We start from the raw sequence: 144,179 nt of genomic DNA, 5'->3' as shown, positions 1-144,179 counted from the left end.
TCCTTGGGGTTTTTTTTAATTATAAAGACATTTAAATAATTTCACTTACCTCCTTTATATTTTTGAAAATAGGCCAGGCGCAGTGGCTCAGGCCTGTAATCCCAGCACTTTGGGAGGCCGAGGCAGGTGGATCACGAGGTCAGGAGATCGAGACCATCCTGGCTAACACGGTGAAACCCTGTCTCTACTAAAAAATACAAAAAACTAGCCGGGCGAGGTGGCGGGTGCCTGTAGTCCCAGCTACTCCGGAGGCTGAGGCAGGAGAATGGCGTAAACCCGGGAGGCGGAGCTTGCAGTGAGCTGAGATCCGGCCACTGCACTCCAGCCTGGGCGACAGAGCGAGACTCCGTCTCAAAAAAAAAAAAAAAAGGAAAATAATTCAAGAAAGACAAAATATATTATATTCAAGAAACCATACTAATTAAGAAATGCAAAACATACTTTTGAATTCTATATTACACAAAATTAAACAGAGGAAAAAATGAAAGTACATGCATATGTACATACAGAATATGTATATATGTATGCATGCCCATATGTGTATATATAACAGAGATGGATAGATACTGAGGGAAAGAGAAAACGAGGCAGAGGGTCACAGAAGAAAATCCACAGAAGTACAAAAAAAGAAAAGAAGTAGAAATGCAGAAACCTACAGAGACGGGCAACAGCCTGGAGGCCTTTGACCTTCCTATTCACCTGGCCTGAGAACATCAGAGCAGGTGAGCGGCTCCTATAACCACCCTTCAGTACTCCTATGACCGCTGCATCATTTGGAAATCATCCTTTCTCCAAGACAAAAATAATTGTTCTCCTTTTATCTACAAATTTAAAATGGGGAATTTTGAAAGACTTGTTCTACTCAGGAATTAAAATTCACTAAAGGCTGAGATCAACTCCAGAGGCCCTAGGCTCCCCAGACCTATTGTCTGGGCCTCTTGCATATGCAGTGTTTCCCCTCCGCTGTTTGTTGTTGTTGCCTTGTTATTGCTCTAATGGCCACTGCCTACATATCTGGGTAAAATCATTCTCTCGAGATCTGCATGTGAGAACTACATGTATAATTTGGCCCCTTTATGCTTGTGTTTCTTCAGAATCCTGCATATTGCAATCCCCTCTCTAGCTGCAGATGAACATAACAGACCCAGGATAGGGTATCCCCAGTACTTATTAAAGTACCTTGTCTGTGGTAGGTGCCAAAACAATATTTTAGGAATATTAAACAAATTAGGAGCTGTACTTTTCTCCTTTTGAGATGGAGTCTCACTCTATCACCCGGGCTGGAGTGCAGTAGCCGGATCTCGGCTCAATGCAACTTCCGCCTCCCAGGTATAAGCCATTCTCATGTCTCAGCCTCCTAAGTAGCTGGGACTACAGGCATACACCGCCACTCCTGGCTAATTTTTGTGGGTTTTGTTTTTGTTTTTGTTTTTTTTTTGAGACGCAGTCTCGCTCTGTCCCCCAGGCTGGAGTGCAGTGGTGCGATCTCGGCTCACTGCAAGCTCCGCCTCCCGGGTTCACGCCATTCTCCTGCCTCAGCCTCCTGAGTAGTTAGGACTCAGCCGCCATGAAGCCTGGCTAATTTTTTGTATTTTTAGTGGAGATGGGGTTTCACCGGGGTCTCGATCTCCTGACCTTGTGATCCGCCCGCCTCGGCCTCCCAAAGTGCTGGGATTACAGGCGTGAGCCACTGCACCCGGCCTAATTTTTGTATTTTTAGTAGAGATGGGGCTTCACCATATTGGCCAGGCTAGTCTTGAACTCCTGACCTCAAGCGATCCTCCTGCCTCAGCCTCCCAAAGTGCTGGGATTATAGGCATGAGCCTCCGCTCCCAGCTGTACTTTTCATTCCCACTAAAATACAAACCATGCAACACACAACAATTTCTGGTATTTATATTCCAGATCCTATTAATTTATGATGTTCTCAATCAAAGCTGCCTACATTATATTATGTTGATTAGTTCTTGAGATAAGCGTGGATTTGAGAGCATTTGAGAGTCTCAAATATTTTTAAAGCACTGATTTGATTATTTAGGAATGTAATTGTACTTTGTTCTGCAAATATTTTGAACTTATTCTCAGTTAAAACTAGAATGCTTGGGCCGGGCACAGTGGCTCACGACTGTAATCCCAGCACTTTGGGAGGCCGAGGTGGGTGGGTTGCCTGAGGTCAGGAGGTCGAGACCAGCCTGGCCAATATGGTGAAACCCCCATCTCTACTAAAAGTACAAAAAATTAGCGGGGTGCGGTGGTGCATGCCTGTAATCCCAGCTACTGGGGAGGCTGAGGCAGGAGAATCGCTGGAACCCAGGAGGTAGAGGTTGCAGTGAGCCAAGATAGCATCACTGTACTCCAGCCTGGGCATCAGAGCCAGACTCTGTCTCAAAACAAAAACAAACAAACAAAAACTAGAATGCTTGAACATCCTATCTTGGGGGCAAAAAAAGGTAACCTGATAACCTGAATGTAACATGTGTTTCACAGGAATTTGTAAATACATGTCCTAAGTCATTGATGTGAATGTAGATACTGGAAGATAAAATGAACACATTTGTATCTCAGAACTCCTGCTATAACCCAAAATGTATTATTAGCCATCAGTTCCATTTTCAAGCTTCAACGCAACTTTTCTTGGCAAAAGATTTTATTTAAGTGCTTTTTTTACCCTCTCTGAAAGCTGTTCTAATATAAGATTTAAGATTGAGGTGTAGTAATGGCTTTCACTGCTTTTTTTTTTTTCCTGCCAACCATGAGTATCCACATGGGAGATTAAGGAATGAACTGGAAAGGAGCCAGAATATGACTTTTCCATTCTTCCCGCCCCCCTCATCTTTCTCTATATTTCTCTCACCTCTATTCAGCTTTCAAGGTGAAATGAGGATGTGAGAAGGGCAGATGGATGGTGCCTGGATGGCAGTGAGACAAATAACAGCGGAACTCTGAAGACAATGATCTTTCATTCACTGTTTCTACAGTTAAATTGCTTTTTTAGGATTCTGTGTTTCCTGTAATACCTGGAATTTTAAAACACATGTTTAACTGGCTTCATATATGAGAAAGTTCAAAATGTTAATGGCTTTACATTAAAAAGTGTATCTCACTAAAAATAACAACAATAGAAAAGCATGAAGGTAGACAGTCTAGGGCAGGTCTGTTCACTCCATTCCATGATCTTCAGAACTAAGGTCTTTCTATCCATCATCTCTGCCATCTTCACATGTCTCTTAGTCACCCAGATTAGCTGATGAAGCTCCAGACATCATATCTGTGTTCCAGGAAGCAGGAAAGAAGAAAGGAAAGAGGGCTTTTCAGATGCTCCACTAACAAATTAGTTGGTTTCTTATTGACACCAAGCCACAAGGAAAATGTAAGTTTTTACCTGGGCATACTATAATCTGAAATATAATTAAAGTTTTATTAGTAGGAAGAAGGGAGAATGAATATTATATAGGCAATTTTAAGTCTCTACCACATTTCTAAACTCCACTCCCAACACACTTAAAGCTGCCATGTTGCACAATTCTAGTTGCTATCCACATTATAGTCTATGAGCACAGAAGCAGAAATATTAGATGCATTCACCTAGTACAGATACCTTTCCCAAAGGAATGTATTTATATATATATTCAACATCAGAAATAATTGATAATAACTGGTCTCATGCAATGGAATACTTTCTGAAATGGTGAAGTTTTAATATATACATATTGAACAAGCATAAATAGCCATCAGATATGACTTTGGCATGATTCGAAGATATCTGCCATTCTTCTATCACTAGCCAGTGGGTGAAACAGAATTTTGTGTCTCATTATAATATTTCTCATTCTCTCACTTACAGTAGATGAGACTAAAGTCTTTCCTCTTGGTGCCTTGATAATTTTTGTCATTTAATTATTTATATGTATCTCATTACATATTTATCACTTACCTGTGTGACATTTGGACTGGAAAGCTCCTGAGGAAAATAGAATAAATCTTAAAGTCACAGTTCTCTGAAGACCCACAGATGCAGCCCCAAAAAAGAATTATTCCTTCAGAAGGGCAAGAACTGTTTTCTCTGGTTTAGAGGTTTTAAAAATAAAAGTCTAGTGATGTTTGTTGCCATGGATCTGGCTTGTGGGGCAGCCAGCCTGAGAGATGTAGGAGAGAAAGAATGTCCCAATGGTGTACAAGCTCCTGGAGTTCCTGTCATCTCCTGCCCTTCCTTCAGTGAGCTCACAGTTTTTTTAAGCTAATATGAGTTCGTTTTCTTTGTTGTCGTTGTTGTTGTTACTTGGAACTAGAGACCTGAATAATATAGCATGGATAATCATGTTGTAACACTATGACATCATATTCTTATATTTCTGGGTGAAAATGTTCTCTAAAGGTCACTAGCCAGATTTGGACCAAAACTATCCAGATTGGTACTGTCCCAAACTCCCCAAATTTCTAGGGATTTGAGGCTACCTTGAGATATACCTCATGCTCCATGGTCTCCAGGAGGAATTATCATAGATAATGGACAGTTTCCGTTTTTAGCTTGAGATTGGAAATGTCAGTCTACCGTCAGAGATACAAAATTGAGTCAGATATGGAGAAGAGCTTTCTGTGATGGGAGAGGAGTTACAAGACTCAGACTGAGCTTATAAGATGTAGGTGTAATATATAAAGAGCACTCACACGCTTTGGAAGAGTTTTTACTCTTCTGTGAGACTTTTTCAATCCAAAGCACAGTAATGAGAAGCATAACCAAATTTGAAAATGTAGGCCCCATTCTGAAAGTTAACGAGTTTCTTGAGGCTTAAGCAACAATATCACATCTCTGATTGTATAGAAAGGGCACAAATTCATTGCCCAGGTACTCAATCAAAGAAGTCACAGGTTATCTAAAGTACGGTAAAATCCAGCATCTTCTCTCACTGGTGACACTTTCACTAACAGGTTACATTATTTCAGGGTTTGTGTTTCATCCCCCTTCCTATTTTCCTCCTCACCTCACAGTCAGTGGCTAACAAATAATAAAATGAGCAAAGCCAGATAGCAAGAAAGAGAAGCAGAGAAGCAAATGGCATGAATAACCCCAAACAACACGGACTTACCCTGAGTAATCAAGAGCTGCTGATTTGCAAAATTATAGTGCATCCTAGAGAGCCTCTTGCTTTCCAAAGGCTGCAGACTCTACAGTAATTACCTATTCAATAAGCACAATCCCCTTGCATTGAACAGATTTGCAATTTTCAGGCAGAGAAATGAGAAATAGAGTCAGTGAGGGAATTGCTTTATTAAGAAATCCTTCCATGTGTACAGGGTTTTATAGCTCACGGTGAACTTCACATTCATTATCTTGTTGTATTAGCCAGCAAACCCTGTAAGATAGTTAGAAAAGATATAGTTATTCACACCCAGTGGAAGAGCAAACTCAAACTCACAAATGTTCTCTAGGTAGCGCTAATTCATACATCTGGGAAGTCTTAGAGATGGGACTTTAAACAAGGACCTGTATTCCTAGTTCAGGAGCCTTTCTTATTAAATCGTCTGGCCTGAGGATCAGGAGCTTTTGGCCCTTAGGATCACTCCATTTTTTTTTGGTAAGGTATTTCCTCTGATGATTTAATTAACATATGACATTTACAGAAAATTTGTAACACAAAGCAGATACAACTCACTCAAAACTAGAAATTGAATGCTAAAATAGTTTAGCATGAATTTTTCTAATTTTTGTTGTACAACCAAGAATAATAATTGTGGACATAATAAATATGCTAGACACTGATCCAAGTACTTTATACATGTTACCTTAATTAATCCTTACAGTAACCTTTTGAAGGAGGTGCCATTATCTTCATTTTATGAATGAAGAAACTGAGGCACAGCAGGGTTAAGAAACTTGCCCAATATCACATAGCTACTGTGTGTGATTTAAGCTGATATGAGTTTATTTTTTTGTTACTTGGAACTAGAGACCTGAATAATATAGCATGGATAATCATCATGTTATAATACTATGACATCATATTCTTAATTTCAATCATGCTCTTAATTTCAATGATAAGTAAACCTCCCACTACAAACACACATGCACACACACACACATAAAAATACACAAATTTGGGACCATGCTCTTCATTTCTTTGGAAAGTTCTTTTTTTTTTGCTTGTATATATATGTCTTGCATATTTTTACATTATTCATCTGCAGCCAAAAAGTTAATATATTCCTTGGCTTCAACTCTCAGTGGCTCCATTACCAATAGGTCATCATACAAGTTCTTCTGCAGGGCACATGAGGCCTTGAGTAATCCAGCTCATTTACACTTGGAAATCTGCCAGTTACACTAAGGAAAAATGTAAGATCCCTCACCCATGCTGTTTTCTACACCCTGGATTTTGCTAGTTCTTTTCTCTGGAATGCTTTCTCATTTCTCTTCCTCAGTTTAACCTCTGTTAATTTTTAAAGACTCTGCTTGGGAGCCATTTCCTCCAGAAAGAATTTCTTCTGCAACTCCACCACACTGTGAACTGAAATAGGTAAGCGTGATCTGGGCTGTCCCATGGTCCCCTTAGGACGAAGCAGCAGCTTAGGCATTCCTCAAGTGTTTGAAATAAATCCTTTCAAGGAAAAAGCCTGTCTAGACACTGCATTTGAAGTATGCCCAAGGCTCCCATTATGGAATCTAATTCTACTCTTGAGTGACCTTGTGAAGTCTTAAAGGAATCTTGAATCAGAATTTCCTTGGATTAGAAGAGATTCCTGGAAGTGGGCAGCTGGTGACAGTCCCTTTTTGCTCATCTCCCCTCATCAGCCTGCCAAGTTTCCTGGTACAGAGCCAGTCTATGATTTAGAAGACTTTTCAAAGAGGTTTACTTCCCCTACAGCTGTGACTGCCAATAATTCTCTTTAGCTTCTTGCTTAGATTAGTGAGAATGCAAATTCCCTTTGTGGTAATACTGCCTTTATGAGTTTCTATTTCTTAGTATGAAAGAACAGTCTAGAAGAAGGTTCAGAAAAGGAACGGGAAAATAACAGGACATTCTGAATTCTGCTGAAGGCTGACCCTCATTAGATGCCACCCTTAGAGTTGCAGCCACCAGTTCTAGGGAAGTGACCCTGGGTTACCTGGGCCTGGAAACCCACCAGGATTTCCACAACATGAGGGTAATCCCTACGCCTTCGCCTACATGGCCAGTCAGAGCAGCTAGACAGTACCCAGAGGATCATGTCTTGGCTGTCTAATGGGACCTCCTCACAGGGTGACATTGCCTCCTCCTTCAGAACTCACATAGGGATTTCCCCTGCATCCCACACTGAGACCTGAATACTTCCAAGTGCAGTTTTAACAATCCATTATTGTCTGGAGGATTTGTTGGTTGTGAAGGATGCAGTGGCTAAAATGATAAGGAATATGTCTTTCTCTCTTATGACTCCTTTGTAGGTAATGGAACGTTACTTATTTAAATAGTATATCCATCTTTATGAAGGGAATAGAGTATATTACTATTTTTTTACCTTAACATCCTGCCCACAATCACAGTAGCCTTGTTACAGAAATTATTTATTTCTCTTATGCAGATCTTTGTTTCAAGATGCATCACTGAAGCAGCTTACAGAAACTAGCATCCAAAATAACCTACTTCTCAAATCTAATATCATTTCATTAATAGAAGGACCTTGGACCAGACAGAGGCTAGGGTTAGAATTAAGGTGTCTGGGGTGATATTCAGTTTTCCTATAAAGGCTGTAATGATCAAAATCAAATCACTTCACTGCTGAGTTTCTATTTCCTCCTTAGAAAAACAGAATCTCCCTCCTATATCCAAGTGCTGATGGACAGCAGTTGACAAACATCCCCAAGGTGTTGAAATTATATCGTTGCCTTTTCTAGCAGCAACTTTCTTAGTAAAAGGTTCTTAGGGGCTCAGTGTGGCTAAGGTAAAATTGCCTTTCATCTATTTCTTCCTTGCTTTCCAGATAATCCATGGCTAAAATTAGTAATGCTTAGTTCAGTAAAAAATACTGTTACAGCAGGGAGCCATGGAAACGGTGTTGGAGCCACTTCCCCTTCAGGGAGCTGCCTTTTGCAGGATATGACTTATTGCTGATCAAATGAAACAACTCACTGCATTTGAAGCTGGGGTTTGAAATTAGTTAAAAGCACAGGGAAATCTTTCAAAAGCACCATCCTTCCCGTTTACTTTTTCTTCTTTCATTCCATCCAGGAAAGAAAAATATATCTCAAATTAAGTGTTGAATTTTGCTTTTGAATACAGTATGAGAAGATTAATCTACTGAACCACCATCCTGCATTTGAGGTGTCTTTTTGGTAGTTCTAGGGGACAATGATGTTAAAGTTAATTAATGCCTTCCCCCATACATTATTTTATAGTTTATAAAAATAGCTTCCCTGTGCACTGCCACTGAAGTCTTAGGATAACATCTCAGAGGTGGAGAACATGACGAGAAAACTTCCAATCAGATGAGGAAACAGGCTCAGCCAGGCTTGTTGACTCAGCTTGTGACAGGAGGAAATAAGAGGAAAGTTTACATCTATCACCTGTGATTCCATCTTCTGATCTCCTTGTGACTGGGGTACCAAACTGATGTGACTGAGGGTGGGAAAGCTTCAGATAAGTAGAACTGACTCTCCATGGCCAGAATTTTAACTGCTTAAGTCTATGTTTGGGAAACATTCAGCTTTGCTGTGGTCAACCTCCCTGAATCTACCAGGGTCTCCCCTACCCTAGAATGCAGAGCCCTCCTGATGCCCTCTGTGAAGAAGCCAATATTGGGATGCTACATTCTGATTGTTTGTCCTTTGTCCAAAGGACTCTTCCTCTGAATCTTTATTTTCTTCCAATTTCCACCACCCCTGTTTATCTGCATTCACCCCTTTCCTCCTGGTCTCTGCTCCTCTGAGAAAGGTATTTAAGAAGTTAATTCATGTAAATATGTTCACAAAGCCTAATGAATTAATGGGTCTCAGGACGGAGACTTTTGCATCGTAACAGAGGCCCTAATTGCTTTGGCTTGACTTTAGGGGTCCTTAATGCAAGTTTGGTCAACTTCACCAAGGTCAGGTGTGTCAAAAATAAAATGAGATCAAGATAGAAAAATGTTTGAAGTTTAGCATGCATACAAAAGAATAGTTCTGGAATTAGGATACCTCAAGCCAAAGTGATATGAGGCCCCACTGACAGCAGCTGCAGTCCAGTTTAAAAAGGGTGAAGGAAGTAGTATTTTGATCTTTTTCTTGATTGGCTGTTATGTATTAACAGGTTTTTAAAGGCAAGCAGAGCTGTTTAAGCTGATTCATCTGTAGAAGATTGGTTTAATTTCATTGAATGATGCTAACAATGATAAAAAGTTTATGTTTTGCATTTTATTTCTAATTAGAGCTAGCATTTTGGAGAGATCAGGACAGTTTAAGATTTGGCTATGTGACTATGGGCAGTTGGTTTGGGGATATATCTAAACTGTGGCTTCCATTTTTATTTTCCTTTAACAGGAGTCAGACCCCAATGTCCTCAAGTAGGGCCACAATGGTGCTTGAACGGTGATAATTTTAGGGAAAATGGGCATTTAATAAACAATTCTTGTTGAAAATGTTTCTCTTTTGCGGTTCGTTCAGTAGTGCATCCTCAGGAAACTGCAGCTTATATTAGTCGAAGGATTTCATATTATTTTAATCCTTATGATCATTGGAATTTATCATGCAGGTTTCCTGCCCTCTCACCACTTTACTCCCCACCCCCATCCTAAATGCTGCTGTAGCTTCCCTGGAACCTCTGGGGCCAGAGTGGAAATTCTGACTGCTGCAGCCACTGCAGTCATACTGTATTAGTCCATTTTCATGCTGCTGATAAAGACATATGAGAGACTGGGAAGAAAAAGAGGTTTAATTAGACTCACAGTTCCACACGGCTTGGGAGTCCTCAGAATCATGGCAGGAGTTGAAAGGCACTTCTTACATGGTGGCAACAAGAGAAAATGAGGAAGATGCAAAAGTGGAAACCCCTGATAAAACCATCAGACCTCAGGAGACTTATTCACCGCCACAAGAACAGTGTCGGGGAAACCGCTCCCATGATTCAAATTATCTCCCACCGGGTTCCTCCCACAACACGTGGGAATTATGGGAGTACAATTCAAGATGAGATTTGCGTGGGGATGCAGAGCCAAACCATATCACACACCATGTGTGTGAAGAAAGCCAGGGGCCTTTCTTCTTGCCCCCTGATGCCTGCCCACAGAGGTCCTTCATTGAATCCATGAGCTATGCAGTGCTTCATGAGGTTGAGAAGGAAAAGTACTCACACAGTGTGGTTTTCTTGTCCCAGGGTGTATCCGATATTGTCACATTGGGTTTTGTTTCCATTCAATATATGAGATAGATTTTTCAAAATGATTTTGATGAGCTTTCAAAATTTTTGTCATTATCACATGCTCATGTGGCTATTCTCCACCTTCTGTTCTCAAAGCAGGAGGACAACTAGTATCACGAAAGGCTCTTCTCAGATGAAGTCATTCATAATAAGCTGCAAGAGAAGGTGGTCAGGCAGCATAGCCCTCACTGCCAAATTCACTGTGTACAACAGGGTAGAGAAGACAACCACACACATGATTTACATTTCTCTGCCAGAAATGGCTTATTCTGACTATATGACCTTAATGGCTTCTTATTTTGTGAAATCTTCCTTGGGTCTCTCCCACCCTCCATTCTGCTGTCTGGGCTCCGATAGTATCCTATACTCACCTCTAAGGTCTTACCAACTGTCTTATATTTATCCTTTTTCTTAGCCTCTTCCTGAGAGGAATAAGTGTTTATTTATTATCTTTATAATCCCAATGTCTACTATGATAGCTATTGAATGAGTTTAGACTAAAGGCTTGCATGAAAATATGGATGATGAATACATCTCATCTCACATGTTAATTCTCATCAGCTAAAAGTGGCTGCCTAGTAATAGTGCAGCAGTTGATTACTAATGCCTGGCATGGGTAGGGTCTGGGGTCCTGGTGGCTCTAGTCTAGGGGTAGATGCATACCATCTCTAAATTAAAGAATGCATGGCACATTATGAACTCTGGCATGCCATGACTTTTTCATATCTGGCCCCATCTTAAAAGGACTATATTTAAAAGTCTGGATGGGTGTAGATTCAGAAGGCTACTCTGCTTACATTTTCATCTTTTTTCCTCTATTCCTAATACAGAGGTTCTTAGGTGTCTATAAACAGAGTAATCTTGGATAAATTCTTTAGAAAAAAGTGCAGCCCTGCGATACACTTTTTGAAAATTCTTGCCTCTTCAGTTGAAGTATTGTGAAATAGGACAAAATATGAATAAAACATTGTGAAATGTTTCACATTTTAGATATGTTGAATTCCATATCCCAAGAAAAAAAATTACAAAGTTTTGAGGGTTTTATTTCTAAGAATCTGATATCTAATTTCTACATCTGAAAATATATTAGGTTCCTGTATTACCTCATATTTGCTGTCATAATAAAATAATTAAATATTAACATATTAATATACAGAAATAGTAATATATAATTGTATAACACATGTATATTGTTTTAAATGTGTATAAACACATATATATTGCTTTTTATTAAATAAATGATTAGATACCTGTATTTGATTACGTGTTATGTTTCTGGTAGACATCTGGCAAAAGTGGTATCTTATGAACGTTTACATTTCTTTCAACTGAAATGCATATATAATTAGCTTATATATCTAACACAGAAAAGTGACTGTTTTTCTCATTTAAGGAAATAAATCATTACTGATGACTATTAACAATGAAAATCCAATAATAGCATTTATGAAATATAAAATTGCTGTTAAATAAGGTAATATAGAAGAATGATGTTCTGTGGTAAAATGGCCTGGTCCTAAAGGTCTTAATCGGTGTGAGGAAATGAATAAAGTTACTATGCTTGATGTATGAATGCTCACCCCCTTTTGAGGCTCCAAGAAACATCCATGCTGGATCAAACTCAATATTCATTAATTTTTTTGGCTATGGCAGAGACAGCTAGTGATCTCCCAATAACTATTCCCACCTTCTTTTAGCAGTAGAGCTCTCAAGTTGCAGCTGGTCATATGCATTTTCCAGTTTCCATTTCAGCTAGACGTGATCATGTGACTAACTTCTGACTAATGGATTAGGAAGAGAAGTGATGTTTACAGTTGGCAGTTGTGTCTTCCACTTCCTTCTTCCTCTGTCCACTAGCCAGGAGGTGAAGACTTTGCACTGGGAACCTGAGACATCATCTCAGACCAAAGGGGAATCCTGTACATTGACAACAAACTTGTGAGATAGAAAAAGCCTGGGTCCCTGATATTATGGAGCTTCCATGTCAATCCTGGCCTGCCTATGCTTAGATTATCATATGTGTGAGAGGAAAATTTCTCTCTTGTTTCAATCACCAGTTTTTGTTTCAAAAACCAAACCATTTGACTTTGGTTCCATCTTAACTCTTCCAGTAGCTTCTTTCTGTCATTCTTCCTAGGGAGACCACTAAATCGAGGGTGTTTTTCCTGTAGTGGGGGCAGCTTTGGAAGACTATATCAAAGGAATGGAAAAGATGGGTCCTGAATCACAAAGTCTAAGTAACATCCACAGACTGGTAGTTAGTTGCGATCTCCCAATTCACTTTACAACTGGGATGGGGTGGTTGGGATTAAGGGCTTTCTTATGAGATACACTTGGGTTTGAATACTGAGTATGCCTTGGAATTTGTCTTTATTGGCTAACTTTATTGGCTGTATCAGAAATGGTAGGTTTTTGCCCTAAATCAACTTCCCCCTCTTTTATAAATAAATAATAAAGCCTCCAAGATTTTTCTGGGCTCATGCCACTCAAAGTTTGCATTTTCCAACTTCCCTTTCAGTAGCCATATGGCTAGGGTTGGCTTCATGAGCCTGAAACCTCTGCAGTCACACAGCATCCCCCACTCAGAAGGGCATCATACTTGGTTTAATGCTCTGCTATTACTGGCTTGAAATTCTTAATAATTTTTGAACAAGGGTCTTTGCATTTGAATTATGTACTGAGACCTCTAAATTATGCAGCTTGTCCTACATGTGCTTAATGGAATGTGAATGGGACCTTGGAACATTTGTTTAGTATGGAGCCTGCATTTTCTTATCTAAAATGGGAACATATACATAGATTTATGTATTATATATTATATATAATGGGGATTTATATATATGAAATTAAATGAAATAAAAGTATAGTAGGAGAATACATGTCACATAGTAAGTACTCAATAAGTGCAGACTTTTTATACTGAGACAAGCTAATTTTTTCTCACAATCACTATGATCACATGACACTAAACCAAACTCCTATGCAAACTTAAGCATATCCCTAATCTGGTGGAGGATAAGGATACAAAGAGTAATATCATGTATATATTTTGCCTATGAATAAAACAATTTGATAATCATTTCTTTCCCAGTACATTGCGCCAGATGTTAGGGAATCCCAGAAATAGGAAGGAGACTCAGAGAGAACTTACAAGCTAAAAGGTGAGCCAGAAACACACATATATAGATGTAGTACAGGGTATGGGTGCGTTGCAGGTATAGTACACTATGACTTTGGGAGAAAGGAGTGTCTGGGAGAGTGACTTCATGGATGGCTGTATCATAGGCTCCGGCAAGAGATACGTGACACATTTAGGACATTTCTGTGGGCAGAATCAAGGGGATTCAGCCATTAGTCTACCTTGACCTGAAGTGTGCAGGCTTTAAAAACCTCATTTCTCCAGAAATCAAGTTTTCTAAGAGAAAACATCACCTAGGACAAGGGGCAATGAAGAAAAGTTGGACAGAATGATGAGGCTTGAAGATGGGAGCTGAAGGAAAAGGCTGTCAGTAAGGCAAACATTGAGAAGATAGTGAGAAAGGGATTCTAGAAAAGTGAGCTACATGAGCCTCAGCTCCTACACTACAGCCAAATAAACATCCTGTCTACACAGAGATGCCTCCTTCCCCAGTGACTCAAGACAGACACATTAAGCAGCTGACTGTGGACTCTGCTGCAATGAACATCCTGAAGGAAGCACAGTAAGAGGAAGGGAAATGGAAATTATAACACTAGTAATACTAAGCACCTGGCATTTAATCATCACAAGAACCTTATGAGACAGATACCATTATCATTTCCATCTTCTGAGATTGCATAGCCAGTTCCTGAAGGAGCTGGACCTGAGCAGAGAGTTGGCTGACTTCCAACCTGTGTACTTCACTGCATTATTATACATTATTCCCATCTTTAAGCTACAGTATATGTAAGAGAAATCCTCTTATTTTATGGGCTTTAACAGTGGAAAATATGAATTTCCAAGTGACCAAAATGAACAGGATGAAGATATTTTTAGTTGGAGTATTAGTTTGAGGCAGGGATGTTTCATGCCAGTCTTACCCTGAAATGGTCCTTAATAAAAGGTGCTATAGTTTGGATGTTTGACCCCTCCAAATCTTATGTTGAAATTGTATCTCCAGTGTTGGAGGTTGGGCCTAATAGGTTGGAGGTTTGGGTCATGGGGAAAGATTCCTTATGAATACATTAATGCCTACCCTCTCTGGATGAGGGGGTGGGAGGATAAGTGATTTCTTACTTTTATTAGTTCCTGTGAGAACTAGTTGTTAAAAAAGAGGCTGCCTCCTCCCCTGCCACTCTTTGTTGTTTCCTCTCTCACCATATGATCTCTGCATATACCCCTTCACCTTGTGCCATGAGTGAAAGCAGCCTGAGGCTTTCACCATATTCCCAGTCTTCCAGCCAGAAGAATCATGAGCCTAGCAAGCCTATTTTCTTCAGAGCACATCTTGCTATTCTAATTTCAGACAAAACAAACTGTAAAGCAACAATGATAAAAAGAACAGAACTGCATAATGGTAAAGGGTTCAATTCAACATGAAGATACACACACACACACACACACACACACACACACACACACACACTCAACACTGAAGCACCCAAAACAAGTTTGTAGAGACTTACGAAGAGGCTTAGATAACCATGAAGTAATAGTGGGAGACTTCCACACCCCACTGACAGTATTAGACAGATCATCAAGGCAGAATCCTAAAAAAGATATTCATGACCTAAACTTGACACTCGACCAAATAAACCTAACACACATCTCCAGAACACTCCATGCAATAACAACAGAATACACATTCTTCTCATCTGCACATGGCACATACTCTAAGATTGACCACATGTTCAGCAATTCTCAACAAATTCAAAAAACCTGAAATTATATCACTCACCCTTTCAGACCACAGAGCAATAAAAATAGAAATCAACACCAAGAAGAGTTTTCAAAACCATACAATTAAATGGAAATTAAGCAATCTGCTCCTGAATGACTTTGGGTAAATAATGAAATTAAGGCAGAAATCAAGAATCTCTTTAAAAATAATGAAAACGAAGATACAACATACCAGAACCTTTGGGACACAGCTAAAGCTGTACTGAGCGGAAGGTTGATAGTGCTAAACAGCCACATCAAAAAGTTAGAAAGATCTCAAATTAATAACTTAACATCACACCTAGAGGAACTAGAAAAACAAGAGCAAACCAACCCCAAAGCTAGCAAAAGAAAAGAAACAACTGAAATCAGAGCTAGACTGAACACAATGGAAATGAGAAAAATCATACAAAAGATCAGTGAAATCAAAAGTTGGTTATTTGAAAAAAGAAATAAGATAGACCACTAGACAGGCAAATAAAAAAGAGAGAGAGGATGCAAATAAGCGCAATTAGAAATGACAAAGAGGACAGTACCACCAATCCCCTAGAAATGCAAAAGTTTCTCAGAGACTATTATGAACCTCTTCATGCACACAAACTGGAAAACCTAGAAGAAACTGATAAACCCCTGGAAATATACAACTTTCCAAGATTGAACCAGGAAGAAATTGAAACCAATAACAGACCAATAACAAGTTCCAAAACGAGATCGGTAGTAAAAAAATTTACCAACTAGAGAAAGTCCTATACCAGACAGATTCACAGCCAAATTCTACCAGATGTATAATGAAGATCTGGTACCAATTCTACAGCAACTATTCTGAAATTCAAGGAGAAGGAACTCCTCCCTCACTCATTCTATGAGGCCAGCACCATTCTGATTCCAAAACCTGGCAGAGACACAGTGAAAAAAGAAAACTTCAGTCCAATGTCCCTGATGAACATAGATGCAAAAATCCTCAACAAAATACTAGCAAACCAAATCCAGCAGCACATCGAAAAGGTAATCCACCACAATCAAGTAGGCTTCATCCCTAGGATGCAAGGTTGGCTCAACATATGCTAATGATCAATAAATGTGATTCATCACATAAATGGAACTAAAACGAAAAACTATATAATTATATGAATAGACACAGAAAAGGCTTTTGGTAAAATTTAAAGTCCTTTCACGGTAAAACTCTCAAGAAACTAAATATTGAAGGAATATACCTGAAAATAATAACAGCCATCTATTACAAACCCACAGGCAACATCGTACTGAACACATAAAAGCTGAAACCATTCCCCTTGAGAGCCAGAACAAGACAAGGATGCCCACTGTCACCACCCCTACTCAACAGAGTACTGGAAGTGTAGCCAGAACAATCAAGCAAGGGAAAGAAATAAAGGGCATCCAATTAGGAAAAGAGGAAGTCAAACTATCTCTCTTCACAGATTATATGATTTTAGGCCTAGAAAACCCCATGGTCTCTGCTCAAAGGCTCCTAAATCTGATAAACAACTTCAGCTAAGTTTCAGAATACAAAATAAATGTAAAAATGCAGTAGCATTTCTGTACACCAACAATGTTCAGGCTGAGAGAGAAATCAAGAATGCAATCCCATTCCCAATAGCCACAAAAAGAATAAAATACCTAGGAATACAGGTACCCAGGGAAGTAAAATATCTCTGCAACGAGAATTACAAAACACTACTGAAAGAAATCAGAGAAAACACAAACAAATGGAAAAACATCCCATATTCATGGATAGGTACAACGACTATTGTTAAAACAGCCATACTGCCCAAACAAATGTATAGATTCAATGTTATTCCATCAAACTATCAATGACCTATCAAACTATCAATGACATCACTCACAGAATTAGAAAAAAAAAAGATTACAAAATTCACTGAGAACCAAAGGAGAGTCTGAATAGCCAAAGCTGAAGCAAAAAGAATAAAACTGGATTCATCACACTACCCGACTTCAAGCTATACTATAAGCCTACAGCAACTAAAACAGCATGGTACTGGTATGAAAACAGACACATAGACCAATGAAACAGATTCAAGAACACAGAAATAAAGCTGCACACTTACAACCATCTGATCTTTGATATAGATGACAAAAACAAGCAATAGGGAAAGAACTCCATGTTCAACAAATGGTACAGGTATAAGTGGCTAACTATACACAGAAGACCAAAACTGGACTCCCACCTTTCACCCCATACAAAAATCAACTCAAGATGGATTAAAGACTTAATGTAAACCTAAAACTATAAGAACCCTAGAAGAAAATATAGGAAATGCTGTTCTGGACATCAGTCCTAGAAAAGACTTTGGGATAAAGACTCAAAAAGCAATTGCAACAAAACCCATGTCAGAAATGGACAAGTGGAACCTAATTAAACTAAAGAGCTTCTGCACAGCCAAAAAAAGATTAAAAAATCAACAAAGTAAACTGACAACTACAGAATGGGAGAAAATATTTGCAAACTATGCATCTGACAAAGCTCTAATATCCAGAATCTACAAGGAGCTTAAACAAATCAACAAGCAATAAACAAACAACCCTATTAAAAATGGGCAAAGGGCTTCTTTCAAAAGAAGACATACACGTGGCCAACAATTATATGAACAATGCTCAGTATACCTAATCATTAGGGTAATGCAAATTCAAGCCACAATGAGATGCTATCTCACAACAGTAAGAGTGGCTATCATTAAAGTAAAAAATAACAGATTATAGCAGGGTTGCAGAGAAAAGGGAATGTCTATACACTGGTGGTGGGAGTGTAAATTAGCTAAGCCACTGTGGAAAGCAGTCTAGTGACTTAAAAAAAAAAAATACCAAAAATCCCCAAAAAACTTAAAGTAGAACTAACATTCAACCCAGCAATCCCATCACCCACCACTGGGTATATACCCAAAGGAATACAAATTGTTCTACCATAAAGACACAGCATGTGTATGTTTATCACAGCACTATTCAAAATAGCAAAGACATAGAATCAACTTAGATGCTCATCAATGGTGCACTGCATAAAAAAAATGTGGTACATATACAGCATGGAATACTATGCAGCCATAAAAGAGAATGAAATTATGTCCTTTGCAGTGACACTGATGAAGCTGGAGACCATTATCCTAAGGAGAACAGAAAACTAAATACTGCATATTCTCACTTGCAAGTTTGAGCTGAAAACTGAGTACTCATGGACACAAAGAAGTGAACAGTAGACACCAAGGCCTACTTGAGGGTGGAGGGTGATAGTAGGATGAGGATTGAAAAATTCCCTATCAGGTATTATGCTGATTATCTGGGTGACAAAATAATCTGTACACAAAACTTCCATGACATGAAATTTACCTATGTAGCAAACCAGCATATGTACCCCTGGAACCTAAATTAAAAGTTGGAATGGAAAAAAAAAATTACTCTTTTCTTTATAAATTACCCAAACTGGGTATTCCTTTATAGCAACATAAATGGACTAAGACAAAAGGCCTCAAAGTGACCAGGTGCAGTGACTCACACCTGTAATTCCAGCACTTCGGGAGGCTGAGGCAGGCAGATCACCTGAGGTAAAGTGTTTGAGACCAGCCTGGCTGACATAGTGAAACCCCGTCTCTACTCAACATACAAAAATTAGCTGGAAGTCATGGTGTGCACCTGTAATCCCAGCTACTCAGGAGGCTGAGGCAGGAGAATTGCTTGAACCCATGAGGCAGAGGTTGCAATGAGCCAAGATCACCCCACTGTACTCCAGCCTGGGTGGCAGAGCGAGACTCCATCTCAAAAAAAAAAAAAAAGCCTCAAAGTCATACTTCTGAAGGCATCCAAGGAATGCAGAAGTTGACTTTACCATGGTTAAGTCATCCATCCATTTAACAACAACATATTGAGAACATCCTTTGTGTCAAGCGCTGTTCTGAGTACTGGAATACAATGGTGAACAGGAACTTGGCATAGTCTCTATCTTCAAAGACCTTACTTCATCTATTACTTCAGGTTGAAGCAGAATTGAGGCCAGTTTACTAACGACCTCTGTCCCTACTTAGTAGTCTGGAGTTTATTCTGAGGACAATGGAGATTCATTCAAATGTCTGAACTAGATGAGTAACTTGAGATTTATATAACTTACATGTTATGCTAGAAATACTGTGGGGAAGGATTGGAGTAAGAGAAGACCGGAGACAGGCAGTCTAGCTGGTAGACTAGAGACATCTTCTTGGGTAAATAACTCAAAGATATGCCCCTGACAATGGAACGGCATGCAGATGCCACTCCCTACTAGAAGGATGGGTAATTATTGTCTGATCACAAACACATGTAGAGTCAAGAGGTGATGGAAAGTATTACTTTTATTCTCTGCTTTATTGGGGAAAAGAATCTGTTCATTATAATCCCCTTCTCTCCTGTCATATTCTCATGAGACAATGTGTGGAGGGATATAAGTGGTCATACCCATGGCAGTGGGAGCAGGAGAGCCAGTGAACTAAGAAGAGAGGCCTGCAGGTGCCATGTCGTTGGAAGACATGCAAGGAAGAATCTGCCATTTCAGGCATAAAGAAAGGGACCGGGTGCAAAGCGAAGGAAGGGTAAGGGCCACTCTCTACTTGGGTGGCGGGGGAATAGTGATTCCTGCGATGCAGGCAGGGCATCCAGTAAGCTCCCAGAGAGCAGCTAATTGATGCTGCCAACTGAGTACAGCCACACAGGCCAAAACAGACAATCCAACCAGGAGTGAGGCTTTGCTGATTGGGTGAGAGTAGGGGAGCATAACAAAGACCAGGACTGAATAGTAGCTGAACTCACCTTAGCTCTGCGATGAGCTGAGAGAGTATGGGAACTTGGGGTCAGGATTTTTCTCATATTTGTTTTAAATCTACGCCAGTGCACAGAGACTCGGGCTGCCAAGGAACTGGATGCTTGTGTTAAACACAGTAATGCCTTCTCCCAGAGGACCTCTCCTGCCAGACTGCTCCCCTTGGTCTTCTTCTCACCTTCAGAGGCACCTCTGCCCCAGTCTGTCCAAAGCTGACAAACACACACTCATCCATTCATTTCTTCCTTCCATTGTTATTTCTAGTAGACGTGTGAGTATTCTCCTGATTTCTCTGGCTGTCAGCTCAGCTTACATTAGAATGAGTGAGACAGAGCATGAGAGAGAGAAAGAAATTATGGAATAATTTGAAGTGGACTTATTACCACAATGAAAATTGCATCAACACTTGCAGGATTTGAAGCTATATGGAAAATAACAGACCACCACTGCTCAGATATTTGAGCACTGTATCTGTGCACCTAATGGAAGGGTTTCTCTGTACCTTCTACCTGACTCTGAAGATGTACACATGCATTTAGGAATATTGGCTCAGGATCCCAAAAGTTTTACACAATTGAATCCAGTCTAGTAAATAGCAAATAGTACTTGCCCAAAGACTTCTTAGAAGTGGACTGATGTACATCTATTCTTTCTTTATTTCAACAGATTTTATTGTTCATTAAATCTTGGATTGAGCATTTTAAACATACAGGCTTGTTTGTGCAAGTCAGTGAGTAAATGAGAGTGGATTCTTCCTCTCATCAGCATGATCAGTGCAACCTGAACAAGCACTTACCACACAGGGATTCTTACTATTACTCAGTGTGTGGCTTTCTTTCCCCCACCCCTTACCTCCCGGGCATAAGACACATGCCTATCTCATTCCCTGTCACCAATAGATTGCACACAACTCTGGAAAAAGGGCAGATCTTTTTGTATCTCTGTTTACCCCATAGTACCCAATAGATTTACAATAGAACACATCTTTAAATTGTATTTTCCAAAGATGGCTGCACCAGCATATCCCATCCTGTATACTGTGCGTACTGTATGATGTTGACAGTCTTCCCATTATCTTGAATCTGGGTAGGCCAGTGACTAAAAACAAAGTGACACTATGTGACTTCTGAAGTTAAATTATAAAATGGCAACAGATTTCACCTCATCCTCTTTGAGGTGCTTGCACTTTAAACCCAGCCTCTACCCCGTGAGGAAGCCTATGGCACATGGAGAGGCCATGGGTAGGTATGCCCACTGACAGCCCCAATGAGGAGTTGAGGTCCGAGCTGTGAGCTTACATCAGCCTCCTTCTGACATGAATGGGCCTCACTCCCACCTTTGAACCACTCCAGTTCCTGCCTGTAAAACAGACTTCCCCTGCTGAACCAAGGCCAAATTGCAGACTTGTGAGCTAAATAAATGATCATTGTCATTTTAAGTGTCTTAAGTTTTGGGTGGCTTGTTATGCTGCAACAGATATCCAGAACATCTATCATCTTCTCTCCTCTACTGTGTTAATTCACAGTCACATCTTCTCTCACCAATCAATCTCTAAGTTCCTTAGAGTCTGGAGTTTCTTCAGTCAAAATTTCCCTTCCAGAATTTTCTTTCCTACCGCACGGTATTTTAGCCAAACTAAGTTCCTTGCTGTTCTCTATGCATGATCTTAGATTTCTCGTCTTTGAATGTTTGATCATCCTGTGTCTTTATTGTGCATGCACCTTGTACTCATCTATGTTCACCTAAGTCTTACTGTTTTCGAGACTGAGTCTCATGCCATAAAGACTTTCCTGATTCTCCAGTCAGAAGAGAGGTCTCTGTCTTGTGAAATCCGTAACAGTATAATTTTTTTTCCAGACAGAGTCTCGCTCTGTCGTCTAGGCTGGAGTGCAGTGGCACCATATCGGCTTACTGCAACCTCTGCCTCCCTGGTTCAAGTGATTCTCGTGTCTCATTCAAGGACTTCTCGTGTCTCTGCCTCTCGAATGGCTGGGATTACAAGCGTGAGCCACGACACCTGGCTAATTTTTGTATTTTTAGTAGAGACAGGGTTTCACCACGTTGGCCAGGTTGCTCTCGAACTCTCGACCTCAGATGATTCACCTGCCTTTGCCTCCCAAAATGCTGGGATTACAGGCATGAGCCACCGCGCCCGGCCAGACGAATTTCTCCTACCAGTATCATCTCCTACATTATATTACCATTACATGTTTACAGATGTTTCTTAACTCCTAGACTGTCATGTCTGCCATTACATCCACCTACATGAAAAATACAGAGTATCTGCTACTTATCTACAATGTGCTAAGCACAGTGCATAGAGCACCAAACAAAGGCAGATGTGGCCTCTGCCCTGATGGCACTTTCCATCTAGTGAGGAAAATGCAATAAATTAGCAGTTGCGTGACTATTATTCTCCTTTGGGGATTTTAACTATGTCAATCAATCCAGGACCTAACATGATACCCTATTTTCTTTGTGGATGTGAGAGGCGACATGGAGTAACTAGACATCTGGGTTTGAATCCCATCAATCCCACTCGTTATCTGTGAACATGGAATGAGGGCCTTAACTCTCTGTGCTTTATTTTCCTCATTGATCAATGGGGATAATTTTAGCTACATCATAATGTAGTTCTTCTTACAAATGAGAAAACTTGTATAAGTTTCATCTTTGTGCTGGGCAAAGAGTGGGCATTCAGTTAACTCATATGTCCCTTTGTTCTCACTTTCTTTCACTTAGTGTGGGGCTCAGTCCTTGGCTTCCACTCAACTAATGAGGCTGACCAACTGATGTCCAATACTCAGACCCTGTCCTTCTCCTGAACATACAACTCTTTCTCTGGTGTGAATGACACGGTTTCTTCAGACATCTTCTACTCATGCCACCCAGGTGGGAAAGGAAAAAAGACACATCACTGTCACCTGGCTGACTCCTACGCATTACACAAAATTCAGTCAAAGTGGTACTTTTTCAGGGAGACTGTGGCCATTCCCACCCCAGATTCCATCAGACTGTGCCATTTCCTTTTGTTCTAGGAGGTCTTAACATGGTATACTTCTCTTCCACAACACTTGTCACAACTGGAATTCATTAGTTTTAACCTATCTATTACTTCTGTTTGATGGTAAGCTCCATGAAGGCAGGGGCAAGATCTGTGTTGTCACCATGATCACCAGCACCAGGTAAAATGTCTGTTACATAGGATGCAGTCAACAGATATTTATAGAGTTAATGAATAGAAGAAGGCATTACAGTAGCAACTAAAACCCCAAGAGAGGACTAAGTCAGAAGGCACTGAGTTAACAATTTGTCTTTATTCAATAAATCTCATTACCACCCCTCACACTCCAGAGACCATTCTCCTTGAGCATTTCTATGATTAACCTTCAGAAGATTCTGACGTCAAAGGGTGGGGGTCTTCTTTAATGGACCCAAGGAAAGCATCATTAATTTATTTTGCCAGTTAACTAGTTTCTCTGAACACCACCTCCTGATTGTCAATGATGACTTATGGAAGGCATAACAAAAGAACTTCTTGAAGTCTGATGTTTCAGTCAAACCAGCAAGCTGCTTCCAGCTGAGCCTATAATAACAAACCCAAAAAGGTAACTGACATTTTGAGAGAGTTATGGCTGGACTATCTACACTCCCTGAGACAGTCATGCTGTGGTACCATAAGCCTTCCAGAGACATTGAACCTCAAGACCTTTTGAAGCTAAGTAGCTCACAGAATTTTTGCTTAAAAATATAGGTAACAGCTGCTCCTCCCTGCTGTGAGCAGGTAACAGGCCACTCTCCCAACACATTCTAAAACAGCTTTGTCTATTCTTTGCTCATAGCCAAAGGGTTTCAAAAAAATATCTTCCCCCCACCAAGTGTGAGGCCAGATATAGCACAGTAAAAAAGAAAAGTAAAATGTGGAATCTTTTTTTGCAAATATTAGCACTAGTTATTTCTTTAGCAATATGAGACCAAAATCCCCATAGGGTCTAGTTAAGTAAACATTGTACCTATTACTACCACAATGAAGGACATGGCTGCAGATCTGCTTCCCGCTTATAACAGAGCCAGCTGAGGCTTCTCTGTGTAAGGCTGAGTTTAGTCACAATTAGCATATTTACTGATCTCAAACCCTTATGACTAGAAAGATGTATTAGAAGATTAGACCACAAGTTTAATTCAGGCTATACAGCTTGCATAGACTCTCACATGCCTTTTATATATTAACAGATTGGAAGTAACTCCCCTTACAAAGTTAGAAAAGGGTGCTGGGCCTGAGAAAAGAAAGAGAATAAGAAAAATGGTGATACCTGTTATAGTCTGACTTTCATATATGTGAAGAATGTAGTGCAGTAATTGAGCAAAGTCTATTCCCGTTTTGCTATCTTGGTAATTTTTCATGTGCTAGATCCTGGGAAAATTCATTAAGCTCTGCTTCCTTTTTGTTCCAGATGTATGACTGCTATTAACATGAAACAGGGAGGAAAAGCAAGACTAATGCAGCTCATTTTCCCATAAAAATTTTCCTCAGAGGAGAAAAGTATTTCTCTTCATTTTGCATGCAGAAATACTCTATGCAAGTTTCTATGAAATTCTGCCTAATGAGGTGTGAATATTGTACCAATATGCACTGGAAGAAACATATCTTAGCTCTTAGGTTTTATTCTGCAAATGAATACTATTTTTGGTTCCAATTATCTCTAATTAATAAAATATCTCATGATGTTAATATTAGAAACACAAAGACAATACCATCATCATAAACTTTTTCATTTAACAAACATTTAATTAGCACTGCACTAGGCATTGTGGGAATAGAAAATCTGATGAAGGGAAGACTTACATTCCTAGCCAACATGGGAGGAACAGAAATACCCTGCCACATAAACCAAAAATATAAACAATAAAAATGAAATAATAGTTTCAAGATACCAGACATCACACAACGAACAGTATCCTTGAGAGATGGGAAACAAATGAGATGAGACTACAGTTGCCTTTTGTTAATGCCTTGAGATAATTTTCAGGGGACACAATAAAGGAATGGGGAATGAGGAGGAACCTGGAAGAGTCCCTGAATTGAGAAGATAAAGCTGAAAGTCCAAGTAGACCAAACTGGTTAAAATTCATGGGGCCATATAGGGGAGATCAGAGAGCTACACAAAGAGAACCCTAGCAATATGCAGAGGGTCCCCTTTGAGTATTCAGCAGGGCACTTATTTGTGCATGCTTGTGAAGAACCGGTGACTGGAGAAAGAACCACCTGAAAGGAACAGAGATAACCAGGTCTAATGTTCACACTGGGCTGGGAATAGGGCTTATTACCACAGCCAGACTGGAAAACCCTAGGCTTCCTAGGGAGTATACTGAGTATACATAAAGTACACAGAAGGTCTGCCCCAAGAGTGGAAAACAATTAGCCCTGGTTTGACCACTGCTCCGATCCTGTCTAATAATCTGAAAAGCAAAACCTGAAAGGCTCCAATTGTTTTAAGTAACTTAACTGCATTCCAGAACAATGCTCAGGAATATTTATAGGAATAGAAAAATATTCCAGCCATAAAAACGAATGAGTTCATGTCCTTTGCAGGGACACGAATGAAGCTGGAAACCATCATCCTCAGCAAACTAACACGGGAACAGAAAACCAAATACCGCATGTTCTCACTCATAAGTGGGAGCTGAACAATGAGAACACACGGACACAGGGAGGGGAACATCACACACTAGGGCCTGTCAGGGGGGTTGGGGGAAAGGGGAAGAAGAGCATTATGACAAACACCTAATGCATGCAGAGCTTAAAACCTAGATGACAGGTTGATAGGAGCAGCAAACCACCATGGCACGTGTATGCCTATGTAACAAACCTGCACGTTCAGCACATGTATCCCAGAACTTAAAGTAAAATTTAAAGTAAATAAAAAAGAAAAATATTCAGCATCCAATAAGATAAAATTAACAATGTTTGGCATCCAATAGAAAGTTACCAGGTACGTAAAGAAGCAGGAAAATAAGGTTCTTAATGAGGAGAACAATTAGTCAGTTGAAACTGACACAGTCTTGACACACGTTAGAATTAACAAACCAGGACCTTAAAACCTGCAGAATAACTGTAACTTACTCAGTTTGAAAAGTTAAGAACAAAACAATTATTATAAAACCCAACTTAACTACATTGCAGAACAAAGATAAGCAAACTGGGATACATGATAACAAAAACTATCTAACATAAAACAAGAGAGAAAAAAATAATGTTTGGAAACTAACAATGCTTTGATGACCTGTGAAACAATTTCATGTGGCCTAATATATAATTGAAGTCCCAAAGGAGAGGAGAAAGGCAGGAGATAGAAGAGAAAATGTGAAGAAGTAACAGCTAAAACTTTTCCAAACATTTTGAGAACTGTTACTAACAAATTCAAAATGCTCAAAAAATTCCAAGCACAAGAAATATTTTTTTAAAAACCCTCCACCAAAGTATATCAAAATCAAATTGCTAAAAACTAGTTATAAAGAAAAAAATCTTAAAAGCAACTAGAAAAAAAGACATTATGCACTAAGGAACAAAGACTAGGATGACAGCACATTTCTCATGCGAAACAATATAAGCAAGAAGACGGTGAAGCAAAATTTTTAAAGCGTTAAGAAAAAAATTGAACTGAAAAAATTGAAAGATAAAAAGGAATTTTATAACCAGCAAAAATATATTTCAAAAATAAAGGTGAAATAAGGACCTTTTCAGACATGTAAAAGTAGAAATAATCACCAACAGAATTGTGCTACAAGAAATGTAAAAGGCAGTTCTTTGGGCAAAAGAAAAAGGATACCAAATCTGTATAAAGGAATGGAGATCGCCAGAAGTAATAACAACTAGGGAAAATATACAACATTTTTCCTTTTGTTTATATCTCTTTAAAAGATAATTTACTCTTTAAATGAAAAGTAATAACAATAAACAGTCTGCAGTTTGTAACATGTACAAAATTAAATGTATCACATCAATAGCACATAGGCTCGGAGGAGATAATTAGAAGTGTAACTACTGTAAGGCTTTATACTGTAATGAATATGGCATATTATCCCTTGAAGGTAGACTTTGATAAGTTAAAAATGTATGCTGTAAACTTTAAGAAACTAGAAAAATAAGAGCAAATTAGAACTAGTATGGAAAAATAAAGATAGGAAATCAATGAAATACAAAACTAACACACATATTAAAGACAGATAAATAAAACTAAAATCTAGTTCTTTGAGAATACAACTAGCTTTTAGTTTATTCCATATATATGGAACATATATGTATATATGTGTGTATATGCATGTGTGTATATATATGTATATGTATGTGTATGTATATACATATACACATATATATACACATTTATATACATATATACACACATATATATCTCTCTCAGGTGAAGTTTATTCCAGGAAAGTAAGGTTGGTATAACATTCAAAAACCAATATAAATTATATTAGCAAAACAAACACAGGCAAGGTTGTTATATACTTTCAAAAACCAACATAAACAATATTAACAAACGAATCGAAATCAGCCTCCATTTATGATCTCCATCTGTATGTTATGGTCCCAAAAATTGCCTCAAGGAAGAAATCTAGTACAATATAAAACTCTTTCCATTTATTTTATTTCTGTCATTCACAGTCCTGCACTGCCTAATCAATGTCTGAAAACCATTGTTCCATAGTTGTTTATGGCTGGAGGTTAAGTATAATCTTTATTACTGCATGTAGTACCTGTGAACAGAATTCCCAATCTTTGTTTTCAATTGTAAAATTTCTTTTTCCATTAAACAAATAATTGATACATTATTAAATTCCATATAAATACTGACATATTTGAATTTAAGTGTATTATCTTATTTTTTCTTAAATTTCTTAACTTTATCCTGTGTTTTTTTTTGTCTTTGTCTTTCTCAGATTAACTGCATATGTCTTATTTATTATTTCTCCTCTACCAACTTTAATTATACATTCACATATAATTCCTTCAATGGTTATCCCAGAAATTTAAAAAATGCATCAATGACTTACTGCAGTCTGCCTTCTTAATTCTACCACATCTCAATCAGTGAAGGAAAGATTAACCCCATTTGCTTGTTTATAGTTTTTGTGCTATTGTTGTCATAACTTATTTCCACATATGTTGTAAACTCAGAAGACACTAGTTTTTCTTATAGTTAGGATTTATTTATATTAACTCATATATTTAATTATTTTGGTAATTACTAATCTATTTCTTCCAGTAGTTTTGAAGTTCAACCTAGAATCATTAGTCTAATAAATTAATAATCATTAATACAATTTTAATTAATACTTCTAATAAATAGGTGAATCTGTTTTTTCCTGAATAATAAGTGTTCTGGTGATAAAATATTTTGGCTTTTTTCCTTAAAATACTTCTAGTGTCCCTTTATTCTAAAAGTAATTTTTGCTGCTTATAGAATTCTAGATAGGCAGTATTGTTTTATTTAACACTTTGACAATGTCTTTCAATTGTCTTTGGTTTCCATCATTTCTGCTGGTAAGTCAGCAATAATGTTTTTCATTGCTTGTTGAAAAATGTTGTCCATTGTCTTTTCCAATTTTCCTTCTTTCCCATTTCTGTCTTCTCTCTGGCACTCCAGTTACGCAAACTTAGACTGTTTGATTATGCCCTGCATGTCTCTCATGTTCTCTTCTACTCCTTCCATTCTTGTTCTCTCTGTGCTACAGTTTGGATTTTTCTATTAGTCTGTCTTTAAACTGATTAACCTTGTCTGCGGCGATGTCCAGTCTGGATTTTAACCTAGCCAATTACTTTTTATTTCGTAATTTTAAATCATAGAATGTCAAATTCTTTTGTCAAGAATCCAATTCTGTTTAGTTATCCACATATGTATTTCCTTTATCTTTTTCTCTATTTTCTTGGCAGTATTTTTCAAATATGACATATATATTATATACACACATATATTCTTTTGATGGCTATTTTAACATTTGATTTGACAAAAATTATATATACTTATTATGTAGAATTTGTTTTAGAATATACATTGTGGAATGGCTAAATTGAACTGATGAACATACACATTACTTCACATACTTCTCTGCAATAAGAATACTTAAAATCTCTCTTAACAATTTTCAAGAATACATTATCGTTATCTATAGTCACCACATTGTACAACAAAACTCTTGAACTTATTCTTCCTAACTGAAGTTTTAATCTTTACTTCTGAGTTTTTTATATTCCACGTATAAGTAAGATCATGCAATATTCGTCTTTCTGTGCTTATTTTATTTAACATAATGTCTCCAGTTCCATCCACGTTGTTGCAAATGGCAGGATTACATTTTTTAAGGTGGAATCGTATTTCCATCGCACTTTCTTTATTCACTCTTCCATTGATGGACCCTTACATTGATTCCGTATCTTAGCTATTGTAAATAATGCTGCAACAAATGTGAGAGTGCAGACATACCAATTTCATTACCTTCTGAGATACACTCAGAGGTGAGATTGTTGAATCATATGGTAATTACATTGTCACTTTTTTTGAGGAATTTCCATGTGATTTCCCATAATGACTGTACTAATTTACATTCCTGAGAATGATATGCAAGGATTTCCTTTTTCCTACATCCACTCCAACAATTATTCGTTCTTTTTGATAATAGCAGTTCTAGCAGGTGTTAGGTGATATGTCATCATGGTTTTAATTTACATTTCTCTGATGATTAGTTATGTTAAACACTTTCTCATATGCTTGTTGACCTTTTGTCTGTCTTCTTTTGAGAAATATCTTTTCTGGTCCTTTGCTTGTTTATTAATCAGGTTGTTTTCTCACTATTGAGTTGTTTGAGTCTACTGTATATTTTGAATATTAACTCTTTATCAGATGTATGATTTGCAAATATTTTCTCCCATTCTGTAGGTTGTTGCTTTGCTCAGTTGATTGTTTCATTGCTGTACAGAAACTTTTTAGTTTGATATAATTTGTCTATTTTTATTTTTCCTGCATGTGTTTTGGGTTTCATATCCAAAAATTCATTGCCCAGAGCAATGTCCTGGAACTTTGCACTTATGTTTTTTCTGGCAGTTTTAGTTTTAGGTTGTACATTGAAGTATTTAATTTAGTTTGAGTTCTTATATGACATGAGATACAGGTCTAATTTCATTCTTACACATATAAATATCCAGTTGCTCCAACATCATTTATCGATGAGACTGTTCTTTCACCATTGTACATTCTTGGCATCTTTGTAAAAATCAATACTGTAAATGCGTGGATTTCTGGGATCTCTGTTCTGTTCCATTGATCTAGATGTCTATTTTTATGCCACTACCACACTGTTTTGATTATTACAGCTTTGTAGTAGATTTTCAATCAGGTTGTTTAATGTCTACTTTCGTGCTTTTTTGATCAATCTGTATTGGGCTATTCAGGGTCCTTTTTGTGGTTCCATATGAATTTTAAATTTTTTTTTCTTTCATTGAAAAATGTCATTGAGGCTGGGCATGGTGGCTCTCCCACTTGTAATCCCAGCACTTTGGAAGGCCAAGGCAGGTGGAACACCTGAAGCCAGCAGTTTGAGACCAGCCTGGCCAACATGGCAAAACCCCATCTCTATTAAAAATACAAAAAAAAAAAAAAAAAAGGCTGGATGTGGTAGCACACGCCTGTAATCCCAGCTACTCAGGGGGCTGAGGTAGGAGAATTGCTTGAACCAGGGAGATGGAGGTTGCAGTCAGCAAAGATTACACCTCTGCACTCTAGCCTGAGTGACAGAGTGAGACGCCATCTCAAAAAAAAAAGAAAGAAAAGAAAAAAAAAAGAAAAAAAAAGAAAAAAAAAGAAAAAAAATGTCATTGGATTGCTTTAGGGAGTATGAACATTTTAGCAAAATTAATTTTTTTTCAATCCATAAACGTGAGATATATTTCCATTTATTTGTGTCTTCTATTTATTTCTTCAATATTTCACAGTTTTCAGTATACAGGTCTTTCATCTCTTTGGTTAAATTTATTTCAAAGTGTTTTGTAGCTATTGTAAATGAGATTTTTTCTTGATATCTTTTTTCTTGATAGTTTGTTTCTAGCATACGGAAATGCACTTATTTTTGTATGTTGATTTATATACTGCAACTTTAGTGAAACCTTTTATTCTAAGAAGTTTTAGTGGAGTCTTTTGGGTAAAAACCCAAAACCTTTTATTCTAAGAAGTTTATTTCTTTCCAATTTGGATGCCTTCTTTTCTTTCTCTTGAATAATTGTTCTGGCTAAGACTTTCAGTACTATGTTAAACAAGTGTTAAGAATGGACATCCTTGTCTTATCCCTGATTTTAGAAGAAATATTTTCAACTATTCACCATTTAGTATAGTGTTAGCTGTAGGTTTGTTATGTATGGCTTTTACTGTATTCATTCTGTACCTACCTTTGTTGAGAATTTTTATCAGGAAGGGATGAACTTTGACAAATGAATTTTCTGCATCAATTGACGTGATCATATAATTTTTGTCCTTCATTCTGTTAATAACATACATCACATTTATAGATTTACACATGTTGAATCATCCTTGCATCCCTGGCATAAATCCCACTTGCTCATGGTGAATGATTCTTTTAATGTGCTGTTGAATTTGGTTTACTAGTGTTCCATTGAGGATTTTTGCATCTATGTCATCAGGGATATTGGCCTGTAATTTTGTGTTCTTGTAGTGTTCTTGTCCGTCTTTGGTATTAGGTAATGTTAGCCTCTTAAAATGAGCTTGGAAGTATTCTTGCTTCTTCTATTTTTTGGAAGAGTTTGAAAAGGATTGGTGTTAGGTTTTTAAAAAATATTTGGTAGATTTTCAGGAGTGAAGCCATCAGGTACTGAGTTCTTCTTTGATAGGACACTTTTAATTGCAGATTCAATCTCCTTACTTGTTATTGATCTGTGGAGATTTTTTATTTCTTCATGATTTAGTCTTGGTAGATTGCATCCAAAAATTTATTCATTTTTTCTAGGTTATCGAATTTGTTGGCATAAATTTGTTCATAGTAGTCTTTTATAATCCTTTGTATTTCTATTCTAACAGTTGTAATGTCTCCTACTTCATTTCTAATTTCATTTGAGTGTTCTTTTTCCTTAGTATAGCCAAAGGTTTGTCAATTTTGTTTACCTTTTCAAAAAAATCAACCCTTAGTTTCATTGATTTTTTTATTGCTTTTTCTCATTTCTATTTGATTTACTTCTGGTTTTATCTTTATTATGTCTTTCTTTCTGCTAACTTGGGCTTAGTTTGTTCTTGTATTTCTACTTCCTTGAGATGTAATGTTGTTTATTTGCATTTTGTTCTTTTTTGAGGTACGTGTTTACTGCTATAAATTTCCCTGTTAGAACTGATTTTACTGCATCCCATAAGTTTTGGTATGCTGTGTTTTTACTTTTGTCTCATGATAGTTTTACTTTCTGCATTGACCCATTAGTTGTTCAGGATCAGGTTGTTTAATTTCCATGTATTCATGAATTTCCTGAAATTTCTCCTGTTATTGATTTCTAGTTTCACATTTTGTAGTCAGAAAAGATACTTGATAAGATTTCAATCTTCTTAAATTTGTTAAGTCTTGTGGCCTAACTTATAATCTATCCTAGAGAATATTCTGTGTAGACTTAATAATGTATATTCTGCTGCTATTTTATGGGCTATTCTATATATGCCTGTTAGGACCATTTGATCTAATGTGTAGTTTAAGTTTGATGTTTCCTTATCGACTTTCTATCTGGATGATCTGTCCATTGCTGAAAGTTGAGAATTGAAGAAATCTTCTATTATTATTGTCTTACAATCTCTCTCTCCTTTCAGGTCTATTAATATTTGTTTTATATGTTTCGATGTTCAGATGTTGGGTGCATATATATAATACTTATATCCTCTTGACGAATTGACACATTATTATATAAGTCTTCTTTGTCTTGTTTTACAGTTCTTGACTAAGTCTGTTTTATCTGACGTAACTTCTCCAGCTCTCTTTTGGTTTCGAGTTGCATGAAATATCTTTTTCCACGCCTTCATTTTCAGTGTATATGTGTCCTTACATGTGAAATGAGCCTCTTAGGGAGCTTCTGGTTGAATCTTTTTTTTTATCCATCCAGGCACTCTATGTCTCTTGAATGGAGAATTTCATCCATTGAGTGTAAACTCAAGGGAATTATTGATACGTATGAACTTACCGCTGCCATTAATTTTCTGATTCTTTGTTCCTCTCTTGCTTTCTTCTTTCGTGATTACATGATATTTTTCCAGTGATATGCTTTGATTCCTTAGTTTGTATCTTTTGCATCTATTGTAGGTTTATGTTTTGTGCTTACCATGTGACTTGCAAAACATCTTAGATATAATAGGTTAAGCTAATAACTTAATTTTGCTTTTAAAAAATCCCACACTATACTTTTACTTAAAATCCTCAGCCTTTTAAATTTTAATGCCACAATTTACATCTTTGCATATTATATATTTTGTAATATTGTAGTAATCATTTTAATAATCATCTTTTAACCTTTTTACTAAAGATATGTGATTTACACACAACCATTACAGTATTATTCTAAATTTGACTGTGTACTTACTATTGCTAGTAAGTTTTACACTTTCATATGTTTTGTTACTAATTAGCATCCTTTTGTTTTTCATCTTGAAGAACTACCTTTAGCATTTGTTGTAAGACAGGTCTGGTGGCAATGAATTCCATCAGTTTTCCTTTGTCTAGGAATCTTTCTCTCTCCTTTATTTCTGAAAAACAACTTTGCTGGCTACAGTATAATTCTTTGGCAGTTGTTTTACTTCACCACCTTGAATATGTCATCCCACTCTCTCATGGCCTGTAAAGTCTCTGCTGAGAAATCTGCTGCTAGCCTTATTAGAACTCCCTTATACATCGATTGCTCCTGTGACACACTTTATGTCTTGGTATAGCGTAGTTTAAATTGAATTCAGTTGGAGACATCTAACCTCCCTATACCTCTATAAATATTTTCCCAGATTTGGAAAGTTTACTGCTAATATTTCTGTAAATAAGCTTTCTATCCCTCTGCCTTTCTCTTCTCCTTCACTAACTTTTATTACTCATACATTTGCTCTTTTGATGCCGTTCCATAAATCTCATGAGCTTTAGTTTTTCATTATTTTTTTCTCCTCTGACAGTATATTTTCAAATAATCTGTCTCCAAGTTCACAGATTGTTTCTTCTTCTTGATCAATTCTACCATTGATGCTCTCTATTGCATTTTTCATTTCATTTATTGTGTCTTCCAGCTCCAGAATTTGTTTTTGGTTTTTATTTCAATCTCTGTTAAATTTCTTATTTTGGTACTTTATTGTTTGTCTGATTTCCTCAATTGCTTTTCTGTATTTTCCTGAAGTTCACTGAGCTTCCTTAAATCAATTATTTTGAATTCTTTGTCCAATAGTTTGCATATCTCAATTTTTTTTCAGTTAGGCTACTGGGAGATTATTTTACCCTTGGGGTATTGTTTTATCTCTTTGGTTTTTCTTGTTTCTTATTGCTTTATATTGATGTCTGTGCATTTGAAGAAGTCAAGACTTATTCTAGACTTTGCAGGCTGGCTTTGTCTAAGAAACCCCTTTCCAAGTCAACCTGTCTAGAGATTCCAGGCAGGTCATCTGACATGGTCTAAGTGTGGACTTGCTATTTGAATCCTTGGGCAGGCTGTACCAGTGCCTGTGTTGGCAGGTGGATGAGCCTGATGCTTAGGTCTACAGGTTTAGTACTATATCCTGGATCCACAGGTGGACGTGTTGGTTTGATATGCAGGGATGGGCCTGAAGCCTGGCTCCATAAGGGAGGTCTTGGAGCCTGTATACACAAAGGCCAGGCTGAAGCCTGGGTCCACAGCACTGGACCTAGTGCTGAAATAGGCCTTGAGCCTGAGTTTATAAGAGATGGCTAGGTGTGTGGCGGACTTTGCACCTGGCTCCAGTGGGATAGACCCAGAGCCTTATTCCATGGGGGCTTCTTTGTAACCTTAGTCTTCAGAGGTGTTCTTATGAGCCTCAGTCCATGGTCTGGCCTGGAACTCTAAGTCTACTGGGGTGAGCCTTGACTCTGGGTCCTCTGGAGCCTGAAGCTATGGGGCCTGGCCTGGAGCCCTGGGCCAACATAAAGCCTAAATCTGTGGGGGCTCATCTGGAGCCATTATTGAAGGCATTGGCCTGGTTCCTGGATGGGCTGTCCTGGAGCCTGAGACAACAGGCATTGTTCTGTAGCCTGCATCCACTGGGGCCAGCCTAGAGGCTGGGTGTGTAGGTACTGAACAAGAAGCTAAGTCCATGAGGGTGGCCTGGTTCTTAGGGTCTCAGGGGCTGACCTGATACCTGGGCACATAGGGAAAGTCCTGGGACCCAGATATGGGGGGCTTCTCCAGTGTTTGGGTCTACTGGGACTTACTTGAACTATGAGTCTGCTGGAACATGAGGGTGTAAGGACTGGTTTGGAGGGTAAAGACAGAGGGACAAGCCTGGCACTGGGAAGGCTTGAAGCCTCGTCCACAGGGGCTGACATGGCAATGGGTGAACCTAAATTCTGTATCTACAGGGGTTATCTGGAGGCAAGGTCCACAGGTACTGAGTTAGACCTGAAGCCTTGGTCCTTTGGGACCCAGTCTATTTCTGGGGGCAGCTCAAAGCCTGAGGCCAGTGATCCAGCCTGGCTTTGTGGCAGGCCTGGAGCCAGATTCTGCAAGAGTTATACTGGTGTAGAAGCAGAAGCCACTTGGGCCTGCCTGGCACTGGGGCTAGTCAGATCCTGGGGCCACTGAGGTCAGCCTGGTGGTAGGGTAGGCCCAGCAACCCAATCCACCAGGGAGGCCTGGAGCCTGGGCCTGCAGGAAGCTGTCTGAGTCAAGGAGAACTTAAAGACTCAGTCTTGAGTATCAGCTTGGAGTCTGAATTCTGATCTGGTGCTGGGTGGGCCTAGAGCCTACATTTCCAGGGGCTGTCCTGGAGATTGGATTCACTGGTGCTGGCCTTATGTCTGGTGCTAGAGTGGGCCTAAAGCCTGTGGCTGTGGGGGCTAGCCTAGTGCTGTGGATAGTTAGGGCCTTGTGCCATTGGAGTCAGCCTGGCAGTGGGGCAGAGGCCAAGTCTGCTATGCAGTCTTGTAGCCTAGGGCTGCAGGATATAGCCTAGCGCTGGGACAGACCTGGAAGCTCAGTCTGCAGATATTGGCCTAGAGTTTGGAGCCATGGGGACCTGCTCAGTGTTGATTTTTACTGGGGTTTTGGAGGTCTGAAGCAAATTCTGGTGCTCACTTTCCTCTCCTTTCCCCTTGCAAAGAGTATCTCTCTCCATGTTGTGCTGTCTGGAGTTTGAGGAGAAGCAATGTGGGCAAGGTAAAACTGTCCTTCCTATGCTCTTCAGTGTGTCTTTTAAAAAATTTCTCTGCTACACCTGGGTGCTATAATCTGTCACCTTGTTTCCTTAGCTCTTTGGAGGATTTTGGGGCATGGATAGTTGTTTGAATTGATGTTTCTATGGCAGGAGGAGTGCAGGAGAGTCCTATTCTGCCATCTTGCTGATGTTCCTTGGTGCATATTTGTATCTGATTATCAATTGCATTTTTCTGACTCTTGAATGTTTACTAACTTTTTTTGCTTTACATCAAACATTAACAATAAAAGAACCATAGAATCTGAGTATGATGTTATCTTCTAATATGGATGATCTGATCTTTCCTCTGGCAGAGTCTGATACCCTCAATCTAATAAAGAATTGAGCTGGAATAAGAGCAGATTGATGTCTAGTAAAACTCAATGTACTTTTGTTTTGTTTTTTGTCAATGAATATTTAATAACAAGGTTTACAACATATGCTTATCTAATATATAATTTTATGTCACTGCAGCAAAAGAAAACATCTCATTCACTGGATAAAAAAGGCCTGCTTTATACGTGTTCAGTTCAGTGCAATTAAAAAATACTGTGATTATCATTTCATAACTTCAGAATTTGAATAGGTGCCAGTGTTCTTTCCTTTTTCATATAGGAAAAAAAAAATCCCATTTTTAAAACTAACGTTTCTTTAAAGTCAAAACTACATTTCTGAGCAAAAACCTTGGGAAGAAAGAGCAACACATCAGCAAATGCTTGGACTCTGAGTTGGGCCCTGGACTTGTATTTAATCAGGACTTTTGCCATTGCCACTGCTGCTGCACCAGCACCTGGAACTCACAGCCATCATCAATAGCTTTTTTTTTTGACATCCCTCAAGCCATCTCTTACTGCATCTTTGAGTGTGTGCATTCTTATTTGGTCCTTTGACCAATAATGCAACAGAGCCAGGATTGTTATATTTCTCAATAAAGGTGAATTTTTCCTCTCCCAATGTATATTCGTAGAGAAGTCCTGCATATCCTACACAGTCAGGATTTAGGTCATCAAAAGAATTAGAGCCACCCCATCACTAGACAAGAGTCAGCCTCTCTATTTCTCCTTTTAGCACTGTGCAGAACTATGCCTTCTTTTTCAAGAGCACCTAAGCAAAAGAAGTCAATTTCATTTTGATAAATAACAAATCCTTTATCTGAATCACCACAAACTTTTTCAGTTCTATTATTTTTAAACTCTATATGCAATGAATTTTCTTTCAGCTTCTAGTTTTTCTCTCTCTTCCTGACCCTTGTAAAAAAAAAAAAATCCAGAAGATAGTCCATACTTATGCAAAAAAAAAAATTATTTTATTAGATTCATGCTAATTTTGTGAATGTAAATTTTGATTTTACCAGAACATATTTGTTTTGGGGGGTTTAAATTTTGTTTTAGGTTTGGGGTACATGTGACCATTTGTTACACAGGTGAACACATGTCACAGGGGCTTGTTGTACATATTATTTCATCACCCAGGTATTAAGCCTAGTACCCAATAGTTATCTTTTCTGCTCCTCTCCCTCTTCTCTCCCTCCCCCTCAGGTAGATCCCAGTGTCTGTTGTTTCCTTCTTTGTGTTAGTATTTAGCTTCCACTTACAAGTGAGAACATGTAGTATTTGGTTTTCTGTTCTTGCATTAGTTTACTAAGGATAATAGCCTCCAGCGCCATCCATGTTCCCACAAAACACATATCATTCTTTACAGTATTCCATTGTGTATGTGTACCACACTGTCTTTATCCAATCTGTCATTGATGGGCATTTAGGTTGATTCCGTGTCTTTACTATTGTGAATAGAGCTGCAATGAACATTCGCATGTATGTGCCTTTATGGCAGAATGATTCATACTCCTCTGGGTATATGCCCAGTAATGGGATTGCTGGGTCGAATTGCAGCTTTGATTTTAGCTCTTTGAGGAATCGCCATACTGCTTTACACAATTATTGAACTAACTTACACTCCCACCAACAGTGTATAAGTGTTCCCTTTTCGCCACAACTTTACCAGCATCTATTTTTTTTAAATTTTTAATAGCCATTCTGATTGATGTAAGACAGTATCTCATTGTGGTTTTCATTTGCATTTCTCTATCAGTGAAGTGGAGCTTTTCATCATATTTATTGGCAACATGTATGTCTTCTTATGAAAAGTGTCTATTCATGTCTTTCCCTACATTTTTATGGTTTTTTTTTTTTTTTTTTTGTATATTTGTTCCTTAAAATGCTGGATAATAGACCTTTGTCAGATGCACAGTTTGCAAAAATTTTCTCCCATTCTGTAGGTTGTCTGTTCACTTTGTTGATAAGTTTATTTTGTTTTTATTGCAATTGCTTTTCAGCATCTTCATCATAAAATCTTTGCCGATGCCTATGTCCTGAATAGTATTGCTTAGGTTGTCTTCCAGAGCTTTTATAGTTTTGGGTTTTACTTTTGTCTTTAATCCATCTGAATTTTTTATATGGTACAAAAAACGGGGTGCAGTTTTTTAATCTTCTGTATATGGCTAGCCATAAAACTACATGGTTCTGAAAGAAAGCTTAGGGGCAAAGATTTCTTAGAGAAAACACAAAAGGCAATAACCTTGAAAGGAAAAAAATGATTAATTGTACATTATAAAATTTTAAACCTTCTGCTCTTAAGGAACACCACTTAAAAATATAAAGCAGGGATTATATTAAAAGAAAAGTATATACATATTAATTTGTAACTTGAATGTATAAAGAACTTCTATATATTAATAATAAAATGTAAACAATTGAATAAAATGAGTAAAAGATCTGGACAAATGCATCAGTAAAGAAGATATATTAATGGAAAATAAGCAATTAAATGGTGTTCAGTGTCATCAGTCATCAGGGAAATTCCAATTAAAATCACAATGAGCTATCACAAAACATTATAATGGCTAAAATTAAAACAACAAGCATATGAATTCCTTTTTATTTTACATATATTCCTTGAGATGGAGTCTTATTCTTATCCCGGGTTTGAGCAATTCTCCCGCCTCAGCCTCTCGAGTAGCTAGGATTACAGGCAACTGCCATCATGCCTGGCTAATTTTTGTAGGGATGGAGTTTCACCATGTTGTCCAGGCTGGTCTCGAACTCCTGACCTCAGGTGATCCACCTGCCTCGGCCTCCCAAAGTGCTGGGATTACAGGCGTGGCCACCGTGCCCGGCCAAATTCGTAATATACATAACATAGGCCAATTTCAAAATGTTATTTTATGTGAAAAAATTATATACAAAATATTGCATTCTCAATGATTCTATTTATATCAAGTCCATGAATATGCAAAACTAATTATAGGTAGTAGCAATCAGAACTATGGTGGTATGTTGTGTGGGCTGTGGGAGTTGACTAAAGCAACCAGGAGGAAAAATTTTGTAAATTGAGAAGATATTCTTTATCTGGATCAAGATGCTGATTACACTATTGTACATCTTTATCAAAACTCATCAAATTGTATGTTTAAGATATTAATAGTTCACCTAAATTTAAAAAAATTATGATCTACAGTTGGCTGTAAAATCTCTGCTTTGTCTTATCATTAACTGTGAAAATATGATTTGTGTCTTAAATTAATGAATATTTTTGAGCCAGAAGTAAAAGCCTCAGAAAAAAAAAAAAAAAAATCTTACAACCATTACTTTTCAGATGAGGAAACTAAACAGCAGATAAGTGGTTTTTTAGTGACTTCCCCAAAGTCTCTAAAAAATAAAAAGGCAGTATTCAAAAGGAAAAAAGGAAACTTCCCATCCTAATTCAAATACATTTTATAATACATCATAGCATACTTATCAAAAATAATAATATATTCAGATTAAATTTATAAAACCATTTAAAAAGGTAAAATAAAATATTGGAGGTAAATTTGAACAAGAATTACATACAGCCTTATTAAATAACAAAATGGAATCCTGATATCAAGTCTTAGTATTTAAGCGTCATGGTTTAGTCTAAAACTATACTGCCATGATATTTTTTAAAAAATAAACAGTATCTGAAACCCCGTCTCTACTAAAAAATACAAAAAATTAGCCGGGCGAGGTGGCGGGCGCCTGTGGTCCCAGCTACTCGGGAGGCTGAGGCGGGAGAATGGCGTGAACCCGGGAGGCGGAGCTTGCAGTGAGCTGAGATCCGGCCACTGCACTCCAGCCTGGGCGACAGAGCGAGACTCCGTCTCAAAAAAAAAAAAAATAAAAATAAAAAAAAAATAAACAATATCATGAAGTGATCATATTGCCTGCAATTCTCAATTATAATTTATAAATTTGGAGTTGAAAAGAGTTTTATCCTACATCTGATAGTGCACTATACTCATTCAGTCGTTATTGGGTGGCTCATATGTGGCAGCACAGTTCCGGATTACTTTTGGATGGAAATTGAGTACTGAGGCATTGCTTAGGATCACTTTAAGTGGTTTATCTTTCCTATCCACTTAATTCTAAGTTAGCGTTATAGATAATATAATTTAATTTTGTAGCTTATTTTTAAAAAGATTATAAAAGTATAGTTTTGGAATAAACCATGAAACCTAGATACCAAGAACTGATGTTAGGAATCCATTTTGTTGTCAGATAGAGTTGTGATTCCATTTGTCTCAATTATTTTATTCTACCTTTCAATTACTTTATAATTTTAGCTTAGATTTTTGGATAAATATGCTATGATGAAACATTAAAAGTGGTGAGTATCGAGGCTCCAAATGAATCAAATTCCCCGTGCAATTAGTGATTCTCTCTTTGTGATGTGTAACTGGATAATAATAACAAGTTTCTCAGATAATGAAAAGATTGAGGGTCTGATCCCTCTCTCACTGATAACTTATTCTGAGATGACTAATAGGGATGAGGCCAAAGATAAGGATTTTAGTCTACTATTTTAGCTACATCTGTTCCAATCAGTAGTAACTTCCAGAGTGGCAATCACAACTACTCTCTGTAGGGTCAGCTACTAGATGCTCTAGCAATGTCCTTCTGGAATATTGCTTCTCTACAACATCGTCTTCATGTCAGCAGTTGGACAGCTCCTAATGATGCTCTTGCTTAGCCTAAGCACCACCTCTAGAGGTCGCTTCCCAACTGGGTGCATGCTGATCCCCCTGGAATAGCAGCTTTCAAACTTTTTCCTGAGGGAACACACTTTACATTCTGACCCAGTGAACACGACATGCTTGTATAAAATCAAAACAAACATCACAAAATAATACCCTTATTACATGTGATGTTGTATTTCGTTTAATTCTTAAATGAGAATCATAACAACCTGAACTGGTTTTGTGATCAATAATGGTTAACAACATGCTGTCTGCAAAACACTGATCTAGAGGTAACAATTATACAGGAGCATTAACCTCAATAAAATATTTTTTAAAAGAATTTCGACAAATTTCTGGGTTAGAGAAGTGATTGATTTCCAACATTTTGAACATGAAGAATATACACATACATGGAACCTAATCAGGTCTTCTTTTAACAGAGAAGGTAGAAAATAACATAGTTAAGAATTATATACTAATGCCTTCTGCATCATCAGTTGGTATTTTTGGTAACATTTTTGTTTATTTCAGCATACATCTTCATATTACTGCTTCATCCCCAAACTATTTACTACTTGTGTTGATGTATAAAAGAACATGGCTAGTCCAGGTACAGTGGCTCACTCCTGTAAACCCAGCACTTTGGGAGGCCAAGGTGGGAAGATCACTTGAGGTCAGCAGTTCGAGACCAGCCTGGCCAACATGATAAAACTCTGTCTATAATAAAAATACAAAAATTAGCCGGATATAGTGGTGCATGTCTGTAATCGCAAGTGCTTGGGAGGCTGAGGCAGGAGAATTGTCTGAACCTTGGAGGTGGAGGTTGCAGTGAGCCAACATTGTGCCACTGCACTCCAGCCTGAACAACAGAGCAAGACTCCATAAAAAACTTTTTAATTTTCTCTTATAATAAAAAAAAATCTAGTTTAATTTAGTATTTTGGAATTACACTTCTAAGAGTGATGGTTCCAAATAAATGCACATGCACATACACACACACCCCTTAGCTTTGTCCTTTCTTGGGCCACTGCCATCCCATCTCAGCTCCCCAGTTTGACACACTATTGTCATTTCTACCCAAAGGTTAGGTCTAGGGTCAGAACATGATGTCAAAATCCCAGTGGAGGAAAGCACCCATGAAAAGTCCCAGGGGAAAGCAACATGCTGAAGTCTGACACATTATCTTTCATTAAGTTCAACAAAGGAAGAGTTTCCTCCAGTATCAGAATAGATCTTGTCCTTCAAATGAGCAACCCACGAAGTCACTGGGTTTGTATTGGGCCAGCTGTATGAAAAACATGAAAACTTACAAACTAGATTCACAGCAGCACAGTGTGATGCATGTGCTATGAAACACGGAGCCGTATCTCCCAGCTCACTCCAGAGCCTATGATCACTGGAAGGACTGACAGATGGAATCATTTGCTATATCTGTTAGGATTGTGTTTGCCTGCAACTAACCACAAAGGCAACACAGAACAAAAAGACTCCAAAGGGTTAAGCAAATAGGGATTGATTTGATCTATGTAATAAGAAGAGCATATACAGGCACTCTACTGCTGACTTTGGGGCTCAACCATGCCACCAAAGACCCATCTCTACCTCTTTATCTGACCACCCTTGTCATTAGCACATTGGCCTTTGTCCACATTCTTATAGGCCTGTGGTCTCAAGATGACTACTTAGGCCTCATGTTCACATCTTAGATGGAAAACAGGGAAGGGCAAGTAAGCTTAAAGAAAAGTCTGCCAAGGAGACTATGAAGGCTGCCCTCCTTAGAGACTTTTATAGACATCTTATTGTCAGAACATGGCCATTCCCTTGCTGCTAGTGAAATCAAGTGCTTTTAAGTGAGGCATAGTGGTGTCCTGCACTATGAGAAGGGAAATGAAAACTGACAAATAATTCTCTCTCTCTCTCCTCTCCTGTATGCATGTGTGTGTGTTGCTCTTTCTCGGTCTCTCAATTTTTTTTTTCTGAGCACACATAGTTAAGTTTTGGAAAATCAACTGTATGTTTGACATCATCTCACTATACTTCACTCATGAATTAATTTATAGATATATGAGAGAAGGAATGGGAAGGGAATTAAAATTTGCTGAGTATCTAAAATGGGCTAAATAAATTGTTAGGCCTTTGTTATATGTGTGTGTGCATAGATAGATGTAGATGGTATAGATATAGCATGTGATGAGTATATACCCTTCTCATAGGCTTTTATAAGACATATATATATACACACACACACCCATATATACAAAAACCTATGACAAAGGCATAATTATGCCTATGCTACATATTGAGAAAACGATGCTCAGATTAAGAAGTTTGCTTGCAAAAGTAGTCAAGATTCAGACATAATTCTGTCCATAATCCATACTGCTTTACAACTAGAAGATAGAAGAGGCAAGACAAAATATGCATGCAGTGTTTTGCAGTCTGCACAAAATTTTAAATCGATCATTACTGAGTCATTCAAGTCACTAAGACAATATATTTAGCCAGAAAATAGCCTTCTGTGCCTAATAGTTCATATGCAAGTTTTGAGTATCTTCCAAGCCCAGCTCAAATGTGACTGGGGCTTGGATGACCTGTTGCCAAGAAAACATCAGGGCTACATTTTTTACTGGACCTGTTCTGATGTCTAACTGTTCTGATGTCACTTAGGAACAGCCTGAGAGCAAATGTGTCTTCTTGCTCCGGCTTCCTGAATCCCAAATGGACATGGATTTTGTCAGAGGCTCATGACAGGCATAGCTTTGGCACAGATCCCAGAGCCACCATGTGGCCGCCACAGCCCTCAAACTCTTTCCACTTTGGCATAGTAAAAGCAGGATCTGTTCTGAATTGAAATGGGAGCTCTACATTGTTTCCCAAGGGAGAGATGATGTAGAGCAAATAAATAAATTTCACTGATAACAAAATAGAGCTTGCAAATTTCATCACTAGGGACTCTAGAAACATTTCAGATACTGTTTATTTAACACAGTCTCTGGGATGATTTTTACCATACTCCACCATGGGTAGGGCATGCAGAGAATAATGGTTTTCTTTTGCATAATGTACAACTGTTTAAAGCTATGTTATCTGTGGAAAAAATGAGACTGATCCACTGAAAAAAAAATGCAGTAAGAAATGGATTTAGCTAAAAAATGAATTGGGTTCAACATAAATGTGTAAAACAAGAGCTAGAATATTGACATCTCATCTCCTTTTAAAAAAATAACCTGGGTGAGCTCTCACAGTCATTTGAAAAGCTAATACTGTCTTGTCATTATTATCTAGTTACTGGGATGCTGCTTCCACTACCTGTAATGATCAATTTGTGTGGCAGTATCATACACTGTTTATTCAAATGACAGGGAAAATGATGGTTATCCTCCTTCCTTGTAGTTAATGCTCATTGAGACGAATTCTTTTTGAGGAAGTTGAGAACTGAGCTATGAAGAAGAGAAACTGCATTATTTTCTGAAGGACTGGAGAATATCTGCATTCAAAGCCAAGTGGGACACTTTGCATTAGTGGCCATAAGTAGCAAGTCAGAATGGCAAATTAGAGGAGATCATTAGACCCCCAAACCTGCCTTTTAAGGGTCTGAAAATCAGATGGATAAGTAGAGAGGCATTGCTCTTGAATATTTCCATGTAGATCAGGATAAAGGAAAAGCTAGGAATTTTTTTTTCTTGATATTCCATGAATGTGCCATTTTATTCTGTGTTCCTCTGAGTGACAATGAAGGAAAAAAAGAATTCTTGACAAAGCCCCTGACTTAGTGTTTTTCAAGGCACTTTACATACTTTTATCCCCATAGGACATAGGGGTTACTTCCATTTGACAGAAAAGGAAACTGAAGTTATAAGTGGCAAAAACACTTATGCATGGTTTAAGATTGTAAAACATAGCAGAGTTTAAAAACAAACACAGATTAGACTAGTTCCAGAGCCATTTTCTCTCCTCTATATCATGCTCCCAGATAGGGAAAATGAGACTGATTAATTTCCTCATTAAAACCAAATGTAAGAGATGGATAGGGGCATCCCTATGGCAGAATATTTGTTTGAAACTTCATATTGTACAACGGGAATGAATAAACTGAAGGTCATCATGAAGAAAGGTAACCAGGATGGCTAGGAATTTGGACATTATGACAAAGAAAAGCCAAAGAAAGGGTGGAAGTGTAGATGATCAAGGAACTTAGTGATCATCTTAAAGATATGAAAGGCTTACACAGGGAAGGCTATTCTGATGGCTGTTAGAAAGAAGTGGATGTCAGCCCACCACTGGAAATGATTTATTATAATTAGATGAATTTTAAAAGTGGAACAGGTTATATCGTATGGTGCTGACACAGAGACTTAATCTTGCATCTAGGAGGCTGAAGAGAGGACTTCTGCAGTGGGTAGAAGATTAAATGAGATGACCTCTATTGTATCTCTCACTATTATTCTTTTATGCTATAAATTATAATCCTGTATGAGCTAGGAGCAGTGCATGACCTTTGCTTTTGGTTTAGAAGTATTACTGGTATCAGCAGTCCTAGAGCCCAGAGAAAGTGGACACAGGGAAGTGAGCAGCAAAAAAGAACATGAATAAAGGAATGCTTTTGTGAAAAAGGCAAGTAAGAAAAGGAATTCTTAAATATGCTGCCTTCTTATATTAGATATTCTTGAAAACAAAGAATCAAGAGTCTAGAAATCCATACTTCTAGATCAACAAAAGGAATCAGGGAGAAAGGCAAGATTAGATGCAAATATTACATCGTAAAACTGAAAGCAGTCAGGTTAGATTTTAGGATTGTTTGAGTGTAATGATCATGCCTTAATCTTCTACTTGTCCAATTCAGCACCTACCACCTATTCTTCAGACATAGAAGATAGTAAACGTTCAAAGAATCTCCTAAAAGGAGACAAAACTTAACAAAAGACAAAATTCCAATAAATGAGAAGAAATGATAGGGAATTATGAGCATTATGCAAAAGAAACTTATTCTGTGCATACCTACTCATTGTGGACATCAAAATGCCTGTGGAATATAAACTGATTTTGCACCTAGAAACGAAGATGCTATGGAATCTTTGGGACAGAGATATATGAAAGAGATAGAGGTAAACCTGCACCCACTATGTGAAGACAACAGCACAGGATAGATATAAATATTTTTGTTAAACCAGTCCCAGAACTCGGGGAATGCTATTTCCACCTACCCCGTTAAATGGAGCGGTGATACAGGGAATTCCTTAAGTATATGCTTCCATACATTGCCCTTGTGACCTTGTCACAGTGATCTCAGTTCATTGGGTCAGGAATGGATTTCTAAGTCAGAGGCTGCTATCTGTGGGCTGGCCAGCCGTCTCTCTGATGGTTTGGTATTAGAGGTCTATCAGCAGGTACACTCTTCACTGATGGCCAGCCTAATCAGTAAGTTTTAGGATTGACAGATTTAGCAAATAAAAAATAGGACTCCCATTTAAATTAGAATTTCAGATAAATAATGAATCATTTTCTAGTGTATGTTACTAATCTGTATGGGTCATATCTATAGAAAAAGTTATTTCCCATTTACCTGCAATTAAAATTTGACTGAGCACACTGTATTTACCTGACAGCTCTAATCAGATTGGAGTTCAAGACAAAGTATTGCAGTAATAGAGAAGTCATGGGAAATATAGAGATGAATGAAGTTCATGAACAGTAAGCCACAGTCCACCTACTGCTGGGAGGAATAAAGTTACCCAGTCACTAGAGCTGCTGCCATGCCAAGAAGATGCTATGCTACCTCTAGGAAACATCCCAGCCCCTCAGATCTAGTGAGGCTCTGCTTAGACTATTACTCAGATCTTCTATTTCTCCATGATTTCTTGCAATAAACCCCCATTAACTGAGGGAATCTGAGTGCATTTCTTTTATTGGCAACTGAAGAGACTATAACTGCCACAGAACTGTTATTTGTCTACTTAATATTCATTCCCTCTTTTTCCTTACTATCAAAATTCTAATTTTAGTTGGCACATGAATGTGCTTACAGGATCTAAATCAAGCATGACAATCTAATTTAATTTTCACAGCCTCTCTTGTAGCTAGAGAGGCCTATATAACCTGATTCTGATCAATGAGACCTATCTGGATGTGGTTTCAGGGAAAGCTTTGCCTTTCCCAGAAAAAAAAAAAAAAAGGACAGATGTTGCTGATGTGATCTCTCCCACATTTTCCCTGCATCAAATAAGGACTGATATCTTGAATAGCAACAGCCTTCATGTGACCATGATGATGTTGCATAAAAAATGAAAGCAATATGCAAAATGATAGCATTATTGAGCAGCTGAAACAGCACCAGCAACTACCTTCTAATGGTTATATATTTTGTTATCTAAGAAAAAACAATCCCTCCTTTGCTTAAGCCACTATAAATTGGGATTTCTGTTACTTGCAGCCAAATCTAACCCTAACTGATAAATCAAACAAACAAAGTTATCCTAGGATCAACTGAACATACTTTAAGTTTCACAGCAAATTATCACAAATAAGACAACAGAATTGCCCCCCCCCAATATGCTGCTATTATTTGGATGCTTGTCCCCTCCCAAATTTCATGTTGAAAGGTGATTCCCAGTGTGGGAGGTGTGGCCTGGTGGGAGGTGACTGGATCACGAAGGCAGAGACCTCATGAATAGTTTAGCACCATTCCCTTCGTGGTGAGTGAGTTCTCACTCAATTCACCAGAGATCTGGTTGTTTTAAAGAGTCTGGGACCTCCCCATTCTCTCTTTCTTACTCTCTATCTTGCCATGTGACATGCTTGCTCCCACTTTGCTCTCCACCATGCTTGGAAGCTTTCTGAGGCCCTCACTAGGAGCAGATGCTTCAGCCATGCTTGTACAGCCTGAAGATCTATGAGTCCATTAAAACTCTTTTCTTTATAAATTACTCAATATCAGGTATTTTTTAAAGCAATGCAAGAACAGACTGACACATATTTCATGAACATTTCTGACTTCATAACTCTTTTTAGAATTGCTCCTATACAGAATTCTTTCCTCTCCACTTATCTGAATTGCTTTTTGTTAAGTCTTATTTCTGAGAAATTCTATTATCTTGGCCCACATTGATTCTCTTCCTATTCTGAATGATGGAATTTACAGCCTAGACTCTAAAACATTCATTTCATGCTTGAGGACAGCAAACCTCTGTTGTTTTATCACTTGATTACTATGCTGTTATATATGTAACATATCCCTTTATTGGGTGGCAAGCTTCTGAAGGGCAAATATATACATATACTTAGTGTGTTTTGAGTGTCTACCATGGTGTTTACTAGGTATAAACATTAGATAAATGTTTGTCTTGACAGTGAGAGCAATGATAATGTTGTTGGAAAACATTTAGATGTAATTTGATAAGATCTCTGGTCATGTGTGTTCCAGGGACTATGCTAGACTAGGTGGGTTTACCAATACAGCCATGTAGCCTAAGGGAAAACCAAGGAAAGCAGAAACTTACCAGTTATGTGATTTTGGCAAGTAAATTAACATCTGTAAACCTTATCTTCTCTTCTGTAAAATACGATGTTATTATAAAGATTTAAAATAATGTTGGTAACCATCCCCCAATGCCTGTGGCATACTAGGCATTAACATTAAGAATCTAGCTTTGATCTCCTAAAACATATGCAAACCAAATTAGAGGCTCTTCTGGCAGAGTTGAGAAGAAATGCTATTGCATATTTCCCCTAACAAAATTGATGTAAGGAAAGAAAAGATAGTACATTGAAAAAAAAAAAAAACAAAACACTGAATTAATAAATGGAAGATCTAGTAATTCTAATTCTGTGACTAACGGGTTGTGTGACTTTGTGTAGGCCAGTTAATCCCTCTGAAACTCAGTTTTCTGTTTGTAAAATGCAGATAATGTGACCTGATTTACCTGCCTCGCAGAATTATTACAAAAAGCATGTGAAATAATATACAAAAAAGTACTTTAAAAAATACAAAGTATTATATTAACTTAAGGGTGAAGGAGAAAATACACATTTCAAGAATTATCAGAAGATGCAAGTTTATTCATAGCTTGAAAAAAGTTGTCCAAATTTCCAACTCACATTGAGTGACTTAGCAAAACTTCAGCTCTTAAAAAAGTGTTCAAAGACAAATGAGGTAGACTTTCATTAAATGAACTGAAAAGAAATTAAAACAAAAACTTGGCCTGGTGCCATGGCTCATGTCTGTAATCCCAGCTCTTTGGGAGGCCAAGGCGGGTGGATCACGAGGTCAGGAGTTCGAGACCAGCCTGACTAACATGGTTAAACCTTGTCTCTACCAAAAATACAAAAATTAGCCGGGTGTGGTGGCATGCGCCTGTAATCCCAGCTACTCAGGAGGCTGAGGCAAGAGAATCGCTTGAATCCAGGAGGCAGAGGTTGCAGTGAGCCAAGATGGTGCCATCACACTCCAGCTTGGGCAACAGAGCGAGACTCCATCTCAAAAAAAGAAAAAAAGAAAAGAAAACTCATTTCCCTCCAATGAAAAGCAAATGCATTTAAGTGTACAAAATGATGGTACTATTTCTTTTTTTAAAAGAAACACTTGTGAAAAACATTAACCACATTTAGAAGTATCATGAAGCCTTCCTACCCGCAGTGTTAGACTGTAGCAGACAGGGGGTAATGAATCTATTTGATATTGGATGTGGCATACTATGATGAGTTCTCAAATTCATGCTCTGCTTGAAGAGGTGCAGATTCAGGGTCAAGAAATAAAAACTTTCCATCAGCACTGGTTATCTTATTTATACTAATGCTTAGATATAATTTTGCATTTTTGTTTATCTGGGGGTGAGATAAATGTGACAGTAGTGTGAAAATAAAAACTAGATTTTTTTAGAAGGCACACAATGTTCATCATGCCTGGCCTTTTTCCTTACCTGGGCCAGCAAAGGTGCCTGGAGGAGCCTTCACAGTGATAAGGGTTTACAACAACTCCGGTGCATTTGACATCTCCCTTTTGAGATGACGATCCCATCTTCTTGGTGTAATTCTCCTTTATTTCCCCAGTTGGAAAGAATTTCTTGCTCTTCTGAGCTACTACAAAAGATCTCATCTGTGTGAACCATCTGGGCATTTTTCTCTTTTTTTGTAATGAAGTATTTGTGTACAAGTCCAATTGCCTGTAGTAGATTGTGAACATTTAAAGGACCTGCTAACTATGTTTTGATCTTCCTACTCCAAGGGGTTCTATGCCAAGGCCTTTAACGAAGAAGACAAACAATAAAGACATTTGCTGATTAATTCACTATGCCATCTAAGTCTCTAGCTTTGCTAGACTCCTAATCAGTAGCTATTATTCTGAAGTGTATTGCCCCCATGAGTCTATGAGTGCTCTTTCACAGTATTCATGAATCCTAGTTTACTCTATCTAGCTGTCTAGAAATTAGAGGCTCTTCTGGCAGAGTTGAGAAGAAATGCTATTGCATATTTTCCCTAACAAAATTGATGTAAGAAACAAATGATAGTACGTTGAAAAAAAAAAAAACCACTGAATTAATAAATGGAAGATCTAATAATTCCAATTCTGTGACTAACCAGTTATGTGACTTATCTATCTATCTATCATATATCTATCTGTGTTGATTAGTCTGGTGACTTGAATAACTTATGACTTTCATGAGAATCTCAAATAGAGTTAAGAATCATTGCATTCTACTTGTTCATATATTGCAGACCTCCATCTGGTAGCAGTCAACTTTGGCTACACATTAGACAGCTTTTAAAACCACTTCAAGAATTATATTAATAGTGTAATTGGTCTGGGGTAGAGCCTAAGCACGAGTACTTTTAAAGACTCCCTAGCACATTGTAGTATATAGACAAGGTTGATTCTCAACCTCAATACTCCTTTCAGTCATTATACATTAGAGCTCTCAAAGGCTGGACTGCTGTCTTAACCTCTGTTCTATGGAAGTCCTGACCATTTTTACAAGGAGTAATTTTCTAGGGCATGCTATTAATTCAGACCTTAATTCTGAATCTTTCTGTCTCAGAATCGGAAACATATCCTTGGGTCATTTAAAGTTTCTAGAACTATACTCAGTGCCCTCTTATTCTTTAATTCTAATAGGGAACATAACATACTTTCGTTATAGCAGCTATATATCCAGGGAAAGAAAGGAAAAGGATTAACTGTAGTGCTCAGGAAAACTTCTTCATATCAGTCACATGTAAACACAAAACAATCTTGGAACAAGTAGCTGTACCAATAATTAGAAAGCCCTCTTTAAACAACTAGTGTCATAACCCAGATTAGAGTGGCGTCTTGTCCATTGGGTTTGATTTCCATGACCTATTAGGAAACTTAAAACTTGATATTCTTCTCCCATCTCCCACATGCTAAGAATTGGCAGCCTTTGGAAAAGAAACAGATTTCTGAGACATTGTCAGATTGATATCTTCCAGGGATATTTCATGACTATTATCTCAACTGGTCATTTCCTAGAATTAGGCAACACACTACACATCGGATTATTTGAGATATAATTATTCACTGTGTGGATCATACAGGCTCTTTACCTCTTTGCCTTCCTAAGGTAACTTCTTTGGATATTTTTCTCCCTGTTAGCAATTCTGCCAAATTCAGTTGTAGAAGCAAAAAAAGAAATTCACATGTTCATGTGCTTCTTCTGTGCATCTGTGTTCATGGTCAGGTAGGAGAGGTCAGATTTCATAACTCAAGTTTATTGTATGATTGCCCGTGGATATATTTATTTTCCTAATTCAAAATATACAGAGAGTTTTAAAAGGTTAGCTCACTTCATAGATGCCTTTCTAAGCTACTTCTTTTCTTCCTTTACTAAGAGTGGCAAATGATTTTAACTTCTACTTTTAGTTCCCCGGAATGAGTCTTCCACTGTTAAAGGCCACATCATTAATGATAGCCTGAGTATGACCATGATGAGCTGACCAACATAAAAGATAAACAGAGAGAAGATCTTATTTGCAAGGTCCTACAAAGAAGAAGAAAACGTACAAGCAGAGACTGAGGAGAAAGTGGCTAATGGAGAATGCCAGGAAATATTTCTGTGGACAGAGAAAGTTACACAACCAATAGAAGTCCCTGTATTTATAAGGTCAGTTGGTAGTTCTGATAGAGCCTCCACAGGATGCTTAGTGCTCAGAAATCAACCCAAATGGGATGTGTAATCGTGAACAAATGGCACAATGTGAACAAGGGCTGATACCTTTACGCGCAGGGCAAACCAGCCAAAGCTATAACGGGGTTCACTGAAAGTTCGGATTCTATATCATTATGAGATATATAGCTCTTAGAGGCAAAAAAAATTCAGTATTTAGAAAAAAATAAAGTGCATTTGTGAAGCATGCTGGTCCTCTCATAAGTCTTTCTTCTGAGGACATTAATTTATATAGCTAGGGCTTTAGGGGAGCACTATGGCATAGAAATGGAAGATATGGGTTTCTGAGTTAAGACAGTCAAAGGTTCAAATCCCTGTTCCACCACTGATATGTGGCATAACTGTGTGATCTTGATATCTTTTTAACTTCTGTAAGTCTGGCACAAATAAATGGTTATATATTAGCTTCTATTACTGTATTATAGTAACAAAGATAATATTTATTAAGAATTTCGTATTATATTAGACACTGAGTTAATGAACCTAGCTCCCGCTATCTGAAGACAGTCTAATATAGTAAAAAGAGTAAGATTTCCCAGTATAGAGACCTTGATTCTAATCTCTGCCCTATCAATTGTCTATTTATGACTTACATCAAGTTGCTTTGCCCTTTTAAGCCTCAATTTCTCCGTTTAAAAAATTAAAGATAACACCTACCTAAAAGGTTTATAAGAATTAAATGATGATTAGATAACATATGCTACCTGGTTAGCAAAGTGTCTGCTATGTAAGGGGCCCACAAAAGAAGGATGGTCCTTTTCATTCTTACCTCTGCAAACTTTCAGTCAGTGAGTGCCTAGGTTGATATGGAGTGTGGCAAGGCACATTCTTACCCAAGCACAAGCACTAAGTACACAGGTTAATGTCAGATTGAGTGCATAGGCATGTTCAGATAGAGGAATCAGCATGAAACCATAAATGATGAGACGAGCATTGGTTTTGATGCTTTAGATGTAGAAAGGGCAAGAAGGCATTCACTATTAGTGGATGAGATTATTTTAAACAATGTTTTATAGGACAGTTAAGAGAAGGCTAATTTCTAGAGGCCTCCTTGATTCCAAAGACTTTATGACATGGAATGTTTACAAGATGGTTATTGTTCAAGAAGTATAATTATCAAGTATTGGCTATTTATATGGCTACTTTATAAGTTAGAAGATTATATCTTCCAAAGGTTGTGGAAACAATATTTTGCAAACCTTAGTTAAAAGGTACGATAGAGGTAAATGAGACAAAGAGCCTTAGTTTATTTCTGGAAGTAACTGCCTAAAGGAGACAACGATTTGAGAAGAAGGAGGCAATTACTCCCTTCTGGCTGCTTTGCTAGTGGTTAAAAAAAAATGGCCTCAGAAAGAGTTCAATGGATGGGAAGAAAACTAATTTTGTTGCTGTTGTTCTAAATCTAACAGAAAATTAACAGGTTGAGCATATTTAGCCTTTTTTATACTAGTGTCTATCTTGTTTATTAGTGTCTATTGTCTTTATCATGGTTAGTGCTTCAAAATGGCATTGATTGAGAACAGAAATGAATTGACAAAAAAGTCTGTATTTTACTCTTTTCTTCTCCAGATTAATTTCTAAAACCAACATCTTCTTTTTGATGTTGTTTTCTCTAACAAGAACAGTTAAATAAACAAACCATTAGGCTGAGAACAGACATGCTACGACAAGCCCAATTCAACTGATCACCGATGGATGTTAGTCATGACATATGACATCCAACTTTCTTTTTTTTCTTTTTTTTATTTTTTATTATTATTATACTTTAAGTTCTAGGGTACATGTACATAACATGCAGGTTTGTTACATATGTATACTTGTGCCATGTTGCTGTGCTGCACCCATCAACCCGTCAGCACCCATCAACTCGTCATTTACATCAGGTATAACTCCCAATGCAATCCCTCCCCGCTCCCCCCTCCCCCCTCCCCATGATAGGCCCCGGTGTGTGATGTTCCCCTTCCTGAGTCCAAGTGATCTCATTGTTCAGTTCCCACCTATGAGTGAGAACATGCGGTGTTTGGTTTTCTGTTCTTGTGATAGTTTGCTAAGAATGATGGTTTCCAGCTGCATCCATATCCCTACAAAGGACACAAACTCATCCTTTTTCATGGCTGCATAGTATTCCATGGTGTATATGTGCCACATTTTCTTGATCCAGTCTGTCACTGATGGACATTTAGGTTGATTCCAAGTCTTTGCTATTGTGAATAGTGCTGCAATAAACATACGTGTGCATGTGTCTTTATAGCAGCATGATTTATAATCCTTTGGGTATATACCCAGTAATGGGATGGCTGGGTCATATGGTACATCTAGTTCTAGATCCTTGAGGAATCGCCATACTGTTTTCCATAATGGTTGAACTAGTTTACAATCCCACCAACAGTGTAAAAGTGTTCCTATTTCTCCACATCCTCTCCAGCACCTGTTGTTTCCTGACTTTTTAATGATCGCCATTCTAACTGGAGTGAGATGGTATCTCATTGTGGTTTTGATTTGCATTTCTCTGATGGCCAGTGATGATGAGCAGCAAAATTCCTGTACTGTTTTGTCAATTATTATAGAGTGGCAGCTTACTTATGTGCTAAACCAAGAAAAAGAAAGAAAAGTTGTAACATGTCACCGGCGCTTGTTTTCTGAGATCTGTTCTCTCTCCTTTGTCAATAATTTTCTTCTGTTGGATTACACAAATACAGCATGTTGCTGTAATCAGTCTCTGCCCAGTATGAATAAGCTTTTGGGAACAAGCAGTGGATATAATACTAGTTATTCAAACCTCCAATTTTTCTTTCATTGAATAACAGCTTTTATTTGTAGCATTAGTGTTGATTCCATTCCAACTTCTTTTCTTAAGATGGAGGATGATGGGCCCCTGGGGTTTTTTTATACTCTCTTTCCAACTAGGAATTATTTCCTAATAGTATAGGCAGGAGCAGCTTGCTTCCCAAGGGCAAGCAAGTACTTTCCTTCCTGGGCCTTAACTGAGTACTAAGTGTTCTTGCTGAGTCAACTTTGGGAAGGAAATCAGGTTTCTCTGTATTCAATAGATGTGCTAGGCATGAGGGACGATCATGTCTTCCAAAGTCTTTGGAAATATTATTTTACAAACCTTAGTTAAAAGGTATGATACAGGGCAGATAAAGAGCCTAAGTTTATTTCTTAGAGAAATTGCCTAAAGGGGACATAGGTTTGAAGAGTAGCAGGCAATTACTCCTTCCTTGCTGCTTTGCTAGCAAAAAAGAAGAAAAGAAATGGCCTTGTGTATTAGTCCATTTTCACACTGCTGATAAAGACATACCCAAAACTGGGCAATTTACAAAAGAAAGAGGTTTATTGGACTTATGTTTCCAAGTGTCTGGGGAGGCCTCCAATCATAGTGGAAGAAGAAAGGCATGTCTCACATGGTGGCAAACAGGAGAAAAGAGACTGTGCGGGAAAACTCCCCTTTTTAAAACCATCAGATCTCGTGAGACTCGCTCACTATCACAAGAACAGTGCAGGAAAGACCTGTACCCATAATTCAATCACCTCCCACCGCATTCCTCCAACGACACGTGGGAATTGTGGGGGTTACAATTCAAGATGAGATCTGGGTGGGGACACAGCCAAACCATAGCACCTTGGAAAAATAGTCTTCTGATTTCTCCCTTTCCATGAAAACAACTCTCAGGAATGATCATGTAATGTCCTATACACACTCAGGATGGGAAAGCAAAAATATTAAAATCTGTCTTGTTAAAGTGTGTGTGCCAGAAAACACGTCCCTGTCCTAGCAAGGGTTACAGGGTGTATGTTAAACATCTCAGCAGGTGTGAAAAGTTGATTATGGGATTGCATGAATATAGATCTTTATGCTTATCCCAGAAATAATAAGGATAATGATAATAGCTCACATTCATTAAATTATTACTATGTGTCAGTCTCTGGCTGATCAATTCACACATGTTACTCATGCATTACTTCCAGCTACACCATGAGGTAAGTATAACCACCCCCACTTTTTTCATGAGAAAACTTAATGATTCAAGTAACTTACAGAAGGCCTCAGAGTTTAATAAATGGTAGAGCCAGGAATTGAATCCAAGTCTATCTGATGCCAAATTTTGTAGTCTAACCCCTACTTAGGCTTACCCATGCAATCTTGAATGCCAGCTCTGGGCTTTGTATTTGCTAACAGAGATGCCTATTTCCATAATGGACTCAAATACAACAATCTCATTTTGCATTTTTAATTTTTTTCTCCCTGTGCCAGAATGACAATATATCTTGAGAAGCCGCTGTACTGGATACCAGAAATCTTCGGTTCAACACCATTCTTTTCTAACTCCTTTGAGACTTTGAGCCATGGATTATCAATTCTCACTACAGTACTTTCCCTTTTTACAGTGTCTATTATTTCAATCCTACTTCTCCTTCCTTAAAAAAAAATCCTGTCTTCATTCTATCCTTACTTTAGTTACTATCTTGTCTTTCATGGTCAAACTTTTAAAAGATCAGTCTATACTCCTCTATGTCTACATTTCTTTATCTCCCATTCACTTCTCAGTCTCCCTCACTCTGCCTTTAAAGCTCTGTCAAACCACAAAAACTGCTCTCACTGAAATAATTATTACTACCTGTCAAAACTAGAGCCTTTCTTCTTGACTATGCTGTAGCCACTGCCCCTTCTGCCGCCTCTCTTGGAAAGGAAAGAGAAGGCTCTTTTTCTCAACGTTCTCCTTCTCCTCCTCAGTTTCTTTTGTCGGTCCTCTTCCTCTGCTCCCTTCTCCAAAACGGCATTTTGGAGTTGCCTTGTTCATTGCAACAACTTCCATTACTATCTAGTACGTGACTTTAAATCCTATAACTCTACCCCAACCAGGTTTTATTTATTCACTTACTTATCTACTCAAAGTTAAAATATTGAGCAACCAAATACTCACAAGACACTGCTTCAATCCATGCCCTCAAGGAATCTGGGGTCTGAGAAGGTAGACATGCTTACAGGCAAGCAATTATAAAACAGAAAATCTCTTGACAGAGACATGGAAAAAATGCACCTGAGAGGTATCCCTATGTTGTCTGAAAAGGCAGAAATTATTACAAAAGAGTTTTCTAGAAGGAATGACCACTGACTTCAGTAGTAGAGTGGCAGGGATGGGGGTAGATGGGAGATCAGGTAAAGGATAGGTGAGAAGCTTTTCCAGGGAAGGGCAGCATGAACAAAGACGTGGAGGGAGAACCAGCTGGTGTGTCTGAGAAACTCCACGTGTTTTGTGATTGCCAAAGTCCAAATAAGAGAACAGGAAGAGATGATGGGGACAGCAAGAGTCAGATCAAGGAGGGATTTTTATGCCTTGCTAAAGTGTTGGGTCATATGTCATAAATGGTGAGTTTTAGATACAGGATAATCACAGTCAAATATACATTTATATAGATCATACCTATAAGATTCTTCACATTAACCTCAAAGTCAACATATTTGTATACTATTCCCAAAACCACACATCCTTTTCTAGATCTTTCCCTTGAAATTTAGATTTAAAATATATCCAGGTATCTGCTGGACAATACTATTTAGATATTAAATAGGGAATTCAAACTCACTTCTCATCACATATTCTTTATCTCTGTTGGAACATCAGCGTCCATCCACTCTTACAAACTAGAAACCTCAGTGTGATTCATGGTTACCCCTTTCATTCAAACCCTGCACCAATCCGTCTCAGATTTTTCTACCAAATACCCCTAAATGGCAGTGATAAATGGTTTGTTAGAGCTTGAAAGTAAGAATGAGATGGATTGAGGAGTGAATGGGAGGTAAAGAAATATAGATCTTTTTTAAAAAGTTTGGTCAAGAAAGACAAAAAAGAAAGAGTATTGGGCCAGGCATGATGGCTCATGTCTGTAATCCCAGCACTTTGGGAGGCTGAGGTAGGAAGATTGCTTAAGCCCAGGAGTTTGATACCAGTCTGGGCAACATAGAGAGGCCCCATCTCTATGAAAAATTTAAAAATTAGCCAGGTGTAGTGGTATGTGCCTGTAGTTTCAGCTACTTGGGAGGCTGAGGTAAGAGGAACACTTGAGCCTGGGAGGTCGAGGCTGCGGTGAGCTGTGACTGTGCCACTACACCCCAGCCTGGGGCAGCAGAGCAAGACCTGTCTCAAAATAAAAAAGAGAAAGAGGATAATGAATAAAGTAAGAACAAAATGAAGACAAGATTTTTTAAAAGGTCTGCAGTGGAATAAAGCGAATCTTCCTGTGTAGTAACAATTCACCCACCAAAACTAAAGAATCCCTTTACTTTATCTTGTCTTAGAAAGTCAAGCAAGGTTTGAGTTTAATTAAAAACGTCTTTGTTGTTTGAATATTATATCACTCAACTAGTGCTGTATAGCTACCAACCACAAATTCTCAGTGGCATCAGCAATAAGCGTTTATTTAGTTCATGCATCTGCGGTCATCTGGGCTCAGATGAGTGACTTGAGTTCAGCTCTCACATATCTGAAGTAGCTAGGAGTTGACCCATGTAGTCGGGTCCTTACTGGGGAGGCTTAACCGGAATCCACGTGTCTCTCACCCTCCTCTTGGGATCAGTGAAGAAGCAGAACTATAATGGAGATTCAGGGAAGTAAGCCCAATCATGTAAGTAGTTTTCAGGCCTTTGCTCATGTCCTGTCCACTAACACTTCATCAGCCAAGACAAGTCACATGGCCAAACCCAAGCAAAGTCAAGGGCAGGAAATACACTCTATTTACTGCATTAATGCAAACCACCATGAATATAAACATGTTTTAAATGACCTAGGCAAATTAACAACATTTCCCTCTACAATCAAATGTAAAATAGATGCCCCAGGAGATGGGTCATATAAATTATCTGTCTCCTTATCTGTAAAATGTGTCAGATAATGATATTGTTGAAAGGAATAAACTGCTTATCCCAGAGCCTGGCACATATTACCCACTTGACAAAGGTTAGTGTTATCAATATTACTACTTTGGGCATAGGATTGAAATATATAATACTTCTCTTGACTTTTCTTCTTCTTTTTTGGGACAGCATCTCACTTGGTCACCCAAACTGGAGTACAGTGGTGTAATCTCAACTCACTGTAAGCTCTGCCTTCCGAGTTCAAGCAATTTCCCTGCCTCAGCCTCCTGAGTAGCTGGAATTACAGGTGTGCACCACCATTCCTGACTAATTTTTGTATTTTTAATAGAGACGGGGTTTCACCATGTTGGCCAGGCTGGTCTCAAACTCCTAACCTCAAGTAATCCACCCACCTCAGCCTCCCAAAGTGCTGGGATTACAGGTGTGAGCCACCACGCTGGGCCCTCCCTTGACTTTTCAAACTTGGACCATGACCATCACGCATCCTAGGAATTAGCCTTGGATGAGCTTTCCAGATTATGCCATATATATGCCTCCTAGCCCATCGTTACATATGCCAACTTGGAAGTTTCTCAAAGATTACAGTAATACCAGATTCATAAAGGAAATGGAGACTTACATCTTCCCCAATTCTCTCTCTTAAGTCTGCTTTTTCAGAAACCTTCTAGTTCAGATGTCCCTTGAAGTCAAACTAATCAGTACATTTCTGTGTTCCTCCCTGAAAAATGGATTACTACTTCCAAAAAAAATTATTCCCTAGCCACATTACATTTATTAACTGGAAATAAAAATTAATTTGGAAATAAATTTATTATAAGTAGATCGATATTCCTCTCTGCTCCCTGCTGCTATATTGTAACAGAAGATTAGAAACATTTACTACATTCGGCACTTAGGCTTTTCAGTGGCTATAGTCTGTAAATCAATGCTTCATAATATAATTCAAACTAATCCCATAATTGAGTCTAATTAACAATAGCATCAGACAATTATTATAGAATTACTGAAAGTAGAGATTGAAGAGATTTGTTCATGTATCCTATGTGCCCCCCGCTGACTACAGTTCCCTGTGGCTTTTATTTCAAAATGATCTGTTTGGTTTTATCTTGAAGACTTGTAAAAATTAGTCTTTCTGACTTTTTCCTTTGAGACCCCACTTAGAAGTACAATAAGTTTTACCAGATATTTTGGTATAATATTTATTTTCAATGTACTTGCCTCTTATAATTCTTTTAAGATATGTGCTCCATTTGGGGAGTTACAAGGCAATCTAGACTATAATACATTTACAAGAGAGGAAATGTACAGTGACAGTGACTATAAAAAAGATAATATATTAGCTGTTTAACAAAAAGCACAATCAGATCCAAGTGTTCACATGAGAATTTGTTTCTACTTCTCTGGTTCTGTCTTTCTCTCATCAGTTTTCTTCTCTGCCAGGTTGTCCCTGAGTGGCAGCAAAAGTGGATTTCAGTAGCTCCAGGCTTCCACAAGAGACCTACTTTTTTCCAATGTCTGTATTAATCCCCCCAACAGATGCCAAATGGGGCTGGAATATGCACCCACTCTTAAGAAATTCTGCCCCAACTTGGATGGAATATTCTGGCTGGCTGGGCTAGGTCACATGTCTACCGTTATTATGGTAGAAGAAGAAAGATCCCTTGATCAATGGCTCCACAGAATGACAGGGAGGAAGGGAGGATCAGCTCCTATAAGGAATGGATGCAAGGGGCAGACAAAACAAAACGGTATAGATACGTACCACCTTCCTTAATCTTGTTCTAAACTAGTTGCAACTTCTTCCACCTTATTTCCTCAGAAGTTAAGACTGTGAAGGAGCCCCGCCTACTATTCCAGCTTTCTAAAGAGGCATAATAGAAAGGTTTTTTTGTTTACTGAATTATGAAAAATTCGGAACCAAGTGAGTAGAGAACACGCTGACATTTCAAGCATCCAAGTGAGCTTGATCTTAAGTATCTCGGGTCATATGGAGAGGATGGGGAAAGAAAGAGAACTGAAGGACATCTTCAATTGCTCTGAGAACCTACAGCCAAATTATTTTCTTGGTACAAGAGAATAGTTCCTCAGAACCAGGTAAATTATAGGATAGCTACAAATCCTAAATTATAATTCCCTCATGAATTCTCTTTCCTCCTGCGAACTAAATTATAATCGAGAGTTGAATCCGACTTCTGTTGGCAGAAGATCTGACCTTGTGAGTAGAGAAGTTGTGTGGTTAGTGTAACTTAATGTAACTCATGGCAGCTTAGGAGAAACTGCTGTAGGGAAGGTGGTCACTGGAGGGAGGGCCTTTGAGTATTTTTTCCACGTGGAATTCAGTTAAAGAAAAGCTTCACCTTCATACCATGAGAACTATCTGGTTGGATATTCTTTCTGGGCAAGAAAAGGAATTCTTAGGATATACCATTGTCTTCCCTACTCCTCCTCAGCAGAGTCATTCAGTTTACCATTAACATCCAAAAAATTATTTCCATGTCCTATGTCTTGTCTTTTTGGCAAGTTGGCATGATAGTATAGGAAAAGATCTAGAAACAATTGAACTTACTTTTGCTCTGTGATTTTGGAAAAAAAAATAGTCCTGTCACGAGTGTTTTTAATATAATTGAAAGACATCTGATATAAAGTTAATAACAAATGTCAATGAATAGAACAGCCTGGTTCCTACGTGAGTTTGTCTTGTGCATCACTTTCAAAATGTGAAACAAAGATACTGAGAAGGGCTAGCAGCTAGGAAAAAACTTTCATACAATACAGGAATGTGTGTAGTTTAAAAATTATGGCTAACCCTGAGATATTGATTGAAGTCACATAAGACAGAAACTCAGAGATTGGCATTAAGGAATGAGACGTCTCCCAAGAAAGATATTTATCTGACTCCTAGGCTGGCATCCACTCATGTGATCATTCCCAGTTTAAAGAGTATTAGCAACATTTAAAGTAATACAGGTTAGGTTTATTAAAATTGATACAATTGCCTCACTCTTTGCTAGATCACAAAACTACCTTCAAACCCCAAACCAAACTGCTTATATCAAGAAATGAGATATTTCACTATCAGATGTTTTTTGGCTATGCATTGGAGATAATTCTAACTAGTTTTGACCTAGTTGCAACACAATTTCTACAACAAAATTTCCTTGACAGTAACTTGAAATTCCTGGGTGATGGCATTAGGACCTACTCAGCCTCCACACCCATCTCACCCTGCTCATATGTATACCCCTTGAGCCCTTCATAGACATCCTACCTATACAGATTCTTGGGGTTTATTGACCAATCTTGAGATTCCTAGAATATTTTGAACACGTGGAGCCCATGTTTCTCCATCTAGTTAATCTCTGAACCTAATCGTACTCAGCAACTTAAGCTAGGGACCAGTTTTATATATTGCTTAATGAGCCAGTAAGTTAGTGAAATCATCTTAATATGGTATATGTTTCTCTATCTCTGTATCTAAAAAGCATATAGAGCTAGCATTCTGCCTATATATGATTCAGACTCTAAATAAACTGCACAAGACCAGGACATATTACTATTTGCTAGAGTCTTATCGATTCTGTGCTAATCCTCACTTTTTCTAATCCTAACTTAATTATTTAATCCAAGTTATTCATGCACATACTTTAAAGAATTAAGATTTAAGAATTAAAGAATTAAGATTTCCATAAGGATTATTTAAAACAAAATTAAACCAAACAAAACAGCTGTCCTCTATCAAAATCCTTGCCTGTTTTCTGCTCCTCAGAGAAAACCACTTTAAATTTGTTTGATTGTTAATTTTAGTATTTACCTCCATATCTCTACTTAACATGGTTATTGTCCCACTTCTTTGTCTAGGGGGAGGTTTTGGTATTAACAATTATGGTCCTATGGAAAGGATTTTGTTCTCTTTCACTACCACTTCTTGTGCTCCATTTTTCTGAAATGATTATATCATAATTATGATAGAACCAGCATTCAGTACTTATCTTAATATGACAAAGAAAACATTCCTCACAGCCGAGCCTTGTAGTATACTAAAATAACTTTCACTTTTCTGTGTTTTGTTTTCCTGGAGTTAAAAATTATATTTAACTGTTTGTGTAGTTTTATATGTACCTATATGTCATCAGTTCATCAACAAACTCTCTCAATATATGCAGATACATTAGGCATCTTATCAATGTCATCTTCTTAGAGACATTTTCTTATAGCTTTCTGTCCTACTTCAGTGTGAAATGTGGTCTCTGCGTTTCACAGCAGCTTTCTTGAGGTCTTCCTTCATCATTAACCTGGGTATTCCTTTGTCTTTATCTTGAGTTTGATCTTCTGATCTTTAGATCCTATTTTTTTCTTCTTTTCTTAGCATAGTCTCTTGTGTTATGGGGCACATTTTGCAGCAGTTTCCTCAAAAAGGGTGTTTCCTTAATGTTCTCAGATAGTAGTTCATGACAGACACAGAACGAGATAATTCAATTCAGAAGTGCTCATATCTGGTATGTATCACAATTGCCTTGATATTCTAGTAGATATTCTTGAATTCATTTACTCAACAAATATTCGACAAATATTCTTTAAGCTTCTGTTATGTGTCAAGCACCAAATACAATGTCCTTTAATGCAGAAACATAAATGGTGTTAAATTATAAGTGTAAATATTTTGTAGTTTCAAATCCCTTATTAAATGTATGAAACTTTGTGATTGGTAACAATCTGTAGCTGCTACCCTTCTCTTCCACCTGTTGAACTGAAGTGTTATTATATCCATTGTCCAAATGGGGATAACTTATGCATTACTTAGTGTAATAAAATCAGATTTTAAAAATATATATACAATTACCATAACTTCCTTTTCTTTTTTCTTATTTATTGTTGCAAAGCAACTTGAAATCCAGGTTAGTGCTGGTTAAGCTCAATGTTTCTGAAAAAGGAATCTTAAGTCCCAGGTCCCAAATACTAAAGTATTTGTACAATACTTTCATTTACTCGGTGAATCTTAATGATATACATGAAAAGGAATTCACAAAATGCAATAAGGCATGTCAGCATTTGTCCAGCTCTATGTGGGGTATTCCTTAATCACTTTCATGAATCTCATTTGTCTATAGCTTAGGAAACTTTGCTCAACAAGTAGAAACTGCTATCTATATCTTACAGAAAATTTAAGTCTTTCTTATTTACATAACGGGAAATATAATAGTTAAGAACAAGACTCTAGAGGTAAATTACCTGGTTTTAAATCTTGTCTCTGTCATTTCCTGACTGAATAAGCATGACCAAGTAATTTATGTTCCCTATGCTTCATTTTTTCTGTCTGCAAATTGGGAACAATGATAGCAGGATTAACACGAAATAATTCATGTTGAGTACCTTGAACAGTACCTGACCCTTATAATTACTATCCAATTATTGTCCCAAATATAACATATAGAAAAAAAATAAGACTTTCTCTTGCAAAGAGATTATTCATCTCCTTCCTTTACTCTGTGGCATGTGTTTCCCCCCTTTGGCTGTTAAAAATTCCTATTTCTTTTGGTTATTAGAATAATGTTATGATTATTATTAACCCATTTTCAAAATAAGCAAACTGAGATTCAGATGTCAAGTGATTAGCCCAGGGTCCACACTTAAACCCAAGTCCTTTATTCACAAATTCCATGCTCATTCTATTACATGAAATGGCCACCATATAAAAGAGCAAATGACAATAATTTATCAGTTTTTAATGAAATGACTTTGGCTCTTGTATTTGAAGAAATTACACACTTTTATTTTTAATGCAATGACTTTGGCTCTTGTATTTGGAGAAAATGCTGACAGTAATGACTCTATGTACAACGACAAAGCTAGAAAAATTAATTCAGCCCAAGGAGATTCTATACCATGAAAATGGGAAGGTTGCAGCTGTTGGCCATGGTTATTATTTTTGGGTGATTCAGTCTCCCAAACCCCTGATGAGCCTAAAGCTTTGTTTGGGAAGGGAACAAATAAGTCTCTAGCAACCAACCCAAATGTCATTCAAAGCAAACTATCAAAATGTATATAGTTTTAAAATATATGTCCATGTTTATATTACAAATTTAAAGTGTAAGTTTTAGAGAAGGATAAAGTAGTTATTAGGAGTTTACAAACAAATTATCTGCAGGACTGATGTTTACACTGAGAATTTCTTTTAAATTGGTTTAGTTGATTTATAAGCTTAAAGGTGTGGCAACACCTAATTCTGTCATCTTTACTGACAATACTCCTAAGCCATTGGATTATTTGTTCGACAACAACAAAAAAAACTTCCCATTGTATCTAGAGCAATTAAAAATTGAAGATACAGTTGAATAAACTGTTTAATCCTTTAGTACCTAACACACTTAGATCCTCAGTCCTTCTATATCCTTTGTTTTAAATACTTGATTTTTATATTTTCCCTTCTTGCATCTTTGCTTCAGTCTATAAATAAAATTGATACAGGAGTTAAAAAGAAATTATTTAGGCAGATAGTGAGGGCATAGGGGTCACTGGTAAGGTTTTCCTTTTAATAAAAAGCAGCCCCCAAATCATTTTCTTTTCTAACAAAGACTAGCCTGTAAAATTGAGCTGGAGACACAGATAAGTGAACTAGAAGCTTGCACAGGTGAATGCCAGCAGCTGTGCCAGTAGGAAAAGGCTACATGGAACTAGGCATGTTCAAAATGGCAGCTCCATCTTCCCTTCTCTTTGCCAGCCATGGGTACAGTAAGGAGCAGGCAACATGGTGCTGGCCAGGCAAAGACCCAATTTGTATAATAAGATTCGGGTCGGGTGGCCAGCTTCCCCACATGCTATGTAAATGTCACACCTGGACCAAACAATCTATGGACACTATGTAAATCAGACACCACCTCCTCAAACCTGTATAAAATCCAGCGCACTACAACTGTGACTGGACTTCCCACTCGGGAGCTCCTCTCTGTCTTTCACACAGGAGAAAGAGCTGTTCTCCTTCCTCTTTCTTTTGCCTATTAAACCTCCGCTCTTAAACTCACCCCTTGTGTGTGTCCGTGCCCTTAATTTCCTTGCCATGTGGCAAGGAACCTTGGGTATTACCCCAGACAATGATGCCACACCAAAATGTGAAACAAAGCAGTTTGTTGAATATTAACATATAGACACCATGCATGTCTAAACTTCAAGTAGAGAGACTTTGTTCAATCATTCAGTGTGGCCAGAAAATCTTGAAGCTCCGTTGTGACCCCAGATCCTCTCACCTCACTTCCCTCCAGCTGGAGGCTTAAATCTGCTAAAAGGGAGGTGGTCTCAGACACGGAATGGGATGACATCTTTTCCTAGGCTGTTTTGCTCCATGATAATCTAGTGGAAAACAACTCCTTATTTGGAGTTGTTTACTGTTTCTGGCTTTTTCCCTTCTTGACTTCAGGCAATCCCCTCCCTGAGGTTTGAGAAACTCTCCAGAGCAGCCCACGGAGGTGAGGTGCCACTGCCCTAGGAAGCTTATTAATGGCCCAAAGCAGCCAGATTTTCACCTTCAGCACAGGCAAGGCTGAGATCTGCAAGATTACCTCAGCTGGCCTTGTTTAATAACTAGCTCCATCCTTTTCAAAGTAACATATCTCCTAAGTCTGAAGCAACACAAATAAACTGGATTTCTGAAAGTTCCATCTTGAGAGGAAACACACAATGAAATAAAATACCTTTGCCATTCTTCATAAAAATATAGAGGCAGAAATAAGAAAAAGAGCAACAACTGAAATCCCTGCTCTTCAGTTTAGTCATTTGATCTTCTGCCTGAACCTCTTATCAGAGCTGCCTTGATAGCAATGCAATTGATAGGTTTAAATTTTATTTCTACTTTCCACCATCCAGCAGAGATGATGGCAAAGCTGTTTGTTCAATGACAGGTGGGAAAGATGCGGGAAGTAAAAGAACAGAGAAAATTGAGGTCTGGCTTCCCAATTCCTGTGTAATTGAGCATTAACTGCATCATGTTTGTGTAATTCTATGACAAAGCCCAGATGGAGGTGTGGGACAGAGTTTAAGAGTTTATATGACTTGCTCTTAATAATATTTTCCTGCTTGGAATGGACATTTTAACAAAACAGAGAATGTTTTTGGCTAATGAGATGCATTGGCATGTTTTCAGGAAGTGAAAGGTAAATCAGTACCTGTGCCACTGGGAGAGGGAAAGGACCCAGCTGGCTGAAGCAGAGCAACTGAGAAGACCTACTCTGTGTGATGGGCCAGCAGATTCCAGAAGGGTTCATTCTGCAAGGCTGAGAAGGCATCCAGTAACAATGATGGGTGGTTTCAGATAGGCTCACTTTTATATGCAGATCCACAGAGCCAAGAGAAAGACCAAATGATACCGTTGTACCCTATCATACTATGAATCAACTACAGTTTCTACCTCACAGCATCTGGCCATGTGGGATTTAAATCCAGGTAGCAACTTCACATTCAGAAGCTGCAGAAGTTAAGGAACTGTTGCTCCTGCCTCGGAGAGATCATACCCCTCTGTGTTTCAGGGAAGAATGTTTTAGACTCTACTGAAAATCCATTTAAAATGGGTACTTGTCCCGACTACTTTGTCTAAGTGAATCGATTTTTTCCTCTTTCTTTCAGGAAGCAGTACAGAGTTAAGTTAGTGAAGAACAACCTGGCCCAGGAAATGGGCCTGTTTGGCAAGTGTTTGACTGAATCACAGAGGAGCAGCCCTGTGGATAGGTAAAAATCAGACACTCCCCTTGAACAAGGAAGCAATAGGGAAGGAGAGAAGAAAGAGACACACTGTGAATGGGATCAAACTGTAACCACCCAACAAGTTCCCCTTGCCTGCTGCTTAGACAGAGCCAATTTGTCAAGACAGGGGAATTGCAATAGAGAAAGAGTAATTCATGCCAAGGCAACTGTGTGGGATACTAGAGTTATATTACTCAAATCAGTCTCCCTGAAACTTTGGAGATAGGAGTTTTTAAGGATAATTTGGTGAGTAGGGGGTCAGCAAGCAGGGAGTGCTAATTGGTTGTGTAGGAGATGAAATCTTAGAGAGTTGAAGCTGTCTTCTGCACTGAAAGACCAGATCAGCCAGTTTATCATCTGGGTGGTGCCAGCTGACACATCTAGTGCAGGATCTGCAAAATATCTCAAGCACTGATCTTAAGTTTTACAATAGTGGTGCTATCCCCAGGAGCCATTTGGGGAGGGTTTGTTTGGGAGAGTGCTGTTGTCATCTTTGTTTCAAAGCTAAACTATAAAGGGTGTTTCTCCCAAAGCTAGTTCAGCCTACATCCAGGAATGAACAAGGACAGCTGGGAGGTTAGAAACAAGATGGAGCTGGTTAAGTCAGATCTCTTTGACTGTCATAGTTGTGACAGAGACAGGAGACAGCCAAGGGTCCCCTTTGAAACCCCATCTTCAAGCCTAAAACAGCCTGAAGGCTAAGAGACCAGACTGCTGGTCCCAGATGAAATCTGCAGCCCAGAGGGAGAACTGCCTTTGTTACCTGCCCTTTCCTGACTGATTCTTTGAGTAATGCCCACATGCACAATGAGGGAACTGGGTGGAGCCAAGGGAAGTTTGCACCTTGTGCATGGGGAAGGAGCCTGGGTTCTTCAGCCCTGGAATTCAATCTGTGAGGTGGGAGCTGCTGGCAGCACTCCCTCTTGCTGAGTGTTTTCTTCTTTTTTCCTTTTTGCCCAATAAATTCTGTTCTCCTCACCCTTCAATGTGTCCATATGCCTAATCTTTTCTAGTCATGTGACAAGAACCCAGTTTTAGCTAAACTGAAAAGCAAAAGTTCTGCATCAATTGTCTCAGTTATAATTTTTGCAACAGCGCATTGAAGACCATTATTGTTGGCAACATCCCTTGGTCTCCAGGGAAAACTGCAAGTTGGGACTGGAGAAGAGGGAGGCTGTGAGATGGCTTGGGAAAGGAGTGCTCTAAGCAGCCTTGTCGCATACTAAAGGAGAACAGCTGCAGAGTCTGGTATCACACTGACCTATTTTCAAATCGAAGCTTAGTCATTCTTAATCATTTGCTACTTTTGTTCATCTAAAGCAAATTAGTTTTTCCTAGGAACAAAATGAATTTTGTAATAATTCCTCAGCTTAAGGGCACTTGTGAGGGTTAAAGGAAATACTTATCAGGTGTTTATCACTATGCCCAGCACAGAGTGGGCACTCAGTAGTTCACTGGCCAGGTGTCATAGCTGCTACCAAGGAAAGGGAAAGTGTTTCTCCTCTCAAAACCACTGTAACTTTCCTCCCAAGTGGGGAGAAAGGCCCCAGAGGCAGAGTGGCTGTTATCCATCCATGCTCCAGAGCATCCACGTCTCAGGCGGGGCAAATAACCATGACAAAACCCAAACCAACTGTAACTAGAACAGGCAGAAGAGATAGTTTAAAGATTTTGGAGTGTCTCAAAGAAATACAAAGACAGAAATGCAGTTGGGCCTCAGGAATAACTTGAAGTAGAAGCCTAGGACCCCATTGCTTTGTTTTGTTGAGTAAGATTCTCTTATTCCATGAGGCAACACAGAGCTGCGAAAGGCAACAAGGGAGTTACCAGGGCTGCCTGGACCCTGTCCTTAACTCTGTCTTCTCTCTGTTTCTTTGGTGTCTGTTTTGCTGAGATCATGGCTGTGGAGACTTGTAATTGTGTGGTCCAAGTAGCAGCAAATACTCTTGGATTTACTTTTTATAGTCTACTTCCTCAAAGAGAGTCTGACTTGTTTTTGCCAGTTCCAGTTTCACACAGGAACAACAGTGATTGTCCTGTTTGGGCAAGGCAGCTGCCCTTAAACCCTAACCATGCCTGTGATGGGCACAGTTTGGGTCAATTGCTCAGGCCTGGATCAACCACCATGACCACTGGGGCAGAGTCATGTCAGATTTCACAGGGTGGGTCCCTGTGACCATGTACATGGGGGCGGAGGGGAGTTTCCAGAAGGAGTGAAATTCTTGGAAGATGGAGTGTTGGAGGACTCAGCACAGAGGGCTCTCCGTGCTGGAAGGGTGATGTGATGGAAGCAATTCACTTTTTCCATATTCTTGGATTCCATGAGACTGTCATGCTGTAATCCTGTGTTCTCCAGAAGTGGAATGAACTATGTCATTAGGATGAACACAGTTCCTTGTAATCTTGCAAGGGGAAGAAGGTTTGTAGGAATTTTTCAAAAAAGGATCTTTGTATCATTTTTTGAAATAAGTCTTTTGGAGTCTGATGACCCAATGCAAACAACTCAGGGTTTACTTGACTTATATTGATGAATAGAATGTAAAAGTTAAGACGTGGGATTGAATTTTGGTTGTGCCACATAATTACATGACCTGGGGCATATCGCTAAGACTTGGTTTCTTCATGTATAAAGATAACGAAGATACAATCCAATCAGTGTTGTGAGAATTGTGAGATATAACATGTCTAGTACAGTGTGCAAGACGTAGCACTCAAGAGACAATTGGTAGCCAGGCAAGGTGGCTCATGCTTATAATCCCAGCACTTTGAGAGGCCAAAGCAGGCAGATCACTTGAGGTCAGGAGTTTGAAACCAGCCTGATGAAACCCCATCTCAACTGAAAATACAGAAGTTAGCTAGGTGTGGTGGTGCATCCCTGTAATCCCAGTTACTTAACTGGCTGAGGCACAAGAATTGCTTGAACCCAGGAGGCAGAGATAGCAATGAGCTGAAATCTCACCACTGCACTCCAGCCTGGACAACAGTGAGACTTGGTCTCAAAAAAAAAAAAAAAAAAAAAAGAGAGAGAGAGAGACAATTGCTGTCATTCTTTAAACCTCTTAATTTTATTCAACAGATTAATAATATACAACTCTATATTATAGCTGTCAGTGTCTCTTTTCTTTTTCAGAGATGATAAACATCCTGAGGGCTGGGGTTCCTTCTTACTGTCTTTATGTCATCAGCATCCCTCGTACTCCCTTTGCAGCAGCTCACTAGATGTTGACCAGACACTGAATGGTGAGTGAATGATGACTGCACCAGATGGCTGGCAGTCCTATGTGTGTTTTCTACTGTTTTGGAGGAGGGGCTCTGCAAACAGGCAGCATCCTACAGTAACACAATTAGGATGTACACAGTGAGCTGGCGTCTTTCACACTTTGAGATTAACTAGTTTCATTTATTTGTTCATTTGTTCATTCATTTAACTATTGAATGTCTACTAATATTCCAGATGTCAGCCAATTTCTGTATATGTGGTGGTGAACAAACTCCCTGCTTCCATGGCATTTTCATAAAATACTCTATGCTAGTGCAGGGCTTTGATGCCCCTATGCACAAACCCATTAGCCCTGGAGTATAACTTCTGTTTAATTTTCTGTATGCCCCACTTGTCAGTGACCTCCTTTAGAACAGGCACCACACATTTTATTTCTAGGCCTTGCTTAGTGACTTTTGCATAACAGGGATCAATAAATAGTGAACAAATGAAGGAAAAAATGGATGAATAATTTCCTAGAATTATCCTAGAGAACACTGATAGCCTTTGCATACATTTATTCCTTATTGAATTTGCAGATCTTTTGAGTGAGATAGGAAAAGCAGCAACTTTTATAAGTTGAGCCTTTTGAGCCATCCAAGTCTTGCATGAATGACTTGAGTGATAGATACATGCCCATGGTATCTGAAGCAAGCAAAACAAAGCAAAACCTAACAGTGAGAATAAAATTTCATTTTAAGAAAATGCCTCTTCCTCTAATCTTCCATTTTCTCTCTTCCTAGAGAGAAAAGATATGCTTACTCTCTTCCAACCTTTAGCTCTTTGCCCTCTGCGCTCAAACTTATTTTATTAATAATCTGAAACAATTGTTTCCGTAGAAATAGCCTATCCGCTTCCCAGAGCAGAACGGTAGCTTTTGCAACTTCTGCACACTTGGGTCAGACACACAACTGTTTTAACAGATATAGTTTTTTAAAGGTGATCGTAAACAGATTTTAACCAAGCTTTGAAATAATAATTGTTTAATGTTTTATTCTATTTAAACAAATGGTAATCTAGAAAACCAATGGGTTACCGTTATCCCTCCAAGAGAATAATAAACACTGGGAATTGGGTAATTTAAAAATTAACCTCTAAATAAAACATATATTGTTTTTAAGTGATACATGCTTATCATAAAAACTTTGGAAAACACACAAAAAAGAAATTTTAGGTTTCTGTTCAAGAAGGCAGATTCAGCACTCATTAAAGCCTATATATCTTATCTCCAAGTCCCCAGACATTGGAAGAAAATAATATTCATAGCCATCATCTTCCTGTCTTCTTTCCTAGGGTACAAAGTTACCTGAATTTGACATTACTGAGTTTAACATCAAATAAGCTATATCAGTGATAGACACTAAATTTTTAACATGTTGATCCATGAAAGCCAAGTATATTTGGTATCTAGTTCACTAACAAATTCCCTTTCATCTGATTTTAGTAATGACAAAGCAAAACAAAAACCTCACTTTTCTAAAGCAAGGATCAATATCATAAGGCTGCCAACCAAGTTATATTTTCCTTAGTGATTTATTTAGCAAAATGTATATAGCCGGGCACCATTCCAAGTGCTGTAGAAATATTAACACACCAATCGTCATAGCAATATTATAAAGTATGTACTACTATCTGTATTTTACAGATGAGGAACCTGAGGACATTGAGAGCTGAGGTAAATAAGACAGCTAGTTAATGGGATGGGGTAATACATTTCTATTCTCTGGATGGTTGCTGGAATCCTCTTACCCTAAAATCCTGCTTCAAATATAGTTTTTTCAATTTAAAAAATAGACTATTTAGAGCATTTTAGGTTCACAGCAAAATTGAGCAGAAAATACAGAGTTCTCGTAGATCCCCTCCCAGACACACGCATAGCCTCCCCTACCATCAACATCCCATATCAGAGTGGTATGTTTGTAACAACTGATGAACAGAGTCAGCACTCTGGACTCTGAATCCAGGTACAATTCTTGATCATTTCCTTTTTATTACTACTCTTTCTTTTCTTCTGTTCCTGCTCCAAAGATGTGTAACTATTGCCTGTAACACTTTTTCGATAAAAGTTTAGAAATTATTATGTGTCTATAGTTTACCTTAAAATACTTTGGGATCTACAGACCAGATATAATTTATGCCATAGGCTGTTTAATCTTCAACACTAGAAGCAAGTAGTTGATTTAATTGAAAATGAACACTCTAAGAGTCTCCAGCTAGTAGTGTATCAAGAAGGCCACCCTCCAGAGGCAGCTAAGACAACTGCACTTGTATCTGTTATCCAGGTCTCACTCAACACTTAAGGCTTGGCTAATTAACACAACCAAGGACAAAAATGGCTTAATTATTGGTGAAAATAGTAGCTTGTCAATTATCCTGATAAACGTTAGAAATGGATTTTTGTGTTAATGAAATTACAGGAATTCAATATATGTAGATTGGCTTACACATTTTAGAAATATTTCACACTTGCTTGAAGAGAACATAAGACTGTAGCAAGCCTGGTAGCTTGGACCCCTCATCCAGCCAGTGAATAGGATTTCTGGTTGGCTGATGCCAAGTGTAAAGTAACTGGGTCCTGCCTCTGGAATTTGTCCTGAATATCTCAAGTGACCCTTCATGTGAAATGATGTACAAAACACCTGCAGTGAGAGACAGCCAGGACTTCATTAACCTTAAAGAACAGGCTTACTCCACCATATTGGGCTTGTTTACTAATGCATGTTTGTTCAGTTAATGTCCATGTGTGGCCGGATCTGGTCAGAGACTTGTTTTCACTACTAGTAAGTTTACCTTTATTATAGCAAGGTTATGTGGCAGTAGCTAACCTTTACTTACTTTAAACTTCTTTCGAGGCCAGTGTTATTCACGAAAAAGAGCCTAAGAGTTGTGCATGACAAAATGATCCAAGATCAGCTCATAATTGATGTAACAGAAGGTAATTATGAAAGAAAACTAGGAGTAAATCTGAACTCTACTGTTGCTAAATCCATTGTCCATCGCCTCACTCAGGGGGGCTCTCTTGCTTCTTTCCTTAGACCCAAGTCCATTGACATGTTGCTAGAATACACTCTTACACTCTTGTTTCTCTGCATGGCTGATAGAAAAGATTGTCGCTTTATTACCAGAGCAATTTTGCTTCTCCTGGGTCTTGACCTCTCTCATCCAGATTGGTCTGAGACATTTCCTTAACATTTTCTTACACAAGGGTGGTTTTCATCATGGTAGTTATTCTTGTCCTTTTTCTTCCAATATACACATATCTCTAGTTTTAAATATCACATTTGTTTTCTTTTGTTCAAATATGAGACAACTAACCCAATGATGAGCCAGTCCAGGAAAAGGTTTAAAGTTGGCAAACTTTATACTCAGGGCTCCAAGTGCCTGTAAGCACTCCACTGCAGGGTGCTTGGGGCATTCATTCTCATCTTGTTCCAAACAGTCCTTGAAAAAGAGTCTAATACACTTGTTCCCATCGAGGTATTATTTATTGGTAAGCTTTGACAGGGAATAAAGGCAGGAAAACATAGCATGATTTTCAGATGTCCACATTCAACAAATGTTTATTGAGCAACCACTGCCTCTCACTAGGTGGATATATAAAGGTTCTAATCCAAAGCCTGCCCTAAGGCGTGGACGACAGAGGGTGACTAGGTGCCACTACTTCACAGCCAATTCCTCTCCATCTGCTCCTGGCTTTGCACGGGAAGAAAACATACAAACAAAAACAAAATAAAACACAGAGGCAGAAGAACAGAAAGAGTGGTAATAAGAAGAGAATGGTCAAGAACTATACCTGGATTCAGAGTCCAGAGTGATGACCCTGTTCACCACTTGTAACAAATGTACCACTCTGGTATGGGATCTTGATGGTAAGGGAGGGAATGTGTGTGTCCTGGAGGAGGTCCATGAGAACTCTGTATTTTTTGCTCAGTTTTGCTGTGAACCTAAAACTGCTCTAAATAGTCTATTTTTTAAGCTGAAATGTATATATAGATAGAGATATATAGATATGGAGCAGGTTTTTAGGGTAACAGGATTCCAGCACACAAGTCTGAGCTAAAGGAAAATCCCAAAGAAGTGTGTGTTATATAAATTCTAGAAATACAGCACATTTGAGTCTTTACATGAGAATTTAACCTTCTAAACTATCTTCCTCCTAAGTCACTACTGGAGAAAGTATAGTATATTTAAGAAAGAGGGTTTTTCTATTCTAATTTTACTCCCTAAAATCACAGATGACATCCCGCCTCTAGGGCGCTGCCCAACAGGCAGAGAGCATAGTCCACCATGTAGATGAAGCCATTTCTCCCTCAGTCAGTCAGTGGTAACCCAGTTGGAAGGCTTCATCTCCCTAACTGAGTACAGTTAAGTGCTGAATGCAAAGTCTTCTGGGAATTGGCACCTCCTTGAACCTGGCCAATGTTTTGGTTACATAAACCAAAAATAGATAAGCAACTGTGGAACTCCAGGTAGGAGACACTGAAGATAGAATGCATCTGCTTTAGCCTGGAGTAGGAGCAGAGTCTTAAGAGATGTGAGTTCTAACACCAGCTTCATCATAGCCTGTGATTCTGTCTTTAGTGGGGAGGATGGGGAGGGATGCATGGAGAAGGAGTTTAGGGAGGGATACTACCTACATGTTCATAGGGGCTTGAAGATTATGAGGTGAGAAAAAGGTTGTGAATTCTTTCCAAGTATTTAAAATATCCCTTGCTGTTCAAACGGCAAGATACCATTGTAGTGAGAATACTTGGCACTTTTGAAATAAATGCATTTTACACAAAAGCTCCATAGCTCCAAATCATCTTCAAGTTCCTAAATTCCTAGCTTCTGCACCTTCTTTCATCAAGGAGGCCCATTTTTATAGCTTGAGTGTCCTCCCTTCACCTGACTCCCATTTCTCAATTTCTATGGGTCTCTGGTTTGAATAGCTCCTGGTTCTCCCTCCTCAATCACTTCCTGGGATGAGAAATTAAAATACCATCTGCAGGATGTCCTAAGCGTCTGGCTTTCCTGCTACTGCCTTTTCTTTTTTTCCTCTTTCCTCCTCTTTCTTTTCTTTCCTGTTCTTCATCTTGTCCCCAAAATAATGGAATAGAGTAGAGAGAGCAGAGGATTTCAAGTAGACAGGTTTGAATCCCAGCTATATCTCTCCTAGTTGAGTGGTTTAAACATATTATCTAATCACTCTGAACTTCAGGCTTTTCACCTGAAAAAATAAATAAGGATAATAATCACTTGGATATTTGGTCCAGAGTTGGAATGATGCTATTTACCTTAGCTGTTCCTACCCTCTCCATCTATGTGCATCCTTCTGACCTGTGAAGCAGATGCCTACTACTTTAGGAAGCTCTCAGATTATCTGAAACCTGCCTGTTTCCCCAGATTAAGAACTCCTCCTCCAAACACCCTTTTCAAAGGTAACAGGAAACTGCATATAAAGTAGTTGTAGAGTTGGCTTTATTCAGCTATGATAACAAAAATACACCTCTAAAAGTCATACTTATCTTTTAATGCTAGATTCATGACCCTGGGAAAATTATCTGACCTCGCTGCTTCAGCAATAGGTTTTTGTAATTACTTAATGAGTCAATACATGTAAAGAATTCTTTTTTATTTAAGTACATCATGTATATTTATTCAAATGTTCTAGATGATCATATATTAAAATAAGTAATTAGGGTACAGTATTGCTCAGCTTCTCAACTCAGGTTCACAGAGTGGGACTCTCTTGTAAGATACAAGTATTCTTTTTTATTATTATTATTAGACTTTAAATTCTAGGGTACATGTGTACAAAATGTTTCTTGGCACATAATAATCATTCAATAAATGTGTAGTAGTAGTAGTAGTAATGAGAGTAGTATTTCTTGGGTGCCAAATAACATCCAATAAAGTGAATGTCCTATCTCTAGCATTCTGTGCTGCAAAAAATCAAAGATCTTTCATTAGCATCCATGGTCTCTATCTACTTCTTACCATCTTTACCGTAAAGAATAAAATCCTGAGACATGGCAGGCAAGAGAAGACACAGTGTGGAAAGTTCATAAGGCTAAAAGTTAAGTCAAGCAGGTTTTAATACATACTGTGCCACTAAATAGTTTTGTGACCCTAGGAAAATTACCTGGCCTTTTTGAGTGTTGGCTTTATCATTGTCTTATCAACTAGCTCTAGAAGATGCCTTCTAGCTCCAATAGCTCATGAAACGATGTTCTACATCAGTAACTACAGTGAAGAGAGACATATGCAGAGTTCAGAGAATCTACTCCTTCCCTAGTGCGTCACATTTGGCTAACTTCCTTGAGCCTGACACTGGATAAAGAAACACAGAACATTTTAATTTATGGCCCAAACAAAAGATACTTTTAATTAACATTTGAAGCCAATTCCACAGACAGTGTCTGGAAGCCCAGAAGAAAAGAAAGATTATAGTATAACCAAATAAACTTTTAAAAGATCAAAAAATGGTTGAAGAGGAATTATATGTACCTGAGTAAGTCAAGGTAAGGTCATGTGGGGATAAATTCATTTGAGCATGCAGCTTCAGCTCCGCTAGGCTGCGGATATCTGTGCCCCTTTAAGTTGTCAAGGAAGCATACCCAAATCAAAACTCTTTTACTTTTCACTTTGCAGAGTTATCTTTGGCCAGGAATACATGGCAAAATGCAGAGGAGTGTCTGTTTCTTAGAGCGATTCCTACTAATCAGAGGTATAAGGAAACTTTTGGGATGATGGATTTGTTTCTTCTCTTGATCACAGCGATAGATTTTTTGGATTTATATATAATAAAACGTATCAAATTCACACTTCAAATATGTGTGGTTTGTAGTATATCAGCTATCCCTCAATAAAGTTGTTAAATATTCTATAGCAATTATTATAATTACCTTATTCTTCACAGTCTCATTCATATGTTTCCCTTGGAGGTCCTTTTGAGAGAATAGTTCTGGCTTAGGACAGAACATCAGCTTTCCTGGGACCCTGGCCAAATTCCATTTCAACGGCACCCTAATTTCATCTTGAGTAATAATACCTTTCACCCTTTGCACAAGGGATCCTTCTTCCTTGAGAGACTCTCTTGCTCTTATCATTTCCTCTCTCAGTGCAGCATCTTAGTGACTATGTGGCCTCTGCTGGTCTAGAAAACCATACTGAGAAAAGGAGCAACCATACAAGCAGCCAGAAAAATAATGGGTAGAATTTATGACCAATAGAAATGACAGCAAGAAAGTCATCCAAAGAAGGGGCAGATTTCCAAGGAAGCCATGTTGGACCGTCTAAACATACACAGACATTGTTGGATACAACTATGAGAAATACTATAATGCAGAAGCTTAGGAACACCACTAACAAAGATCTGCAGAAAGTGGCAGCAAGATAGGGGAGCAAGAACATTTTATTTTATAGTTACCAAAAGCTGAATGTAACTCAGGGCTAGTGGAGGTCTTTAATGATTGTCTGAGAAGACAATATGTAAATATCTATCAAGCATACACTTTTTATTACAATGTAAAAGGAACTAATGAAATAATGCATGTGAATGGGCTTTGTAAAGTACAGGGCATAGATAACACTAAACACTAAGTGTTCCTTAGTATAGTTTAGAAGAATTAATAATTAGGGACAAAATATATGCTGACGGTGTAGAAAGTATAAGAAACAGAATATAGAAGTCAAAAGAAGTCTGAGTGTCTTTATAGGGTTTATTTCTGAATCACATGAGCCAACAGCTTGGCAAGGGATCATATATATTAACAGTCTTATTAAACTATAAAACATGCAAAATGTTTATTTCAAGTAATATACATGTATATGTGAGTGTGCGTATCCATCTATTTATTTGTACATTTACATATTTAAATTTTTCTTGTTATGTGGCTTACCATTTTGGCTTCTATGGAAGGTCAGCAGTCTGGACTCATGGTTCAGCCAAAAGTTTAGGCATTCTCCTATAGCATCTCTGAATGTTAATGATTGTTATATGTTACGTTGGTCAAGTCAACAGCTACTTTCTTGAAAAAGAGACTATGCGATTTGCCTTAAATGAAATTCAAATATCCCTATATTAGAGTAGCTCCAACTTATTTTATGCTGCAGCATATTTAAAAGTTTATGCTTTTTGCTGGACTTGCCCCTCTTCAGGGAACTCCTTTCCTCCCAAATCCATCAATGTGATGATTTAGCCCTCTTTGATCACAGTAATTAGTTCAGCTATGGGCACATGATTGAAACTGGGCCAAGTAGGATTATACCTGAAATTTTTGCTGTAAGTGTTGATAATAAGGAGATCTCTTTTCCCACTCTTTAACAACTAAGATTATAAACCTGAAGGTGCTGGTGGTTACCATAAAAAAAGAAAAAGTATTTCAGAACGACGCCAAGATATAGAACAGAAAGCCAGGCTAGACATGGATAGTGTTTCCATGCCAATATTTGGGCCTCTAATTCCAATCATTCCTGAAGTCAGATCCACCACTGTATTTTCCAGGTACATAAGCCAATAATACCTTTATTTATTATATGAATTTGAGCTGCCTTTCTACTACTTGTAATCAACAAATACCAATCTTACATGAAGGATATAGAATGCAGGTCCCTTATAAGACACGAATTTTACCTTTGGTGCCACCACATTATCTTCCCACCCAAGTATCAAAGAAAACTAGCTTTCAGAGAAGTTGTATTTACCTTGAGGAGACTTAAATGTCTTGGCCTACAATTTAGGGCTAGAAGAGCTTAACACTGCCTTCAACCACTCTCAAAAAGATAAACCTAGTAGAAATCTGGGTACAGTACATATTCCAAATTCTTGTTTGGATAGAGTATGAAATACAAGGCTGTGTACATTGGTTTGGGTGATTTTCAGTAGTTTATCCAGTCTGGCAAATGAAGTTATTCATTTATGTTGACCATATCTGTCTTATCATATTGAAGAAAGAAAATTTTCGTATTTTCCTCTATGGTATAAACACCCTAAAACTTTATATACCAATCTGTACACACTTGAAGTCACCATAAAGAATAATTCTGGGGCCAGGCTGGGGATTAGGAACTCTGGTCTGTGCCTGTACTATATGGTACACTGTGCCATGTAGTACAGTGAGTAATGAGAGGAAAATTAAACACTTTTACATGACTTTAATGTGCTAAATAAACCTTTTAAAATAGTTACATAAGGCATCATATTGTGATACAGCAAGATTTTCATTTTTCTAGAATAAATATATCTCATATAGAGTCCAGTAGTATATTGCTCATCTCAAAAAGTCTTCAAATAAGCAGCAGCTTCTTTAAATCTGTTTGGTAAGTTGGCTACGAGTCAGTCAACAGGGAGTTCACATGCCTGTCATACTTGATCAGGAAGAAATGTTTGAGCTAATTTATATTACAGAAATCTTGCTGGTATAGATTTTACTGGAATCAGTTCTTCAGAGAAGAAATTAAAAATTTTCTCTCTAAATCAGTATTAATTCTCAGGCCTGAAACTTTCCTGAATTTAGAAAATGTAACTAGTCTTTGAACACAAACTAAACTCCTTGACAATAGGTTGTGAAATAATGCCTGTATACATACGTAGAAGATATACACACAGACACACACATTTTTAAGAATAACTGACATTTGAGGTCTACTTACATTTACTTATCCATATTTACCTCTGGGTCTTCATCAATTTCTCCCATTGCTTTTGTATCAGTAAGGACTAAAAACAGAAGTGCTTGCCTGCAGTCAATTCTTTATATTCCATTGATTCTGCTTATCTCAAGTAACTATTTTTTGCTGCTACTATTCAATCTTCAAATGAAAAGCAATTTTCTGTATTATAAGTGATCCAATTCTACTGTTTAAATGTCCAAATTGATTTGACAGTTATTCTCATTACTTCAGCTTTTAAAATAATGAAATACACTGCCTCCTGAGTGGCTGGCCAATAACTGTCATTTAATCAATTTCCAAAAATATATATGTATTTGTTGAACACAGATCCAGCCTTGATTTTTTTCCATTAAAATACATTTAAAAAGCAGGAATAAAATGATGGGACAGGAGCTAACATATTCAAAGAACAAGAGAGAGTGCCTTTGGGGTTGACAAATGACTACAACAAGAGGCAACGGATAACATGATTCTCAATGCTGGTGGGTTTTAGGGAGAAGGGAGAATAGGTCTGGCAGTGACAAGGTGAGGAAGACACCTACACCGCCTCCAGACCTAGTGGTAAGAGGACTGTAGGATTCAGAACCAAACTTTGGTTAGGGAAGGTAACAGGAACATTCAGAGCAGGTTCTGAAGATGAGGAAACTTTGCTGACAACTGACCTTGAGTTTCAGAAAGCACAGTTCATTAGTTTTAGGAGTTGAGAGAGATGGGATGAGATCAAACTGGGGTTTGTAAAGAGCTTCATGGGAATGGGACTGAAAGTTGAGTAACCTGGGAGTCATGGGCTTCTTGCGATGATTGATATGAACACAGCAATGGGCATAATTTATTCTTGAGAGGCCGTTTAACTTCTGTGATACATTAACAAAAGTATTTTATGAATTAAATATTTCTCTTCTTTAATAGGCTCCAAAATACTGTGTTGGTTTTCATTTAGAAAATATATATGAAAGAAATACGATGTTATCTGAGAGCAGAACTAGGCAGGGATAGGATATAAAACTTGTGGAAAAAAGAATGATTCAAGTAAGAGTCCAGGACCTTTCATGGAATAAATAAGAATCACAAAATAAAATGATACTTAATATCAATAAAATGCTTAAATAATTTTGTAAAAAGAAATGTAGGAAAAATCAACCAGTAACCAATAAGATGATTGCCTATAGGAGATGGATAGAAATAGACTAAAAGAGTTAGGAATAGGAATGAAACCTATTTCAGTACATACTTCTCTATAATTAATTTTTCAATTATATGTAATACATAGTCCCCAAAACATAAAACTAAGCCAAAAGATTTTTAAGATACAAAGAAAAACATTGAATACAAACAAAACAAAGTAAATCTAGCTTTATATCAAATTTATAACATAACCACAAAGAAAAAAGCATTAACCCTACTATTGAACATGATACTCTTGACTGTAGATACTTAGTGGGATGTATTGTAAAGATAAAAAGGATAGTAAATACATCTTGAAGTATTATATATGTAGTTGATTTGTTGATTATGGTCTTGATGTAGTAATTCTGAGGCCATTTGGTGTATAAACCATTTTTGTTTAACCATTTTATGATAAAGCAGAACAAATGACTTAAATACATTGATGTTTGGGAGAACTAAGATTCTGATAGTAGGAGAAGAAAAATACAAACATGCCATGGCGTAATGTGAGGAAAACAAATATTACATTAAGGTATAAATTGTCAATGTTAATATTTATTTAAAATACATTTCTTCAGTTCTGTCCACTTACAGGATTTAAAGGAAATAAAACTATGGTTGTCATGAGCATGCCCCTAGCAGTCAGATCTTAATTTCTAAATATTATTCTCTACAGCAGAGTTCCTTGGAGAAATAAGTGGCTGATTTCAGGTATGTATCAGAAAAAATACCAAATCTCATGTTATGCCAAAAAGCAAGGTAGTGCTTAAAGAATTATGGGGACATATCAAAAGGACTGGAGCTAGCTTGAAGGGGCTCCCACAAGCCACATTTGGAATAAGTCAAGCACCAAAATGAATAATGGCTGTAAGGAATGATAACTTTGAGTAAAAGAAGAATTTGTGAGTTTATAGTACAAAAATTAGGAGGAAAGGGGGAAAAAAAAAGCAGCTGTTCTTTAAAAAAAGAAAAAATATCAAGTCATACAGCTCTTCTTATAAAAAGAAAGTGTTGAGTCATACGTGTAGAAGAAATAATATAATTAGAAAATCTACATTCTGTAATTAACAATGTAATAATTAAGTCAAGTGAGGAACATTGATGGATCCTAAAACTATTGGTACAAGGTTATTGGAGTATCCACTTAATCCCCAAGTATCACCTTACTTTAATTAATAATAATTATGTATTAATTACAAAGAGTGGAAAGTACCTTTACAATGGGGAGGTATGTAAGATATAGATAGAGATGGCCAAGTTACCAAATGACCAATGATAAAACAAACTGACCTTATAGGTTTGCTGATATGATTAAATGGGAAGGGTACGTTATCGTTTATAGTATTTTTATCAAAATAATGAACATTTAATTCTGAATCTGCTCATGAGGAAAAATCAGAAAAATAAAATTGGAGGCATTTTACAAGACCACTGATCTGGAATCTTTAAAAATGTCAACTGTTCTAGAATAAAAGGGCAGTACGACTTCAAACTATACTACAAGTCTACAGTAACCAAAACAACATGATATTAATACAAAAACGTACACCCAAACCATTGGAACAGAATAAAGAGCCCAGAAATAGTGCTACACACCTGCAACCATCTGATCTTCAACAAAGTCAACAAAAACAAGCACTGGCAAAAAGACTCCTGTTCAATAAATGGTGCTGGGATAACTGGCTAGCCACATGCAGAAGACTGAGACTCGACCTCTTCCTCACACCGTATACAAAAATCAACTCAAGATGGATTAAAGACTTAAATGTAAACCCTAAGACTATAAAAACTCATGAAGATAACAGAAAATACCATTTTGGACATAGGACTTGGCAAACAGTTCATGACAAAGATACCAAAAGTAATTGCAACAAAAATAAAAATGGACAAATGGGACCTAATTAAACTAAAGAGTTTCTTCACAGCAAAAGAATCTATCAACAGAATAAACAGACAACCTACAGAGTGGAAAAGATATCTGCAAGCTATGCATCTGACAAAGGTATAATATCCAGCATGTATAAGGAATTTAAATAAATTAACATGCAAAAAGCAAACAACCCCATTAAAAAGTGGGCAAAGGACATCAACAGATACTTTTCAAAAGACATACATGTGGCCAACAAGCATATGAGAAAAGCCGGCATATCACTAATCATCAGATAAATACAAATCAAAACCACAATGAGATGCTATCTCACACTAGTCAGAATGGCTATTATTAAAAAGTCAAAAAATAACAGATAGTGGCAAGGTTGCAGAGAAAAGGGAATTCTTATACAAGGCTGGTGGGAATTTAAGTTAGTTCAACCATTGTGGAAAGCAGTGTGGCGATTTCTCAAAGAACTTAAAGCAGAACTACCTTTTGACCCAGCAATCTCATTATTGGCTATATCCCCAAAGGAATATAAATCATTCTACCATAAAGACACATGCATGCATATGTTCATCACAGCAATATTCACAATAGCAAATACATGGAATCAACCTAAATCCCTATCAGTAATAGACTGGATAAAGAAAATGTGGTATATACACACTATGGAACACTACACAGCCATAAAAAGAATAAGATCATGTCCTTGGCAGCAACATGGATAGAGCAGAGGCCATTATCCTAAGCAAACTAACATATGAACAGAAAACTAAATACCACGTGTTCTCACTTCTAAGTAGGAGCTAAACATTGAGTATGCGTGGACATAAAGAAGGAAACAACAGGGCCTACTTACAGATGGAGAGTGGAAGGAGGGTGAGGATTGAAAAACTACCTATCAGGTACTTATTACCTTATTTTGTCACTGCCTGGGTGACAAAATTATCTGTACACCAAATTCCCATGACATGCAATGTAGCTGTATCACAGACCTGCACATGTACCCCTGAACCTAAAATAAGCTTTAAAAAAATGACTAAAGGTAGTAAAATAACATGGCAACCTGAGGTAATGCATGATTCTTGGTTGGATAAACAAGAATAAAACAATAATTAAAAGAAAAGAGAAAGAAAAACACAACTATGAAGAAAAGGAATTTTTCACATGGACTGTATTTTGGATAATATTTATCTATGTTACATTTCTTTGGTGCAATGATAGGAACGTGATTATTTAGGAGAACGTCCTTGTTCTTAGGTGAATAGGCATTTCAGTGTGAAGTGTTATGATGTCTGCAATATTCAAATGGCCCAGCAAAAATGAAAATGAAAAGGGAAAGAGAAAGAAAAACCAACTGTGACAAAAAGTTAACAACAATTGGGGAATCTAGGTGAAGAGTATAGGATGTTCATTGTGCTAATCTTGAAATTGTCTATAGATTTGACATTTTTCAAAATAAAAAGAGGAAAAACCCTCAACTCTTCATTCTGGTAAGCTATATTTCAGCTCACGAAAAAATACTATGTGTCAGCATCCTTCACAAGACACTTAAGCAGATTTTGTGATTTCTCCTTAATTGGCCAAAGTTGTTTTTAATAAACCTACAAGATTGTTTCTGATTAAATAACAGAGAAGAGTCAAAAGAAAAATGGCATCTGTGATCCAAACAGGAAAAAAACTGTCAAAATATTATTTTATGTTGTGTCTTTGTTGTGCCCAGCAAGTCATGACACTTTGTAGTATTTTTAAAGCCCAGTTAGAAAAGTTTAAATTTATTTTAAAAGGACATGTGAAGCAAATCCCAGCAGGGTTTGTTCTCATCAATTTGTATCTTTCATAAAGCTGCATTTTGTTCTGATTAAATGTGTTTTTAAATTTTTTAGCCTGAGCATAAAAGTCTGGTTAAAAATTAGATGGTAGGTTGAAATACTGATAAAGCTGTTATTTTTAAAATATACGTGCTAATTTGGAACATCTTGATTCTTATTATGGAAATGGATAAGGGAAGGAAGGGTGAAGTCAGAGTGATTTGCAAGTTGGTTCCCAGAAAATTCTCCTCTTGCCATAAAGGAGAGAGAGGATGCAAGCGCTGGAGCATGTAACTTAGAAAGAAAAATTCATCTCTTCCTCACCTAGCACTGAATGTTTGACCTAATGAAAGTTTCTTGCGAAGACTTTTTATACCAACGTCCTCCTGAGTCTACAAGGGAAGTCACAGGTGAAGCCACAAAGAAGGTGGCGAAGCCTTTACTCTAAGTACTCACTCCTTGAGGTTTGGACCAAGCACTGGCACCACTTAGGGGCTTGTTAGAAATGTAGGGTCTCTGGCCTCACTTTAACACTAATGTATGAAAATCTACGTTTTAATAAGACCCTCCAGTGATTCATTTGCCCATTAAAATTTGAGAAGCACTGTTCTGAAAGAAGTGGCTCTTTGCTTTAGCTACTGTGCTGTAGAATCACCTAGGAATTCAAAATTTCTTAAGCCTGGTGTAGCGGGCCAAATTGTGTCTCCTCAAAAAACTTATGTTCAAGTCCTAACCCCCGTACTTATGATGGTGATCTGATTGGAAATAAAGTCTTTGCAATGTCATCAGGGTAATTTAGGGTAGATCCTAAATCTAACTGGTTTAGTTATAAGAGAAAGAAGGTAATTTGGATACAGAGACACAGGGATAGAGAAGATGGCCACGTGGCAGCAGAGGCGGAGACTGGAATGATGCGACTACAAGCCAAGGAATGCTTCAGATTCCTGGCAACTACCAGAAGCCAGGGAGAAGCAAGAATGGATCCTCTATCAGAGGCTGGAGAGGGTGCATGGCCCTGCTGACTCTTTAATCTCAGTTTCTAGCCTCTGGAACTATGAGAGAATACATTTCTGTCGTTTTAAGCCACCACGTTGGTGGCAATTGTGGTAGCCCTAGGAAACTAATACACTTGTGTCTGGCCTCCAGAAATCTTGATTTAATTGTTCTGTGGCATAGCCTAAGGATTTTGAAGTACAGTGATTCTAATGCAGGGCCAAAGTTGAAACCCACTACTCCAGATGTTTGAAGCAGATAAGAAGGTAGTTTCCTACCTAAGTCTTAGAAAAAAGTCAAGGGAATTAGAGAGTGATGAAAAAACACTGTAACTTAGTGAAGATTAAAGCTAAATGTTCCTAGGTGTTTGTTTTTCTTAAGATCATGCTCAAAATAGGATACATATACAGCACATAGCATTCAAATGTATATATAAAAATGTCCATTGTTTTGAAGATTAACACAGCCTTTTTTTTCTTTTTTCTTTTCTTTTCTTTTTTTTTTTTTTTTTGAGATGGAGTCTCCCTCTGTTGCCCAGGCTGGAGTGCAGCGGAGGGATCTCGGCTCACTGCAAGCTCCGCCTCTCGGGTTCACCCGTCATTCTCCTGCCTCAGCCTCCCGAGCAGCTGGGACTGCAGGCGCCCGCCGCCGTGCCCTGCTAATTTTCTGTTTTGTTTTTGTTTTTGTTTTTTTTATCTTTAGTAGAGACAGGGGTTTCACCGTGTTAGCCAGGATGGTCTCGATCACCTGACCTCGTGATCCGCCCGCCTCAGCCTCCCAAAGTGCTAGGGTTGCAAGTGTGAGCCACCGCGCCCGGCCAACACAGCATTTTAATAGAAAACATAACAATTCAATGGAATCAGATTGACTCATATCATTACACCTGCAAGAGGGTTGTCATTGTATTATAGGGCCAGGCTCTACTATCCATCTGCTAGCAGAATGGTGCTTTGGAGGACATACTCCATTATATTGATTCTACAAATCAAGTCCTAGTAGTTAATACAAATGTCTAGTCCACAATTCTGATCTTCTCCACATTCGTGAAATGTAAGCCTAATTTGAGAATTCTGCTATAAACGTTCTCAAGTATAATATTTATTATTTACAGGAATTTTACAGGAACATTGAGAACCCATTAAATGTGTTATAAACAACACATTATTATTAGAAAAGAATCTTAAACAGCCAACCTGATTCACACTATACAGTAGCAGAGTTCTCAGTTTACCTATGTATTGAAAAGTATATGAAAAATAAGTCTCAAACTCCCTTCTACCAAATCTTCTGAATATTTGGCAGATAATTTGATTTACATATCATATTTAGGTGGTATCCACACAGATGTGTGAGACTCCCAGTCCTTGATCCAAGCAAGTGAAAAACCATAGAAAAACATCTGAGAAGATTGTGCACTAGATAGTAGGATTAATGGTGGATTTTTAAAAGTTCGTACTTTATTCTACTTACCCATATTTTCACTTTTCTCCCATAAATAAGTAGAGCATTTTTAATTTAAAAAAAGATTGTTTTACATTTTTAATAAAAGGGCCAAAAGCAAGGAACTCATTATGAGATAAATATTCATGTGAGTTTCTAAGTCAAGCAACACACCCTGGATATAATAAGTTTAGAATTAGCCATGAATGTTAAACTCAGAAAATGCCCCAAATGTAATTTATTTCCAACCATCAAGATTATTGCTACTTCCTTACATGAGTTATAGCTGTAGCAAACATTCTAAACTTTCCTAGAGAAAAGCTAAATTAAATTAGCAGTAAGTTGATAAATTAATGCATCTAAATTTTGCAGTTACGACTCAGTAGAGAGAGAAGCATACAACACCACCCCAGTCCATATTGGATGCTAGCAGTTAAAAAAGGGAAGGAAGCTAGAATTTAATGGAGCACTTGATCATGGAAGGCAACATAATAGAAACTTTGTAAATAAAAGCCCTTTCAATTACTGCAACTGCCATGTGAGGTAGATAATGAAAGTGAAGCTCAGAGACTCTTGAGTCACGCATGGTCAAAATTTAAGTGGCAGAATTGTGTCTTAACACCACACTTTCTGATTTATAGTCCAGAAAGGGCTTAAATTTTAAGCTCAGAATGCAATGATGTGCATGAAGGGCCAAGGGTTCTTTTAATGTTGTTTAATGGGAAACCGCTGAACAACAACAACAACAAATGCTAATAAAAAAACTAGGATGAAGAAATTAAGGTGTAAGAAAGACAAAAAGTAGGATAATGCATAGTTTAAATGATTAAAGGGCAAATTAAAAAGAGAATCATGACTAAGTTAGTTTTAGAAGGTAGTAAGTTAGGCAAACTATGATGCATCAAGTCAAAACATTATAGAAAAGAGACAGAACAATAAAGTGCCTATTGACCTAAAGACAGAAATACCATTTGACCTACCAATTCCATTACTGGGTATATACCGAAAGAAATATAAATTGTCCTATTAATAAAGACACATGCACACATATGTTCATTGCAGCACTATTCACAATAGCAAAGACATAGAATCAACCTAAATGACCATCAATGATAGACTGATTAAAGAAAATGTGGTGCATATATACCATGGAATGCCACACAGCCATAAATACTAATGAGATCACATCCTTTGCAAGGACATGGATGGAGCTGGAGACAATTATCCTTAGCAAACTAAGGTAGGAACAGAAAATCAAATACTCTCAGTTATAAGCGGGAGCTAAATGATGAGGACACATGGACACACAAAGGGGAACAATACACACTGGGTCCTATCATAGGGTGGAGGATGAGAGGAGAGAGAGGATCAGGAAAAATAACTAATGGGTAGTAGGCTTAATACCTGTGTGGTGAGACTCAATCTGTACAATGAACCTCGTAACGCCAGTTTACCTATTTAACAAACCTGCACATGTACCCCTGAATGTAAAAGTTCAAAAAGGAAAAATAAAACCACACAAAGAAACATCAAAGGAAACCCCCCAAAAGTGCCTATTGTTAGTATGTGATATGTGTGTTTACTGATAAATAATTGTGATATTCTTTGAAGTGCCACTTATCACATCAACATTACACAGTATTAAAGATGACAACAGTTGCAATGCAGGGAATTCCACAGCCTAAAGTGTATGAAGAAGAGAATGTAATTAAGAGGAGCTCTATTTGTCTAACAGAACCCTACACATTAATAGAATTTTGCATCACCTGTTATTAGAGAGGGCAAGAATGAGACGCAATGATAAAAGCATGAAGCAAGAAGCAAATTAGAAATAAAAGGAAACTTTCTCTACCTGATAAATGGAATCTATGAAAAACACACAGCTAACATCATACTTAATAGTGAAAAAATGGAAAGCCTTCCGCCTAAGATCAGGAACAAGACAAGGATATCCACTCTGCCACTTCTTTCAACATTGTACTGAAGGCCCTAGGGAAGGCAACTAGTCAATAAAAAGAAATAAAAGGCATTCAGATTAGAAAGAAGCAGCACAACCAGTTCCATTTGCAGATGACATAATCTTGTATCTAGAAAATCCCAAGGAATTTACCAAAACAAAACAAAACAAAAAACACTGTTAGGCCAAATACACAAATCACAAATTCAGCAAATTTTCAGGATACGAGATCAATGTGCACAAATCAGTTGTGTTTCTACAACTATCAATGAACAACCTGAAAATGAAGTTAATAAAGTAGTGCCATGGATATAGCATAAAAATAACATACTTAGAAATAAATTTACAAAAGAAGTGTAAGATTTTTACATTGAAAACTATAAAATATCATTGAAAAAAATTAGAGAAGAACAAATAGACAGACATCCTCTGTTTATGGATTGGAAGCCTTACTATTGTTTAAATGATAATACTCTCCAAATTAATCTACAAATTCAATGCAAACCCCATTTGATCTATCAAAATCCAAGCTGCCATTTTTGCAGAAATTGAAAAATAGATCCTAAAATTCATATGGCAATGCAAGGGGGCTGGAATAGCCTAAACAATCTTGAAAAAGAATAAGGTTGGAGGACTCCCACATCCATTTCAAAACTCACTACAAACCTACAGTAAAATGAAGACTGTGTGGTGATAGTATAAAGATAGACCTATTGATCAAGAGAATAGAATTGAGAATTTAGAAATAAACCCATATATCTATGGTCCATTGATTTTTCAACAACGATGCTAAGACAATTTAATGACAAAAGAATGGTCTTTTCAATAAATAGAGCTGGGACAACTGTATATCCACATGTAAAAATATGAAGTTGAAACCCTACCTCCTACTATATATAGAAACTTAAATGAATCAAATACTTAAATGTAGGAGCTGAAACTATAAAACTTAGGAAAAAATCATAGGCAAGAATGTTTATAATCTTGTATTAGGAAATGATTTCTTAGATTTGAGACCAGAAGCACAGCAATAAAAGAAAAATAAGGAAGCTGGACATCTGCAAAATTAACATAGTTTATCCTTCAAAGGACACCATTAATAAAGTGAAAAGGCAACCCACAGAATGGGAGAAAATGTTTGCAAGTTATATATCTGTTAATAGACTTATATTTAGAATATATAAAGCACTCTTACAACTTAATAAAATAATCAACCCAATGAAAAATGGGCAAGTTTTGAATAGGCATTCCTTGAAAGAAGATATATAAATGGTCAATAAGTACATGAAAAGATGCTCATCATTAATCATTAGGGAAATGCAAATCAGAGTCATGATGAGATACCATGTCACACTCACTAAGACTGATACAATTAAAATGACTGAAAATAAGTGTTGGTGGGAATGTGGAGAAACTGGGACCTTCATATACAGCAAGTGCAAATGTACAATGGTTTCGCTACTTTGGAAAAATGTGCAGCATTTTCTCAAAATATTAATCATGGAGTTATCATGTGGCCGAGCAATTCTAGTCCTAGGTATATGCCCAAGAAAAATGAAAACATATGTCATGCAAAAACTTGTATACAATGTTCATAGGAGTGTTAATCATAATAGTTCAAAAGTGTAAATAACCAAAAAGTATATCAACAGATGAATAGATAAAGCAAATACAGCATTCTTCATTTCTTTCTATGTAACGGAAAAAAGAAATGAAGTGTTGATGCATGCTATTATGTGTATGACCTTTGAAAACACTATGCCATGTGAAAGAAGACAGACATCATATTGTATGATTCCATTTATAAGAAATGTCCAGAATAGACATAGAGACAGAAAGCAGATAAGTAGTTGCCAGGGTCTGGAGAGACAAAGGCATGTGGAGTGAATGTTAACATACATAGGTAATGTACACATGGGTAATTTGGGGGGCAGGGGAGGTGAAAATACTCTAAAATTAGATAGTGGTGATGATGGTGATGGTTGTATAACTTGGAATATATTAAGGACACTTCATTGTTCACTTTAAAAGTGAATTTTATGATATGTAAATTTTATCTTAAAGTTTATGTGAATTTTATCTTAAAGTTTTTATTAAAAAATAAAACCATGAGGAGACCTTACAGTGATCAGACAAAAAGAATACAATAATAATAGAAAAGAATGTACTGCAAGGTTAAAATTCAATAGATGAAACACTAGACCCACATATACTCCCCTCTTCTGCTTGTTCCCCTCTGCTGAAGACTTGACCACACATCATCTTCATTAGGCTGAAGACAGAGTGTTCTTCTGAAGATTAAATGGCCTCAGAGGAAAATAAACTCCTAACATTTGCCAGTGTACAATAATAAAAGTCATCTCTGCCTCTCTTTAAAAATAAAACATGCCAAGAAATGAAGCCCACAATTGTGTGTATTTCCTTGCAAAACTAAGGGTCACCAAACATTTGACAAATGTCTCCAACATGAGAGGCATTGGAGTTAAAATGGTATCATAAAGATAAGAGAACTAAAGCAATACAAAACAAAACAAAATGGTATAACTATAAAACAAGGGCAAAGTATTATTTTTAAAAAGAGTAATGAGAATGAATAAGAGCTCTTAGAAACAAATGACCCCCTCCATTCCCCCCCCCCAAAAAAAATCAAGAACTAGAAATCCAAAATTGTGGAAATCACCCAAAACTGAGAACAAAAATACAAACAATGTGGGAAAAACAAATGTGAGAGTCATAGGAAATCAACACAGGACATCCAATACCTAGAAAGAGAAAACTAAGAAATTGGAAGATTTTAAAAAAGGATTTTGTCATATGTTAGCTTCCCAATGAGATGGACACTGAGACTCTGAAATTCACAAGCAGCATGTTTCCTGGGGAATACTTTTGGGAAGACAACCTTTGAGGGGTGAAGAAAGTGGGACCAGGCAGAGAGAAAGACCTGTCCAATAGATGTGGTTGGAGGCTTCAGAGAATTTTATAGCTGGCATGACCCTTAGAATGGTTCCAACTGAGGCAATATCGTCAGTATTTGGAGCCCTACACTGACCAGTTGATGGACGCAGGCTGCCCCCAAGATGGGGCATAACTTTGGGAAAGTCAATGGGGGCAATTTCTGGGGTGGGGCTCAGTTGTGAGCCTCCAGCATCAATTTCTCCTAGCAAATGAATGCCTCAGTCTGGTGGGGGTCCTAAGTTACAGGCTAGCATCCTCTACAGGTTTAAAGATTAAAACCAAGAAGATCTTCCAGAAGGTAGAACAAAAAGTCAAAGACAGAATATGAGAAACTCATTCACAGGAGATCTAGGAGACCAAATCCAGGAGTTCTTGATAAAGAGAAGTAAGAAAACAAAGTCTTTTTAAAGTACAGATAATTTCCCAGATAATAGATAAAAGTCTCCAGAATGAATTCATTTTGTTGGGCACTTGATGGGCTTTTTCATTCTGGAGACTCAAGTCCTTTAGCTTTGAGAAATTATCTCTATATAAATATGTTTAAAGTATATTTCCTGGGCCAGGCAGTAGAAGTAGACCCATATTTAGACAAGCTTTCTTAGAATATTTAGAACTAAAAAAATTTTTAAAGGGCAAAAATTTAGTAGAAAAATGCATACTGTAAAAACTAAAAGTATCAAAGGTAGAAGATAAGCCATCGAGTTCAGAAGGGGGCTTCCAGATGGCTGACTAAAGGCATCCAGTACTTGCCCCCTCAACGACGGAGGATGAAAACAGTGAGTAGAAAACCACATGTCAAACAGAGCATCTAACAGAGAACACTGGAATTCAGCAGGGAAGTGACAGGGACCCTCTGAAGCACAGAAGGAAAGGAAAACCAAGCAGCTGTCAGGGATCAGTTCAGAGCCAAGAGCCACACCCTGTTGTGGGGAAAAGGTAAGTGAGAGATATACAACAGCCCCAACTCCCATCATGGATTCCTGCAATCCTAGCCACAGGGGAACCCCTTAACTTTTGTGGGCCCTAAGGGGGGTATAGAGAGCTACCTGGAGTCCACAAAAAAGCATTGTTCCAGACAGGGAATTTGCACCAGGTCCCAGGCACCCCCTGAGACCCAAGCAGCTGCAACATAACACCATCTTGAAACTCCAGCTTGGACCAGACTACATCATATTCTGGGTCTCAAAAGCCCCTATAGCTCCATATCCCTGAGCCCTACTGACATTCCCCTGTGTCCAGCCAGAGGGCTGCAACATTGCAGTGCTAGCTGTTCCCAGTGGTGTCGCTGGGTCCCCAGCACTCTAGCCTACGCTATGTCCTATACCCCAGGGACCAGGTGGGATGGCACACCAGGGAGGTTTCTCCTAGGACAAAGGGAGCCAAAATACATGGCCCCCAGAGCCTGGTAGTTACCTGCCTGGGGCCACAGCAGCAACCCCTCACCCTCACCCCAGCAACAGGGCTGACATGCACCTGCATGCACTTTCAGAAAGCCTGGGGACTGACCTACCCGTATGTTGTCCTGGGGCTTGAGTACAGGCTTGCCCCTCCCTCTGCCATTGGTCCCCATGTGCACCATCCAGGGGCATAAGGACAAGCATGCCCTGCCCTCCACCATCACCCCCAGCCCCTAAGCATGCTATCCAGGGTTCTGGGGATTGAACTGCCCAATTTTCTACAGTGGGTGCTCACATACACCATTAGAGGACGTGAGGATGGGCCTGCCCTCCTGCTGCCACAGACACTAGTGCTCACACACATTGTCCAAGGGCCTAGGGATTGATCTACCACACCCACCACTGCCGGTGCCCATGTGTACCATCTGGGAGCCTGAAGAAAGGTTTACCCCTTTAGCCACCACTCGTGCCCATATGTGTCACCTGGGCGCCTGGGAATTGACCATCCTCATCATCCACTGGTGCACATGTGTGCCACCCATGGGCATAAATATGAGCCTATCTCGCCTTCTGCCAGCATGCATGTCTTTCTCCCAGGGTGGTGGCAGGCCATGGGACCAACGCACTCAGCCTGCTACTGCCACTACTTCCATCTGCCTATGTACACCACCTAGAAGCTGGGGAAGCAGCCTACCTAGTCCACCATCACCACCACTGGAACTTGCATGCACTACTCAAGGGCCCAAAAGATGACCTGCTGCCACTATTTCCACTGCTGATACCATGCACACCACTCAGAGGTTCAAGGATGGCCTGCTGCTGCCATCAACAGCACCCGAGCATGTGACCTGGAAGCCCAAGGACTGGCCCAGAGATTTGCCATAGCTAACACCCATGTATACCACTCAGGAGATTGAAGACCAGCATGCTCAGCCTATCACTGCCATCACTGGTCCCAAGGATCTGTCTGCCTGGCGTCCCCATCTCCAGCAAAGCCTCACCACAGCCTCCACTAACAACCATAGCATAAGCCACCGTGGGACTCACAGACACCACTGATGCTGACTACAGCTAAAGAAATTACATAAGATTTTACTACTGTGCCCACCTAGAATCAAAGCCAAAGAGCCTACTCAACACTATAGATATGTCTTTCCCTACAAAAGCCAAATCATAAAATGGAAAGATACAATCATTACCACAGATACACAGGTATTAACATAAGGATACAAAGAACAAGGAATTAATAAGCCTTCAAAGGAACACAATAAATCCCTAGTAACAAATCCCAAAGAATAAAAACCTATTAAATACCTGAAAAACAATTCAAAATAATGTTAAAGAAACTCACTCATTGAGACACAAGATAAATAATACAAAGAAATAAGAAAAAAATAATGTTCTGAGCGAGAAATTTGACAGGGATAGGTATTATAAAAAAATACAGAAATGCTGGAACTGAAGAATGCCTTGAATAAAATCAAAAATACAATTCAGAGCTTTAACAATAGACTGGATAACGCAGAATAAAGAATTTCTGGACTTGAAGATAGGTTTTTCTTGATAACGCAGTCAGACAAAGAAAAAGTTATAAAGAAAGCCTACATGACATGTGGGACACCACTAAGGGACCAAATATTCAAATTTTATGAGTTCTGAAATAAAGAGATAAAGTCATAAAAAATGTATTTGACACAATAATAGGTGTATACTTTCCCACATTTTGCAAAAGATATAGACATCTAGATTCCCAGATATTCAAACAAAAACTGGTCTCCTCCAAAGCACATTAAAGTCAAACTGGTCAGAAGTCAAAGATAAGTCTAAAAATAGAAAGAGAGAAACATCAAGTGAAATATAAGGGAATCTCCAATGTACGAAGAGTGGATCTCTCAGCAGAAACTTTACAGGCCAAGAGAGAATGGGGTGATACATTCAAAGTGAAGAAAGAAAGAAAAGACGGGAAAAAAGTTCCCAGTTAAGAATACTATAGTAGCAAAGCTATCCTTCAAAAATGAAGGAGAAATAGTCTCATATACACAAGAAAACTGAGGATTCATTGTCACTAGATGGCCTTATGAGAAATGCTTAAGATAGTCCTATATCTGGAAACAAAAAGATAGTATCATCATTAAAACACATGAAAGTATAAAATATAGAGCAGATATACAAATGAGAATGTGAAATGAATCAAACATTGTCACTACAAAAAACTACCAATGTGTAAAGGTAAATAATAAATGAAGAAGAAAAGAATGAAGGATATACAAGACAATCAGGAAATAAACTGATAGGAGTAAGCTCTCACCTGTCAATAACAACATTGAATGTATTGTTTAAATTCCCCTAAAAGATAAATTTTTGTGTTGTTTTTGGTTTTGTTTTGATTGTTTTTCTAAGATGGAATATTAGAAGATTTCAGTGTGAGTCAGGCACTTGGAAATTCTGAGTTCAATTCAAGGAGAAAAATGGGAAGTCACCAAAATCATGAAGGACATCTCAGATCCTGGGGAGTAGAATGTGGGCACACAGCCCCTGTGATGGTGTCCAGCTCATAAAAGTGAGTGTGGCCCCAGTACATGAGAGAGGCAGAGAGCCTCCCTCTGTGACACATCTTTACACTGGGAATCTGAGCAATTGAGACTGCAAGAGAGCACTTTTTTCCCCCAAGAGAGCACATGCTTGCCTGGACTAGCCATCTGAACTACCCCACCCTTCCTGGACATAGATCGTGGTGCAGTGAGGCCCTCTCTGTTTCATACTCATGCAGATCTCAAGTCATTTAGAGTACCCACTCTCATGGAATATCAACCTGAGGCACCCCATCCTTCCTCGGCAGAGGTTCTGGTGCAGTGGAGACCTCGCTGTTCCATTTTCAGGCTGAACTCCAAGCATTTGGATCACCCACTGACCTAGACTGGCAGCTTTGGCTGCCCCACCCTTCCTGTGCAGAGATTGTGATACAGTAGGACTTTCTCCACTCCATGCCCAGGCAGATCTCTGGGCAGTCAGAGCACCTATTCAAATGGATCAGTAGCTTGAGCCACACTCCCCTTCCTGTGCAGAGATTACGGTGAAGTGGGGCCCTCTCTGCTCTACACTCAGGTGGATCTCCAGGAATTCCATGCACCCACTCAACTGAATTGGCAGCCTGAAGTGGCACACCCTTCCTGCGCAGAGACTGTGGTGAAGCAGGCCCCTCTCCACCCCACAACCAGACATATCTCCAGGCAGACCAGGACTTCCACCCTGAGCCACTCCACCTTTTCTATGCAGAGACTGTGGTATACTCCATGACCAGACAGATCTCTAGGCACCTGGAGAACGTACTCTCCTGGATTAGGAGCTTAGGTCACCAATCTCCTGCACCCCTACCCTTGCAAAAAACTTTAGGTTGAGGAGGTTTCCCAGCTCCACACTTAGATACACCTCTGGATGTCCTGTGGCCAGCCACTGGATTCTCCCGGTGCTTGTGCTTTTGCCTGCCACTGGGGAATGTGCAGGTGGGCCTGCTTGGTCTGGCACAGCTGATCATGCTCCCTGCACCCCCTGGGCTAAGCAGGGAGTTCAGACCACTCTGCATTTCATGGATTAGTCCATTGCCTGAAGCAACAGAGAGCTTCTACCAGTAAGCAAGGATGAAGCATATACCTAGCCATGCTAAAAGTTAGAAAAGATTTTTAAAAACCTAACATCGCACCTAGAGTAACTAGAAAAACAAGAACAAACTAACCTCATAGCTAGCAGAAGAAAATAATCAAAATCAGAGCAGAACTGAAAGAAACAGACCAAAAAAATCTATACAAAGAATCAATGAAATAAAAAGTTTATTCTTGTAAAGAATAAGCAAGATTAATAGACTCTTAGGCTAATAAAAAGAGAGAGAAAGATCCAAAGAAGCACAACCAGAAATACAAAAAAGAAAAAAAAAAGCCTCATACATTATGAAGATATCTAGGCACACAAACTAGAAAATCTAGAGGAAATGGATAAATTCCTGGAAACACATAACTCCCAAGATTGAATCTGGAAGGAATTGAAACCCTGAACAAACAAATATCAGGGTCTGGAATTGAATTAGTAATTAAAAACCTGCCAGTCAATATGAGCCCCAGACCAGATGGATTCACAGCCAAATTCCACCAGATATACAAAGAGCTAGTACCAATCGTATTATAACTATTCTTAAAAAATCAAGAAGAGACTCCTCCCTAACTCATTCTATGAAACCAGCAGGACCCTGATATCAAAACCTGGCAAAGACACAATGAAAAATGGAAGCTACGAACCAATATCCCTGAAGAACATAGACACAGAAATCATTGACAAAATACTAGCAAACCAAATCCAGCAGCACATCAAAAAGTTAATTCACTGTGATCAAGTATGCTTAATTCCTGGGATGTAAAGTTGGTGCAATATATTCAAATCAATAAATGTGATTTACCACATTAAGAGAATTAATAACAAAAGTCATATGATCATCTCAATAGACGTGGAAAAGCCTCCCATAAAATCTAACATTCCTTCATGTGAAAAGCCCACAACAGACTAGGCATCAAAGAAACATACCTCAAAATAATAAGAGTCATCAAACCCACATCCAACATCATATTGAATGAATGGGCAAAAGCTGGAACAATTCCCCATGAGAACCAGAACAAGACAAGGATGCTTACTCCCACCACACCTGTTCAACATAATACTAGAAGTCCTAGCCAGAGCATGAGATAAGAGAAAGAAATAAAAGGTATCCAAACAGGGAAAAAAAAAAAGAAGTCAAACTATCTCTCTTCACTGAAGATGTGATTCTATAACTGGAAAACCACAAAGACTCTACCAAAAGGCTCCTGAAACTGATAAATAACTTCAGTAAAGTTTCAAGATACAAAATAATATACAAAAATCAGTAGCATTTCTACATACCAATAATGGTCAAGCTGAGAGGCAAATCAAGAATGCAATCCCATTTAAAACACACACACACACACACATATACACACATCCACACACCCACAAAATACCTAGGAATACAGCTAACCAAGGAGGTGAAAGATCTCTAAAAGAATTACAAAACACTGAAAAAAATTCTAGAATGATACAAACTAATGGGAAAACATTCCAGAAGAATCAACTTCTTCATTCCAATGTCAATATTGGAAGAACCAATCTACAGATTCAACTCTATTCCTATCAAACTACTAACATCATTTTTCACAGATTTAGAAAAAACTATTCTAAAATTCTTATGGCACCCAAAAAGAGTCCAAATATCCAAAGTAATCCTAAACAAAAAGAAAAAGCTAGAGAAATCAAATTGTCTCATTTTATATACTACAAGGCTGAAGTAAATAAAATATCATGATACTGTTACAAAAACAAACACATAGACCAATGGAACAAAATAGAGAACCCAGAAATAAAGCCACAAACATACAGTCATATGATCTTCAACAAAATTATGAAAACCTCCTTATTCAATAAATAAAACTCCTTATTCAATAAATAGTGCTGGGATAGCTGTCTAACCATATGCAGAAGAATGACAGTGGATCCCTATCTTTCACCATATAAAAAATGAATTCCAGATGGATTAAAGATTTAAATGTAAGACCTCAAACTATAAGAATCCTAGAAGAAAACCTGCAAAACACTATTGTATTCATTGGCCTTGGGAAAGAATTTATGACTAAGTCCTTAAAAGCAATTAAAAAAAACACCAAAAATTCACAAATGGGGTCTAATTAAAGAGCTTCTGCACAGAAAAAGAAACTATTAACAGTATAAACAGACACCCCACAGAACAAGAGAAAATATTCATGAACTATGCACCTGAAAAAGATCTAACACCCAGAATCTATAAGGAGTTTAAACAAATCAACATGCAAAAAGCAAACAACCCCTTTTAAAAATGGGCAAATGATATGAACAGACACTTCTGAAAACAAGACATACAAGCAGCATATGGAAACAAGCATGTGGAAAAATGTTCATTATCACTAATCATCAGAGAGATGCCAATGAAAACCACAACGATACGCCATCTTACCACCAGTCAGAATGGCGATTATTAAAAGTCAAAAAACAACAAGTCCTGGCAAGCCTGCAGAGAAAATGGAACATTTTTATGCTGTTGGTGGGAAGGTAAATTAGTTCAGCCACTGTGGAAAACAGTCTGGAGATTTCTCAAAGAGTTTAAAATGGAACTACCATTTGACTCAGCCATCCTACCACTGGATACATACTCAAAGAAATATAAATCATTCTACCATAAAGACACATGCATGTGTATGTTCATTGCAACACTATTCATAATAGCAAAGACATGAAATCAACCTAGGTGCCCATAAATACTGGATTGGATAAAGAAAATGTGGTGTATATACACCATGGAATACCATGCAGCCTTTAAAAAGAGTGAAATTATGTCTTTGCAGTAGTATGAATGCAGCTGGAGACCATTATCCTAAGCAAATTAACACATAAACAGAAAAACAAATACTACATATTCTCACTTATAAGTGGGAACTCAACTTCGGATACTCATGAACATAAAGATGGCAACAGTAGACACAAGGGGCTTCTATAGTGGGGAGGGATAGATGGGAGCAAATATTGTAAACCTATCGGGTACTCTGCTCACTCATTAGCATCATTCATCCCCTAAACCTCAGCATTATTCAATATACCCATGTAAAAAACCTGCACACGTACCCCGTGTCTAAAATAAAAGTTGAAATTTTAATAAAAATAAAAGATATAAACTAGCTGAATGGACCAAAACACCAAGATACCACTATGTGCTGCCTATGAGAAACTCACTTCACCTGTAATGACACAGACTGGAAGTGAAGAGATGAAAAAATATTCCATGCAAATAGAAACCAAAAACATGCAGGAGTAGTGATGCTTATATCAGATGAAACCTATTTTATGTCAAAAATCAAAAAAGAAAAAGAAAGTCCTTGTATAATGATAAAGGAGTCAATCAGCAAGAGGATAACTATATGCACTCAACCCCAGATAACCCAAATATATAAAACCAATATTAATAGTGCTAAACAAATAGAACCCAATGCAATAATAGTTGGGGACTTCACCCCACATTCAGCCTTGGACAGATCATCTAGGCAGAAAGTCAATATCAAATATCAGACATAATATGCACCATAGAACAAACAGACCTAACAGACATTTGCAGAATATTTCATCCAATAGTTGCAGAATAGTCCTTTCATTAATGCTCAGAATATCCTCCAGGACTGACCACATACTAGGCTACAAAACAAATCTCAACAAAATGTTGAAAACTGAAATCATATTAAGTATCTCCTCAGACCACTATGTAATAAAACTAGAAATCAATAACAAGTGGAACTTGGATGCTATACAGATACATGGAAATTAAACAGGCTCCTTAATAACTATTGGGTCAATAAATAGATTAAGAAAGGAATTAAATAAATTATTAAAACAAATAAAAATCAAAACACAGCATGCCAAAACCCACAGAATATAGCAAAAGAACTACTAGAGGGGAGTTTATAGCAATAAACGTCTACATCAAAAAAAGAAAGATTTCAAATAAATAACTTAATTATGCATCTCCAGGAACTGGAAAACAAACCAAATCCCAAATTAGTAGAAGGAAATAATTAATAATAAATAGAGCAGAACTAAATTTGAGTTTTGCAGATAGTGGGGTTTTTTTTTAATCAGGGGTTTAGATGAGGACCTAAATAATCATGTTATCAAATTGTAGAATGCAATACTTGACAAAAAGTTAGATGAGGATTTTAAAAAGTTTAGGCTGATAACAAAACCAGAAGTAGTAAATTTAACAAAATAAAAACAAAATGATCCTCAGGAATTAAAAAAAAATTTAAAAAGAACAGAAAAATGAATACATGTATAATGAAATCCACCTCACCAATAATTTTTAAAGTTAAATTGTGATGTAATCTTTGGGGTTTGAAAAAATCTTTAAATTATGAAATCTAACAATAAGATTATAGTGAAAGTTTAATATATATATATTTGTATATTGTCACTACTTTTTCTTCTTTTGGGAAGTGATTTGGTAAGTAATTTCAAGATTCATTTTAAAAAAATCATGTTTGTAACCCAAACATTAGCTTCTGACAATTTATCTTAAGTAATTAAAAAGAATAAAAGTTGTGTTCAAGAATACACTCACTAAAGCTTCAGTTATAATAGTGACAAACCAAAACTATAAAAATAGAAAACAACTACTTAATCTATAGCCATTAAAATGAAAATGACTTTGGAAACTGTACTGAACTAAAAGCACATTTGGTATAATGCCTGTTGAACAGAGAGTACAAACTGTTCCCATTATGATTATGTGAACTATATGTGTGTGAATGAAATCCAGGAAGAACTACACATGAATGAGAATAATTGGATGGAATCATGAAATTTTGAGTAACAGCTTTTCTTCTGTGAAAATAATTCTTCTCAATTTTACTGTAAAAACAATTACAAGAAATACATTAGCATATTTTAAACTGATGTGTATAAAATGGGCAATTCAGGCAGGCGTCCTTCGTTTTGCTGTGCTTGCCTGAATTTTCTCGTCTTCCCCAGTTACATCAAATATCTCACATGTGAATTGCTCTGTGTCACTCTGCTCTCATGTTCACTCTTCCATCTATCAGTGTCCCTGTTAAACACACACACACACACACACAACCAGAAACACTTGAAACCACTCAAAAGCCTAGTATTAGCTTTCCATCAAACCCTCATATGATAAGAGGCTAGAACTTGAGCCTTTCTGGTTTAATATTCAGAATTAGTCCTCACTCTTAAGACTACAATCTCCATTTTACTCCTTACACTCCATTTTTTCCCCAAATATACAATTCAAATATATGGTGCAATTCAGATTTAATATCTTTGTCCAGCTGTCCAAACCTAGGGGCGGGGAGAAAATCAATCACAGAGTGGGGCTTTGCATTTCTGTCACTAGCTCTGGCCCCTCCTACTAATGCTGCATATTTAGCCTCACTTCCCCAGGCCTGATCACTAGACAGCAACAGAATGAGCCGATACGACGTGAAAAACTTATAGGCAGAAATGCATTTTGGAGGAATCGTAGTTCTTTTGAAGCAATCTGCCTACATTAAACAAATTCAGGTAATACCCGTGACTTCAGTTTGTGGCCAAAAGATACACAGGAATCTGAAAAGGTCACAGTCAAAAGCTCTGAGTAGTGTAACCAGAAGGCAAGAAAATATGACGACTCAACAACATTTGAAGAGACCTTATGGAGTTTAAAGCTAAAGGAAAACAGAACACAACTAACCTGGTCTGGTATTAGTTGAGGGAAAGGCAGAACCTGCAAAAACCTTTCACAGTCATGGTAAATTGTCACTGTTCAGTATGTCAAATTGGATTTAGCTCAATGGCACCACTGTAACACACTAACATAGATGAGAGCATGCTAAAATCTTCTAGAACTCTTTCTAAAATACCCAGGTTAATCTTGTATCATTTCCCCAGAGTTGCTGGAACCATCTGAGTGAAATCCATGGGTCAATGCAGAACCTCTCATGGGCTCTATATTTACTCACCAGGGATGAAAGGATTGTTTTAGTAATCAAGTAATGTTCTCTGACTCATATCCTGCTAGAGAAGCCATCTTTTCTTTGGAACCTGAAAGCATTGTAATCACTTTGTTTAAGTAATTTATACCCCATGCATTTTCTACACTATGCTATGATTGGCTTCAGGAGTAGGTCCGAATTCAGTAAGAAGCCATTTTTACAATGCTTCCAACCAAGACTAGAGAGAAAAATCTAAAAACTAGAGTTAAAAAAAAAAAAAAGTGTCCTCTAAGATTTCTAGGCTGATGAATTTTGCATAAATAGAAAGGTTATAGATATGCATACTAAGTACTTCACATGCACACTCACACACACAGTCAGGAATCCATAGCAAAATTAACGTTTAGTGACACCTGGCAGAAAGAGGTTGTATGCAAGGATGAACAAAAAGATACTGATATATCTGATGTAATGATTTGAAGTAACAAATCTGGTTATGTCTGCAAATGTCTAAGTGGTCCTCTCCACACATTTGTTTGGACCCAGAATGACTGAATTTTACAGACCTGTGTAATATGGTCATCCCATAAAGAAATGTTCAATTTGTGTCAAAAGCAAGAGCCAACTTATGCAGTGGAAGCTCACACATAACTGTATCTAAACCTAAAAGCTCAAATGGGCTAGGATCTATGACTAGGGAGGCTTTATTTATTAAAAAAATAAAAATAAAACTCCAACATAGAAAACCTGAAGCCCTCAACATCAAGTAAAGGAATTCTGTCCTTAATGCTGCTCTGTTCAGAAGATTGTCAGAGTCACAAACCCTTACAGAAGAAATCAGATATATAACAGATGTAACACAATCTGCTTTTGTTCTTACATTTGTTTATACTTGAAAAAATTATCATATTAATGCCATCCTATAAAGGAGAGTAGAGCAGAGTCATCCAGCTGGTAATAACCTCAGATACTAACCCAGGTTTGGACCATGGTTGATTATTTTATTTAACCAGCAGATATGCTCTCCTAATAAATTAGAGATAGTATTGTCATTAAGCTCATAGGCTTTGGAGTTATGTAGACTTGAAATTCAGATGAAATCCTAATTCTACCACTTACTACACCACTTCAGAAAAGTTACTTAATCGCTCAGAAGGTTGTTATTAAGATTAAATAAAATAGAATGCCCTAAATACTCAGTACAGTGCCCAGGACATAGTAGGCACTTAACTAATTGAACCTATTATTTTTATTACTACAGCAGTATAATGAGATTAAGATATTTGCTGAATATCTAATAGTTTAGGATGATAATGATAACATACCTTTGAAATTAGAGAGATCACCCAGGTGCTTATTTTAAATGTGGCACAATTGCCACGAGTAACTGGAATAAAAACTATTTCATTCTATATTCCCTCTCCAGTCCCATCAGCCATAATCAGCAGATAGGTGTATTATTGAGGGATGGGAGCAGGGAGAACTAAAATATTTTCAATCAAAAAGGCCATGACTTACCCCAGAGGAAAAAACAGAATAAGCTAGTTGGAGTAGGAGAAAGCAAAGAGGAACTTACATGGTATGATGTGAGAGGCAGTTTTGACAGAGTATAAAATTAGTGGGTGGTGGAGAACCTTAGAGGAAGCCTTGGGTTGCCAGAAGGGGAGAACAAGACAAATAGGACAAAGGAGACGATTCAAAGAAAAATTAAATCTTGGGAAATTCTTTTTGAGAAACAAAACGTTGGTTTTGGAGTGCTGTGTCAGTATTGCAGACTGACAGCAGTGATAATCTTTGAGAGATGTAAGTAAAACTTGGAATTACGTTAGTTATGTTTTGCTGCAGGACTGTCCTTCTACTGCAATGCTGTGCCAGATGTGGTCCATGCAGAGTCTTGGAATGTGCTTGGTTTACACATACACAAAGAGTCATATGTTTAAATATGTATTGAAGGCTTACTGGGTTTCAGAAAGGGAAGACACAATTGGAACTTTTGAGGCAATCATGAGTTTATAGCACAGATATTGAGCCCCTACAGGCTCCCCAACATTACAGTCACTGAGGAAGGTTTGACATAGTCTGGCTGAGCTTGTACAATTTCTCCTTCAGACTTCTACTTCTGACTAGATACTGCCACCAGTTGTTTTGTGGCACTGTGGGTTAGGGACAGAGGTGAACATTGTAGTTGAGGGCATGAGCATCTTTAGGAGAAAAATGTATTTAGGAAATATTATACTTTTAACTACTCAAAATAAATAAAGTAGTTCATTCTCATAAAAAGCAGAAACCTAATTCCATTAAGAACAGCAATGTTTAGGTACTAGGAATAATAATTATTATATCAATTATAGCAACAGTTACCATTTATTTAGTAATTTTATAAATAAATATGATTGCCAAAGAGGATACGTAACTTGCCAAAGGTAGCAAAACTAAGTAAGTTCTAAAACTGGGTTTAAAATTTGTTTTGCTTTCAAAGCACTTAACCATATAGGACATCATTCTATATTAACTTTCATTCTACAAACCACCATTCTATATTACCAGTATAAATATATACTGTATTTATGATATATAATAGAGTCTGTAAGATAAAAAAGATAAAAAGAGAAAAAAATTCTAATGCATACCCTTACTCCCAGACATAACTGCTGATATTTTGAGGTAACTGTATTTTCTTTCAGTCCTATTTTTCTTTGCTTCCTTGCATCTTTTTCAGTCATTTTTAATTATTCTGTTTTGCTTCTAAGCTCGCTCTCAATGAAATATAATAGAACAAGTCCTAATTTTCAAATACCAGGAGAAAATACCTTGTTATTTCCTCTAAATCACCAAATGATGACAGGGGGCCTTCAATCTACTTGTTCTGCCTTTTCTCTAAATCAGTCTGTCTGTTCTCTGATCTCCCTGAAACCACAAATCTCTGAATTGCTCTTCTCTGCTCAGTGTCTGAGCTGCCTGTGCCACTAACTGCAGGTTCTCCTGTTGAACACATTGCATTAATCCCTGTACTCTGCCATATGAGTTAAGTGGTTTAACAACTTGACTTTTTAATAAAGGCAGACCCACAGACCCTTCATTTCAACATGACAAGTCATGAAATGCAATAATTACAAGTTAATCCCAATGACTTTGTTTACAATTTCCCTAACAAACTACATGAGTTTTCAGGCACTGCGTGGGAACTAAATGGATCTGAATTTTGATTCCAGCCCTACGCTCATCTAGCTGTGAAAATTACTTTACCTCTCTAAGCCTGAAATTTTATTACCTGGAAAATGAGGATAACCAAAAAATGGAAATTAATTTTTCAGGGCTGCTATGGGATTAAATTATAGAGTGTATATAAAATATCTAGAAACAATTAGTGTTTAATAGAAGTGAGTTCCCTCATCTCTAAAAATTATGTTGTGAATTAAATGTATTATCTTTTTCAAAAAATTAAAATAGTGTCATGATATTGAGAATAAAAATATGTACATCAAGGGATATTGAAGCTTCATGGAGCTGTAATGATATATTACTATATTTTAAATAATTTAACATTTTCTTCTACTAAAAGCAATTAAGCATATGTAAAACTACAGAATGAACTTAGCACTTTCAAGATTCATGGTAGTTGAATATCATGAAATAGCTAATTCAATATTTTATGCTTTAATTACAAAATTATTTTTATCGGAGCATATCAAATATAACTTTCAGCCACATGAACAGAGCTAAACATCATTAGTCTGTCTTAACTATTCTTATAATGATATGCCTGTAGCTATGTGTTAGCTCATTCCCTGAGTAAAGAAAAAGAGTAAAGGAAGCAAAATGATGGGGTCACATAAATTCCACCCAGTAAGACAAAATAAGACACAGACCTGTGTTCACAGAAAATGGGAATGGAGTAGTAAACAAATACAAACAATGAGGTTATTTTTTAAACAGGAGAGGTTAGTGGAAGGGGGATGGGGGAATAATAAAGCAACACATTCTTCTTGTTGTATACAAAAATGGGATGTCAGATCAGTAACCCAGCTATTCTGCTGCTGTGTGCATTTGCGGATTTGTCCTTTTATAACATATGTAAGGGACAATAATTAAGTAGGAAGGGTTCAAATCATGGATTCAGAAGAGATAAAAGGGCAGCAAAGCTCAACAAATAGACAAATATTAAATAACAAAGAGGGAAAGAGTCTGTGGACACCTAACACTTAGATATTGTATTTTTCTTTGACAAACTTTGGCCATGGTGTCATTTTGACCCACCTTAATGGAGTAAAAGCAGCAGCAGATCAATTCATTGTGACACTAGAAAGCAGTACTCCCAGGTGAGTCATGTGGGACACCTTCATGCTTAATCTGGCAGGTGAGGAGACCAAAATGTGCTGCATAAATGTAAAGGTTCATTGATCCAAGTTCCCTAGGAAGATGCAATGATCCAGGGAAGAGGCTGGCAGGGCCCACTTTGCTCATCTCAGGATGATTTCCCTCCCCAGCTCTTAGCTGATGTTCCCCCTTCATATTCTTTGTATTTCTGATGCCCACACAGGTCATTTGCTGACAGAGTGGTTCTGCTGCATGATATGGGTTGTGTCAATCATCCTACCGGCATCTGGGTGACAAGTGTGGTAATTAAGAAGGGAAGAAATGCCAGTAGCAAGAGTGGATTGGAGTAAAGGAGTGATTACTGGGCTAAGCAGTGGCTTGCCTTTCTGGTAAGGGCCTCTGCAGTGTCCAGGAGTTTGACTTGTAATCAGGTGTGGGCAGAAGAAGCCACAAATAAATAAATGTCTCCTTTGGGGCAAATATATGATCTGTATTGCTCATTGTGGGTGCAGTCCAGGCTGCGCTCACACCCCTGTGAATAGATGGCTCACAATGGAAGCTTAGCATTTGGGTTGAGATAACAGTTTGTAGGCTTTAGAAAGGAACATTTACTGTGTGACCAGAACCTACAATGAACCTCAAGGTGCTTTCTCCGGAGATACGGTAGTTTTGTACCCATGTCAAAGCACAAACCAAAATGAGGAAAATTAGAAAAGAGAAATCCAAAAAAACCGACCTCCCAGTGCTCCTGAAAACATCAAACACTTCAAAGGAAAGGAAAACACTTGAAAGGGTGCGAGAACTGCTTTCTCACTTGGGAAAAGAGCATATACTCAAGCCGAATATTAAAGTTTCAGGGAAGAAAGGACCAAATTTTATTTTGTTTTCTCTCTCTTCTCACCCTTTCTCAGCTTTAGTCTGAATTCAGTGGAGGAGAAATTTACTGCATGTTAAACAGAATCTCTTTTCTCTGTCAAGTTGTAAATTGCTTTGAATGGCTTTTCATGATTTTTAATTTCACCAACATGAAATTGGTCATTATTTATGGCTTATCACACCAGAGACAAGATTTCTGGATACACAAGCTAATTTCGATGTAAAAAAAATTCTCTGCAGATAAATATTTTATTCCTAATTATGGGAAGATTTATCTTGTCTCTTTCAGGGTCTTGCAAATAAAATGAATCCAAATAAGATTTTGTTTATTCAGATCTTAAGGAATCTAGAGCTGGAAAACAGTGCAATTCATAATAAGGTCTTTGATACATATAGATTAATTTGTTTACAGATTACAGGAAAACTATATGAAATATTGATTCACTCAGAACATGAACATACCTTCAACCTAGGAACTGAGCTTAACATTGTCTGCAGACAAGAGGATCAAAGGCCCTGGGCCTCTGGCACATTGTAGGTCACGTACTTGATTTAAAGGAAGTTATTAGTGTAAATTCAGGAGGAAGAAATAAACTATGAAACATGGCATTTTCTTTCTGGCTGGCAATAAGTGGCCAGATTTTATTATAAAATTTGGCTGTCACCGTGGGCCAGAGCTGGGTAGCTGTCAATGAACGTCATGTAGAGCACCATGATTCTTCTTGCTGTTCAAATACAGCTTTCCCACAACAGGACTTGTTAATGGAAAGCTGGAACCTGTGCATGCCATTAAACAAACACAGAATGGTGGCAGCTTACTTATAAGCACCTAGGTATTAAAATATTTAAGGCTTGAAAGAAAATGTCCCAAATATCAGCTTCCCTAAAAATAGGAGATTCTATATTTATCCTCACCCATAGATTTCTTCTTTGCAGTTAGAGAGGATAGAAGATTTTTAGATTCATGCCTGTCAATCTAAAAAGCATCAGGAAAGCATTATTCATTGTCACAACTTCATGAGATCTGCAGTATTGTCTAATTGTGTGCATTAGTCCATTTTCATACTACTATAAAAAACTACCCAAGTAAAAGATATTAGCAGACACTTGTCAAAAGAAGACATTTATGCCGCCAACAGACACATGAAAAAGTACTCATCATCACTGGTCATCAGACAAATGCAAATCAAAACCACAATGAGATACCATCTCCTGCCAGTTATAATGGTGATCATTAAAAAAGTCAGGAAACAACAGATGTTGGAGAGGATGTGGAGAAATAGGAGTGCTTTTACACTGTTAGTGGGAGTGTAAATTAGTTCAACCATTGTGGAAGACAGTGTGGTGATTCTTCAAGGATCCAGAACTAGAAATACCATTTGACCCAGCCATCCCATTACTGGGTATATACCCAAAGGATTATAAATCGTGTTACTATTAAGACACAGGCACACGTATGTTTATTGCAGCACTATTCACAATAGCAAAGACTTGGAACCAGCCCAAATGTCCATCAGTGATAGACTGGACTAAGAAAATGTGGCACATAGACACCATGGAATACTATGCAGCCATAAAAAAGGATGAGTCCATGTCCTTTGCAGGGACATGAATGAAGCTGGAAACCATCATTCTCAGAAACTACCACAAGGAAAGAAAACCAAACACCACATGTTTTCACTCATAGGTGGGAATCGAACAATGAGAACACTTGGACACAGGACGGGGAATATCACACACTGGGGCCTGTCACTGCGTGGGGGGTGGGGGAAGGGATAACATTAGGAGAAATACCTAATGTAAATGACAAGTTGATGGGTGCAGCAAACCAGCATGGCACATGTATACCTATGTAACAAACCTCCAGGTTGTGCATATGTACCCTAGAACTTATAATACTAAAAAAAAAAAGTTAAAAAAAAAAAAAAAAAGAGCTGCCCAAGACTGGGTAATTTATAGAGAAAGTGTCTTTACTTGACTCACAGTTCAGCATGGCTGGGGAGACCCCAGAAAACTTACACTCATGGCAGAAGACAAAGGGGAAGCAAGGTTCCTTCTTCACAAGGCGGCAGGAAGGAGAAGTGCCAAGTGAAAGGGGAAGAGCCCCTTATAAAACCATCAGGTCTTGTGATACTTCACTCACTATCATGAGAAAAACATGGGGGAAATTGTCCCCAAGATTCAATTTCCTCCACCTGGTCTCTCCCTTGACATACAGGGATTATACATATTATTGGGATTGCAATTCAAGATGAGATTTGAGTGAGTGCACAAAGCCTAACCATATCATTGCGAAAATAATTTTAAATGAGAATAAAAGGATAAATTTGCCATTTAGTGGTAGCTAACATTTATTGAAAACATACTATATTCTAGGTACTGTGCTAAGAACTTCATATGCATTGTTGTACTTAACCATTTAAATAACATCATATGGTTAGAATTATTTTTATCTTTATTCTATAGATGAAAAACAGAACAGACAAGTTAGGCAATTTGTTAGGTAACACAATAAGTGATGGAATTGGGGCTAGAATCCAGGTAGCCCTATTATAGAGCCTATGCACTTATTACTGTGCATACTACCTCTAAAACTTAATCCAATTGAGGTTATGTATTAATAGATTTAAATTATCTGATTGTATAATCCAATACACATCTCTTAAGGAAACTCCTTACATTATATAAAAATATACATATACCAAGAAATGATGGTAATGTGCAATATCCCTTCTCCCTCAAAGAAACCAAACTCCACTTGATAAATGCATCCTCAAACGTGGGGCTCTTGACTTGAGGTCTAGAAATGGTATTTAGGAGTTTATGAATTCCAGGTGTTACATGCAAAATTGGGGTCCATAGCTTTCTTCATGCTCTCAGAGAGCTTCAGGATTCTACAACGGTAAATAGCCTCCAGCTGGGTCACCTGGGAAATTTGAAAAAGTGAAGAGGAAATAGGGCACTTGAAGGTCCTCAAAGCTGCACTGGTGTATTTGTCCATGTTCACACTGCTGATAAAGACATACCTGAGGTTGGGCAATTTACAAAAGAAAGATTTAATTGAACTTACAGTTCCATGTGGCTGGGGAAGCCCCATAATCATGGCAGAAAGCAAGGAAGAGCAAGTCACCTCTTACATGGATGGCAGCAGGCAGAGAGAGAACTTGTGCAGGGGAACTCCTCTTTTAAAAATCATCAGGTCTCATGAGACTTGTTCACTATCATGAGAAAAACACAGGAAAGACTTGCCCCCACGATTCAATTACCTCCCACTGAATCCCTCCCACAATACGTGGGAATTCAAGATGAGATGTGGGTGGGGACACAGTCAAACCATATCATTCCACCTCGGCCCCTCCCAAATCTCATATCCTCAATTTCAAAACCAATCATGCCTTCCCAACAGTCCCCCAAGGTCTTAACTCATTTCAGAATTAACTCAAAAGTCTGCAGTCCAAAGTCTCATCTGAGATAAGAAAAGTTCCTTCCACCTAGAAGACTGTAAAATCAAAAGCAGGTTAGTTACTTCCTAGATACATTGGGGGTACAGGCATTGGATAAATATAGCCATTCAAAATTGGAGAAATTGGCTCAACAAAAGGGAGCTACAGGCCCCACACAAATCTGAAATCCAGCGGGGCGGTCAAATCTTAAAGCTCCAAAACTGATCTCCTTTGACCTCCACGTCTCACTTCCAGGTCATGCTGATGCAAGAGGTGGGTTCCCATGGTCTTGGGCAGCTCTGCTTCTGTGGCTTTGCAGGGTACAGCCTGCTCCCAGCTGCTCTTATGGGCTGGCATTGAGTGTCTGCAGCTTTTCCATGTGCACGGTGCAAGCTGTCAGTGAATCTACCATTCGGAGGTCTGGAGGATGGTGGCCCTCTTCTCACAGCTCCATTAGGTGGTGCTTCAGTAGGGACTCTATCTGGGGTCTCCAATCCCACATTTCCTTTCTGCACTGCCCTAGCAGAGGTTCTCCATGAGAGCCCTACCCCTGCAGCAAAATTCTACGTGAACATGAACGTGTTTCCATACATCTTCTAAAATCTAGGCAAAGGTTGCCAAACCTCAATTCTTGACTTCTGTACACTCACAGGCTCAACACCAAGTGGAAGCTGCCAAGGCTTGAGGCTTGCACTCTCTGAAGCCACAGCCCAAGCTATATGTTGGCCCCTTTCAGCCCTGGCTTGAGTGGCTGGGACACAGGTCATCAAGTCCCTAGGCTGCACAAAACACAGGGACCCTGGGTCTGGCCCACAAAACCACTTTTTCCTCCTAGACCTCCAGGCCTGTGACAGGAGGGGCTGCCATGAAGACCTCTGAAATGACCTGGAGACATTTTCCCCCATTGTCTTGGGGATTAACATTTGGCTCCTCATTATTTATGCAAATGTCTGCAGCCAGCTTGGATTTCTCCTCAGAAAATGGGATTCTCTTTTTTATCACATTATCAGGTTGCAAACTTTCCAAACTTTTATGCTCTGCTTCCCTTGTAAAACTGGATGCTTTTAACAGCACCGAAGTCACATCCTGAATGCTTTGCTGCTTAGAAGTTTCTTCCACCAAAAACCCTAAATCATCTTTCTCAAGTTCAAAATTTCACAAATCTCTAGGGTAGGGGCAAAATGCCACCAGTCTTTTTGCTAAAACATAAAAAGAGTCATCTTTGCTCTAGTTCTGAACAAGTTCCTCATCTCCATCTGAGACCACCTCAGCCTGGACCTTATTGTGCATATCACTATCAGCATTTTTGTCAAAGCCATTCAACAAGTCTCCAGGAAGTTCCAAACTTTCCCACGTTTTCGTATCTTCTTCTTAACCCTCCAAACTCTTCCAACTTCTGCTGGTTACCCAGTTTCAAAGTCACTTCCACATTTTCAGGTAACTTTTCAGCAGCACCCCACTCCTGGTAGCAATTTGCTGTATTAGTCCATTTTCACACTGCTGATAAAGACATACCTGTGACTGGGCAACTTACAAAAGAAAGATTTAACTGGACTTAGAATTCTACATGACTGGCAAAGCCTCACAATCATGGCGGAAGGCAAGATAAAGCAAGTCATGTCTTACATGCATGGCAACAGGCAAAAACAGAGAACTCATGCAAGGGAACTCCTCTTTTTAAAACCATCAGATCTCTGACACTTATTCACTATCACGAGAACAGCACAGGAAAGATTTGCCCATGATTCAATTACCTCCCACTGGATCCCTCCCACAATACATGAAAATTCAAGATGAGATTTGGGTGGGGACACAGCCAAACCATATCAACTGGTGACCTCCAGAAAGAGGTCACACAACAGCTGACCACTACTTCCCTGCAGAGGATGTAGAGATACTACAATAGCTCATGCTTGCTTGGTACTGACCAATTCCCAGGCACTAAGCGCTTTATATTTGTTAACATGATTAACGCAGGCAGTCAGGTGCCAGAACCTCAATCTCTAAACCACTTTGGAATACTGCCTTGTGCTGATAAGGAGTTGACAGTGGGTAATGAGGAAGGGAAGACGGAACTGAGTTATCAACTGATAATGATCACAGTTACTGGGATCATTTGGCTTGATCATTGCCTCACCCTCCCCAGAGAGAGAGAAAGATGTATGCTCCTGGAAAACATTGTTGTCAAGTGGCAGCTAAGGGACTGGCTGGGCTTATGGGAAGGCTGAAACTTGCAAATGAAATATGGCAGCATAAGGGGGAGAAAAATGGGGGCCTGCTAAGGGAAAAGTGGGAATGGATAGGTGGAAATAGATCAGTTGGGAGATGTAACCTCAATGAAAACCAAGAGTGAAACAAGTTTGTTTCAAATAATCACTGTAGATTTAGGCATGAAGGCAAAGGAGCCTGATTGAAGATTTAAAGGTGGATGCAATCTCAGGTGGTGCTGAGAACAGGGCTAAGTGGAGGGAGGGATGCAGGAGTCCAGAGCAGAATGACGGAGATGCTCTTGTTCAGAGGCCAGGGAAAGTTTTTGGCAGTTACATATTACCACGTTTGCTCCCACCAACAGGCGATTCAAGAGCCACTTCCAAGAAGCCAGGAAATCTTCATACCTGGATGCAGGGATTCATCATCACTAAGAAACACCTTGCACATAAGCTGTTGCCTGATTTCTGCAGCCAGCTGAAGACTGGTTACTTGCAAGCTACCATGCCTGTAAAAGCAGTGACCAACCCAAGGTCACACACTCAATGTGTGATAGTGATATTGAGATTTGAACTGAGATGTCTGTCTCCAAAGTCTACATTCTGTCCTTTATACATCGATTCAAATGAGTCCCGGCTTCTACTAAATGTCAAAAGAGTAAACAAATATACAAAGCTATTTGCACCAAAATAGTCATTACTGATCAGTATTGATTGGCCATTTCAGTGTCTCAGCACTACCTATTTTCAAATCCCTGGGTGCTTAATAACAGTAAGTTTGGTACTACTAATACATGTCTCATTTTGATTGTTTCTTGACTATTTTCTTCTAATGTCATTTAACTCTTTCCTTCTCCTTACTTTTGTAATCAGTTGTGTCATTAAACACAAAATCTCTTTATAGAGACTATTTACTACTATGGAATTTCAATTATACAATTATCACATTAAAAAAATCATCATGTGGCTACTAAGGAATGGGTATCTTTTTAAATTCTAACATAAATTTTAAGGAAAATGTAGTATAAAAAAAATCCGATTACTTCACTGGAGAAGTCTGCTCCTTAAGGTCCTCACACAGTCTTTATAGGCACGGTTTTCCAGTAAGCCCTGGAATAGCTCTTCTGATGAGCTTCAGAGATTTATTAGCTTCTTTTTAGACTGGGTACACCATAGGTAGCATTTTACATGAAATGTGACATACAACTTCTATTCTGCCACGTATTTTCCCTTTATTTTCTGCATTTCAAATGGTATATTGACATATATACATAAAATATATATAGATATGTACAGTAAGTTGTCCCTTAATGTTATTGATAGATTCTTGTAAACTACAACTTACACAAAACGACGTAATTAAACCAAATTTTACCATAGGCTAATTGATGTAAATAAGAGTTAAGTTCCTATGGCATATAATCATAAAAACATCAACAAATTTTTAAAAACCAAAACACTTCTAATATTAAACATTGAAGTAAATGTGAGCTACATATACATTAAAGAAAGATGACTAAAAACAAGATAAGGATTTACTCAATTGTTCCAGTTCAAGGCTGTGAGTAGCCAGACCCTATCCTGGTAGTTCAGGGGTAAGGTAGGACCAGCCCTGAATAGGACACCATCCCATCTCATACAGACCCCCAATCCCCAGACTGGAACCATGTAGACACGCCAATTAACTTCACCTGCACATCTTTGGGATGAGAGAGAAAACCAGAGTACCAGGAGAAAACCCATGCTCATATGGGAAGAACATGCAAACTCCACACAGACAGCAGCCCCAGTGGGAATTGTTTTTTTATTAATATTATAATGAAATGATGTTAAATGACATTATTCTATGAATATACATATGTGTGTGAAGATATATGTGTATTAGTTCATTCTCATGCTGCAAATAAAGACATACCCGAGACTGGGTAATTAATAAAGAAAAGAGATTTAATGGATTCAAAGTTTCACATGGCTGGAGAGGCCTCACAATGGTGGTGGAAGATGAAGGAAGAACAAAGGAATGTCCGGGAAGAGAGAGCTTGTGCAGGGGAACTCCCATTTATAAAACCATCAGATTCCATGAGACTTATTCACTACCATGAGAACAGCACAGAAAAGACCTGCCCCCCTCCACCATGATTCAGTTACCTCCCACCGGATTCCTCCCATGACACGTGGGGATTATTACAATTCAAGGTGAGATTTAGGTGGGGACACAGCCAAACACAGCCAAACCATATCAACGTGTGTTCATATATATGCATTTTTAAATGTTAGTTAATGGAGAAACAAAAATCATCTATAATCCACCTGTCTATGGTGACCACCATTATGCATGTGATGCCTCCTTTTACCTTCTTGCCTATTTTTTCAATTTGTTTATAGTAACACTAGATATTTACTGTTTGCTTTTACCTGTTACGTTATAGTCTAAGTATTTTTTCACATTAATATATAATCTTCAAAGCCAGTATTTAAAGATCATATACTATATCAAATGATTTATCATAATTACTTACTGAAGCCTCCACTTTATACAAGTTAGGTTATTTCTATTTTTATACGATAAACGATGTTACAAATATCTTCACCTATATGGATTTTTAAATATTTTGGCTTTATCAGTTAATTATTCTGGAAATTGAAACAAAGAGTTAAAGGGCAAAAACCTTTTTATGCTGTTTGCTGTTACTGGGAAATAAAGGTTGCTATGAAAAACTGCCAGTGAGTTAAAGCTCACAGGAACCAGGATAAATGGTATGAATGTGTGACATAACAGAAAGAAAGAATGCATTTGATAATAGGAATACAGGATGTTCACAACTGTGTGTGCATAAAGGCTAACTTGAGCTGAACTGTTTTGTGCAATACGATAAAGTTATAAATACAGTGAAAGAATGTCATACATAAGAACTCTAACAGAAAAATAGCACTAAATTGCTTCCCAAAAGTGTTCTACTAATTTACAGTATCTCCAGAAATGAATGATGGTGGCGGTATTTTAGAACCATTACAAGAATTATATAGTATCATTTTTTAAACCTTTGATAATTTAATGAGAACTACTGTTTTCATTTGCATTGATTTTATAGGTCAGCTGAACTTTTAACTACATATTGTTTTCAAAACACATGTTTATTGGCATTCTGCCGTTGATTTTTTTCTAGGTGCATTCCTCAGAATCTACTTCTGCCCAGGCTCCCTCAAGTTAAAGAAGAACCCATATTTCTAACTTTCAAGAGCTTTAACTGTTATCCATGGTGATGTTTACATTTTATTTACGTTGTCATCTCCTCACAGCATAGATCTTTTCTCTGGTGTTTTATGTTTTGCAAACTGCTGCGTAACACTTGTGATGCTTTATAAATTATAAATAATACAAGTCCTGTAGCCTCTGCCAGCAGCCTTTGATCAAGGTCATCTTTCAACTGACTTCACATGAGTAGACATGAAAAAGAAAAAGAAGGAATCTTCTTCTCGATGGTTTGGCTGTTTATCTGCAATGATCAACCAGGTTACTGGCAAGTAGGTGTCCAAAACACACCCCATACAAGCTCACAGTGAAACAATGTTCCTGGCGGACTCTTAGTTCAAGCAAAGCTCTGCATATCCAGGATGGCTGTTATGAGATCACTCTTGAGTAGGTTAAAGGGTAACAGAATTCAATATCCCTTGGTCTTGCCTCTTTATCAGGAAACCTTCATAATTTAAGAAGGTTCATATGTGTGGATGTCTCTGATTTCAGCTATTGCAGGTGGAAAGGGAACTGAGAAAGTGTTTAGGTTTTACTGTCAATTCTTCCACAACAGAATTTGATCATAACTATGTGATGTGATGGATAGGTTAATTAGCCTGATTGCAGTAATCATTTTACAATGTGTATGTATATCAAACATCATGTTGCATACCTTAAATATTGCACACAATTTTTATTTGTCAGGTATGCCTCAATAAAGCTGAAAAAAAAAAACCCATAAAACTTCAATTCATTGTTTCCCTAATTGAAAAAGAACAACAAATTTTCAGTTCGATGTCATGGCCAGTTGTTGCAGGGATCAGTGAAAAATAAGATACAGTAGAAAAAAGAGACTACAGTGTGGAAGAAGAGGAGAAGATAAGTGAGGTACACAGAAAAAAAGGTATTACTGAAGACAGAAAGGGTGGGAAAATCTAGTAAGGAATTAGAGAACAGGATCCAGAGAAGGAGAGAGAAACAGGAATCTCGGAGATGAGTGTATGTTGCCATGCCATCTAGCTAGAGTGCTACCTTTCTGAATATTTGTGCTTTTCAAAAAATATATTTTGAAATATGTATATATTGTGGCATTGTGAAACATTTTTAATGCATACAAAAGTAGGTGGAACAATTATAATAAAATTTATGAAGCTATTATTCTGCCCCAACAATCTGGGTTCATCTCTAGTCTGGGTTCATCTCTAGTCTGGGTTTATCTCTACCTTTATTCACTATCTGTATTATTTTCATTCAAATTCCAAACATTATATCATTTCAAATATTTCATTATGAAATTCCAAAACATAGTGTATTTTAAAATAACCACAATATCATTTACACATCGAAAATATAACACTAATCCCTGATAACACCAAAGCATCAGTTTTCAAATTTCCAATCATCTAAAAATCAATGTGATTTTTCAAAAAAAGTTTTTAATTGTGGGCATTGTTTTTTAAATTTATATCCAAATAAGGACCATAGATATTGGCAACACCTTTTTAGTCTTTCTTAACCTGTGAATTCTCCTCCTAGTACTTTATATTTTTTGGACTTTTATTGTTGAAGAAGCCATTCATTTGTCTTGTAAGAATTTCCTGCAGTTTGGATTTTGTTCATTGCAGTCCATCCTGTTTAACATGTTTGTCTCTCCTTCGTATTTTCTAAGTTGGTAGCTGGACATAGAGATGTGATCAAGTTCAGGTTTGCTTATTTGGCAAAATTATTTCATAGGTTGTGTTTTGCCATCAGGATACATATAATGTTTTGTTGTCTCTACTAGGTTGTTAGCAGCTATTGATGATCAATGACTGTCTAGATTCATTAATTCAGTAGAGATTGCAAATAGTAATATTCTAATTTTCCAAACCCTTTATTCATTAGCTGAAAACTAAAAAGAGAAGCTATTTTATCAACTTCTTGGAAATGTTGTAGAATAGTTCTAAGGGAAACGGTAGGGCAAATTGTTGTACTATTTCCTTAATTTGCCATGTTTTAAAATAAGAATTTGGTTCACTAACATACCCTAACACTGACCAATGAGAATGCTTTTTATGCATCATTATGAACTCCTGGATTTACTCATAATTAATATGTTTCAAAAAACTGTAATTTTTATCCTTATTTATACTCAAATTTTCGCATTTTTAGCCAGGGGGAGACTGTTGAAGTTTCTCTTCAGTCCTTTTGATCTGACTATAAAGTCTTCGATTCCCTTTCTGGTAATGACGAGATATGTCAAGTTCATCTTGCATATCTTCTTCCCCAAACCGGAAATCAGCCAATTCTCCAAGAATCCCTGGTTTCTTATAGTGAGAAATAGTATTTTAACAACACAATTGGGTGTTAAGAATGTTATCAATAATAAATAGTCATTTTTTTCTGGATCTTTTCAGTAAACAGATCTACAGAAAAATTATAGATATATTTAAGTTCAATTACATCATATGTTCATCTTCATATTTCAGATTTAAATTGAGAAGCACAGATATTGTACTTATACCCTAAATCTTTATCTCCCGTTGCACACTAAGAATTTCAATTTTTAAAAACACTGGGAATGAAAGAATAGTACATAAGTATTCATTTGTTTTATCCACAACACACTGACACTACCACTAATACTGACATTACCACCTAAAATACAATTACCATAAATACTTCAATTGTTGTTTCAGTTATTTTCATTCTTAGGTTGTATTCTACTAGAAATGACTGTCAAATAACCGTGCTTCAAAGCTCACTTAGAATAGCTCTGTTCTATGTGGTTATACCACTAAGTGCATATTTACTTCACATTTTTAGGGGTTGCTTTTTTTAAAAATTAATTTTTGTTTTGTAATTATGCAAAATAGATAAATAGTCCCAAAGTCGCATCTATAAAACAAATGATTCAAGTAAGTCTAGCTTTTATTCCTGTCCCCTTTATTTTTCTTTTCCTGCTAGGTAACCTCCTTTTTGTAATTTATCCTTTTCTCTTTAAAAACAAATGCTCATATTCACTTTTTCATCAGGTTAAGCATTCTATACAAATAGTTCCTACTTCCCGCAACCACCCTACACACATGGTATATTCTGGAGAATACTTCACAGTAGCATCTGGGTTTTTCTAATTCCCCTATGGTGCTCCACAGAACGTAGTTTGGTGGATGTACTAATACTATAGTTTATTTGCCCAGCCACCCCACCCCACCCCTGCCCTTAATGAACTTTTGTGCTGTTTCCAGTGTTCTGCTATCATAGATAATTCTGGGACGACTGGATTTAGTCATGCATCTTTCTAAATTTTTGCCAGTATACCTTTGGAATGAAATTCTAAAAGGTTGGTTGCTGGGTGTCTTCGATCACTAGGGCTGCTATACCAAATACCATACATTGGGAAGCTTACAAAAAAACATAAATCAATTTCTCACAATTCTGGAGACTGGGAAGTCCAGGATCAAAGCACCAGTAGATTCAGTGTCTGGTGAGGGCCCACTTTCTGGCTCGCAGATAGCATCATTTTGCTGCGTCCTCACATAGTAAAGGAGCAAAGCAGCTCCCCCAAGGCCTCCTTTATAAGGGCACTAATCCCATTCTTGAGGGCTCCACCCTCATAGCACTGGGCTAAAGGACAAGTGCATTTGTTATCTTGCTTGGTATTGACAAATTCTCCTATATAGGGTTTGTATCATCTTCCATTCCCAATACAGTATATGAGAGTATTTGTTTCCTCACAGCTTGACAAAAGATTATGTTGTCTAACAGAACTGAACAATGAGATCACTTGGACTCAGGAAGGGGAACATCACACACCGGGGCCTATCATGGGAGGGGGGAGGGGGGAGGGATTGCATTGGGAGTTATACCTGATGTAAATGACGAGTTGATGGGTGCTGACTAGTTGATGGGTGCAGCACAGCAACATGGCACAAGTATACATATGTAACAAACCTGCACGTTATGCACATGTACCCTAGAACTTAAAGTATAATAATAATAAAAAATAAATTAAAAAAAAAAAGATTCCCAATCTGACAGGTAATAAAGAGTACCTCAGTGCAGTTTTAAATTGTACATATATTGTGATGGGTGAAATTGATCATCTTTCATCTGGTTAAGAGAAATTTGCATCTCTTTCTCTTAACTTTCTGTTCATTTATTGAGTCTATTTTTTCATTTTTAGAAAATTTTTAAAGATTTTGGCCCTTTGTCATATAAATTGCAAATGTTTCCTGAAATTTGTCTTTTCTCTATTTATTTATTTTTGAGATGGAGTATCACTCTGTCAGCCAGGCTGGAATGCAGTGGTGCAATCTCTGCTCACTGCAACCTCCGCCTCCCTGGTTCAAGTGATCCTCCTCCTGGCCTCAGCCTCCCAAGTAGCTGGGATTACAGGAGTCTGCCACAATACCTGGCTAATTTTTGTATTTTTAGTAAAGACAGAGTTTCACCATGTTGGTCAGTCTGGTCTCGAACTCCTGACCTCAGGTGATTCCCCTGCCTCGGCCTCCCAAAGTGCTGGGATTACAGGCATGAGCCACCATGCCTGAGCCACCATGCCTGGCCTTCCTTTGTTTATAATGCTTCCTTTCCCAGGCTAAAATTTTTAATGTAATCAAAATTCTCTCCTCTAATTACTTCTGAATTTTGAATTTTGGTGGGAATGTTTTTTCTATTTCTGGGTTATAGAGGAATTCATTCATGTTTATTCCTAGCACTTATATTGATCCTATGTTTTTTATCCTAAATTTTATCTTCTTTTGGAGTTTTTTCCTGCTAGTGATATGAAGCATGAATTGAAATATTTAAAGTACATATTTAATTATGCCAATACTTTTATTGTATGTTCTATTATTTTCTCTCTTAAATGTATTTTTTTTTGTACCTAGGAGATATTGTATTTTTATTCCAGTGGTTACTTTTATAACTAACATTTTAATTCATCTTCCTTAACTGTCTTTTTTGGTTATTGTCTAATAACTTCCCCATAATAAATAATGTTGAGATTAAGTTGCAGCCCCTTCTTCTCCATCCTCTCCTTTCTGAGCATCTGATTTGAGGCAATATCCTTTTACTTTTCATTAATAACTATAAAAGCAATGAGCAATCTTATTCTTCTCATATGCTCTCCCTATTCCTATCCTTTTTTGGATATTGTTCTTAACCTACATTGTCTATCCTCATGGCTTTGCCTAATTTATGGGGAAATTGAGAGAGATTCAAATATGATGCTGCTCCTACTGCCAGCTTCCCAGGACTCCCCCCATTTATTCTTTTTTGACTAATTTAATTTTTTGGCTTCTCTGAATCAGTAATCTCCAAGGAATCAGTTTTGGAATTTGTAGAGATGTCCTGGTCATCATAGTTATTCAGAAGTCCTCGAGGCATTTGGAGGACTGAGGCCAAGGATTCTAGACAATCTGCAAGTCATAGAACAGTCCCATACACAAAGACTTGTCCCAAATCCCACAGGAATTTTACATGACCTGTACATGTAAGTGAAAAAAAAATTATAATTTTCTAAGCTTGGACTCTAACTGTATTGCATCATAAATTCAAAGTATTTTTGCATAGTTTCAATATGTACTGAATTTCCAGGAATGCAACTACCATATAACTTGAAAAAAAAAAAGCTATACTTTGTTTTCTTTGGAACTTTACCAAGAGTTTTTATCATTTGAGAAAATCCTGTCACTGATGACAATGTCACTCATGGTATTTAAGTCACCAATGCAACAAATTTACATCAAGGTACATTTGTAGCTTTTACATTCATAGCAGTTCCTCATGTGGATACATTATACTTCATTTTGCATTCTAGTGTAGTCATTTTCCCACATTTACATGTTGAAAAATCTTACAATAAATCCATTTAATTAGTTAACTAAATCAATTCACTTAGTTGTATTTTATTTCTCCTTTTACTTGTCTTCTCTCTTAATTAGGACATATTATTTAATTATGGATAAAATTTTATTTCAGGATAGTATGTGTTACAAAATATGTGGTTTTAAAATATGTCAGACTGTAAATCTGATAGAATTGATGATTAGGGACCTGGATGATCTTGAAATCCAAAGAATAAGGAAAGAAGTTTCATCTTTGGACCAAAATAGCTGCATCAACAGTGGTGTTGACCCAAAGGTGAGAACTGCATAGAACCCTGAGGGAAAATGTCTCATTCCTATCCTTGCAGAAGCAAAGCCCTTTAAAGAATGGCCTCATTGGAAAGCTTGCTCTCAACCCACCTTCTGCAGAGGAGCAAGGAGAAATAAAATAATTACACAGAAAATGTTAAGAAACAATTGTAAACCAGTTAAGCATGGATTATCCACTGGCTAATCATGTTGTATGTATTGGCCAATTTATGTAATCTAAGTCATATCTTTATTTACGGAATTCCATAAAGCCAAACCTCATTCATCCAATAAAACTAATAGCCTTTATCAAGCACCTAATTGTACATGGCACTGTGTTAGATACTATATAAGAATGAAATGGACAAAATTACCTTTGCATCAGGATCTTAAGTAGCCACATTTAATTAATTTGGCTGCTTCTAGTTAATAATTTGGCTGCTTCTTGCTCTATAAGTGTAGATCACATGAGAATCTGAGCTAACCTGATTTAGCAAACCAAGCCAACCTGATTTGAACTCCTCTTGTTGGCTTCCAGGCTGGCATTGCTCTGAGTCATTCATTCTCCCTGGGTCATAGACAAGAAAATACTCAGCTAACCCAGTAAGATAGAGCATTCATTTGAGTAAGAAAAAGGCTATAAGATTCCAGTCACAAGAGGCTAAATAGAGTGTGATGTTGTTGGTAAATGGAGACACCAATGATGGATGATCAGTTTGCATTTACTGTGTAGCTCCAGTTGATAGAACCCAAAGGACAGTCCATTTTCAATAGGATTTTGCCCTTGGAAGCAACAGAGTGCATTCACTTTATGATATTTTCATAGTTTTCTGACAGCTACAATTTATATAGTACAAACCCCTTGAAATATATATCTAACATACTTTAGAAAAATGTTTCCAGTAGTTTAGTAGTTAGTCCTCCATTCTTGGGAATGATATGTTTTTAGTTATAATGGGTAGAGTGTTCTGTGATATATGGTATCTCTTCAGGACAACCAGCTCCCTCAGGTAAATTTATTTATTTCTATATCCCATCACCTAGCATTGTAGTCATTCTTTAAATGTTCATAGAATTGAGATAAATGTAGAATTAGTAAGTTGAAGAATATAAGAAAAATCCATAGAAAGCATCTATTGCTGATGGGCAGAGATGGTACCTTGAGACAACTATCTATTTGACAAATATCTTTTCAAGGCTGACTTATCTGTTGTCTAGTTCACTTGCATTTGAGAGATCTTGGTTGTAGCTACCAAAAATGCTAACATAAAAAGCTAATTAATACAGATTTGTATGTCAAACATTATAGTCATACACATTATTTCTTCCAACTGTCACAATTACTGTGTAAAATAAGCAATTTATATATTATCCCCAAAGAGCTTGGAAAGAGTAAGCTGTACCTAAGTCCCCAGTGACCTAATCATTAGATGGGAAGATCAGTGAAAATCACTGGAGTTTGTAGGGGAGAGGAGCCTGCAGACACTATACTAACCCCAAGCACTTTACAAATGGCATCCTCAACTCAGCTTCCTGAAGAGGGTATTAGAACTTCCATATTACAAATGAGAATAACAATGGGTTAAGATCCTTGCTTCAAATCACAAAACTGTACATTGATAGGCCCAGAATTTGACCACAAGTCTGACTGGCTCTATTCCTATGTTCTGCTTGCTCTGCCGTGCCAGAAGAGATGCGAGGGGCTGACTCTGGACATGGTCAATGCCTCATTTTCTTGCTCTTTTATTACATTCTTCTTGCTTTTATTTTTTTAAATTTATCCTTTTGTCATTTTTCAATTATTTGAGAATTTGTCAAGGGAAAATCACCCAATAATATTCAATAGAATTGGGTTAAATGCTGGTAAACACAAAAATGTTTGACTTCCCTGTCCCTATTTCCTGAATTGTAATATCATCTCCAAGTATACTAATCCTGAAAGGCCTGAAATCTGCGTAATTATTTTTTTCTTTCTATGGCTTTCTCCCATCCCATCCTCCAACTTCTGGATTTAGAATACCTCTGCCATTGCCTTGGCATCTTTTTTTAACATTCCAGTAATATAACATTCCAGTATATACCAGACTTCTGATATATAAAATATAGGTAATCTGGCTGTTATAAAGCAACACCAATAACTGCTATAATTTGACTTGGCGCAACTGTGCAACATGGTTACTAGAAAATAAAGATAATGAACTTCTTGAAGAAAATAAGTCTTGAAAGATATCCCCATTATACTTCATTTATGGGTGAAGGAGACCAGTGGGAAGATAGCCAGGAAGTAGAGTGGTGGTAACTCAGAAGCCAGATCAGCTGTAAGACCTACGAGACCTGTGAGTAGAGGGCAGACAGTGGGAAACCAAATCAGAACTAGTGGTCAGAGTCAGGCACTTCCTGGCTGAATCCTGTTTGGCCTGTATAAGGGAATTCACATTGGTTAGTCAGTGCATAATTTCTGAATGTCCAAAGCAGTTGTCAGCTTTAGTGTTTACCTAAGAGCTCATTAAGATTCCAGGCTCCCAATCTCTACTGACTGGAATCACTCACTCCTGGGTGCTTCCTCAGCTGAGTCACACTAAAATGTTTACTTTCAAAGGTCACGGCTTTCTGGTCTCAATAAAACAACTGTATGTGAAAATAATATCCAATAAACTTGATAACGTACAACATTCAAGTCACCTAAGAGTTGTCAAGCATTTCCAGCCTTATAGAATTGCCCTTACCATTAATAATATAATAGAAATGGCTAAGTCTCCCACTCAACATAGAAAAGACCTGGTGTCTGCTTCATCACTTCCTCCAATACGGACAGGCATTTCTTTTTTCACAAAGTGCCTGGATTTCAGAGGGGTGCAGTGGCTCACACCTGTAATCCCAGCACTTTGGGAGGCCGAGCTGGGTGGATCACAAGGTCAAGAGATCGAGACCATCCTGGCCAACATGGTGAAACCCCGTTTCTACTAAAAATACAAAAATTAGCTGGGCATGGTGGCACATGCCTGTAGTCCCAGCTACTTGGGAGGCTGAGGCAGAATTGATTGAACCCAAGAGGCAGAGGTTGCAGTGAGCCAAGATCGTGCCACTGCACTCCAGCCTGGCAACAGAGCAAGAATCTGTCTCAACAGCTCTTCATTGTTTTCCTAGACGAGCATTCCCAAACTTTATGGTACAATGAAATCATATGGAAGACTGCATTCAAAATGTTAATGAATTATTCAGTAGCTCTGAGATGGGCCTTAGGAATCTGAATTTCATAATAATTACTGTTGTGGGTTGAATTGTACCCTCCACAATTATGTTGAAATCCTAACCTGTGCTACCTGTGAATGTCACCGAACTTGGACAGAGTCTTTGCAGATGAAAATTAAGAAGAGGTCACAATGGAGTAGATTAGGCTCTTAATCCAGTATGACCAATGTCCTTATAAGAAGAGAAGAGACACAAAGACAAGAACACAGAGAGGAGAACATCACAGACACACAGGAGAAAAGGCCATGTGCTAACAGAGATAGAGATTGGGCTTATGCAGCTGCAAGTCAAACAATGCGAAGAATTGCCTGCCATCATCAGAAGCTAGAATAGAGTGTGGCCCTGATATGAGGCAGGGAAATACTGGGTAGAAGAGGGCAGTCCCTGGGAAGGCCCCACATTCAAGCCTGGAACCACGGCCCAAAGTGAAAATTTTACATCCCTGTTTTCCCATTCTAATGTTGCCTTTTCCAAAATTACCCTGGCCCGTGCTGCCCCCGTCTTGTACCCATAAAAACCCCAGGCTCCACTGGTGGAAGAGTGGCAGAGAAGGAGAGAAAAGAAGCAACAGCCAGACATCAGAAAAGCAGCTTGACTTCAGAGGGATGGCTTCATAGCAGAACTTTGGAGAAGAGCCTGACCAGGGACAGCCAGACTCCAAGGGAAGACCACCTTCCTGCCCCATCCTTTTTCCAGCTCCCCTTCCCACTGAAAGCCATTTTCATTGGCCATAAAATCCTCCATATTTACCACCCTCCAGTTCGTTCATGTAATCTGATTCTTTCTGGATGCCAGAGAAGAGCTCAGGAGCCACGGCTGTAGATGCTTGAGTTGTTTAACACTTAAGCCATCTGCAGATGGCAAAACTAAAAGAGCACTGTAACACATGGCCTCTGCGGCTCCAGGGGTCATGTGTACCCTGCCAGATGCTGTCGTGGGGCTGCACGGAGTTCTGCTCCTGCCGACACCCAGAAGCTCTGATCCTAGCTCCTGCACACGCTCACCTGCATGCTCATACTCAGTGAGGGGTTAAGAGCTGTGGGCTGAGTAAGAAAGACACACCTGTCACAAGTCCTGCAAAGGGGTCAGGGAAAATTGCCTGTTTCAGCCCTGGTAGCATCTTGATTTTAGACTTCTAGCCTCCAGAACTATGGAAGAATAACTTCTATTATTTTAAGCCACCAAGTCTATGGTACTTTGTTATAGCAGCCCTAGGAAATTAACAAAATCACTTATTCCCCTTAGTAATTCTGATGTGAATGACCATATCCCAGGTCCTATCTCACCACCTTCAAAAAAAAAAAATATCACCTCAGAAAGATGTATACATTGTCTGAATTGAGGTTTGAACACCGGTCCTCTTGTCTCTCATTCCTGGGCTTTGTTTCTGCTGCACCAGGCTGCCTCTCATCCATTAGCCTATTCTTAGCTTTCCATAGTCTCCTTGTGTGAACTGTGAGAGGGTTAGAAAATTATTCTTTATAACTTTGTTAACACTTAATGTTGTACTATGAATCTACCTTTTTTGTTTGCTGATGACTTTGTTGAAATAGAAATGGCCAAAGATTATGCTCTTTGAAAGCACACAAACATAATTTTATAGTGTCAGAGACTGTGACTGCTATAAAATTGTTTCATATTAACCAGATAATTAAATCTTTTCTTTTAGAAAATTTCTAGGAAATGAGGCAACCACAGAGGTTAATTGGTATCATGTTCGTAGGTGCTTTTCCCCTTCAAATCTATATAAGATGGGCTGCAGAGTTTTGGATAGGAAAGTAGTTAAGACACATTGGTACAGGGATGTGGGTTGAAGGTATAATTAGTGATAATCATCATTTCCACCTCCACATTTACCTGTCAGAGATCAGGGAAGAGTTAGAGAGAGCAATGAATTCAGGTCCCCTGAGCCTAACACACCTTATGAATCCAGATTCATCGAAAGGTCAGAAAGATGGGCTCTTATTTATTCTCATCGCTCCATAGAACACCATGAAAATGTTACACAACATTCTCTTTCCTCCCCTAGAGGAGTGAAGAAAAAATCAAAATCAGGGATCTTTGTATGCAATCCCAAACCATTCATTCATCTAAAAATCATTTCTACAATTCAGGAACTGTGATGAACATAAAAGATGAGAACATAAAGTCCTTTTTCTCATGTTTTGACATTCAAGTGGGGGATATAGCCACATGCACAACTGAGGTAACAGAATTGTATGTACCAGAGTAGAAATATAAGGCAAAATACAGTGGGAGATAGGTTACAGGGAGGCACCAAAGAAAGCTCCACGAAGGGGTAACTTTTAGGTGGAAACCTGAAAACAAGAACCTGAAGGCCTGAAAACAAGAACCTGAAGGGCCAAGAAGTTGAAGGTTGGGAAGAAATCGAGGCACTTTAAAGCAAGGCAGTCCGGTAGAATTTTCAATGATGAAAATGTTCCACATCTGAACTATCCAATACCTGAGGCTACTGAGCACTTGAAATGTGGCCAGTGTGACCAAGGAACTACATGTTTAATTTTACTTAGTTTAAAATTCAACATTTAAGTAACATTTAACTAGCCAGTGACTACCTTACTAAACAGCATAGCTTTACATGAAAGAAACAAGATGTACAAAACCACAGGATTGTGAAAGTGTTCCTGAAACACCAGGGGTTTGGTCTAGGTCTTGCTGCTTGCTGCACAGAAAGTCAATCACTGAGACAACGATCATTGCCAAGGAAGAAGGCTTTAATTGGGTGCTGCAGTGAGGAGATGGGAGATCAGTCTCAAATCCATCTCTCTGACCAACTAAAATTATGGGTTTATATAGGAGGGAAAAAAGGTAACTACGTGTGGGAAAACAGCACCTAGGGAGGGGAAAGGAAGCAATCGTGATGAATGAGAGGCCTGGAGTCCCATTGTCTGGATGTGATTACCCAGTGAGTTTCAGTTCTTTGATCCTTTGAGAGCGCCGGGAGTCCTTTCCTGAGGAAGGAACTCAGATAAAACAAATGGAAGTTTCAAGTTTTAAGACTGGAAGGGTCATTTTCTATGTTTATTTAAAAAAAAAAAAAAAAAAAAAAACTGTCAATGGGACTATTGGGTCAGTTTGAATAGTAGGTCTCATTGTCACAGAGAAGCAGGTGTTTATGGGCATGAGTACGAGGCATTGATAGGAAAAGGGAAAGGGGAAAGTGGAATGAGATAGGGCCGAGAATGTTGGTTGGAGCCAGATTATAAGAGGCCTTAAATACTACTAACATAACAAAAGAGGCTGGACTTTATCCTTCAGGTGACTGATGCCCTGAAAACATTTTTGAACATTTAAGGTAATTACACTGGCTTTGGTTGGCATTTATAGTTATTTAGTATTTGGAGTCATACTGAATATATAAATAAGGTGAGGGGGCCAGCACCACTTGTGCTGGGGGTGTTTTTTTTCCACCCTAATGACAACTCTGGAATTTCAAAGAGCAGAATACAAAGTTTATAGGTAAGATTTGTTTGTTCTTGTTTTGAGACGAAGTTTCACTCTTGCTGCCCAGGCTGGAGTGCAGTGGCACGATCTTGGCTCACTGCAACCTCCACTTCCTGCCTCAGCCTCCTGAGTAGCTGGGATTACAGGCACCTGCTACCATGCCCGACTAATTTTTGTATATTTAGTAGAGTCAGGGTTTCACCATGTTGACCAAGCTGGTATTGAACTTCTGACCTCAGGTGATCCACCCGACTCGGTCTCCCAAAGTGCTGGGATTACAGGTGTGAGCCACCTTGCCCAGCCCCGATTTGCTTCTTTATACTTCTTCCAATTTATAAATACTTTTAAGTTGTTAAACAACTATAACATGTGACAAAAGTCTCATTCAAGTGTTTTTCTGTTATAAACCCATCAAGAGCATGGCATACATAGATTTGTTAATACAAGGAACTGAGCTACAATTGGTTTTCTCTGTAATCTTTACACAGCACCTGGCCCAAGCACACCTCACTTAATAATGAATATGGTTTGTTTTGTGAATTGTGAGAAGAAAGCTTTGGACTGATAACTATTCTTCTCCTTTTAAAAATCAGTCTCACTTGCCTTCACTTGGACTTACCTTCTAACTCTATTTTTAAAAGAATCAGTCATGAGTATGGAATGAAGTAACAACAAAGTTTAGAATAAATGTCATATCAAAGATTCATAGCACTTCACAAGCTGACTCGGGAGCCAGACTTTACCAGCCTGATACAGATCCCAGTCTGCCATTTCTGAGTGATGTGCACATTGGCCAGTTATGTAGCTATTTTCTGCCCCAGCTTTCTGAGGTGGAGGTAATTGTGCTTAAAAGATTGCTCCAAGAATTGTACAAGTTAACATATGAAGAGTTAGCTTGGTTTCTGATTCCTGCTAAATGCTCAATACCTGTTAACCATTGTGATTATAATTCCAAGTTGTCTTGAGTATCCTCTCTGATCATGGCTTCCAAGTCTCTAAGAGACATGTTTATTAATTGTAATACTTGCTAAAACTTATTTAGATTCCACTATATGCAGGTGCTTTACCTATACTTATTTTCACATCAACTTTGTAAGGCAGATACTGTAACTTACACTTTATAGATAACTTTTTCTTAATCACTAAGGTGGTAAATGGCAGAATGATGTTTAAAATCCTGCTGAGAAGTCATGAGTGCCTTGGTGCTAAATGGAGCCACCAGCACAGCAAACAAAGACTGACCAAGGATAATGTGTAGGGTGACAGAAGGGGCAAGTACTCCAGAGTGAATAATAAATTTCAAAGAGTGAACATGAAGAGACTACACCGGCAACAAAAAGAGATTGCCTGTTTACTGGAAAATGGCAGACAATTTCACACCCCCTCTATGCTTGCTACATAGCCATACCAACTGTAGGCTCTACAAGGCATTCTGTGCATATCTAAACTGCACACAGTCTTCGTTGCAGCAAAAGTAAATTTTATTCTATTTAAAATTTGGCCCCATATTTTTGAAGGTTACAAGCTACACTTTGCCTCAGAGAACCAGTTGAGAATTACAGCTCTTCTCTGCCTGGTTTTCTACCATAGAAGTGGCATCCAGCTCCACTTAGTCCTAGCACGTTTTTTACCAGGCTTCGAACTCTAGGTATGTATTTCCATTCTAAGACTGTTGCACTGGCATCAGAAATTCATTTATTCTAGCTGAGCACTCCTTCCCTTAGGCTGCCTAATAGTTCTACCGCACCAGGAGAGACTTGTGTTCTGTAACCGCTCTCTTTCTGAGCAATTGTTCCACAATGAGCAAATCAGCCATTGTTTCCAGTGCTTTTCCTAGTCAATGCATGTGTCTTCCTTATAATTAGGTTATTGCTATTATTTCTTATGCTCTGTAAAGATATTCACTGCCATATATAACCAGTCTTTGAAAAGAGCGTTATAAGCAGTTCCCTGCTGCTATTGCCTCGCTAGAGAACTGCACTGCACCAAGTGAATATGAATTAAGTTTCAGCTCTGATGGATTTCCTTTGTGTAAGTAGGGATGCATACCAAGTGACAGCTCAAGGATTGCTGGGAATGTTTCAGAATTCCAGTTGGGGCCTATGTGAGTATGGTCATAGCAGGGATGATTGATATTTTGACCTGCCAAGCAGCTTGGCAGTGTCTCATGAAACATGCTCCAGAGACTGTCTAACAATGTTAAACCTCGTGACTTTGTATTCTGTAGGAACATGACCTGAAACGGCCTCATAAATCAGAGATGCTTTTCCCAATAGCTCCAAGACAGAAAAAAAGAAAAAGATGTTTTGAGTAATATTTGTGTAAGGCTATCCTAGAAGTGTCTTAGAATGGTATCAGTGTCTTTTTGAAACGTATACAGTCATATGCACAGACTGCCAACAGTCTTAAAAATAAAGACTGGGTCATTTTTTTTCCCCCCTAATTACTATAGTCTTTCCATTTTAGTGTGATCTATCTCTTCTGTTTCATTGTGATTGAACACACACACACACACACACACACGTTATTCTTGTGTTACCCCCACAAGCTTAACACTGGCCTGCACATAGTGGGTACTTAATCCAATGAGGCAATACCCTTGACAATGATTCAGAAAGGCACATCCTGTTGTCACTCTGGAGTGAGACTGGGCCACAGATGGATGATTCAGCCATGGTTAGCCTGTGTATGAAAGAGCAGGTGGCCGTAATTTAAACGGGTTTGACAGACTGACACATTGAAAACGTTTTAGGATAAAATGGAGTTTATGACAAGATTGGGATCTGATTGTAGTTTCATTTTATTGGTCCGTCAACTGCAATACCACTAATGCAGATATATTTAACTCAGGAAAAACTTTGAGGAGTCTTTCTCTTCTCCTTATTGATGTCAACTTAAACATATTAAAATGAGAAAGTTTGAAAAATTGAACATGACTGTGTCTTCTATTCTCGATACCACCTACCTGTTCCCCTCTGATCATTTTACCATAGCCATGGATCCCTTGGGGACCATTTTTGAACTTTCAAATCATAGTCTGCTACCCTTTTCTGAATATCAAACATCTTTAAGAAGTATAAAGTTTATATTCCTACATTTTGTTTTTACTTGTATCAATGTACATGGCCTGTTTTAGAAAAATTGTATAGCAATTAATAGGCACATATATAAACATAGATACACATATTTAAAATATACAATACACACATACACTTACAGAGAGACACATTTAACTCAGAAAGACATTATAATTTACTGTTCATCAATGAGAACACATGGATACAGGGAGGGGAACATCACACATCGGGGCCTGTCGGGGGCTGGGGGGCAACAGGAGGGAGAGCATTAGGACAAACACCTAATGCATGCAGGGCTTAAAACCTAGATGATGGGTTGATAGGTGCAGCAAACCACCATGGCACATGTATACCTGTGTAACAAACATGAACGTTCTACACATATATCCCATAACTTAAAGTAAAATTAAAAAAAAAAAAAGAAAAAAAAGAATTTACTATTCACTTTTTGCCACTGTAATTTTAGAATGGTAACATCATCTTGAGTTAGATGATTGGAGAGTGTTTACGCTATGCCTACATGATATAAAAATAATCATTTCAGAGAGAAATATATATAGGCAAATATATATAGCAGTGTATATATATTCCAACTAGTTATATACAACAAAAAAGTTTGATTACCTTTCACATTTTAATTGTGTGTACAATATCATAAAGGGATTTAAAATAAATGAGCTAATTTCTTTGACCAATATTGTGATTAAGAGCTCAAATAAACCTGTCCAAGGACAGATGGACCTACACAAAGGGGCCAGTGATAAGCCATGTAATAGTTGTCCTGCTTGTGGTGAATACATCCCTCTGAGAAAGACTGAAGACAGATGAAGAATGGATTTTCTTAAGATAATTAGGGAAGATGTTTACCCACTTGAAAGGGAAATACCAGGGTGAACAATATTTTTAATGCTAAATTTTACTTATCAATGATTATTTCTTGAGCCCCTACTATATACGAGGCATTGTAGAATGCTGAGATGAACAAGACATTACTTCTGCTTAGAAGAACTACACTAGCAAACTATAACGAGCTGTGCACTAAATGTAAACATACAGTAGGGTTCTACCCCATCAGGAACTCAAACTATGACTGAGCAATATGACAAGACCTTGAAAGACTCAGTGTCACAGGACACGGGTGTGAACCAGAGGTTTTATAGAAGGTCAGAGAGCATCCAGATTGATAAGGAATGGAATGGCTGAGGAAGATGTCATTGGAGAGGTGCGGCTTGAGCTGGACTTTGAAGATGGGCATCATTTGGACCAAGAAGAGAGGGAAGGTCATTTGAGGCAAGGAGAGGACAAGAATAAGGACATTTAATCAAAAATGAACCTTGTATGTCTGGAGGATATAAAAAAGATTAATGTGGATGAAATATAGGAATGCAGTATGAGATGGGGTTGTGTGAAAAAAATGGCACCAAAAAAGAGGCCTTCATGATATGCTCAGGAATTTAGACTTGATTCATAGGCAATGGAAAGTTGCTCAGTTTTCTTTTGAGTTGAGACTTTACCAACTCTGTATTTTTCCCTGCTTTGTGATTACTGCATTGCTTTTTTTAAAAGTAATGATTTCAGATTAAAGAAAGCATTAAAAATTAAATTACCCATATTTACTCTGTTATGAAAGATGTGAGGAGGAAAACGTCTAACGACAATGGCTAAAGTGATGTAGATTTTAATGAACTTCATTTCCCTTGTGTTCATTAATCCTCATTTTTATAAATAGGTGAGTACAATATAACTAGAGAGTAATTATGAGCTTCTGCAGAAATATTGTAGAGAACCATTTGATTAAATTCCACCCACCAGAACTCCCCAACTCTTCTAATAATGACTTCTGGGCTCTTCTATATTAGTGTGTTTCTCAGTTCAAAACAAAAACAGAGATGAAATACTAGAGTTTGAACAAAGAAGATTTGAACTCCCTCAAATTAGACTGCTAGATCACTTTATTTCTTCTCCTTACAAGTCCAAGGAAATAGGTTTAAACAGTATTTTATTAGCAAGATTGTCCTTGTTTTGGAGTAAGGCATCTTTGAGACACCATTTCCTGGTGATTAGAAAAATTTATACTTTTTTAATAATTCATCGTAGTATCTTTTTTTATTTTAATTCTGATATTTTCCCAAGCTATTGGGCTTAAAGAGTAAATTTTCCTTAAACCCAGCCTGGTAGAGTTATGCTATATTGCTTTATTTGGTGGTTGATAGTAATGCTATGAATATTAATAATGGCTACTTTTATTAAAAGTTTACTGAGTTATAGCTGAATCTAGCACTTTATCTGCACTGTCTCATTTAATCCTCACAACCATCCTATAAGTTATTAATTTCACATATAGAAAAACTACAGCTTAGAAAAGTTAATAGGTAGTTCTTGCTTTGCAAGATAGTAGGGACTGTAAAAATAGCCATGCAAACTGAAACCATGCAAAGTAATGATAATAATTGATAGAAAACATTACTAGTGTTCTGTGACCTTTAAAATTTTTCTCAAAATATTAAAAATTTTTCAATGCATAGGAAGATAAAAAACAGTAAAACTATCATTTTTAGTACACTGACATTTAAGAGAATTAAATTGTTTTCTTTCTTTGAAAAACATTATCAAGAGTAGTTTGAGCAGTTCTTGCCTTCTTGCTATGTCACCTATGATACAGAATGAACATCTTTTCTTTTTGGTGTTTTGCAAATTGTTATACTCTTTTCTGTTTTGGGATGAAGCTTGAGCATTTCATCCTTTATTCTTCTAACGTTGTGAAATAGTTCCAAGAGTTCCTTAGGGTGATGTTCCACTTCCTCTGGGACATCATGCTTTCTATCATTCCTATTTTCCTCATTTATGTTTGTAAGTTCACCTTCACAAAACCTTTCAGAATGTGTAACTGGAGGCTTTCTCAAATTAGTGGCAGTATCAATATTCCCAGAGTCAGCTACTCCTTCTATAACTTTATTTATGCTCATTCACTTCCAGCAGCATTATTTTTTTTCTGCACTTTCATCATCTTTGTTAGCCAATTCCCTCTTTTGATTATCCATTTTTGTAAAATGGATGCATGTGAGTTTATCACTAGGAGATCAGTAGGCAATACAACTACATGCTTTGCTGTCTCTGCCTGACCTGAATAACCAACACATACACACACACAATGGTCAACCACCAACAGACTTGAAAAGAAGTGATGTGACTGGTAGCTGATCACGATGCCCATCTGTTATTTACCTAGTGATCTTTGGACTGCAGAGCTAGCAGCATATGCAATTACTCACAGTTAATATATATGGCAACTGAAATTTAAACCATGCAGTTGGGAGACAGTATTATTTAACTAATTTATGGTAACTGAAATTCCTGCATATCAGAACGCTGCAAAATGAGGACTGCCTGCAATTGCTTATGTTACGGTTGGTACTGCCAAGGCCAAGATTTGAATTCAAGTCTGCTTACCTCCTAAGCCCATGCTTTGACTAATGCCTTGCCATTAATTTAGAAATGCATGCCTCCCCAGAGGTAGGCAGTTTTTCTTCTTCTTCTTCTTCTTTTTTTTTTTCCCCCTGGAGGAGATATTGATGGAGAAGTGGTAGGTAGTGAGAAGGTTGGGGGACAGGAGAGAGAAAACCAGAAAGGAGGGGAAAGGAGGGAAAAACAGATAAAGAGAAAGAAAAAGAGAAAACAAGCTAAAAATCATGCAAGAACAAGAAAAACAGAGCTGGCAAGAGCAAATCAGAGTGACATAAAGAGAAAGAGAAGGACATAGAAAGAGGAAGAGAATAGAGTTCAGATTCCCAGAACAGTGACTCATTGGTTGTATGAAATACCAAAATGCTGCTATTTAGAAACTGTTCCCTGCCCTCTTTCCTTGCCTAAATTCTGAACTCCTTAACTACTAAAATGGTGCCCTATTCATCTTTCATATTATGCATAGAACACTACCTGACTCCCTAGTACATATTGTTGGATGAGCTTCAAAATTATACTATTGCCAACAGGCATTTCAAATGATCTTCTGTTATTTAATAATTGATGTAAGCATAAAAGTACTTAATGTAAAATACTCGCTTCAATCATTTACCAAAATAAATTCCTCATTATTAAAGAGGAAAATATAAAATTCTAATCAAAAGTTGCTCTTTGGAAGACTATACAAGATTGACAGGCTGATAGCTAGATTAACAAAGAAAAAGAGAAAATCCAAGTAAGAACAATCAGAAATGACAAAAGTAACATAACTGACCCCACAGAAACACAAAAGGTCTTCAGAAACTAATGTGAATACCTCTATACAGAAATACTAGAAAATCGAGAGGAAATGGATACATTTCTGGAAACACACAAGTAACACATCTGCATATGTACCCTGAATCTAAAACAAAAGTTGAAATTATTGAAAAACATTCAAATCAAAAGATTTTTAAAAATTATATCCATTTTCAGAGGAATGACAAAATCATAAATAAGAAATAACAGATTCAATTACATAAATATTTAAAGCCCCAATACAACGATGAGTAACATAACTAAAATACAAAAGAAAACAGAAAACCAAGAAAATACTTGCAGCAAAAATAAAGGTTCATAGAAATTGACAAAAAAAAAAAAAGTATCTAGACCCAAAGGGTAAACAAAGAATATGACAAGCCAATTCACACAAAGGGAAATACACTTACTTACACATTGGGAAAGTTGTCTCCAAAACTACCAAAATTACAAAAAACATCATATTGTAACATTAACATATATTCTAAGCAAAAATTCCTAATCCTGTTCAAAATATTTTTAAACTATTATCTAATACACTGATAGGGACAACTTAAATTTGTTCAATCCTCTTGAAAAGTACTTTGGCAATGTGTTCTATGAGATTTTTAAAAATTCATACAATTTAACTGAGTAAAATTACTCATAGGAATATCCTAAAAATAAAATAAGAAAAACACATGGGTATAGATATTTCCATTTCAGTATTATTTACAAAATGAACTGACAATCACAGAACTGCATGAAATATTATGAAGCCATTATAAAAATAAAAACAAGGAAATGTTTATGGTTAAGTGATGAAAGAATAGGAAATTTTATAGATGGCATTCTAAATACGTGTTCTAAACACATATGACATCCTAAAAATGTACACATAAAAATAAAAACCAGAAGACAGTATGACAAAATTAGAGTCACTGATTGCAGGTCATCAAAATTTAGATTTTCTTTAAAAAATCTTATAATTTTTATCATGTTTTGTACCATGCATTTTTTAAATGGTGTATTTTCACATCCTACATCCTTGTGAGATCAGTCTTGCCAGAAGCTGACAATAACCTCCTCTTGAGGAATAGGAACCAAGGAAATGATCAAGCAAAAAATTGTACCTTCAGGTAAATATGTAGCATAGCATATACCCCATAATAATAATCTTTTCCTATACCTTATCAAAATAATAATCTTCCCCAATACCTTTTCCTATGTCAAAAGACTAGAACCTAAGTTAGACCACAGACAAAAATGAAGCCCTGTTTTTTAAATTTCCTAAGAGGACTCAATATTATAATATCCAAAATTGACTTTATTTTTTGTGATCATATTTAAGCCACTTGAAGCCTCAGCTTCATGCCTTTCATCAGTAAGTTAGTCATTTCAAACAGATATTTTCATTTTGCCTCAAATTAAACCCTATCACTAACAACCGATCAAACTATATTTCCTCTGGATAATCCTGTAAGTACCAAATAAAAACGGTGATACAGCTTGATGATGTGATACCCAAATCGCCTACTTCCTGGCTTTGTAATTAATGGAAATGATATGCACAGAGCTACCACATAAAAATATTGAGACACGTTATGTTCGCAATCAATTGTTTTATTATCCCCAGTGCCTTAGAGTTTTGTGTTATTAATACCAATATATTTCCATCAGTTGAATCAATAAGGACGTGTTATAATGAATGTTTCATGCTCAGTCTTGAGGATAATAGAAAAACTGACAGACTAAAAAACGGCTGGCGTTCCCTTCTGTTCTAATCTGAGTCATTATGGTGGCTGCGGGGTTGTTATCCCGGCAGCTCTTCCCTCTCTTCACAGCATGCTGGCGTGTGCTGCCCCCTACCACTTTGCAGGCCCCCATGATGAGCTGCAGGATGGCAGACAAAGCCATGTTTTCTAGGGGTCGAAAGGCTGAGCCCTGTCAGGATATTCCTTATACAGGCTTTTCAGCTACAGCAGGAGGAGGATGTGGAGGCAGCTCTTCTTGCCCTATGGGAAGGAAAAGACAAACTCTCCTTCTACCAGCAGAGAGATGGAGCTCTCATCTCTTCTTCCTAGGGGAAGAGCTCGGAGGCAAGCACAGCCAAGCATCAGAAAGCTGCCTTGTGTGCTGCCCAGCTGGACAAACAGAAAATTACTGTACAATGTATTGTCATGATTAGGCTGGTAAAGGGCGTTTCATAAGCCTATGGAAACAGTACCTAGCTTTGTCCTAGAGAAGATTCCCCAAAGGAGGTGAAAAACAAATGGAGACATTAAGAATAAGAAGTTAGCCAGAAGAATTGGAGGAAGAGAAGGGCCCAGGGAGAAATGTACTGTGCAAATCATTCATGCAGAAACAGATAAAGCTGACAAATCCTCTATCCATATGGATAGTAGCTAAGAGCATATGGGGGAGACAAATAATACATAGATATTTGATAGGTGCTATGATAAAAAACAAAACAATAGTAGGAAAGAGAATATGGGGACAGATATTTTATACAAAATCATCATGGAAGACAACTCTGAGGAGGTCACATTTTAAAACAAACAGCTGAATGGAGTGAGGGAGTTAGATGTAGACTGGCTTTGTGATTAATGGAAATGAAATGCATGGAACTTCCACATTAAAACATTCTGGGCAAAGAGTCTTCCAAGACAAGGGAACAAAAAGGGCTGTTCCAAAGCAGTAGCACATGTTTGTTGTGTTGAAGGAACAGCATGAAGACCAATGTGGCAGGCACAGAGGTAAGAAAGGTAGCCTGGATATGGATTGTATAGGGTCTTGCAGATATTGGTGGAAACTTTCAAAAGATAGTTTTGGCTACTGCCTTAAAAAAAAAAAAAAAAAAAAAAAAGCGTGGGGTGTGAAACATGAGAAAACAAAGTGACAGGCTTAGACACAATTGAAACATCACAAAAATGAGGGTGATGGTGTCTTGGATTAAGGTTATAGCACGGGAACTCAGATTCAGGATATATTTTCAAGGTGCAAATGACAGGATTTGCTGATGGATTGAAAGCAAGGTATGAGAGCAAGGGTGAGGAGAACAATGTCAAGGTTTATAATCTAAACAACTGAGTGAATGGTGGTGTCATTTAACTTAGATAAACATAGAAGGACAAACAGGATTGGGACTAATGGGGAGAAGAACTGGAAATCCTGAGTTCTGTTTTAGGAAACTGAGGCTGGAGATGATAGACATCCAGAATTCAGCTACTTTTTAGTATATATGAATTTGGAATTCAGGGGGAAAGTCAAGGCAAGGTGCACACATCTGGAAGCTATCAGACTAAAGAGAATATTTAGAGAAATGCGCCTGAATGTAAGAGTAGAAGATATCTGAGGACTGAGCCCCAGCCCATCCCAACGTCACTTAGAAGTTGGGAAGAGGGTGAGCTTTGAACAAAGGAATCTGAAAATAAGTAGCCTATAGGGTAAAAGTCAAAAGAGTATGGTGTCCTAGACATCAAGTGAAGAAAGCATTTCTGAAAGGAGGGGATTATCAATTGAGTCACGTGCCTCTAAGACAAAGATTGAGAATCAACCATTGGATTGAGCAGCATGGAGATCTCTGGTGATCTTTGCAATTTTGGTGAAGTGGTGGTGGGGACAAAAGTTTGACTAGATTGAAAACATGGGAGGAAAGGAAGTGGACACAGTGAATATAGATAATTTGGTGAGAATTTTTGCAATAAAGAGAAATGAAGTGATAGATGAAAATGTTTGGTCTAGACAATATGTTTTGTAAGGCAAAAAACATTACAAAATACTTGATTGACAAAAGGAAAGTAGTCAGGAGAAACTGTCAGGGGAAACTGATGGTACAAGAGAGATGGGAGAGTTGAGGAAGCAAAGTCTTTATTAGGATGACAGGGGATCGGATCTGGGGCATAAGAAGACAGGCAAAACCTAGATGGGAGCAAGATTCATTCTTCCATAGTACTGGAGGAAAAGGCAGCATTTACAGGCACAGAAGTGCGGATGTGGGTAGAGCAGAGACTATCAGTTCACTGAGAGAAAGAAAAGTAGTTTAGTCAGGCTGGAGTCTAGAGTGTATAGAGGATAGTTGTTGAATGGATGCATGACATCTTCAGTTAATCACCTCAAAAGGAGTCTGAGATGTCAATCTTACATGATCATGACTTAAATTTGAAAGAACTGCTTGGAGAAATTTCCAAATGTGCTTAAAATAACTGTATACTCTCTCAGCACATCTGCTTTAAATAGTAACAAGAATGCCTAACATGTGCCATGTGTCAAGCACTACTCAAAGTATTTTGCAGGTATTAGCCTATTTAATCCTTGCAACAAATCTAGGAGGTAAGTACTATTATTATTCTCATTTTGCAAAGGAGAAAACAGAGGCATATAAAGATTAAATAACTTAAGACAAAAGTCATGCAACTAGAAAATGGCAGAGCTGCGATTTCAGCTAAGAAAGTCTGATACAAGAGCCCACATTCTCAATCATTTGCTATATCGCCCTTCTGATCAGCAGCCATCTCGAGGTGTAAGTTCTGTTAAACTGTTTTGTAAAAATAATGAGCCTTTGTGGTCACTTCTTTGATGCATGACATGCACAAGGTTTATAAAGTGTGACTGGGAGAGGGGCAAGTACAGGGAGATCTGGAGAATATTCCAGGAAATCTGGCAGTCCAGCTTCCCCAGGTCTGGTGAAGAAGTGTTTGATCAGGGTGACACGTGGTCGTGCTCCTGAGAGTTCATGCTTCTACCTCCCAGGTCTCGCTGTCTCCTCTGTGTACCTCCTTGAACAGCTGCACTGACTGAAGGACACTAAGTGACCCAAAACAGGAGCTCACCCACCAAGCTTCTCCACAAACAACTGTTTAAGCATCCAACCAAGCCATTGGGCCCATCAGGCAAATATGACTACAGTGTAAACAGCCAGTACTCACCTTGTTCTCTCTGTATTTTCCAAATTCTGTAGAGTTGGGATGAAACTACACGCTGAGATCTGGCCAGTGGGTTGTAAGTGGAAGTGACAGTGGCATGTGTCAGTCCCAACCCAATGCAGTTTAGAGTTGTTCTGCCTCCTCCACTTCCCTTTTCCTTCCTGGGCCAACACTGTATTCCAGACGGTGGATCCAGTTAGTGATGGAAAAGGGCTGGCTAACCCACATCGGATTTTATGTGAATGAGAAATATACTTCCGCTCAGTGAAGCTACTGAGGCTTTGGAGGGTTGACTGTTAGGCAGTTATCATTAATTACCTTAATTAATAAAGCAGGCAAGCGACTTTTAGTCACCAACATTGTTCCCAGGGGTCTAGGCTGTGGCTGGAGCAGGTGGTGAGGAGAAGAAAGGTTGCGCCCAGAAGTCACTCAACTAGCCCGCCACGAAGGCAGAAAGAAGAAAGGGGCTTTGGTTGAAGATTATTTTGTTGACAGAAACAGAAATTGCCTCAAGGTAGCATAAGGACAAAGAAGAGCTAGAGAAATGAGAGAAACTACTCTCTAGATATAATAGTTCTCTAGAAATAGAAAGCTACTAT

General features: G+C 37.9%; 1 pseudogene; it reads right to left on the bottom strand.

Moving 5' to 3' along the window:
- Positions 1-32,320: 32,320 nt before the first annotated feature.
- On the bottom strand, positions 32,321-140,572 carry LOC101024516 (annotated as a pseudogene).
- Between the last annotated feature and the right edge of the window lie 3,607 nt (positions 140,573-144,179).

The sequence above is a fragment of the Papio anubis genome, chromosome 12, assembly GCF_008728515.1.
Source record: "Papio anubis isolate 15944 chromosome 12, Panubis1.0, whole genome shotgun sequence".
In the NCBI taxonomy this organism is placed as follows: Eukaryota; Metazoa; Chordata; class Mammalia; order Primates; family Cercopithecidae; genus Papio; species Papio anubis.
Note: the sequence above shows the minus strand (reverse complement) of the source record. Positions and strands in the feature narration are given on the sequence as shown.